Source organism: Chrysoperla carnea, chromosome X, assembly GCF_905475395.1.
Source record: "Chrysoperla carnea chromosome X, inChrCarn1.1, whole genome shotgun sequence".
In the NCBI taxonomy this organism is placed as follows: domain Eukaryota; kingdom Metazoa; phylum Arthropoda; class Insecta; order Neuroptera; family Chrysopidae; genus Chrysoperla; species Chrysoperla carnea.
Window position 1 is genome coordinate 6,995,176 of NC_058342.1, and position 144,179 is coordinate 7,139,354.

Below are 144,179 nucleotides of genomic sequence, written 5' to 3' on the forward strand. Positions count from 1 at the left end.
GTTTATTATTAATGGTATAATCTATGGAACCATCTCATCAAGTATTTCTACTTATAAATTGGAACAAATAATCTACAACAACATGGAAATAACGCAATTATCCAACGATTCTACACTGGATGTATTAAACTTAAAAACTCTAGAAAACACAAATGAACTGGAACTCATCAAATATCAACATTATACTCATATTTCTACAAATATTATTATCTTAATTATTTTTCTTATTTCAACATTTATTTTTAGTTATATTAAATATTATAAAAATAGAAAGAATCGTGCTAGAATTATCGAAAAGATAAAATATACGCCTTCAGCACCCCAAGAGCCTGTGGAGCTTACACAAAAAGCCCCAATAACTTTTCCGTTCAAAGCTCCATCTTAAGGAGGGAGGAGTTATATATCCTAGTTCATCTATATTATTAATTAGTATACTTATATAAAATATGTCAAGGACGTTATAAACAAATGCAATGACGTATTTTATACACATCATTTATAAACAGCTTTCTAAAAACATCCCTATTAAAAACTGCATTCCAATCTTTACGATACTTTCTAAAAACATACCAAAATTTCGTATATAAGCCATCGTTAAATTGATAACGATTGTCTTTTTCATTACACAAGTTCGGCTTCTTGCACGCTTGATTGTAGCGAACCAGCGATAGAATTATAAGTTGTATAATTGTTATTGAATTTAAATTAAAATAAGTTTTAACATTGTATTGTTGTTAAATTAAATAAAGTATATTTTTGTATACATTCGAAATCTAAAATATAATTTATATAACGACGAAGAGGATATTACTATCGTTGGAATACGTCCTAAGTTCTAATAGCTCGTACAAGTGTTCATCGTTTAAAAGGCTTACTTATTTGCTGAGTTGATCGTGTACAATAGTTAATTCTTTCTTTGTCAGAATACGTTTGGATATGATACCCAGTTTTGCTAAACTTATGGATGAAATAATGTCGCTTACATGGTTATCTAAATATTGCAGTTGTGATTGTAATGAAAAATAAAATTGAGATTGAAATAACTGTTGTTCGACAATTGGAAAGGATTGCATGGCTGATGCTAAAACTTGTAGCTTAGCTTGTTCGCAGTTAATGAATTTTGTAATATTGTCAAAGGTGTTGTCCTGTCATTCTGTCCGTGATTAGCAGCTGATTATTTTTTAATGTTTCTATCTGATTATTCATTTCTATTGCATCGTCGTTGTCCATGTTACCGGTAATCTTTTTGATAACTGTTTCTAAACCATCTATAAGTCCACGTTTGTTTCTGTAATGTTGTATTTCTATGCTTTCGATTTTATGATCTAAATTTGTATATTGATGTTTTAAATTTTTTAGGTTATAGAATGATTCCGTTTCGTTAAATTCTGTTTCAAATATATTGTGATACATTTGGTTTAAACTATTTCTAATGTCCGCTACATTAATTATGTGAATCAAATTCTTGTAATGGGACGTAAGCTTTGTGGGTCCTAAATTTAACGCTTATAGTCCCTTCGTGTTTGTTAAGTCATGGTATGGTATTCAATATGTTGTGCTTTGTTGTAATGTAAAAACCTGGAAAAATATTACTTTCGTTTAGGTTTTGTTTTTAATTAATGGTATTTAATATTTTGGGTGGTTTTGAAAGTCAGTTTGTTTTCTGTTTGTTTGGTTTTCTTATCGAATGGGGTCCGAAGCTTTGTATTTCGTTTTTTATATAAACTTCCTTATCTAGTTCGGGGAGTTCATCTAGGTTTTCATTGTATCGATCAGTACGTTCTTGCTGCTTTTTATTGCATTTGTCGATTAGATTTTTTATTTAATTACTTTCTTCAATACGTTTGTTATTGAATTCAGTAATACCGTTTTTTTTGGTTCTAAAATAGTTCTACCTCGAATACCTCTCACAATTTCGAATGGAGTTAATTTTAAATTAACTCCAGAAGATTAAATAGAGCCAGTATAACGAGCTTTAGGCAGACAATTAAGACATTTTATGATTAAATATGTAAAATTTGCACTAAACGGTGCTATCAACATCGAATTTCTAACTGGATTGTAGATACTATAACGGCACCATACTTGCATTAAAACAAAAGAATTGCTTGGTTGTTTGCAATCGTTGCAAGACCCATTTTACTTCAAAGAAAAATATTGCACTATCTAAGTCTTATTGGAATAATTTGGATCCAGGCTCTATTCCAGAAGTTATTGCGGAGTTATCACAAGCCGAGCAGAGACTGATTTCACGCATTATACCATTTTTTTAAATTATAAAACTTAGCGGCTTATTTGGGAAATATAGTTCTCAGTAATATATATTACTGAGCGTCTTGAAAATATTCAAGTTGCACGACAGTTTTCAGTATCTGAGCAAAAAGTATATGACGCACTATATTGGCTTGTTACTATCAATTCACTTTACAAAGACGTAACTATCGTTAATTGTAGAGAGCTTTACTTTGTGGAGCTCCATAATTAGGATTGAAGAAATACAATTTCTAATTTTCTTAGTCCACTTTTATTTATTTAATATTTTAATAATTTAAAATATTTTGACATGTTTCGTCCAAAATAGACATTTTTATAACTGCACAGTATCTTTCATTGTTTTGGTCTACGTAACTATCGATCAAAATCTCTTTACGTAACTATCGAGTTGTTATGAACGGCGAGGATATAAAAAGAGTAGAAGAAACACCAGTGTAGGTTGCTGAAGAGACCAACGAAGAACTTGACGAGAATACCAGTGCGTGCATGTATGTCAATGATTTTTCGAGAATTGTATGTGCTTCGTGCCATCAAGGAAACAATGTCATATTTACATCAGGATTTGCAGGTGTACAACCCTGTGCGAAGGCATTGGCAAACATTCTAACAGCCAGTATTCTTACACCACAGCACTGGTCTACAAATACCCTCAATTAAATATGATAACAAGCGACCAGATCTACAGTAATATAAGATTTGAAACGAAGAGAAGTTTAACGGCTTATCCTATTGTGAATGATGGATATCTATCGGTTCAAAATTTCAATGCGGTAAGAGATCAATTGTTCGCATTTGGCAAAAGGTTTGAGATCACTTTTGATGATGAACCGAGCATATATGGAAGATTGAACGATAAGTATAATGCAGACCTTGGCCGCACCCTTCGTCAAGGCCTGGAAGACCTGTTCGTGTTATATAGTGCTGGCATATTAATAACAGGTAGACAATCATTCGGAGTGATGCACTACAATGACAAATACTACTTTAGCAATTCACATTATTGCGGTCAAAAGGGAACCACAGCGAAAGACAGCTATGGAAAAGCTTGCATCAGTTTGCAAGCAAGAGTTTGTGAGGGTTTGTAAACGTAAAACAGGCAGCATGATCACTTCTCAACAAGAAATAACTGATCAAATAATCCCACTGCAGATATAATGTCTCAATGATATTACCCGCAAAACGAAAGACAATATCGTTAATGTGGGACATGAACTGAAAGCAGAAGAATTTGTCTGGTACTTCTTGTTTTCTAACGGAAAAAATGGTTTTAAAGAGCAAAGACCTGTAAATATTACATAATTAGATTACTTTCAGTTCAAAATTTTGGGAAGTGGTACAAGATTTCAACGACTATCTATTTTATGCCTTACCCTTCTTTGAATATTGTCGTATCAAAAGCACTATTTGAGAATGTGGCAAGAAAATCGTTAATCAAGAAGGACCGGTCGAAGACGTCCATAAAATTTGAGGGATTCTGCAGCTTACTGGAGATCAGCCTTGAACGAGCTATTAGCTCAAATCAGATGTTTAGGATCTCCAACCTACTTTGTAACATTTAGCTCAAATGATCTCAACCGGTTGGATCACCGAAAAGCCTTGTTAATAGCTAATGGTAGACCTGATGTTGATCCTAGTACACTTGACATTTATGAGACTTAAAGATTTATCGAAAAGGAAAATTACTGGGTAAATTTTGAGTCGACATTTCATGGTTAGAGTAAATGTTCTAATGAAATTTATCAAAAACAATGATGATGTGTTTGGCAGCAAAGTGAAAAATTATTGGTGGCTTACTGAGTTCCCGAATCGGGCAGTCCTCACCTTCGTATGGTGATCTGGATTGAAAATCATCCACAGTTTAACTCAGAAGTACGCCAGTTCATTTAAGGTACGTCCTTAAATGAGCTGGCGAAACAAATGAATGTAATCTTGGTATTGGTACCGGGACACTGGTACCAGATGTGGCACAATGCTGCCGGACACAAGCATCAATAAATATCCGAGAGTTCCATTTGCGAACTACAAGTTGCTCCTCAAAGAGGATATCTTAAAACAAGATAATCTTAGATGGAGGGAGGAACGTACTTGTGGTACTTCAAGACAGATATGGTCTGAGTAAAAGGGCCTCTATTCGCAAAGTTGTTGCGGCTATTACAGGACACTGGTTGGGCAGCAGGCATACTGAACGCTTGGGACTGTCGGTGCACCACAACTACTGCAGGAGCTGTCACAGTGGTGAGGAGAAGGAGACAATGTCTCATCTTCTCTGCCACTGCCCAGCTCTTTTTATGAGAAGATGGACTTAGTTGAGCCAGCCTCTTTTTGACGATCTCTCCGACCTTAAGTCCGTCGACGTCACAGCTCTCCTACTGTTCTTAAACAGCTCCAATTGGTTCACAACGGACCCTATGATCTAAGTGTCCCCCCAACCCCAGGACAGCCACTCTAACCTAACCTTGACTCAGAAGAAGGGAAACTTTTTCGCGATCGTGACTGTTGATGTAGAATGCCTAAAAAAGAAGAAGATTCAGAACTTTACGATCTAGTTGAGAAATGTCAAATTCAGCGGCATTCTACAAATCTTGTACAAAACTTGTAAAAAAAAAAATACCTCTGTAAGATGCCGATTAAACTTTTCACGTCAAGAATGTGATGAAACACGAATAGTATCTCATTCTTCAGATGATTTTCTTCGTAAAGCTGGTAGAATTTTTTTACTTAAGCGTCGAAAGGAAGATGCGTGGGTAAATAATTACCACCCACAGTTATTAAGACTGTGAACAGGCAACATGGATATTCAACATTGCGGATCAAATGAAGTGATAGCGTACTATACAGAGTGTGTTTCTACCATCTTGGGATATACATATATCTGTAGTATGACTAAATACATCCGTTTACTAATGCATCTAAGCGAGAGGTATTATACATGTATTGTAAGACTACAGATACGATACGACAGGTCTTCTGTTGTATGCATGCAGGGAGTGGGAGATTTGTTGCATACAAATATTATTAATTGATTTTATAACGTTCAATCATTACTAGTATGTGAATGCTTTTGGAAATACGTGTTTGTATTCTGTTTATTGGTATTATTATAACAATGGGTTATTATTACACAAGTCAAGAAAAAGCTCAAATTCTCAAATGGTGAAATTCGGCACTTGACTGTGTCACATTATTTATTGTGCTATTTGAAGATAGGCGATCACCAACCGCTCAAACAGTTATGAATATTATTCATTGTTTTGAAAAATATAATTGTCTGTGTGAGTGTAAATATTGCCGCAAAAAAAATAAGGAAGCTCCACAAAAAAATGAAGAGAGAGATATAGCAGTTTGTAGTGTACTATCTATTCTAGTGTACGATTTCAAATGTTTTAAGTTTGAAAAACACCAACAGACTTTGCCTGAGGACCCTTATCGCAGGATGGAGTTTATATTAGATACTACGATGGAAAAGGCGAATCAAGAAAATAATTTTATCAGAAATATATTATTTACTGAATAATCGTCTTTTCCATTAAATGAATCTCTCAGACGAATCAACATAGATATGTTACAGCCCAAACTCAGTTTCCACAAAAACTGAATGTCTGGGCTGGAATATTGGGTGACCATATAATATTATGATTTAAAATTTGAAATTAACGAATTCATGCCTGCCAAGGAGGGAGAGAGGATACAGGATTTACACCCCAGAGCCTCCCATCTCCTTGAGAGACATAAATCTTCACAAGGCAGCTACGTCTTTTGAAGAAAGTTCACTGACTTGTGGCCGTGTAGTCAGTACGTCCGTCAGTCAACGCGACGTCCGTTTGTCCGTCTGTTTTCCGAGTCGGGGGTACGTAAGTCTGTCTGATGTCCTGGTCAAGCAGGCTCCGTCCCTGCACCGCAGCGATGTGGAACCTACTAAAATAAAGAAAAACAAAATAGAGAAAAAGAAACTACAAGGGCTGTTACTTGAAGACAGTCTGATGCGATCTCAATGTACGAAGGGTGCCTATAATGACAGCCTTCTGCATAGAAGAGATAAGGTGACGAAGATGAGACCTGCAGACCGGAATTTGAGATAGATTCGCCTCGAGAGTGGGACGAATTCCGCCTAGGCAACCGATAATGAGGACAACCATTTTGACTGAGTAGCCAGGGTGTAGTTGTCGTAGTTCTTGTAAGAGATCAAGATATTTAGTCCGCTTTTGCTCCTCCTTCGTGACTATGTTCGTTGCTGCAGGCGCAGAGAACTCGATGACGTACATAGTCTTAGATAAGATATCCTGGAGCACTATATCAGGCTTAGTAGCAGAGAGCTGCCTGGTAGTTGGAAACATGAAATTCCAGAAGATAATGCATTTCTCGTTCTTGACGACGGACTCGATCTCGCCTGGAGCATATGGTAGGACTGGCGTAGGGTCCACTTCATACTTGTGTCTCAAGAAGTAGTACAGCACGCGGAGGGCAGCGTTATGGCGATGTATGTAGGTGTTCGTGGCATAAGAAGGACATGCCGAGATAAGGTGCATCAGCGTCTCCGGCTGAGATTTGCACGCTCTGCACATAGTGGTGGAGACTGCTTCTTTACATACATACTTTTGGTGAGTTAGCGTCGCTATCACACCATCTTGGGCAGCGATGATAAAGCCTTCTGTTTCGGACTTGAGTCCAGCTGATCGGAGAAAAGAGAACGTAAGATCAACGGAAAGACTACAGGTGTCAAGATGGCGGTAGAACATTCCCTGATGGTCACGATTCCGATGATCTTCGAAGAGGGAGCGTATTTCAGCTCGTTTTACAGCTGAACGAAGTCGAGATTTGGAGAGAAGGACCACGTTATCATCAAGATCACGATTAGACGGATCAAAAGCAAGGCCCAATTTAGACGCTGCATGTTGTGCTGCAGAGAACAAGAATGCTCCTTTACCCTGTAACTCATGATCGCGCACGAGTTCCATAAGAGGGTCTGAACTATTTATGACCTGACAAGCTATTCCTAAAACTACCCTATCATGTAGACATTCAACGGATAGGAGACCTCTACCTCCTTGCTGGCGTGGGAGGTAATTACGCGGTACAGAAGCACGTGGGTGCAAACTACGATTGACGTTCATGAGTTTGCGAGTGCCTCTGTCAAGTTCCTTAAGCTCCTCTATTGTCCATTTGATGGAACCAAAAGAATAGAGAAGGATGGGTATTGCAAGCATATTAGTAGCACGGATCTTATGGATCCCAGACAATTCTGATTGCCAGATTTGTCGAAGACGGTGCCTATACCTGCCGCGAAGAGCTTCCTTGACAGTAGACACACTTTGAATGTGGTTTTCATCGACACCCAAATATGTGTAGAGCTCTTCTTCATCGAGATGTTTCACGATGCTTCCATCTGTGAGCTGCACGTCTGCATCGTAATCAGGGACACGACCCCTCTTACAATGAATGACGGCACATTTATCGAGTCCGAATTCCATGCCAATAGCCTTCGTGTACTGATGGACAGCTTTGAGAGCTTGAGATAGACTGCTCTCAGAAGAAGCATAAAGTTTCAGGTCATCCATATAGAATAGATGAGTTACCTGATGCTTCCTATCTGCCGGGGGACCACAACGGTAACCAGTTTCTTCTCGCAAGCGCAAGGAAAGGGGCATAAGGGAGATGCAGAATAAAAGCGGGCTAAGGCTGTGCCTTGATAGACACCACGCTTATACGTTACCAGATCTGTTGAGACAGTACGTGTACCACATCTAATGGTAAATTTGGTCTTCCACAAAGGTAACAGCTCTTCGATGCATCTGATGATATCGGGGTGAATTTTCAAACATTTGAGCAGCACCAATATGAGTTGGTGAGAGGTAGTGTCAAATGCTTTCCTATAATCCACCCAGGCCATACTCAGGTCGCGTTTATACTGACGGGCGTCTTGACAGATACATCTGTCAATAAGAAGATTATCTTTGCAACCTGATATACCTCGTTTGGAGCCGCGTTGCTCGTATATCATCTGCCAAACCGGTTCTATGGTTGTGAGTATGCGTTCATTAAGAATAGAGGTGAACGCTTTGTACACGGTATTGAGACATGTAATCGGGCGATAATTGCTCGGAACTGAAAGGTCTCCTTTCTTGGGAATCAAAACTGTTCGTCCTTCCGCGAACCACGTTGGAAAGGTCCCGTACCCAAGGATGTATGAAGTAAAGTGCCTAGCAAGATGTGCGTGTGTGGAAGTTAAACGTTTCCACCAGAAGTTAGACACAGCATCCATGCCAGGCGCCGAATGATTCTTCTTGCCTTTGAAAGCAAGGGATACTTCATCAGCGGTAACAGATGTTAGGACCGCTTGTTCTGCTAGGCGCGCGTTGCAGAACCTTTCGAACAGTTTGATTGGTCTTATATTTTTATCTACACTAGTCGACTTTTCATATAAATCACGCCAGTAGCCATCGATTTGCTCTATCGAAGGTGGATTCTCGACGAGAGAAGGGGGTTTTGCAAATAAACGGGAAGGATTCGATACAAAGATCTTGTTCTCTCGAATACACTTCTCGCGTTTAACCAGCTTTTTCCGAGCGAGAGCTAGTGCACGTATCCTTTCAATGTTTCGCTGCTTGATAGTGAGCAGGATACCCTTGTTTAGTGTGTGGTGTTGGTGCCTGAGTTCACGCGCGAAGGCTCGCACCTTTGGGGTGAAGGGTTTACCAGCTTTCTGGTACTCCAACACACACTCGATACGTGATACCGTCTGTCGAAGAGGGGTCAACTTGGAGTCAAGTTGCTCTATACGCTTGCGTGTTTTCTCCTCGGCTGTCTCAGTAGACTTGGGGGCAGGAGAAAGAGCACACATTGCAGCATAGACAGAGCTATCGATTTCGAGTAGGCTAGTTGTGTGATTTAGATGATCGTCGACGATCTGGTTGATTAAAGCAAGGTCTTGTGCTTTGGCAAACGTTTTGCGGTACTTGGGACGTTTGCGTTTGGAAAGGTCATTATCGGTTTTGAACAGGATATTTTGAAACCGTTCTTTAAGCTCTTCCAAACGAGTGTTTGGTGGCTCAGCAGGAAGGATCGGAGTTTCCTCTACGTTCGCTTCCGTGGTCGAAGTGAGTGGCGTGGCTGTTTCCGCCGTTAACACAGGTAGTGCTGGGATATCTCCGGGTATCGGAGGCGTAGGTGGTGAAGCCTCTAACACACGTGAAGGTGGGGTATTTTGACATACCCGATCCTGTGTCTCAGTATCAGATCTCTCACTCTCTAATACTGGTTCATCCTGAGATATTCCATCCTGCGTCTCAGCGACTAATGTCTCACGTGTAGAATGAACTACACCAATAGCAGCCGGCTCTATCTCATCACCTCGATTCACTTCCGCTTGCGTAGTCCTGCATCGTTTCTCTTGTCCTGTTCGGGGTTTGTCAAATCCGGTTTTTTTGAGACGGGATATTTGATCGCGTAGATGTTGCGATTTCATATGGGAAAGTTCGGGATGCTTTTCGCACCAGAGGGTGTGCATCCTGCCCATATAGCCACGTCTAGATGGTTCACTTGCTTCGTAACAAGTGAGCAGGTCAGCCTTAAGTGCCTTCGTCCATTGAAAGCGCTGAAGACGACTGTTTTGTGTGCTCGCTCGACTTTCTTGAGAAGTGCCTTGAGACGGCTCTTCGTCGTCAGCGGCACGTCTAGTCTCCGGGACTAGCCTGGGATCCAAAGCCAAATTTGATTGCTCTCCCTCATATCCGTGAGAGCTACCCCCTATAGGTAAGGTAGAAGCGTCACCTGCAGGGGGGCGGGGTTCTGTAGGACTGGGTCGACTACTACCCGCCTGAGGACCGAAAAATCTGCTTCTCAAATTTGACATGTTTGGATTTGACTCATTTAGCTCCGCTAAGTCAGCACGGACCCACCTCGTTAGCCCATCACTTTGAGCGGAATTGATGGTTACCGGGTATGGCACGTGTCCTAGTGTTAGGCTCGGACGTGAGGTTAGGGATTGCCTGCCCTAATATTATTATTATTATTATTATTATTATTATTATTATTATTATTATTATTATTATTATTATTTATTTTCACCATAAGATACAAACGTACATAGGTATAGTCAACATGAAAATTAAATAAATTAAATTAAACTATATGGGCACGACGTTACAATATGCTTCTTCAGCTCACGTTTAAATTTTGGCATGCTCTCTATGTTTTTTAACTCTCCGGGCAGGTTATTGTACAATTCACTTCCAATAATTTCCGAAGAGTTTTTGAACTTTTGCAATCTATAGTTTTCAATATGCAAATCATTATTATGACGAGTATTATAATCATGTATTTCATTTCTAAGTGGTAGGTTTTGATAATTTTTTTTTTGATAAATATTAATAGCTCGTAGTAATAAATGCCATAGAATGTTAGCAAATTATTCCGCTTAAAATGATTAACACATGATTCTCGATAATCAAGATTAAACATGAGCCGAATAATTCTTTTTTGTAGAATAAATATTCGTGTACAATCTGAACATTGTCCCCATAATATTACACAATACTGCATGGCAGCATATACAAACGCATAATACACAGCCAATAAAGCTTCAGTGTTATGAGTTTGTTTTAATTTTTTGATATAAAAAATTAAAAAAAGGACCATTCTTCATTGACGGATCTTTAGATTCTCAAAAATATTTGAGTTTGTTGCAAGATAACATACTGCCCGCTGTTAGAGCTCTTCCAAATTTAGACCTGGAATCTGTATGCACCAACAAGATGGTTGTCCTGCACATAATGCCATAATTGTAAGGCAGTTTCTCCTAACGACTTTTTTTTGTGGGGTTTTCTAAAAACTCAGATATATTCACGGAATAGGCCAGAAAATTTACAACAATTAAGGCAAAAAATTGTTGATGCATGTGCGAATATTTCTCCTCAAATGCTAGAAAATACCGGGGCAGATTTCTACAATCGACTCGGATATTGTTTAGCAAGTGATGAAGGAATATTCGAAAATATGATTTAACATTTTCTTTTGTCGGAATTATTATTTTTTTCTTTTTGGGGTGTTATTTTTCTTTTAATTTGTGTGGATTGTTGTTTTATGTTATTGCAATGAAAATTATTCAACAGACTTATGGAGTGTAGAGTAAAAGGAGAACCATCTCTGTATATAAAAAGTGTCCGTCGTAAAGCATTAAATAATGATAGCGCTGTTGTATTAAAAGTGTACATTTTAAAACATGTGCTCAAAGTAATAAGAGTAGGATAGAGAACTAAACAAGTTATTAGAGTAGGATAGAGAAACTTACATCAAACACCCTTTTGCTACACAAGCGCCATTATAGCCACTTTATTTAATGCTATTTTGTGGACACTTTTTTGGTCAAACAGTTATAAGAGATGATTCTCCTTTTACTCTACACTCCATAAACAGACTCTTACTACATGTGAAGGCATACTAAAGTCAGTAGCAGTGATGATTGATGAACTTACTAGTTATCTGTAACTAAAAAACTCCCACCTCCAAGTGTCTTCCAACTTATGTTCAATACATGTATATAATACCTCTCGCTTAGATGCATTACTAAACGGATGTATTCAGTCATACTACAGATATATGTATATCCCAAGATGGTAGAAACACACTCTGTATATATCAAAAGCAGAACCTGAAGGCGTAGACTCTCGAATTGCGTAAGGAATACAGCAAATTCAACATGAATAAACTGATATTTCACGCAAACTTTTCAGGATATGTATGAAAATTCTTCATGAACGACAAGTATCGGCAGCAGAATGTGCGTATCGATTTTGTTGCATCCCATTACGAGATCCCATTTTTCTGAACACAAGAAAGCCAGAACGACGATACAGAGTATTGCAATTCGACAAAAGCGAACACGCAACTGGCTATTATAGCAATATCTCTGAAAGATATGAAAAAAGTCCGCTACAACATCCTGAAGAGTGGAGCAGGTACCGAAAAAACTTTCCTCTTTAATCTATTGAAAAACCAAGTTAACCGATGTTATGGGAAATCGATAGTGAAAATTGGTGCTCTCACTGGAGTTGCAGCACGGTTGGTCAGTGGATCTACACTACACTGTCTGCTAAAACTACCAGTACAAAAAGATGGAGTTATTGTTATGCCACTTCTAACTAGTAATTATTTAAGAGGGATGTGCCAATTTTGGCCAAACGTTGCGTTTCTATTCATAGATGAAATTTCCATGGTACCTTATGAGATGCTTTGCATTATTGACTCTCGTTTGCGTCAACTGAAAAGCCCGGACGTATGTTTTGGAGGAAATGTTTTATTCATTGGTGATCTGATGCAGTTACCACCTGTCCGAGGACATCCAAGTATTTCAACAATCAGAACTCATGAAACCTGCTACACATTTGTGGCGGCAATTCCGCCTGATTGAACTCAAGCAAAACATGCGCCAACAAGGAGACCCGACATTCATAGATATGCTTTATGTCCTCATCGTTGGACGATCTCGAAGTTCTTCTTGGAAGTGTCAACAGGCACAAGTAATGAATTTTCTATTGAAAGAGCATTACGAATTTATCCAACGAATAACCAAGTTGCTAGACATAATGAAAAAGTTCTCCATAGTTTTGAGGATAATGGGACTGTTATTTACACAATAAACTCATTGATGCTACACGAAATTTAGGTAATGAAGCCTTAAATTCTGTGATACCTAATGATATCAATAAAAGGAGATCTTCCCAATGTACTGGAAATATTCGTAAGAGCTAAAGTGATGTTCAGGTAGAATATTGACGTATCAAAAGGTTTAGAGAATGGTAATATGGGTTTTATCACAGAAATTATCTGGCCAAATTTTTGCAGGGCCCAAGTACATGCAGAAGACATCCCGTCAGTCCGTATCGATTTCGGGTTAGATGGTGTAAACGTAATTAAGCCAACATCAATAAAGTTCCCAGCAAAATACAGCTATGGAACTGCTGAAAGACGAATGTTGCCCTTAATCCTGAGTTGAGCATCGACCGTCCATAAGATGAAAGGCTGTACAGTTGATCATGCAGTCATTTACCCGGGCTCTCGACTGTTTGCTGCTGGGCAAGCTTATGAAAACTAGGACTTCGTCGATTTGACACTCAGTGGCGTGGTTTTAAACAATGCATTGGCACCATCATTTGAAGCAAAGTTAAAGAAAGCTATAAATACAGCCACTGCTTCGATTTCGGCACCCATGATTGCAGGCTCGCAGTCGAGACAATTTCAAGTACAAAAGTAGTAATTTTATATCTTTTATTTACCAGTTTTTATATTTGTAATTCATTATTTAAATTTTGTTTCTGTTATTTGAGGTTACAAAGGACTCAAAGCTTAGAGCTGCGTTATAAAGTTTGATTAACCATGAAAGCAACATCAACTGATAGTGACAAAGCTTTTTCCAACGCCGGAAATTTTATAACAAAAAGAAGAAACCGGCTTTCGGACCGCTCATCTCACGCAAGAGTGCTCTTCAAAAGCCTTTTCTGTCAAGAAATAAAAAAGCCCCCTACCTCAAATCCATAATAAGTTTAATTTGAACTATGTGATTGATGTTAAGTTTATTCATTTTAAAATTGTTTATTCTTAGAAGAAAGATTATTAAGTAATAATTTTTTAGTTTATAACATAACCAAAATTTTTGTGATAAAAAGTATAATTAGTTCTTAATCAGTTAATGAAAACAACACTGGTAAACTGTATGTGGCTTTTAATTTGTTACAGAAGAAAGTTTATTTAGTTGTAACAGAATTTACTATAGTAAAAAGTCATTTTAGTTCCTAAAAGTCATTTTTGTTCCTAGTTTAACTGTGTGACTTATTGTACTATAACTTAAGGATACTTATTGACATACTTCACTCTTCCGTAATAAAATAAAACAAGATTAAAAGAAAATTGTCTTCTTTTTTTCTGCAAAAATTGCAAATAGGTGGATACCCGGGTATACTCGGGTATATGAAAAAAATATACCCGATACTCGGGTATTTAAAATAGTGGAATACACGAAAGCCCTAATCATTGTACTAATGGTTCTGATTGGGCTAACGGCATGTCAATAAATAAATAATAATACAAAAATACTGACTTGATGCTTACAAAACCAAAGCTAACCTCCACTGCAAGAGCAAAAGGCTGAAAAATTGGAAGCCCATTGATTTTAGAATCTGTTATAAGAACCAATGCAAAAGCATACCACTGGTGCTACTCGTCTTTATAATATTAACGAGGAAAAGGTACAAACTTCACCCAACAAGCCACCCAGAGTCCTGAAAAAGTTGGAAAACGCCAAGTTGGCCAAATTGCAAGCAATGAAAAAGGTAGGACTACCATACTGATTTGTTGTTGCTATACTGCGGGATCATTTATACCACCATTTATGATCTTCGCTCACTAACAAATTAACTCGCGTTTATTGGATGGAGAAGCACCAGTTACCCAAGAAACCTTTACTGAAATGGATATCTTAAGGTAGTTCCTCCGCGACAGTCCAGTCAAAAAGTTTTGGACTAATACTATCATTCAGTGCATTAACTGTGCTATGACTATTATACATATACCATATATTATTTTCACAAGACTGTAGTTACACACTAATTTATCTCCTATACGTATACACACACACACTATGATATATACCTTTACCATTAGTTTTTATATCCTTTCCACAAAAAAACATCGCTAAAACGAGTTATTTATTTAAGTTTTTTATCGAAACTATATGGTAAATAATTTTTATTTTTTTTTTATATATTTTCTAAATATAGTATTCTACATTATATTAGTTTTTCATAGAGATGGTGAACGTCATTCATTGATAAATAAATATAATATTTGTAAATTTGTGTATTTTTATACGCTTCTCCCATGTACACGTACAAATTGCGTCACTTTTAATTGCTAATATCTCATGTATGGCATGGTAAATCATCTTCTAATTTTAACAGCATGTGTATTATGAATTAAATATTTTATATTCTGAGTTTTGAGAAATTCTTGAAATATCACTTTCGTGTAGGTACTACCTTAATGGACCAGCATTCTTGGAATGGGTGAGATTCTTTATTGAAATTAACCGGCCAAATCAGATAAACAAGTAATTCTTGTGTGGGATAAACATGAATCCCAAAAGTATTTACCAGCAATTTATACAACCTTTTAACTACTGTGTGTATAGGCCTTTGAAAAAATACTCCGAGCAGGCAGTTGTTGCTCTTCTCAAGTGCCTTTATGAAAGCTGCTACAGCTCAAAACGTAATTAAAGGTTTCAAAACTACATTACTTTTTATTAGGTAAGGTTAGGTTGTATTAGCTGTCCAAGAAGGACACACTTAGGCTATAGAGCCCATTGTGATATCATATATGTGTTTTACCACCTTTTCCGCTGATAATTTCATTTATAAGCTTCTCAATTATTTTCAGAGGCTGAGTGCACCTTTTTTATGAATATACCATGCAATGCACCAGTCCATCACAATTATTAATTAAATTAATTTTTGTTGCTACATAGGCAGGTCAGAATTTGCAGTAACTGCAAAAAGTCAATAGAAACCACCATTACCAGCAATCAGAAATCTATGGGCTGGATCAAAAATATTTGATGATATACCAAGATCAAATTCCATGAAAATTTCAAGGCTCAAACAGTATACAGTTTTGGGCATGATTGACCTAACAGACTGGAAATTCAGAAAATAAATGATTATATTGCACTTTACCGTAGTCACTCTACATAGGAATCAATGGTACCAATTTGATTATCTTAAAAGAGAACCCCAAAACGCTTCGATTTTCGAAAATAAAAACCAATTATTTCATTTTACTTTCTACCAGAATAAGAAATAAATCATTAACATTTTTTTTTTTTTTGATACCCAATACATTCGGATGGAATTTTTTTTACAGCATCAAAGAGTTTTGGTATTAAAACTTATTTGGTAAAACTTATTATTATTATTTTGTGATATTATTAAAAACTAACAAACGCAAAAAACCAAACGACACTTCAATAACAAAATTAAATAGTTAATTAGTTTTTTATTTGAAATACATATATAAAACAGTTACGAATCTCTAACGGTTTACAAAATGGGTTCCAAATGGGAAGTAAAACTCACTTTTAACGTCCTGAGTACGTTATAAAAATTTCAGCTTGACATCTCTTTTCGTTTTTGAGTTATCGTGTTATAGACATTCGCACTCGAAAAATCGTGTTTTTTTTTTTAATTTTAAGCGGTTTAATAAAAAAGAGAGCCCAAACAAGCTTAATACACACTTCTTAAATTATTCCAGCCCAGAAAAATCTTGAATCACCCTCAAGATTGATCAAAAGCTCACTGTTTCCGCCAATGTACACTACATGTACCTGTCTCCATAGCAGCGCTAAAATTTATTTCGAATTTTTGATTGTATGAACACATTTACGACTTATTCTAAAAGAGAACTTTGCTCCATTGCTCTACAGTCCAAACAGGATGTTCAGTAGCAAAATTTAATATTGTTACTTGATGAGCTGCGGTTCAACTTTGGATCTGTTGAGGCTCTGAAAGACTTAATTAATTAGTTAACATTGACATTTCTTACGTTTCTCAGCTTGTCTTGTACCTCAATGCGATAAAACTGTCAGCGCTAGCCGAGGTTATGCGTTTTTGACCAGAAACTAGTCTTCTGATGTAACCACCAGTCTGGTAGCATCTTACACAAATTTGTGTACAATTTGTACCTTCAAACGTCTCGCATTACATGTTCTCGCTACTTTACATTGACTCATACCGGAATAAAAGGTTTCAGCAACATTACAATAACCACCCTATCTGCTTACTTGATATTCATTTCGAGTGTTTTAAAACATTTCATTTAAAAACAAATGAAAACAAATAATTGACTGAGTTAATTGTTGAACAACCATGTATAGACAGTGTTGATTACTCTGTCACATCACACATACATACATGTCACACATAAATAACTGATATTCCCATATAATACATACTATACAATTCGCGCCTAATTTTCGCTCTCACGGGTTAACAGTGATGTTTACGAAAAAATGTTTCAAACAAAAGTTGTTTATTTTTTTATAAGGAACATTTTTTACTTTAAACTTTTGTTCTATCTCTAACGGTTTACAAGATGGTTCTTACGGGCCCAAGACGCAATTGACCAATGTTGCTGATTTACGAACTTGACTTCACTTTTTACGTCCTAAGCATGCTATAAAAATTTCAGCTTGATATCTCTTCGTTTTTTAGTAATCGTGATGACAGACGGACAGACAGGCAGACAGATAGACAACCGGCAATGGACTATTTAGGCGATTTTATGAACACCTATACCAAAATTTTTTTCGTAGGATAAATATTTTTAAACGTTACAAACTTGGGACTAATCTTAATATACTATGTATATTTCATATACACATGGTATAATAAATTACGAAACGATGAATTCAAACATAAAACATCTACCTGAGCCTCTTTAGGTAATTATGGAAAAATTTGTTTTATCGAAGATTTTTTAATTTATTAATATTTTGACACCTAATTAAAAATATATCAAAAATAATAAAGAATTTAACAATTCTCAAAGGGGCGTGTTATTCTTATCATTTACTTAACATTTTATTTCGTTCTGTAAAAAAGTGACTTAACAGACATTCCTTATCCTTAGATCTTTTAGACATTCCTTAACAGACATCCTTAAATGCATGTATAAGAAAAAGTTGGTAAATGTACTATAATTCTTATAAGGTAGTTCACTCGTGACATAGCTTTTTTAAGAATACAAAAACATTAATTTATGACGAATTTTTGGTATCAAGAGAACGATTCTTACCTGATATGATGAAAAGCAAAACTGATAAAGAAAAAAATCACAACTTATAAAGGATCCCACACCACCTAAATGTTCTTCAAATCGTTCTGATCAAAAGCTCTAAGGGTCACAAAATTTTTTAACGGGTAGTTCCAAAGAATAAAGATTTCTGACCCTTAGGTCGTGCCCAAAGCTAACTTTTAACAAAAACCCATTTTTAAACATACCACTACCTACTACGTATTAAATGGAGAGGAATAAATAAAATAAATAAATACCAATTACCAAAATTAAAAAAAAAAATACATTAATTTTCATCGAAAATATGCGCTGGAAAACTTTAAAATATAAAAAATCACATTATAATACCTGGTTTTTGACACATAAATTTTTGACATTATAATATACAGCGTATTAGGAAAAAAATTTATCAACAATTCATAGACTGTTTTCAGTTTAACTGAGAAAATTCGAAAAATAAAAGCCCTAAACTCAAAACTACATTGAGAGACCATCATATTTGAATAAAACAAATTCCAAAAAGAAAATTTCAGAATAGTATAACTCAATCAATTTTCTAAAACACCTTTCGAAACTTTATAAGATCAAAACTCATAAAAATCCTATTTTGAAACAATAATTTTGGTCGTCCTGCAGGTGATCCACAGCTTGAGTTTGCTTTTTTTTCTATGACTTCGATTTCTTGATAAATTAATTGGTTATAAATGGATATTTCACAAATAAAATAAAACAATGAAAGAAACCACGGGAGTAAAAAGCGCTTTGTTAACAAGGAAATGTTTTTTAATGACAAAATTTCCAAAAATTGACAGTCAATAATGATTCATATAATAAGGAAAGCCTAGCCAAAATATGAAGCTATACATACATACCTGTTCTTGGTTTTCGTGAAAAACTATGTTCAAGTTACTAATTTAAGACGGGTTATTACATTTTATTATAAGGAAACGACGTTAAACTCAATAATTTAAGGTTTATAACTCGAGATCTAAAAATGTCAGCTTCACTAAAAACTACCACAGTATTTATTGAAAGCTTATAAATATCTGCAAACATTTACAAAACATTCTTGCTTTAAAGTTTAATAAAATTATATTACGCTTGGAAACGTTGCAGATGTGTTATGTATGTTATAATCAAAACTCTTATCCGGTTTAAATTACTTTTAACTGACAAAATGACTGTTATGTTAGTCAAAAGTACTTTTGCACATTGAAGGTGGTCAATGAAGTGGTTTTGACGAGCTGATTCCGTAAAAAGTAATTTTGACTCCTCATATTAGGAAAAAAATAACAAGGAAACGCATATACATAACGTATTTAAAAAATGGGCGATCTAGAAAAGAAACAACGCTTTTTACAAAGAATTTTAGTAATTAAAGACATGAAAGATAGTCATTTCAATTTGATGACAAAAGAACAATTTTTAAAATTCGCAATGGACGCAAAATAAGAAGAAAAGAAAACGCCGTTACAGTACAGTCGTCTAAAACGACATTATTGATGCTGCTCATATGTCTATTAGACATGATGGTCGCGATAGACTTAAAAATTAAACGGCAAAAAAGTATGCTAATATAACAAAAGAAATTATTTACATTTATTTATCAATGTACAAGGTGTGTCAATGCAAGGAGAGCAAGAAAAAGAGAGGGCTAACATCGAAACTCCCAAGAGGTTATACTAGATTGGGACAAAAAAGTATGCTAATATAATAAAATAAATGATTAACATATATTTACCTATGTACAAGGTGTGTCAATGCAAGAAGAGCAAGAAAAAGAGAGGTCTAGCATTGAAATTCCCAAGCGGTTATACAAGATTGGGGCAAAAAAATATGCTAATATAACAAAAGAAATTATTTACATTTATTTATCAATGTACAAGGTGTGTCAATGCAAGAAGAGCAAAAAACAGAGAGGTCTAGAATCGAAACACCCAAGCGGTTATACAAGACTGGGACAAAACATATGCTAATATAATAAAGAAAATGATTAACATATATCTCTCAATGTATAAGGTGTGTCAATGCAAAAAGAGCAAGAAAAAGAGAGGTCTAGCATCGAAACTACCAAGCGGTTAGCGGTTATACAAGATTGGGACAAAAGAGTGTGTGTATACGATAAAGGATATGATATGAAAGAACAAAAAATATGAACCGCAACTGCTCTCAGATGCAAGACGTTTTACACCACATCCTAATTTCAATAAGAACAGAGATATCCGAAACTCAGCCATCTTAAAATAAACTTTCATCAACTTTTCCAGCTTCCGTACCAATTAAAAGTAAATTCAACTAACTATCGATTAAATCTAGTTTTTTCCAGAATCGTCAATCAAAACCTCTTTTAATGGCAAATTTAGAGTCAAAAGTACTTTTAACCAATGATTTTCAGTCAAAATTACTATAGACCGAAAAGTACTTTTGCCCGCTTTTTTCAGTTAAAAGTACTTCCATGTCTGTAATTAATTTGGTATAGCTCGTGACTGCGCGATTTTGCAGCGTTTTCATGTTAACACTTACATTAAAACTCGTGGTTTTGTTAACGTGTGAAAATTCATCAGTAGTTTTCTTTTAATTTTTTACAATAGCTCGCATCACTTTTTTTGGATGTTAAACTTAAATTAATTAAACGTATTGTGTGACATGAAGTGAATTAGTTGGTGATATACTGAAATAAGTTGAAAATCGATTTGTTACAATAACTTAAACTGAATCAACCATAGGTATGATTCCTCTCCAGTGGTTAAAACTAGTTTTGACCAGAAGCGTCAATCAAAACCCTTTTGGCCGCTTTACAGTCAAAAGCACTAATTTTCAGACAAAACTACTATTGACCAACCTGTTCAAAAGTACTTTTGACTGATTTTGCCAATTAAAAGTACTGGCTAAGAGTTTTGACTGTAACATATATATGTCATTGTATTGTCCACTAATAATTTTATTAAAGAATGATATAATTGTAATTTTTTATTAATTTAAATATAAAATAATCCAATAATAAAGTAATTTTGCTTTTACACAGTTGAAGTTTCTACGAAATTAAAATTAAACATAAACATTTCATACGTCACAACTTTTTTTTTCAATTTACAGTAGAACTCCAATTATCCGAATTAATGGGGACCGGGACCCATTCGGATAATCAAATATTCGGATAATCGGAGTTTTTTTAAAAAAATTGCCATTGGAGAGAAAAAAAGCTACGTTTTGATATTGCACTATTTTTTTATTGAATTAAATGAAAGAAACATGATATTTTCACATGTTTTAAATATAAATAAAATGTACTTATGTACAAGTTTAGAAATAAAAATCATTGTTTTTTAAACATCTCCGTCAATGTAAGCTGTTTTGCGGTCTTCATCCGTCAAAACAATCAAAACAAACAATGACATAATTCATACCACGTGTTGTGCCTACACTGACTTCGCGGAGGGAAGGACAATAGTGAGCGAACGCGCAAACACTGGCTTGGCGGGGGGAAGAATAATAGCGCACTTAGACTTTTTTTGGACAAATTTTTTTCTGAAAGTGATCCGGATAATCGGCGATTCGGATAGTCGGAGTTCGGATAATTGGAGTTCTACTGTATAAAATAATATTTTTAATCATCATATTTAAAGTTGGTAGCAGATACTTACTTAACTATGTATTTTTGCATAGGACAAAGTGGACGGGAAAGTGAAACTCCCTTCCGCTTTCGTAACAACCTTAAACTTGAAGGCTTCATTTATTTCTTGACAAATTTCGATCAACAAGATATTATTAAATACATTTTTTCCCAATTTTCCGGATATCTAGATTGACTTATATTGCTGCAATACGTTCTGCTACGTTCAACGTCAGTTCTAGAATGAGCTCTGCACCAAAAACCAGCTTAATACATGAATTTGAAGTTACTTCAAACTTTATGAAAATCATTGATTTAGGTATAGTTACTAGACTCAAAATAAATTAATCATTTTTTTATTAATTACACCAAAATATTGATTTTAGATAATTTTTATCAAATAATAAATAGGAGATTCACAACCGTGTACATATTAATTATTTCTGCATACATCAATTTGTGTTGAACTATTGACAAGCAAAATGTCTACACAAGAAATAATTTGATAAGAAAACATTATCAATTTTAATCATTAACACAATGTTAGTTCTTACAAATTTGCGAAATTCGTACCTATGATCATTTTTATACCAAATTAACAGTATGTTACATGAATACTGCCCTAAAGATACCACATTTAACGAGCAGAGTGATATATAAAACAAAAATCTAAGAAACAAGTGAAGATAATAATAGACTCATTACTCTAAGCTACCTACGAATTGGCAACCTTTCTATCTTTTACAATTTTGAAGAAAATGTAAGCTATCTTTGTTGTCCGAAATTGACGCCTCTATAGGAAAACAATGACGTTCATGAGGAAATGTTTCAAGCAAAAAAATTTTATTTTTCATCTACAAGATGGCTAGCTAAGTTGGCTATATATGGAAAATATAAATTTCTTTTTATAAATATTCTTTATAAAAAGAAAAATAAATGTTATATATTAATTTTTTTTTTTAATGTTTTAACTTAGCAAATAAACATTTTAAGTACGATGACTGGTTAATTTGGAGAACGTGTTTTTTAAGTAGGATTTGCAAAATTTAATTTAAAGTAAAAACATTCTCTTCGTTATTCAATTCATTCCTAAACAGTTATTTTCAGTTCATTTTTGCCTCAATGTATCCACCTTCGTGTTCCAAACATGTAATTGTTCTTTTACAAAATTCTTTAAATACACTCCTACATATTTCGGGAGTGATTTCTTAAACTGTTTTCCTTATTATCTGTTCAAAATGATCCACATTTCTAAACGACCATTAACATTTCTGGACATCCTGTATATTCGATGTCAAAAGTGAATAACTGAAAGTTATTATTTTTGAAAGCAGAGCTTTTTATAAAAAACTAGCTGACCCGGCGAACTTTGTTCCGCCCTAATGGCAATAAATAAGCAGTTTTTTTTTTTTTTTTAATTGGAAAAAATACAAAAAAAATTAAATACCTACATTAATCATTCATAATTATTTCTGTATTTTAGTACATAGGTTGCTCTTCATTTAAGTACCTTGTGATACACGACATTTTTTGTTTTATTATCAGGCGCAAAAACAAACAACGCAGATGGTCCGTGGCATGTTCACGGGTCGGGCGGCATTATTAATTAAACTTCACTTCACCTAAAAACTCAAATTTTTAACCATACCGAGTTTTATAGTTCACTTCACTTTTTACGAATGGGCAATGGCACTATCTTTACATTATAATTGTTAATTATTTATTTAATAGAAATAGTTTTATTATTGATTTCTTACAAATATCCAATTGTCATCCATACGTCATTACATATCTGTCATTATACGTCAATTACATAGCTGTCATTTGCGTTTTGTTATTCCAAGTCTGATTCTTTTTTGTTATACCACGTTTTATAGTGACTGACGTTTCATGTCAAGTCACACGGGAATGCTGTCGAATTCTATGTCCTTCTCCTGGCTCTAAACCACCTCCCTGCCAATTTTCAGCTAAATCGGTTCAGCCGTTCTTGAGTTATAAGTGGAGTAACTAACACGACTTTCTTTTATATATATAGATAAATTTTTTTTCGTAAACTTTATAATAAAGAAGTGAAAAAAAAAACAATTGACTGAGTTAATTGTTGCAATACAATGTATAGACAGTATTGATTACTCTGTCACATCACACACACATATATGTCACACATATATAACTGATATTCCCATATAATACATACTACAATTTACGCTCTCACGGGTAAACAGTGATGTTTACGAAAAAATGTTTCAAACAAAAGTTGTTTATTTTTTTATAAGGAATATTTACTTATTTACTTTAAACTTTTATTCTATCTCTAACGGTTTACATGATGGGTCTTACGGACCCAAGACCCAATTGACCTATGTTACTCATTTAAGAACTTGACTTCACTTTTTACGTCCTAAGCATGCTATAAAAATTTCAGGTGGATATCTCTTTTGGTTTTTTAGTTATAGTGATGACAGAGAAAAATGCTAAGAAGATAAATTCAAGTTAAACAGAGAAAAATGCTAAGAAGATAAATTAAAGTTAATTTTCTTTGCTTATTAAAAAGTTTCATTTGTATAAATATTCGTTGGAAGGTTCTTAAAATTACAAACGAAACTCTTTCTCGTTAATGGAAGGTTCCATTCAAAGGAACTTCTTAGAATTTCATCTAACTAATGCAGCAGTTTTGGAAAATCCCACTCGTTCATAAATCGTAGAAAAAAACAACATTACATTCCTTAAACGAACCAAGCATGTTCATTTTTTAAATGAAAAATATCTCACAAAATGTATAATTTGAGGAGGAAAATAAATTTACCGGTACAGAATTCAAACCAGTTATAATTGTCAAAAATATTAAGACAAATTTCAAATAGTTTCAAAAAATTTTTCTGCAAAAATGTGCGGATTATACAGCTCACTCTTTCTTTCTTTGTACCGATAGTTGAAAGGGTAAGAAAAATTTTCCTTGATTTTAATTAATTGCATAAACGAAATACAAAAGGTATTTTAAAGAAATCCAATAACAGCATTCGAAAACTTGTTTTATCTTTAATAAGGATTTTAAGGTATTCGACACCCGCTTATTTGCCCGATTTATTAACTGTCGAAGAGTTTAAAAAAAACTCTTCCATTCGGTTTTGTAAAAATACTGATTAAACTTGAAAGCATGTTTTCAAATAAGCTGTATTTCAAATAATGCTATAAAAATAGCAACCATAATATTTTTGATAATTGTTTTTAGAGGAAGTTCTAGAGACTTTCAAAGTAAAAGGAGTGCCAACAACTTAGTCTGGTTAACATGTACGATTTACTCTCCGAAAATTACGAAACAGGTGTCATTCGATTCGCAATTTTATGTAGAAAGTTTACTAAAAAATCCGAAATGGCGCTGAAAAAAATTGCAAAAGTTATAAACAATTAAGTGAAAAATAAAATAGATTTATTTTAGGAAATTTCTTCATCTTTTTTGATCTTTTTTCAGATTTTGAAAATTTTCAATATTTTTTGAGTTATTCAAAAAAAAACTGAGCCCCCTATTTTATTTTTCACTTAATTGTTTATAACTTTTGCAAATTTTTTCTGCGCCATTTCGGATTTTTTAGTAAACTTTCTACATAAAATTACGAATCGAATGACACCTGTTTCTTAATTTTCGGAGAATATACAAAAAAGTTAGAAAAAATCGTACATGTTAACCAGACGAAACTATCAAATCCAACTTTTAACATGCGAAAGCTTACAAAAGATCTTTTCGAAGGCGCTCAGTGAGTTTCCTGTGCTTTTTCAGGTCCCACTGAACAATTTTTAACTTGCAAATCGTTTAAAGTGGGGAGTAATTTGTTATAAACAAATTAATGGTTTATACCCCCATAGCTCCTTAAAAATTGAAAATTTACCAAAACAATTGGGTATTACTTTCTTCTACATGAAAAAACAAAAATTTCTGTATTTTATTCGTCTTGATACGACCAATAGAACCAGAGATATGGTTAAAATAGTAAATAAAAACGATACACTGCATAAGGTCAGCGCACAGCGCTCGGTTTGTAACGTCCGTAGACTGGCCAATAAATAATATTTTTGTACTTGAAAAAGGTAAGGCTCTTTTAAAGGTAATGAGTCTATATTTTTATGTTATTCACAAAAAATTTATTTTTATGCAATAACAACGAAGCTAGCATGATTGTAAGTTTAAGTTTTATCATTTTTGAGGCCCGCTATTAGTTTATAAGACGGAATCGAGCCCTTAGCGAAAGAAATTCCTCGCATAATTATATTTAATATATAAAAAATTTCAAATTTGTTCTAGTTAAAGAATCTTTTTTACTTTTTCCAATATCTGTAATAAAACTTGAATTATTTGCAACTGAACGCAATTTCATAGTATTTCTAACGATTTACAAGATGAAATTTTGCGAAAAATCATATAACTTGAAAAAATAGATACACTTTGAAAAGTTTTATCTCCAAAACTATCTGTCCTATAAAAACCGACTTGATATCAAATTGTTGCAAATTTAACCTTCTTCAAAAATAAATACTACAGTTTTTGATTAAAACCCTGCCCTTCCAGGTCAAAATCGGCAAAAATTGAAATAAGGTCAAAACATTTTTTTTTTTTTTTGCGGTATGGTCCGGTCGTTTTCCGAGGTCGGATACTTGGATTTAAAATTGCCTTAACATTGCAAACAACATATCAAAAAAACAAACATACGTGATTTGATGCAACGTTCACCCCCTTTTCATGTTTAACTTGATCGAATCAGAATAGGGTATTATCGTTAGTCAAAAATAAATCATTAAATTTGAAATAAGTTAAAATTTATGTAAAAATATACTTCAATATTCTGATTTCGAGTCATAAAAGCACATTTTTCTTTTAAAATATTAAAATTAAAAATCGTAATTTTTAAACTGTATATCACGTGACCTAAAACGCGGGTAAGCCCTGCTGTGATGTCAAAACGGTATGAGTCATAGACCATCAATTAGTTCATTGTAGATAGCTGGGTATAATGTATACATAGATAATAAGTATTTATATTTATTATAATCAGATGTTTATGAACATATCTGTCAAAGTTATTTGTGTTATTTCATATAGTGATACCCATATTACGTCATCAAATTATATGCCCGCGTTTTTGACAGTTAAAAAAAGGTTTAAAATTTAATTTAAGTTTTTGGCAAGAAAGCGTGTGTATTTTTCCGAAATAAATTTTTTGTGGCTTTTTATTAGCAAAATCAACACTTCGAAGTACTTTTTCAAAAATAGTGGAATACCCTATTGATTTATACATTCGCGTTCGGTTGCAATAACTCAAGATTTAATACAGATATTTTAAAAAGTAAAACGGATTCTTAAACTAAAACATATTTGCAATTTTCTCATAAATAATTGTGTGGGGTTGTCTTTCGCTAAGGGCTCGCTTTCGACTTATAAACTAATAGCGGGCCGGAAAAATGATTCCTTACAAATTCAAAAATATTAATTATTGGCCAATCTACGGACGTTACAGTCCGAGCACTGCGCGCCGACCTTGTGCAATGAATCGTTTTTCTTTACTATTTTAACCATATCTCCGGTTCTATTGGTCGAATCAAGACGAATAAAAAAAAGAAATTTCATCTTTTCATATAGAATAAAATCTTACCAAATTGTTTTGATAAATTTTCAATAGTTTAAGACCTATGGCCGTATAAACAATTAATTTGTTTATAAACCAAAATCTCTTTTCACTTTTAGCGATTTACAAGTTAAAAGTTCGGATTTAGTGAGTCAAAATACGTCGAAAAACACTTCTTGTTCAGCGGGGCCTGTTCAGTGGAAAAAAACACACGAAACCCATTCAGCACAAAATTTGGGGAAAATTGCTCATTCAAAATTTTTAATTTGTTAATAAAAACGGTTCAGATGTTTATCAACATGTATCTGAGGACATTCTTGTGATATGGTGGTTAAAGGTTTGTCTAACAAAGAGTCTTGCGTTATGAAAAAAAAAACAGCATTGTCTGTTAGAAAGGTGCCGAAGTTCAACCTATTTTGTTTTAGTCATATACGGGAGGGATAATGAGAGAATGATTTAAGTATCTTCTTTTTCGCAAAATTATAAGAACTTATTTTATAAATCACCAAATGAGGGTATTCAAATAGCAATAAATAATAAATAGTTATTGAATGAAATCAAATTATGTCTACTAACGTTTAAATGCCGGTGCAAAGATTATATTATAATCAGCTCTTTTACAACACGCATTTTACTGCTGAATAGTTTTTTTTTATTCTTCTGAACCATTTATTTTCCTAATACCTGTTTTTTCTTAAAAACGGAGTACACAAAACGTCCTGGTAGGTATTTGCGTGATGTTAATTATTAATATTATTGAATCATTTCCACAAATAACAAATTTTCTCGAATGCAAAATAAATGAATATTCTTCAATAATTGAATTTGATTTCTGCAACGGACTGGGCTGGACTTTACTTGAGATTTGAAGATATTTTAATATCAATTACTTTAACAGATTGAAAAATATACTGGAATTTCGTCTTTTTTTAAATAACAATTCATCATGTTATCACAGAAAATTTTGTTTTAGAGAGATTTTATTTTGCCATGATTTCGAAACGAAGCTCAAAAATTATATTATTCATTGTAGAATTTGTATGAATACTTTAACGTATCATTTTATGTATTTTCAGTATCTTACCGAGCCGTTGTTTAACCGTTTTAAATCCTTTACGGCCTGAAAAAAATTACATTATCAGAAAAATCAATAATAATAATAATAATTTTATTTGACTTTAAACCAGATGTTACAAAACATATAAGTCGTGTCAACAAAAAAAGAAAACAAAATATCCTTGAAATTATAACAAGTCTTTGAAATTGTAATGACTTCCCTCGAGCAACAACAACTAACAAGCTGTTTTAAACTTTTTCACATCGTTAATATTCTTAATTCTGTCAGGTAATCTATTATAAAATTTATGTCCCCAATTTTAGATTGTGTGCTGGAGTTCGAAGATCTTTTTGGCGGCGGTTATTATAATTGTGATGAACACGATTTTTATCGAGGGAAGTAAGATTTTTTTTGTTACCAGTAGACATTCTAAGGTATACACACATGGTAAAGGTACAAATCTTTTTGTATAAAATTACCATTGACATTTAAGTTTAAGCTTATATCGCTCCAACACTGTGGGGTGCTGAAATGAATGAATTTTGTTTTCTTAGCGTTTAACACAGCACAACAGGCCTTAGTTTCAAGGCCTTAATGTACTCCCCTGATGCACAACGATGGGGCTAAGTAGCTTTTCTGATATATGAGTGGTGTTATTTTCTCGTAAGACTACACTATACATTCAATCACTTCAGGAGCGAAACAATATACGTGAAATATAGTCAAAATCGGTTATATAATAACATGACTTAAAATCACAAATTGGTGCGATCCAAATTGAATCCAAATAAAAGTACAAATGTGATTATTTAATGATGTTTATAACAACATCGTATAAAATCACATATTATAGTGACCAGCTATCATTAGAATTAGACGTCTATAAAGATCGACATATAAGAACTATTTTCAACATTATATGCATTATATCTAAGGAACAACTTTACTAATTTCTATCTGCAACATCAGTATGAATTAATAAACCGTAATTAGAGTTTGGTTCAATCCCTCTATCAGCCAAAAAAGGAATAGTCCAGTAAAGAAGACTCGGAAATCAAGCTTTTGTCTGATACGGCTGAAATTATATGGAAATGATCAGAAAAATGTAAAGAAAACGGTGGGCAAAGTAAAAAAATCCTCAGCACCTTATTTACTAGTCTCACAGTTTACGAAATATAGGCATTTGAAAAAATAAAATGCGGATTTTCGCCGAAAACTCGTTAGTGTGGAAAATAAAGATAATTTTATGGTTTCGGCCAAAAACTTACTTTGAAAGCAATTAGCTATAATTTTCTGGACGATCCTAATTTTTTTTACTCGTGAGAATTTTCAACAAACCTTATTCTTTCAATATATAAGCGTTTAAAAAAAGAAACTTTAAATTGTCGAGAATTCGTTATTGACGAAAATAAACATTATTTTGTAGTCCTGATCCAAATTTGATGTGAAAACTATATGACTTTTTATTTTGAACAATTCTAAACACTTTTGACTCTTGATATTTTTTACCTTATCTCACCGTTTTCGATAAATAATCGTTTGAAGAAAAAACCCACGTAATAATAAATATTTTTCGTAACTGCAACTGTTTTCATGGTTTTGCTTTTTCTTTTTTTGTTAATTATATTCATACGAAAGCTCTATTTTCACTTTTAAAGCAGGCGAGCAGGCGCTAGTAGCACAATTAAACTAAATAGGTTAGGTTAGGTTAGGTTATATTGGCTGTCCACGAAGGACACACTTAGGCTATAGAGCCCATTATTAAAATAATTATCTTAAAGGAAAAAATTAATGCATCTTTGAAATTTTCCACAGTAGTTTATTAGGGTGTAAACACTTTGTAAAAAAAAAGTCTACGTCTCAGGCGCGTACCTAACCCTCTTTTTTGGGAGGTAGTTGGGAGGTTTAGTCAGTTTTTTACAAATTACAAAAATGCTATGCATCAACTAAATAAAAGTTCAATTAAAAATTCTAGCTGAAATATTTGGACACATTTTCGTTTTTTTTTTTTTCAACTTTCTAGCTTCAAAGTTGACCGAGGTATGCAAATTTTAAAATGGAATTTTTTTTGCTCATTCAATAAAATGAAAAAATATCTATCTTGTAAACCGTTAGGGATAGAAAAAACTTTAAATGTAAAAGTTATTCCTTATAAAAAAAATTACAACTTTTATTTGAAGCATTCTTTCGTAAACATAACTGTTTACTCGTGAGGGTGCAACTTAGGAAAAAATTTTAGTGTCAATTTTCTTCAAAACTTAAAAAAAAAGAGTGTGGATTTTTTTTCAGGTTAACTAGTGATATTGGGAAACATTCTAAAAAAACAAAAAAAAAATTCAGAAAATGCTCGCAAAAATTTCGAAATTTTTAAAAGTATTTTTGAGACGCCTTCACGGATAAAAAGGGATGTTAAGAAAAAAGTATTAAAAAAAAAAGTTGTTTATTTTTTATGAGAAATAACTTTTTTATTTAAATTTTTGATCTACCTCTAACGTAGCCCGGTCAATTTAGACATTCGAAGCTACATAAATTCCCACCAAGCTGAAAATCGGAACAAATTTTTAAAATATGATTAAAAATAAAATTTGAAAGTTTTCCAATTTTCCCCTGTGTTGAAAATTTTTTATTCAAGGTCAAAGGTAAAAAAAGAAGAGTTTTTTGCGATTTTCAGCAAAATGATAAGTTTTTTCATAAAAATACCCCAAACAAAAAGTGTAGGTCATAAAATTATCTACAAAAAATACTTTTTTCCTACGAGCCACTGTTTTTGAGATATAACGATTCAAAAAGTTGTAAAAGTAATCGTCATAATATGCATGAGTACGCCGACATGCATGAGACGTATATAATACATCTTTATAGTTGTAATATATGTTAAAATATTTTTGTATCGGTCATTAATCCGGACAATTTAGACATCGAAGCTACATAAATTCCCACCAAGCTGAAAATAGATAAAATTTTTAAAAATAAAGAGTGAATCATTCAAAGATAGGAAAAAAAGAGATAATATAAATTTTAAGTTCGAGCAGCTACTTACTGCTCGCACTCCAACTAAAAAAAACTATTTTCTTGTTAAAACCAGGAAAAGCTCAACATCAATCGGAAATTTATCATTAAAAAGTTTATCTACTTTTGCAAAGTGTCAAAATCATGTACTATTTTTACACGCAGTAACTGGCTGTGATATATCTACATTTTACAAGAGGGATAAAATAACAGTTTTCAAAATGTTTGAAAAACAAAATTTAGTTCAATGTGCTGAAGTTTTTAAAAATAGTAATTTAACTCGACAAGAAATTAACACTAACGGCATTCGCGTCCTTCTTTCTATGTACGGAAAAACTGCCTGCTTAGATAAGTATAGATATGCATGTTTCGTTAAAAATACCAAAAGTAAAAAGACAAGTACAATTAACTAGCCTTCCTCCAACCTTAGTTGCTGTTCATCAACATCTTTTTCGGGTATATTACCAAGTTCAAGTGTGGCTTGATTATCAGCTAGACCCTACAGACTGGGGTTAGTCAACAATTCATTAGAACCAGTCCAAACTTTACTTCCACCTGCGCCGGAAAAACTGCTGAACACAATGTTTTGCAACTGCAAAAAGGGATGTAGTGCTAAATGTGGTTGCAAAAAAGTTGGACTGTTTTGTTCTCTGTACACATTGTCAAGGCCGGTCGTGCTCTAATATTGAATCACCAACAGTGGAGGGTCCGTTTGATTCCAACGAGGGGACATGCGCTATTAGCGCAATTTACATGTACTCAGGATGAAGATGAAGAAGAACAAGAACAAGTAGAAGAAGAACAAGACGAGCAAGAACAAGATGATCAAGAAGGACAAGAAGAAGAATTTGAAAATTACGACTCGAACGATCTTTTCAATCTCTGATAATGTTTAATATTTTTCAATAGTTTCAAATTAAACAGGATCACAACTGACCCGTGGAATAGACCTACTGGGGAATCCACGTTAAAAAAAACGCGCTAAGTACACTACCTCATGGGTGGCATGGAAACGTGTACATATTATGACTATTACAACTTTTACAACTTTTTGAACCGTTATATCTCAAAAACGGTAGCTCGTAGAAAAAAGTATTGATACATTTTTTGTAGATAATTTTATGACCTATAATTGTTGTCAGAAGTCTTTTTATGAAAAAACTTACCGTTTTGCTGAAACTCGCGAAAAACTCATTTTTTTGATTTTTGACCTTGAATAAAAAATTGTCCACACAGGGGAAAATTGGGGAACTTTCAAATTTTATTTTTAATCATATTTTAAACAATTTTACCGATTTTCAGCTTGGTGGGAATTTATGTAGCTTTATCCTTATTTTTTGGTTTAATTTGACCAGATTAAACGGTTTACAATATGGTTTTTTTTTCAATTGATTGAATAAGAAAAACTTCTAGAAAATATTTTCAAAAAATTTTTTTTTTCGTACAGTATTTTCTAGAATTTTTTTTGTTTTTCTAGAATGTTTCATAAAACCACTAGCTGAAAAAAATCAAAACACTTTTTTTGTTTTGGAGAAAATGGACACCAAATTTTTTTTCCTAAGTTGCGCCCTCACGGGTAAACAGTGTCTTCAATAAATGGTACAGGAGCTCGCAACGTCGGCAAAAAAAGAATTTTATTATTGCTGATTTTATGATATGTTGTTCCCCTTGCTCTTTCTGTTAGAGCTTGGGCCATCTGGCTGCCGGAAGTGGTTGCGTTTAGTACTGCGCAGCCTAAATGTACAGGTCATAATACTAAATTTTAAAAGAATTTTATTATGTCTGTAATTTTAATATTATGTTATTAAAGTATACAAAAACCTAAAATTAATTTGCCAGACGTCAATTCGGTTGCTCAACCTTGAAAAAAGCAAAAAAGTGATGAAAAATAAATGACATTTGTTAAATATATATCTTATGTTATGGTTTTTATCCAAGTACTGTAAATGGCTGTGGTCGTTGAGGCGCTAGCATTATTTGAATTATTTTAGTGATAACTAGTTCCGAGTTCGAATCCAGCAGCAGTCACCAATTTTTTTTTTTTTTTTTCAATTATCTTATTTAAGTTTTTTAATTTATTTAATTTTTATTGTATTGAACGTTTCATATTTTATTTTGTGATAACTCTGTATCGTCTTAGTTACGAAATTTTAATTATTGGGTTGAATTTGTTCAATAGAGGAGTTGGTTGAGTTTAGAAGTTTTTATCCTTTGCGTTCAGAAATGGGACACAATGATTTTTTAAACAAAGAAGAATGGGTCGATTTTTATTGTTATTATTATTATTAATTATATATATATTAATATTTTACCACGATTTCAAGTGTAATTAAAACCGTACAAGTTATCAAAAAATAAAATAAGAAACTTTCAATATAAGAAAAATTAAATAAATTAAAAAAAAAATTCAATAGAAATAATATAATAAATTTAAAAAAGAAAAAAAAATGGTGACTGCTTCTGGATTCGAACTCGGAATTAGTTATCACTAAAATATTTAAAAGCTAGCGCCGTAACGGCCACAACCATTTACCACATTTGGCGAAAAGACATAATATAAAATATATATTCAACAAATGTCATTTATTTTTCATAACTTTTAGGCTGCGCAGTACTATACGCAACCACTTCCGGCAGCCAGATGGCCCAAGCTCTAACAAAAAGAGCAAGGGGAACATCATATCATAAAATAAGCAATAATAAAATTCTCTCTCGAAAACGTTGCGAGCTCCTACACTAAAAAGTTGTTAATTTTTTTTAAAGAATAACTTTTACAATTAAATTTCTTTGCTATCACTAATGGTTTACAAGATAGATACTTTTTCTTTTGATGGAGTGAGCAAACAAATTCCATTTTAAAATTGGCATATCCCGGTCAATTTTGAAGCTAGAAAGTTGAAAAATAAACTAAAAAGTGTACTTCAGCTAGAACATTTAACTGAACTTTCTTTTTAGTTGACGCATAGTTTTTTTTTAATTTGTAAAAAACTGATTAAAACTACCTGGCGAATGAAAACACCATGCTACAGTGATTTTGCACTTTTCAAAGGACCTAGTGTACGTTGTAGGTCTTGGTGAGTATATCACGAAAATATATATCAAAATTTCAAGTTATTTGGAAAAAAATTTTTTCGTGTACTACGCGCACTTAAACAATTGTAACTCCGTCAATTTTTAACCGATTTTCGATTGCTTAATGATTTTGAAAACTAAAAACATTGAGCTTGCTACAAAAGAATTAGGACATTTTATAAAAGTTATCTAATATCTACCCATTTTTTTCATGTTTTTTTACAGTTTGATTGCTTTTTATGTAACAAATCCTCAAGAACAATTACTTTCATACAGTTATTATCAAAGTATATTCTATCTCGAATAAAAAATGATACGGGTTATCATCCAAATGGGTTGAAAAATTTTTTACGGGCTATCATCAAAATCGAGTTTTTCCGATTTTCCGACAGGTTGCGTTGGAGAAAATGAAATTTTTCGAACTTTTCTGTTAATTGAACTTTATTTTAGTTGATTGGTGAAAATCCCATCTTTCTAGCATCTATAGAACAGAAAATCGTTATTTTTGGGGGGTTTTTCACCCGCTCTCTTACAAATTAACAATCAAGCACTTAAAATACAAGTAGGCCAACAATTTTTACGGGATTTTGTTAAGTAAGCTTTACATTGCAAATAAAAATTTTGTACATATTAAAAAGTTGATTTTTATACCATGTATACATGAAATATATCATAGTATATTAAGTTTAGTCCCAAGTTTGTAACGGTAAAAATATTGATGCGACGAACAAAATTTTGGTATAGGTGTTTATAAAATCACCTAATTAGTCCATTTTCTGTTGTATGTCCGTCTGCCCGCCTGTCTGTCAAATCGATAACTCAAAAACGAAAAATGATATCAAGCTGAAATTTTTACAGCGTACTCAGGACATAAAAAGTTAGGTCGAGTTCGTAAATGGGTAACATAGATCAATTGGGTTTTGGGTCTCTAAGACCCATCTTGTAAGCCGTTAGAGATAGAATATACTCGTAAAAAGTGTTATAAAAAATTAACAAATTTTGTTTGAAACATTTTTTCGTAAACATCACTGTTTACCCGTGAGGGCGCAAATTATATACTATGTATTATATGGGAATATCAGTTATGTATGTGTGACATGTATGTATATGTAATCAACACAGTCTATACATGGTATTTCAATAATTAACTCAGTCAGTTGTTTGTTTTCACTTGTTTCATAGACTTTTTGAAGGATGAAAATCGTAAAAATCGCGTTTTTCAAATTTTACGAATTTTGTACTAAAAAACTGGAGGGTTTAGAGAAAAATATTTAAGAACACTTTTTGTTGCTTTTGACCCTAACTATATGATAGAATTTTCTTGTTTACAAAAAGCGTTGTAACTCGAATATTTTTCAACCAATTTTGAAAACCCGTAACCCGTTTTTACTCGAGATAGAATATACTTTGATAATAACTGTAAGAAAGTAATTGTTCTTGAGGATTTGTTACAAAAAAACAAAAAAAAAAAAGAATTCACACTGTAAAAAACAGGAAAAAAATTGGTAAATCTTAGATAACTTTTGTAAAATGTTAAGTAATAATTTTGTGGAAAGTATATATAAATATACATTTTCCGAAAGCTCAATGTTTCTTGTTTTAAAAACCGTTAAGCATTCAAAAATCGGTTTAAAATTAACAGAGTTACACTTTATTAAGTTCTCGGAGTTCTCGAAAACCGGTTTTGCCACAATAACTTGAAAATTTGAGGGTATTAGACAATTTTGAAACATATTTTCATGATGTACTCACCAAGACTTACAACGTATGTCAGGTTACTCAAACAACGAAAGTTTATGCGTGTACGACACGCACTTGATCCATTTTTGTTCTCATTATAGACAATATCCTACACTGATTTTCATGGAAAACCACAAGAAAATTACTCCCAATTTAAGTGCTACTGAAAACAATTCCCTATTTACCGATTTTCCATTTGATTTGTACCGTATGCTTTAAATTCGAATCCTTAGGTCTGGAGTTCGAAAAAGTGACTACACAAATTCGACTAAGTGACTACATTAATAATTATTCACTGTAAATATTATTGAACTTACCTTTCGGATTCTTATCAATTTTAGGAGTAATAGGTGATTTCTGAACTTTCGCTGATAAATTATATGATGATGATGCATTTAATGTTTTTGATTTTTGGGATGAATTTGCTCTGGATTTCTTCTTGTAAGTTCTTTTTGGCTAAAAATTATAAAAATATTAATGTGAAACAAGTTCGCAAAAAAAAAAACGGCATTTTTTTTTATTGTTATACCATGAATATACTAATAATAATAATGGGGTTTAACCTCCGTTTCTCTGGCATATACGCCTATAACTTAATTTATTAAGTTATAATCGTATATATGTTATATATGGTATATATGTTAATCTTTATTTATTTAACTACATCCATATTTACAATTATATTTTTGATGTGGCTGGAGTCGGTTACTTAGTTCTTGTCCAAACGACGACAATGTGATCAATTCTACTGCCCCCATTAATTATAATTGTTCACACTGCCGCTGCCTAGATTTGATCCAGCAACCAGTCTAAGTAGATGATTACAGTCTATTGCTTTAGACCGCCCGGCCATCTTAAGCTTTATACCATGTATCGTGATGACAAACAGACGGACAGGCAGCCGAAAATCGACTAATAGGTGAATTATGAACACTTATACCAAAATTTTATTCGTAGCGTCAATATTTTTAAGCGTTACAAGCTTGGAACTAAACTTAGTATATCTTCATATATTTCATATACATGGTATAAATACCATCCATTGTAGTTTTGGTCAATACCCCGGATTCTGAGCTAACTTAGAAAAATTCGGGGCTCGAAAAAATGGTAAATTTTTCAGGTTAGAGTTTTTTTTAAGTTTGTCAAATTTTACACATTGTTAGAGTAAGCCACGGTCAATGAGTTTGGAAAAAGTAAAAAAATGCAAAGGTAGCTTTGGGTATCCTTAGACTAAATTAGAGATGTTTCGACTAGTTGATAAAGCTGACTATCCGCCCACTTTCGCAGTCATCGACTAATCGGCAAAAAACACCGACTATCTGGCTTCGTACTTTGTATGTATTTGTCAATAAAAAATATATGGGAGGAGTTACATTAAAAAAAGCATTCATTGTTAATTAACATTTTTATTGTAGAACAGTCTTACATTGGGTCGGATGTCGGTATTTGATATGGCTGTTCATACTAGTAGTATTTGCTGTTTTTTCTTCGCCCTCCACGGCAAATTATCATTTTGCTTTGATTATACTTGACTTTACGGAAATGACTGTCCAATTGGTCAAAAATAAATGCATACACAAGATTTTCGAATCTTTTTGACACTTTATTTTAATTGAGCTCAGTCATTTTAAAGTTTTTTAGGCGCTACAGTTAAATTTTTTAAAAGAGTGTCTGAAAATGATGCAAGTTATTCAGAGAATAAGTTACCGTAAATTAACATTAATTATTATGGTATAGTTATAATTGTTAGACTTTTAACAAAGATTTAACATTGTTACAGAAAAATTTTTTTTTTTTTCAATTTATAAAAAGTAGTTTAAACTTTAACTATTTATACAAAAAAATAATGTTTACTGAAAATTACAATTAATGTTTAGGAAAAACTGCAAGAAAAAATCATTTTTATAACGTGTAAATAGGAAATATACCAAGGTATACTAATTTTAGTCCCAAGTTTGTAACGCTTAAAAATATTAATGCTACGAAAAAAATGTTGGTACAGGTGTTCATATAATTACCTAGGTAGTCCATTTTCGGTTGTCCGTCTGTCTGCCGATACGAAAAGTCATGTCAATGCGAATTTGTGTTTTTTCGATTTAACCCCATACGGTGGGACAGAAGTACCCTACTTCCGGACACCACATTCTCTGTTTGATAGATAACGTTTAAAAAAAACTAAGTACAAATTTTTGGCGAAAATTCGTTATTGTCGTAAAATAAAGATTATTTTGTGGTTCTGGTAAAGGATTTTAGGTGAAAACTATTTGACTTTTTAATTTAAACAATTGTAAATACTTTTTGACCCTTAATATTTATCTCATCGTTTTCGACATATAAGCGTTTGAAGGGAAAAAAAACGTGTTTTTGCAGAAAATTTGTTATTGACGAATATAAAGATTATTTTGTGATTCTGGTCAAAAATATTATTTGATGACTTTTCTATTTTGAACAAATATAAAGGCTTTATGATTCCTGACAATTTTTATCTTACCTCACCGTTTCCGATATATAAGCGTTTGAAAAAATAAAATAAAAAAGTTAAAAATATATTTTTTTATGTATAGCTGAAATTAAAGTTTAAGACGCATTTTTTTAACCGTTTATATTGTTGTGTACCAAAGGTCTTAGACTGCCACCAAAAGTCTTAATGTTTGCAAAGGAAAGACTTTGTGAATCCTTGGGGATAAATACGATGTCTTACAATTTAAACACTGATATACTTCTTTTGGTATTTCGTTTTAATAAATAATATTTTGATTCGTTTAAATATATTTTATGAATTATTATCACTTGTATTTTTATTCTCAAATTAAGTTAAAAGTGAAATTAAGTTAAGAGAAGTTGTAAAAATTACTGTATAGATGATGTTAAAGTTTGTATAATTACTGCATGATTTTTTGAATATTTAGCTTGCCTTTAAATATAAAACTTTTGGGTCAACATATGAAATATTGTGACGTAAATTTTAAATATTAAATATTAATTTTGCTGACCAACTAAATAATCAAACCATGCTACTATTACAATTTAGATTATCACATTATTAAAATATTATTACTTAATAATAATAATTTGATTGATGTAGTGTGTTAGAACCACGTTTTTAAGGATAACGCCGTCCAGGGCCTAACAATATATCGAAAATGATGAAGAAAGGTAAAAAATCTCAAAAATCAAAAAGTTTTTTTAATTGTTCAAAATATATAACACAGAGAAATAAGACAAAAAAAAATTGCCGATCTGTTTAAAAAATCCAAGTGCATTTTTATCACCAAGATTATCTTTATTTGGTTGCAAGAAATGACCAATAAAAAACTCATTGCCCCAAATGTTAATACTGCAATTACTGCCAGGCAAGTTAATAAAAAAATTTGATATTTTTATATTTTGTAGATATTTAGTCCGTACTTCGACCGACGGGGATTCATTTTGGTCCCTAACCCCCCAATTTTCAGCTGCAGTTTCCATCAATTTTCCAAAACAAAAATGTATAGGCCCGTTTCTATTATTAATACAAATTCGAAAAAATATCATAAATAGTACATACATAGTGTTACCTTCTCATACTATTATTATAATCTCCCTCTGCCCGCCCTTTCCGACAAAAAATTTTTCAATTTCAAAGCTTCTACTTACTTATAACTAGGGAACGGGGAAAGATACGAATTTTTGAATTATCTTCGACTTTTCCATTTAATCTTATCAGCAAAAATTAACAATTTTCCCAAAAAAAAGCATTTTTTCAAAATTTTTCAAAAAATCCACCAAAAAAATTGTTTCGAGTCAATTTTTTGGGCAATTTTTTTTTGGATTTCTGTTTTTGATAACATTACAAACCCATCCTCCATTGTCACGAAGTCTGTACCTCAAAAAAGTTGACCTTCAAATAGGGGGACTTAACCTTCTATAAATAAATTCAAAATTTAATTGTTAACTCACCAAAGAAATTATTGGTAGAAATTCTACCGTTAAACTATTTAATATAATTTTTAAATTTTAATGTATTCTTTTAGATGGGCTACTTTTACCAAAAGAAAATATCTGATTCCCAAGAAAAATAGGCTTTTATTGAAAAATGAGAAAGTATCTATAGTAAAATTTGTTTTCAAACATCAATATGACTAAGTATTACAAACTTTTGACTTAATTCACATACAGAAATATTATAAAAATGTACATACTGTTTCATTTAATTCAGGTACTGGATTTGTAGTTGTGTTTCTTGCAGCAGCGGCTTCTAAAACTTTTTCTACGGCTTGTTTTTTAGTCCCTTCTCTTGCAGGACGATTCATTTTAGGTAATAGTGGACCAACTCGAGCCTTTGGATTCCAAGCTTCATCAACTTTTGTTCGACCTCGTGGTTTAAAAATATGACTATCTTCATCATCAGATACATCCAATGCCGGATAAACTGAAAATTATACACATTCATATTCTTACAAAATTTCGAAAATGGTTTCTATTTCCCGAGAAATCCTGCAATTAGTCCTTTTATTTTCGGTCTAGCCTAGTGTGGTACACATTTTTACTTTAATGTCAATGAATTCAAGGTCGGATTGGTTGTCAAAGAAAGGCTGGCTGAAGAGTGTGCATTTCCTCATGGCAAGAACTGAACAATGACAGAAAAGATGAAAAATCATTTCTTTCTCCTACTGGCCTTATAGATGCCCTTTGAAGCGATATAAGATCATCGGAACGCCTACGATTTTACTTAGACCTTGTAAAGTACTTTACTCAGACTTGTAGTACCGCAAGTGCGTTTCTCCTTCCATCTAACATTTTCATTCAGCAGCAACTTGCAGTTCGCAAAAAAAAAAACAGGCTTTCGCCGAAAGCTCGTTGTTTACGAAAGGAAAGATTATTTTATGGTTCCGGTCAAAAATTTAATTCGAAAGCTATGAGATATTATATTTTGGACGATTCTAATTATTTTTTGGCTAGTGACAAATCTCATCGTTTTCGATATAAAAACGTTTAAGAAAAAATAAAGTACAAATGTTATTATTTTATTTTTGTAGTTCTGGTCAAAAATTTGATGTAAAACTATATGATTTTTTTTTAAACAATTCTAAACACTTTTTGGCTCTTGACATTTTTTACCTAATCTATCATATTTTCTATGTATAGTTGAAATTGAGGCTAAAATACGGGTTTTTTTTAACCGCTTATATATCGAAAACAAACAACAAGTTTTAATAGTTGATTTTTCTGTGCCGGAATAAAAAAAGTGAAAATTAGTGGTTTTTTTCTAAGAATAATTGTAAAACTAATCGAAAATATCTTGATAGAAAGGTCAGTTTTGTGTTGCAAGATTTTTATTGTAAAAAACGGATTTGCACAGTGAAAAAATTCAAAAAATATTTTTTCCTTGTTATATACCCTAATCATTTGGTTCAAAAAAAGGGGATACCTGGAAAGTTTTCCGGGAGTTTTGAAAATGAGTGATTTTATAGATTTTGAGGTGCTCTTTTCGAATTTCCACTTTGCTACCTCGTATCCTTCCCGCTTGCGCTGCCATATTGGAAAAATGGTGTGGAAAAGCAGTTTATAAACGATATCTACTTTCCGAGTCATTTTACGAGGAAAAATCTAAAAACAAAATTAAACAAGAAAAAATTGCCTACAATTTATATCCAGACCATTTTTTTACAAATTAAATAGTTTCGGCGTACGAGCGTCACAAAAAGTAACCACCCCTTCTAGCGGGTAGAAAAATATATGTTGAAAATGGCAACAGGAATCGTTAATGATAAAATCTAAGCAAAAACTGTCGTTTAAGTATATTTCGAAAAGTCAATACTTTAATTGACGATTTAAATTCGGAGTATTTAACGTTAAATAACTCAAAAATTGGACGTTTTTTGAAAAAAGTAATTTGTACACTTTTTAAAGTACTATAAAAGATCTTGTAAATGAAAAAAGTTTCAAGTCATTTGCAGGAAAATAAACGAAGTTATAATGAAAAGAAAATTTCTCGTACCATTTTTTTAATGTTTTATTCAGCACAAAAACCGATGAATTTACCACGGGAATTAAAACTAATGCTTGCTATATTTTTTGAAATATTGGAATTTAAATGGAAGAAAAATGTTTGAAAAAATCAAAAAAAATGTCTTTATTAATTATATCAAAAAACTCAATACTTTGCTTATTTATTCCACTGACTTATAGTATATAGTATAATAAAATATATTTTAAAAATTTAGTGGAATAAATAAGCGTGTTTTTTGATTTAATTAAAACATGTTCCGCAAAGTAGAACTTCAAACCATTAGAAATGTTGTTTACGCCGGAATTCGGACTTTGAACCTTTATTCAAATCCGACTCTGGTTTTTTGTATTAATCAAATTTTGTTTATAGAGATATTCTGTCTCTTTTTAATTTGAGTAATTACTCTGTGCCCTTTGCGCAAAACATACTTATCGAGTGATAGTCAACGCGAACACTTCGTTCCAATTGTGTATCTAAAGCGGGCAGTGTGTCCCTCAATTTATGTTGTATAGCAGTATGTATAGTTTAATCAGATAGTGCGCCTGGGTATTAAGGACAGTGCGTCCATTTTTTTTTTTTTTGTGTTATTAGTCTATACGTCTTAAGGATGTATGAGCATGGTAGTGGGGGCACAAATTTAAAAATAGATATTTTCAATTTTGATGATAAATTTATATTATTACTTGACGATATAAGACGAAAAGTAAGAATAAAATTTTTCGATATCTGGCTTAATTTTCAAAATATCGAAAATTGAAAATTTTGTTTAATTATTTAGGTTTCGATATTTCGAAAACCAAGACACATATCGAAAAATTTTATTCTAATTTTTCGTCTACATTCATGAAGTTATAACAAAATTCATCATCAAAGTTGAAAATAAGATAAAAATAATTTCAACCCTTAATCTACCCTGCTCTTACATCCCTTATATGTACGGTGACACTTAGTTCTTTTCTTTTCTAATTCATTGCTAATATGTTTACTTTCTATTAAAAAGTTTTTTTTAAATTTGTTTTCATTCATTCCAAATGAAAATTATCAAAAACTTCCAAAATATGTCGTTTTTTGAGATTCGAGACTAGGTCGGTGTAGGTAGGCGTTTTTAAAAGGTTAGTGCGACCATTTCATACCATTCACATTTTTCTGCATTTACTAAAACAAGTATTTCGACTTTGGATATTACGTCCATTAGCCAAGCCACAACAAATGTCTTTATCGTTAAAATAAGTCGAAAAATAATAAAGTTACAAAAAAAAAGTTGGGGATGTAAAATATTCTGCGGCAAAAGATCTAAATTTTTTCCTTCTAAACTTTTTTTTTGTAACTTTATTATTTTTCTGAGTTATTTAACAATACAGACAATTTTTGGATTTTCCCTAAATTTTTTTTGCATTTAAATTACAATATTTCGAAAACTCTGTTTCCGAAACTGTTAAAGATGTGACACAACATTATATCATATTTAGCTTAGAAACTAACCATTATTTAATAATTACTTTACCGACGCACAGATGTCAGACATACATATAAGTTAAATTCTTTTTTCTTAAAAAATCCTTATAATTATATGTTATGAAAAATATTAACATTTTCTATTTTCATTTTCAATTTCTAAAATATTAAAAATACTTACAGTAATTTTGTATGTATAAATTTTGCATAAAAAGGAAAAAAATAATTAATTGTCGGACAAGGAAAGATATATACATGGTTAACATATAAATAATAGAAATAGATATTTAAATTCAGATATAAAAGCTTGTCACTGAATGTCATACAGGCAGAGGAAAAAATGACATCAGTCTAATTCAACGTAGCACATACTTCTCTAGTACAACACAGAAGTAACCAAAAACAACACCCATGGAATAGAGGGAGCTATATATATATATATCTTTCTGCGACCAACAAGGATATGTATAAACTTTATTAACTTTATATTCTATTTCAAATGTGAGGTGAGAAAAATACTATGTATTAAATATTTTAATTTAATTTTTGAACTTTATCTTATTTCATTTAATAAACTTGATAATAGTTCTTTTAAGGTAGTACCAGCATGAAATCACTTTTCGACAGATTTGGCCGAATTTTTTTTCTCGGGTTTATAATAGCTTTATTTATGAATTCCTAAAATTTCATAATTTTTGACCGTTTAGATCGCGAGATATTTAAAGACCAAGTTCGGGATTTTGAGGGTCATGTCCCATTTAAAGCATGTAAAATGTCCGGTCTCTCCAACTATTTTTTATGATATTATTATATATTGAAGAAAAAGTAAAAAAAAATGTTTATACAATAAAATTCTAAAAAAAAAATTTAGAAATTAATTTTCACTTTCGAGATATTAATTTTGACGTAAATTGATCGAAATTGGGACGTTGGCATAATTATTTCCCATTTTAAACGGTCAAAATTTCTGAAACTTTGGGAATTAATAGTAAGCATTATTAAATTCCTAAATTTAATTTTTCGTTAAATTCTGTCGAAAAAAAATTGTACCATTGCTTTAACATAGAAACTGCAAATACCATGCTGGAACTACGTTAATTCAATCTAAGTGCTAAATGACTATCAAAAACGATTATTTTTATTGATTAGTAAGCTACTTTAGATAGATGATATAAAATTATCATTTTATATAGTATGGGAATGATTTATGTAACTTTTTGGGTAATTCATGTATTCTTTGGTGTGTGGTGAATTTAACACTCCAGGATTTAATTGAACATGAACAATTTTTTTGTTATATTGTTTTGTCAGATGAGAACATTGTAACTAATTTTTTTGATGTTGCATAAATCATACCCACTAATTTTTTTGAAACTCTATTGTTTCCTTTAGATATGACTAACTCTTATTTTTGACTATGTCATTTATATATTGTATTTTTTTTAAAGTTTATTAAGTAAACTTAGGATTTTCTTTAATCCTTTTAATATATGATTAACTCTCTTTATAGGGACGATATCATTTTGTATGAATTAAAAAAGTCGCTTGGTCTGACAAATTGTGTAGGTTAGGTATGCATTTATTGTAATATATTTTCTTGACATAACTATTTTGTTTTTGTTAAATGCGGTGCACAATTTGTTGAATCAAGTCACTTAGTTATATAAATTTATTATTCTATTCTTTGCTTTTATATGGATTATCTTTTAAATAATTGTGAAAGAATACTGGTTACGAAATTGAATTAGCCTTTTTTATTGAAGAATAAAACTCAAAACTATTAAAAATTTAAATACTGGTTTTATTATTATCTGTTAATTCAGGTCATTTCAGATTAATTAATTTTCACGCTTCCACGTAAATATTTATATATGAATTGAACTTGTTACATATATGAGATTGAGTACAGTTAACTCGTGGCTTGAGTAATCTAGTTCGAGAGAATATCTCGGTTAACTACCATTCTTATTAGTACTTGTTCATTTCACCCTCATACAAACGTTTCCAAATTTAATACCCAAACACAACGTCTCAATATTGGTATCAGATCGTAACAACATTGATACACAACGTATCAAAGACTTTTTGAGCATGTTTTCAGTACCTAATTTAAGTACATTGGAAAGCAGCAGGTATTAATTTTAGTTCCCGTAATAAATTCATCAGTTTTTGTGCTGAATAAAACATAAAAAAAAGGTACGAGTTAATTTTGGTGCAAAAAGAAGATATTGTCAAAAAAAAGCTTTTCGACGCCATTTTAAACTTAAAAAAATAAGTTGGAAATCTTGAACACGAAATAGATTATTTAAGGCGAATTAAAAAAGAAAATAACATAGTGACATTTGGAGGAAAAATTGAATGCAGAATTAGGCATAATTTTGGATGATTCCCAATTCAACAAAATTTTTCGCATAGGAACTACAAATCGAAAAAGCACAATGTGGGCGTAAATCGAAAAAGCATAAAGAACGAATATAATTTTGTTGAGTACACTCAGACAAACATTTTCCACCGGCTCCCATAAATACCTAATGATGAGGAGTCGATTCCTCCTGGGTCAAATACCTCAATTCCTATAGTTTGTGCGTTTTTTTATTCAAAAAATGCTTGGTACCGACTCGAATAGCCTCTATATTTTGTGATATTTCCAAAGTTGAACGATATTATTTTCTTACCATTTTTATTTTGGAGCTTTTATTCTACAGTGTAATCAGAGTAATGTTTTACTTATGTGACGGTATCAGTTATAAAGTACAATTAAACTAAATATCCAAAATGAAAAAATTAATGCATCTTTGAGATTTTCCAAAGTTGTTTAGTAGTTTGTTAACACTTCGTAAAAAAGGAGACGTCTCAAGGCCATACCTTGCCCCCTTTTTGAGAGGTTGTTGGGGGTTTTAATTAGTTTTTTACAAATTATAAAAAACTGTGCATCGAATAAAAAAAATTTAATTGAGTGTTCCAGCTGAAATATTTTTGCACATTTTTTTTTTCGACTTTCTAGCTTCAAAATTGACGGAGATGTGCCAATTTTAAAATGGAATTTTTTTCCTCATTCAATGAAAAAGTATCCATCAAGTAAGCCGTTAGAGATAGAATAAAAGTTTAAATGTAAAAGTCATTCTTTATAAAAAAAAAAAAAAATAACAACTTTTATTTGAATCATTCTTTCGTAAACAGGGATGTTTACGCGAGGGAGCAACTTGGGAAAAAACTTCGGTGTCCATTTTCTCCAAAACTATAAAATAAATGTATTGATTTTTTTCAGGTTAACTTCAACTAGTGCTTTTGTGAAAAATTCTAGAAAAACAAAAAAAACAAAAATTCCAGAAAATACTTTCGAAATTATTATTAGAAATTAAAATTTCGAAATTTTTGAAATTGTTTTGGAGACGCCCTCACGGGTTAAAAGGGATGTTTAGAAAAAAATATTTCACACAAAAGTTGTTTATTTTTTTATAAGAAATAACTCTTGTTCTATCTTTAACGGTTTACAAGAAGGTTTTGATTTTGATTGAACTTTTTTTTATTTGAAGCATATTTTTTTTGTTATTTGTAAAGAAACTGATTAAAATCCTCAACAACTCCCCAAAAAAGGGGGTTAGGTACGCCCCTGAGAAATCGACTTTTTTTTATATGCTTAAAATCTAATAAACAACTGTGGAAAATTTCAAAGATGCATTAATTTTTTCTTTATTACCATGATATTCTATTTTATTTTATTAGACTAATAAAATTTTATGAATTTCATTTGTTCATGTTTTGATAATAGATATTCCTATTACAGTGCAACCGTAATATAAAGACTTTCTTGAATCCCCTTTAATTGCCCATAAGAATCAAAGTAAAATACACTTTACATTGCGAACGTTTTTTGGGAACAACCTCTTTATAAGAAATTTTCAACTACCAAAAAAAAAAAATTATATATATTTTTTACTATTTTCGAATTCAACCCAAAACTTTTATGTAACGTTTCCAACAATATATGACCCCTAATCCCATGGTATGTGATTCATGTCGCGATAGGTTTCGACACATTTTCTTCGTAAAACAATTATTTTTGATTGATGGAAACGCGAAAGATGTCAGCGCAGAAAAGCGAAACATCATTAACATCAACATAAAAAACCTCAGTTTAACGAATTACTTGATATAACGAATATTTACTTCTTCTCTTCCGATTTGTTACATCGAGGTTGCACTGTATAACTAAGCATCTAATTACTTCGTAACGTAAAATCTTATACATTTTCAACTTACTATATTCGTCATCTTGATGAACATTACTAATATTCTCTGCAATTTCATCTGCAGGCATTGGTTCAGCTCGACGTCTTTTTGTTTTTGCCGTACTTGTGCCTGGCTTAAATGTTGAAATACTAGCATCACCGCTGCTAGTAGTTTGTCCGATTGATAGCATTCCAGCTATTGCTTCTTGCGTTTCCATATTATTGGTAAACGCTGACGCTTTTAATAACGATTCGATTCCGGTATTTGCGAAAGTGCTATCAAAATTATTTGTGACGTTGGGATTATTTACAACTGAAAATAAAAAATATACTTGTACATTTTGCGTTCTTTAAAACTGAAATAATAAATTTCAAAAACTAGCACAAAACTAAATTTTTATGGCAACTGGCCTTCAGATTAAAATATACTCCAATCAATATAAGATTTTTTTTTAAATAATTTGAGTCCGAAAGATATTTTGATATATGGTGAGGGATCTTTTGGTGAGCTTAACTTCAAAAATTTGAGATGCTACTCTAAAGAACCGTACTGCCATTTTGAATTTAAGGGCGCGTCCGGTTTTTCTGCTGAGTCCCGTTTCCTAGTAGTTTTAACGAATAAAGTAAAGAGATAAAAGTTATTGTAAATTAAATTTACTACAAAAAATTGCGATATATTGTTTATTTAAAAATATAGGGCTTGCAATTTTTTCCTCGTGCCTTCCGCCCGTTTTTTCTAAGAATTTGACAGAATATTTTTATATCATTCAGAGAAGTGTCATCTTTATCATTAAAACTACTAGGGAACGAGATACGGCAGAAAAACCGAACGCAACCTTAAAATCATGATGGCGATATGTTTTCCCAAAGATAAAATCCCAAATTTTTGAACTTAGTCACCAAAACACCCCTCATCATTTATTATAATATTTTTCGGGCTCAAATAATTTTTTCCTATCACCTATAAAGAAAAGTCAATTTGATTGAAGTAATATTTAATACAAACGTTTAGGGTTTACTGTTTAGTATAATTTTCGATAAATCTTCTTGCTAAGTGCTTTTAATTTGTTCGAAGCCTTTTTTACAAATATATGCGAAAGCTTTTTACCGCAGGGAACATCTCATTTGAAAACAAAAATTATTTTTTTCACGAAATTTTCGTTATAGCTCCTAATCATAATGCAGTTTAAGAATCCGATCAGTCCCTATCGATTATAGGGATAGAAATAGTTTTTCTTGGGGGATAATGGTGTGAAACTCTGTACTCACATAATGGACCTGCCGAGCCCACTCTCGACCGTAACTCGGGTACTGGAGCTATTAATCAAATTTGGCTGGAAATTTCGTACTCGTACGTAAATGGTGTACTTAAGGATACCAGTGCTATGGAATTTTCTTGTTCCTAGAGATTTTTTAATATAACTTTAAAAAAAAAATATATTTTTTTTTTTTTTTTGCAAATTTTCGCGAAAAACTGCCTTTACAATATTCTTTTTTTAAACTGCTGTAATTGTTAACATTGAATATGGGTATAGGCAACAAAAGTAACATTTCACCCTTTCGATTCTCTTCAAGCAGATTGCGATCAGATAAAAACTCAGACCTTGCGAGCTGCTCAAAGTCAACAAATTTTTTTCAGACATTTAGTACAAAATGGAATTTTGTAAAAACCTACTAGGCCGAATCAAACGTTCTAAAGCTAATTATTTTCGTTGAGGATTCAGCTATGAAATGCATTTTTTTTTTTATATAGAAAAGGAACAAAAAGTTCCATAGCATTTCACCCTTTCGATTCTCGTCAAGCAGATTGCGATCAGATAAAAACTCAGACCTTGCGAGCTGCTCAAAGTCAACAAATTTTTTTCAGACATTTAGTACAAAATGGAATTTTGTAAAAACCTACTAGGCCGAATCAAACGTTCTAAAGCTAATTATTTTCGTTGAGGATTCAGCTATGAAATGCATTTTTTTTTTTTTATATAGAAAAGGAACAAAAAGTTCCATAGCATCAATATCCTAAAATGCACCATTTACAAGTTATACAAAAAAGAAAATAAATAAATAAAATCGCAAAACGCGATGTAAAGTTGCGTTTTTGGTATGTTATTTGCACTCCTTAGGGGAGTAACAACGTTTTGCAAGCATAAAAAAAAGTTGTGCTGCCTGCGTAATCAGTGAAAAACTGCAAAATTTTCGATTTTCTTTAGTTTTTGCAGTTCAATTCAAAAACTATATCAGCTTTTGGCACTAGTTGCTACTGTCATTTTGAAAGCATATTAAATTTTAAACAATTAAAGCCAACCCACAGCTACGTATGTGTAATAGTTAAAATTAGTAGCTTATGTTAAACCGTTAGAGTTAAAATGTAAAAAATGTTCTTTGTAAAAAATAAACAACTTTTGTTTGTAATAATTTTTCGTAAACATCATTGTTTTCTCGTGAGGCAAATTAGGGCAAAACTTTGAATATTTTCTCTAAAAGTATAAAAGATATACAAATGAAAATTTGTAGGTAACTCAAATTAGTGAGCATTATGCAAATTTTTTGGAAAAAAAAAAACGAAAAAAAAATTTTTCTAGGAAATACCTTCGAATTACTAGTAGTAGAAATTTTCGAATACTAGTACAAATGGCAGATGAAAGGCGATGTAAAGCTGCTTCTTTGATATGTTATTTGCACTCCTTAGGGGAGTGTGAAAAAATATGTTTTGCAAGCAATAAAAAGTTGTGCTACCTGCGTAATAGGTGAAAAACTGAAAAAAGTCCTAAAATTTGCGGTACAACTTTTTTTGTTTGCAAAACGTAGTTTCACACTTACTTAAGGCGTGCAAAAAGCAGCTTTACATCGCGTTTGGCGATTTTATTGCGGAATTGGACTGACGTATAAATATAAATTGGGATTTCATTATCATTAACACAAGTTAAGTTCATAAATCACCCTATTTTTATGGAATGATCCAAAGAGATACCACCCGCCCCTCAATTTTCTAAAAATTTAGATGCTACTCAAATTTATCAATTCCGTACTCTCAAACAAACACCAAATTTCACATCCACAACCGTTACGGACTCATCTTATTCTTAATCAACATTATTTATGGAAGCTAATAACTATATTTTCATGAACATATTCCAATTTTTTAGTTTACAAACATTTCGCCAGTTTTTCTTACATATTCGAGACAAAAAACCATTTATCCCACGAGGAGGTTTGTATTTAGCGTTTTGATTTTGGTGTTATTCGACTTTCTACACACATAAACATAAAAATCGATAAACTCGAGCACTCTCCCAAAAACCTATTTCCAACATGTATCTATCGTATGTGTGGAAAGACTATTTATTTTTTTAATTAATAATTTACAAAAAATAATTATTGATACAGAATATCGTGCATGCAGGTTTTTCGAGGGCCCTTTTAGAATCGTCATTCTGTCGCGGAACATTACCAAAAAAAAAAAATTTTGTTCATGTAATTCGAATATGTTCAGTTCAATGAATCACAATGTTCAATGAAGTACGTTATTTTTTGCACATATCTTTCTTAGAGATATACTCGATGTGAACTACGCGCTTTGCTGGGCAACATCCCCCTTTCATCCCTCCCCCATGTATGCTTGCGTAGAGGTTACAGTTTTGTAATGTACATGTCATACTCTTTTATTTGATACCCCACTTGGGTATATTTGAAAATATTCGATTAGTCATCCCTACTTTGTCGCTCCGCTTTTCCACCCCCGAAGATAGACAAAAACAATGCTTGCAGCTGGTTGAATATCTTGTCAATACTTGAGGTTAGAAAGTTATTCAATTTTCAAATGCGTCCCTGACTCTTGGAAATTTGTAATATACAAAAAAGTTTTTCCTTACTTACATTATAAAACTGTTAATAAAAAAAGAAAATCGATAAATACACTTGTATTTTGTAAATTCTGAGGTTATATTTACCTCTAACTGGTATAAAATAATCGAAATTCATTAATAAACAAGTGTCAATATTTTTAAGCGTTACAAACTTGGGACTAAACTTAGTATACCTTGCAAATTACATATATGCATGGTATAAAAACGCAGAAATTATTTGAATATCTACCAGATATTCAGGTCGCAATCAGGAACATCGTTTCATTGAATGTAAAGTTAGAGCTAACGTATTAAGTACTCGAAATTTCGAAAATATTTTAATTTTTTGTAAAAAAAAAAAAAAAAAAAAAAAAATTGAAATTTAAAATTCATTGAATCTAATTGTAGTCTATTATATAACCTTCAAATTTTTAGGAATAATTTTAATTGCACATGCATACTGTGTTAATTGCATTTAAACTTTCAGTTAAGGAAGCAAATCTTATTTCGCGAAATGATATCAATTTTTGATATTTAAATTATTCTTATGTCACATTATTTTATTAAAAATTTTAGGAATACAGGTAAATTTAAGCAAACATTAACGATAAATCCAAAATTGTTTCATTGAATATATAATGTAGCAATTGAATAATTGCTACATTGGAGGTAAAAACTAAATTTTGTAAAGTTATTTTAAAAAATTTTGAAAAATTTACAATGCATACCAATAAAAGATCCACTTCAATTTCTCCCAAAATATAGAATTTTTTAAGGTTAATTTCGATACTTGACTCAATTAGGTCAAGAGAGAAAATTATTCAAATCTGTTGTTCAACTAATAATTCCACATATTTTTTATTTCAAAAAATGTGTCAGTTATGTAAGGAAAATTATATAAGTGTATAATTATAATGTATAAACAATAAACATATAAATGCCCAGTACCCTTTACTCCAATTGCACCGTGCAATTTGCACGTTAGCCACTCTTTACATTGTACATATCAAAAATAGGAACACTTTTAAAACAACAAAAAACACTAAAAATCACCATAATTTTGCATCTTTTCTTTCATTTTTATTTAACTAAATTGTTTAAGGTCAAACTTTGATTTTTGATTTTCTTTTTATCTACGATTTCTAAAATAGATTAGAAGACATAAAATTGTTGTCAAAAAAATAAGAACCCTCTTCAGCCCCATAAAACTATCGAAAGCGGGATTTTTAATGTGCGAAATGGAGCTTAAGATAATTATTCAAAGTTAATCTATTTAATTATATTTTTGTTCAGTTTCGTAAAAATTCCCTGAAAACTAAACATGGGAATATTAATTATTTCACTTTCTTCAAATTATCAGTTGAGAGACCAACAACTATAGAGTAGTAATTTTAGACGAAAAAAGTGTAAAATGAGGAATTTTTTTTTACATCAATCTATTTCGTTAATTTTTATACCATGTATATATGAAATATATCATAGTATATTAACTTGAGTCCCAAGTTTGTAACGCTTAAAAATATTGATGCTACCGACACAATTTTTTTTATAGGTGTTTAAAAATCACCTAATTAGTCCATTTTCGTTTGTCTGTCCGTATGTCTGTCAACACGATAGCTCAAAATCGAAAAATGATATGAAGCTGAAATTTTTACAGCGTGCTCAGGACATAAAAAGTGAGGTCGAGTTCGTAAATGGGCCACATAGGTTAATTGGGTCTTGGGTCCGTAGGACCCTTCTTGCAAACCGTCAGATAGAACAAAAGTTTAAATGTAAAAAATGTTCCTCATAAAAAAAATAAGCAACGTTTCGTTTGAAGCATTTTTTCGTAAACATCACTGTTTACCCGCGAGGACGCAACTTAGACTCAAATTATATAGTATGTATTACATGGGAATATCAGTTATGTATGTATGGCAACATGTATGTATGTGTAATGTGACAATGTAATCAATACAGTCTATACATGGTATTTCAACAATTAACTCATTTAATTGTTTGTTTTCACTTGTTTTTTAAATGTTCTGTTCTGGAAGGTGCAAAGATCAAAATGTACAAATAGGCTAATTATTGAAATCCATTTCAGAGGTGATTTTTGAACATTTTAACTTGTCGTGGTTCAAGTGAATTCTTATGAATACCGAACATTTATATAAAATAGAAATTTTTCTGAATAGTTATCACTCTCATTAGATCTTTCTGGCTGCACATTCACGATTTTCAAAAATTTGGGTCATTAACAATTCTTCTCAAGAGCTTTATCCAAAAATGTCCAAAACATAGCCTCACGGTAAAAATTTGAAATATTGATTTACAAGAACACGGCTACAATAAAAACATAAAATCTGATAAATATAGACTCTGATTTTTAGAAGTAGTCCAAGTGTTTTAGATGAAAAAAAAAAAACCAAAAAAATGCTTCGTCTATGAATTATCGATATGAAAAAGTGATCCCAAAAACCGCAAAGTATACTTTTTTTGATCCATTTTATTGAATATTCATAGAATATTGCAATTTTAGGCTAGCAGGAGAAGTACACATCAACATTCTGACCTCGAAATCGTGAACAGCGATTCCAAAAACTCTCGAGTTTACTTTTTTTGATCCATTTACCGGTACCAAGTTAGATGTAGATTTTGATCGACGCTCTTCTAAAACATTTTCTAAAAAAAAATTGATCCAATAGATTGTGGTACAAAAAAATTGTATTTGAAAGGCTAAAAGAACAGCTCTACTAGAAGCTGCATACCGATTGGCAATATTCGATCTTTCAAGATATTAGTTTATTGTGCCTAATTTCATACCAGCCCCATTAAAGGGATTGTTAAATTGAAAAAAGTTAGTTTTCTTATGAGGATCAACTTTCTAATTTAAAGTGCTAATATATGTTACCGTTTAGTATGCCAATTTCAATTGGCTATTAAAGTAACCCAAAGAACTGGGTCCTATCTGATGTCAGAACATCAACTCTAACCCCCCAACAAACTCTACAATTTTTGTTTTAGTTATTTTTTGATTGGTTAAATAAAAAACGAGCTATTAGCCATTATAGATTTAATTGATTCACTTTGTATGTATTATATATATATACAGTGGATTCCCGGTAATTCAGTCGCTGGCTTGTAATTTCATTATAAATCAGATAATTTTTAAAATTTTGCAAAAACAATTTTTTTCTACTTAACAAAGGGTGTTATTTCACCAAATATGGAGCCATTTACTTTAAAAAAAAAAAAAATAACCGTCATTTTTGACGGTATTTTGTGATTTTCTCGTAATTATGCAAAGTTTTTGACGGTATTTTGCGATTTTCTCGTAATTATACAACGTATCTTAATCAAACCCAACTCATTCGATAGACAACTTATTCGATAGATCTTTTATTATCGATAACTTTCTACCGAAACTTTTTTCTGTCGGTTTTTGTTTCTGGGTAGCATCGAATTCGGAAAACTGTCAAGAAATCATCCCTTTTACTAATATTTTACTACCTGTCGATCGTAATTGTTCAGATGACATCAAACATAATGGGGTCCACTGAAAGTTTCAGTTTTTTCTATTTTCTACAAATTCGATCTCTTGATTAATTAGTCTAAAATAAAAATTTCGTTTGGAAGTAAAACTTTTGTAGGACGAAAATCGTGAATTTTTTAGGAGCTTCAAATTGGTAGATTGGAGCATCGATCCATTTTTGATTAAATTCTTTCATAGTACTATTCGGAGTATTATTCTGCGTACTTTTTCAATGCAACTTTCTCAATGCATGTTATCAGTATCAGTCAAAATTATTTCTTGCCATAGCATGCCGTATTCACAATAAGCTTTAATATGTCTAAGGAAGCTCTTTCTACGCGAAAGTAAACGTCAAAAATGATTATTCTTTGGATTATCATAATTAAAGTAAAATGTAAAAAATCTTAAAATATTGCCTTAGTGTTGTTGCCATTAATTGTACCAACTAGGTCCCAATACCAAATTTAGACATTTAAATTTATATATATCTCAAACTGTTAAAATACAGATTTTTATTGACATCAAAGCAATATAAAAACGTAGATTTAAAGCCACACTTTTCTTCGTGAAAAATATACAATATTTGCAAGCTTGTAATTTTTTTGCACCGCTAAAAAAAGGCAAGCGCAACTAAAAAATATTGAATTAGAATTATGTGACAATTAGGAGCTTTTTAGGTGGAATTTAGGTGCGTAAACGATAAATTAGATGCACAAACGATTTTCCAACAATGGACAAAAAAAAAGTTTGCCAGAATTTAATAATCTAACCGTCCGTTGTATAAAAGTAGATATTTTCCATTTTCCTAATGGTAACATTTAAGTGCTAATTTAGTTATTCAGAAAACCTTGAAAAATCTAAACTATAGCATCTAAAAAGATCATGCTAAAGCAAGCATCGTCTATGATGCATCTCTGGGTGCGCTGCGGCTGCAGCTGAAACAAGCCGTGCGGCTATACTTCTCACAGAGCAGTACTGAAGCAGACGCAACAACACAGACAAATATTAAACGCATCATATGAAACAGTCAAGTATGCATCAGCAGTGCGTGTCAGACGTTTGCGTCAGCCACAGCATAGGAAACAGTCAAGTATGCGTCAGCAGTGCGCTTCAAACGTTTGCGTCAGTCGCAACATATGAATCATACCTTTAAACCACTCGTTGGTCATGCTTTTAATGGGGTCGAGGCCCAGAGGCGGGATTTTGGCCCTTGTGTTCACGTGATGGCATCCACCATCTGGTCCCCAAGTTATTTAAAAATGCATAAGCAAAATAATTATTGACTAGCCCAACTTAAAAATATTGAATTTGGATTAGGTGAAGATTAGGAGCTTTTTAGATTCTATAGTTTAAATTTTTCAAGGTTTTCGGAAGCACTCAATTAGCACTTTAATGTTCGCCTAGGAAAAAAGAAAATATCTACTTTTATGTGGCATACTGCTAGGTTATTAAATCCTAGCAAACCTTCCTTTAGTGTCAATTGTTAGAGTATCGTTTGTGCATCTAATTTATCGTTTACGCACGTAAATTGCCCCTAATTTTCATCTATTCTAAATTAAATTATTTTGCCATTTTGATGGACAGACTTTGTTTACAAGACAAAGACCTCTATCGTTACGCCCACCCTCACCGAAAATTCTCTTAAAACTTAAATATTTAAGTCGTTATTATTAAAAACCAATACGAATTGTGGAATATAAAGGCGCAATTCCACTGAAGAAACGTTTAGGCAACATGTAGTATGAGACATTGACGCCATGAATTCACGTGTCGCCGTCTGTTCAACAGTGAACGAATCGGTGCGGCCTATAGCATATCTTTTATAGAAGATTATCATATTTTCTCCGAATTATTGTATAATAAAATTACCGAATACAAAGATAAAAGAATTACAAACGATAAGTTAAAACAATTATAGAGTAAATATAATTATAGAACTGTGATGGAGGTAAAAATAAATGGTTAATTTATTTAAATATAAATTGTACATTGATGAAGATAAACATATCAAGAATTTGCGATGTTCATTTCATCACGACCGCAAAAAGGTGGGTAGGTATTGCTTTCCAAAGTACTGGAAATCTTTTTTACTCATCTGTGTAGAATTTCGAAATAAATCATCGTCAGCAAGGAACTAGTTGTACAAATTATACTGAATTTTTTAATCATCTACATATTCTTCTTTAATATCGTAGCCTTTTTCTTTTCCATTTACGATTCAAAGCGATTATCAAATGAGCAGCTGCCGCAATTTTTTTTAATGGCATGATGTACCAAACTATTAGTTGCCTGAATGGAATCGCTTTAGCCGCATGTCACACTCATCTACGAGAAAGCGCATGCGAGGTAGGGCAACGATTGAACACGCAAAATTTAATTGAATTTTGTGACACATTGTCGCACGCCTACAATAGGCAACACTTGGCAACAAAAATCGAGCCACATGTCGTTCAGTGTTGCTTCAATGGAATTGCGCCTTAAGCAGCGATCATTTACATCACTACACCACTGAACGTTACCATGGTGAATCCGGATAGATTACCGTGTTTTAACTAAATAAAACTTAAAACACCATCCACGGTAAAGAACAGAACAACGCTAATAAAACATAGGCTATAATTTATAAAGATATTTGCATTACGCCCGCTTCACTGGACGATTTAGAAAACTACTATATGGATTTTAATGAAACTGTACAATTATATAGGCAATAATTTATAAAAATATCGGTTACCCCGCCCGCTTCGCTGGACGCAGACCCGGTTGCAGAGTTCAGCAAGTACATGAAAAGATTGTGATTGAAATATCGAACTCATGCATATATGAAAAATGATACTCACTTGAAACTAAATTAAATTCTGCTTGAATATGTGCTGTTTTAGAACGTTTCTTTGAATTATAATTTTCAGCAATTACCATATTAAATTCATCACTTGAATGCGTACTCCCATCCTCAAAATCATACACTGATCTTTTGGTATTAAATGGTTGAGGTACTTGTACCTGTTCTTGAACTAGAGGACCAACAGAAGCCATATTTTGAGGTCCTAATGAAAAACGCATAACAGTACCTCCTTGATGGGACGCGGTGGCCTGTTCCGTAGGTGGTGTGTAATTCGTAGTTGCAAAATACTGAAATTACGAAAAATTTATTTAAGATAATTTTAGGAATAAAAAAATTGTGAGCAGCAGAAGTCCATCTTTAAGATCATATTTTCCCTCATTGATGCTTAATAATTTTTATACTATGTATATATGAAATATATCAAGGTATACTAAGTTTAGTCCTAAGTTTAAAACGCTTAAAAACATTGATGTTACCAACAAAATTTTGATATAGGTGTTCATAAAATCCATTTCCGATTTCCCTTTTGTCTGTCCATCCGTCTGTCTGTCCGTGGACACAATAACGCAAAAACGGAAAGAGATATCAAGCTGAAATTTTTATAACATTCTCAGAACGTAAAAAGTGAAGCTAACTTTGTAAATGATCAACATAGGTCAATTGGGTCTTGGGTCCGTAGGATCCAAATTGTAAACCGTTAGAGACAGGACAAAAGTTTAACAGCAACAATGTTCCTTATAAAAAAAATAAACAACTTTTGTTTAAAACATTTTTTTCGTAAACATCACTTACCCGTGAGGGCAAATTAGGTACAAATTAAATTGTATGTATCATATGGGAATATCAGTTATGTGTGTATGTGACATGTATGTATGTTTGGCTGTCTAAGAGTGGCCACCTTTCTTTACTTAAAAAAAAATACTATTGCGTAATCAACAGTGTCTTTTCGTGGTATTTCAACAATTAAATTAGTCAATTGTTTATTTTCACTTATTTTTATTTTGAAATGGGTTTTTTGTCTTTTTAAATGAAAACGTATAGTTGAGGAAATAAAGCATTTGAGATCGGAATTTAAAACTACAACTCCGATTTTCACGAAACCGGGCGCAAACTGCTCGTATGTGGGTGTATAAAAAATCAATGTGTTTGTAGAAAGTTAACCCTCGAAACAGCTAATGTGAGACTTATATATGCGCAGTCGTAATATTCAGGATCAATCAATGCGCAGAAGTATTATTGAGATCAACATGTACGCACAATCATTATATATGTTCTAAATGTGCACCAAACATAAGGATTCTGTAACCACAGAAGCTCAACCATACGGAGTAAAAAATTATAGCTGTAGTTTGCAACGCGGAGCCAAGGTCAAAGGGCGCCTCATGGTCCAGAAACACCCTTGCGAGCATAGTGAGTATGTTGGAAAAATTTTTTTCAATAAAGAAAAAAAATTAAAAATGCCAATAATGAAATGTAATTGAGTTAAATACAAATCATTGATTTTATAATTAGAAAAAAATCCCAGCGAAGCGGGTGTTTGCAACAACAAGAGTAAATAACGTACCACACCATTCATGAACCAGGAATCTCCATTATTATTATCTCTTTTGTAAGTTATTATAGTGTTTCTCTATTAGCAATGCTTTTCAAAACAATCCATATACAAACAAATGAAGTTTAAAAAACCCCCGACAAATTTTTCGGGTACGGAAGCTTAAGTTAGCACTTGAAGCGTATCTAAGAACACTGTCCATTAAATTACCTTTATCCGTAGAGCCTTCTCCAAACTGAACATGTTTTGAAAATTATCGCCTTTTTTCAGTTTTTTCGGGTACAGGACCCTAAAATTGCACTTGAAACATATCTAAGAACACTCCCCATTAAATAATCTTTCAAAAGAATCAAAAAAAATCCAGATAGGTTCATCCGTTTATTCGATACGATGCCACAGACAGACAAACACACACACACATAGCGGTCAAACTCATCAAACCCCTTTTTTCAAACCCTTATCTAGTGTATTCTACTCTAAGAATTATAACGCTAACGTACCCTTACAACTACCCATTGACCTTCGATACAGTGAATAAGATTATATATTCGGGGAAATATGATTACAACTTAGATTTATTATATTTTATGATCAATAAACTCTTTGATATTTCAATTTTTCTTACCTGTAATTTTTGAGGCTGCGAATAATCGACAAAATCTTTATTAACAGGTTTCCGTTTTTTCCTTTTCGATTCTCTTTCAGGTTTTGGAGGATTTAATGTCATTATAAATCTTTCTGCGTGACGAATTTCTTTATTAAGATCTTTAAGTAATTTATGGCTGTTTATTGTATCCGGAATCATTTCTCGATTATTTGAACTGATCTATTTAAAAAAGATATTAATTATTTACGTATGCTGTTCGATATTAATCGAACTAACTTGTCAGTTGTGATATTTAATTATTCTGGTTTAAAAAAATGCGGTTTGGTCTCTTGCAGGGATCTAATTAATTCAAAAATAAGTTGTGACCTGCCAACGCGGAGTGTTGCTGTTTCTTACTAAACAATAGACACTTCTAAAAAAATAATTTTTCCCCATTTTTTTTTTTTTGTCTTAAGTTAAAAGTAAAAAAATGTCATCTAAGCTAGCGAAACCGTTTTTTAGCCGTTCATTTAACTAAAAATTTAATGTTAACGTTTAAATTTTTGCAAGGTAATATAAGCATCTATTATGAATGGTTTTGAATCCAAAAAGTTTATATACAAAGAGAACCTGAGGGCTCTGCTAACCTGTAAGTGGATGAGAGAGAAGACTGCCAGTGAATTCTCCTGTGTCCCTGTCATAGTGATGTCATAATCATATGATGCATAGAGATTTTGTGTCTGCTATTATATTTGTTTTGTACAAAGAGGTTATATATACATTATATACACTTTTGTTTTATTTTTTCTGTCAAATGAAGAAGTGTTAAGTATGCAGATTTGAATATTCTCCAATATGTGGCCGCAGTTTATACTAAGTACACAATTTGTTTTTTCAGAAATATTGTAATTGAAATATTGGTAGATGAAAGTGCACTTAAATTTGAATAATAATTAAACTCAATAAAACTTTTAGTTAATTTTATTAAAAATTAAACTGTTTATATTGTGTTTGTTATGTAAATAAAGTTTCTTTTGACGTTTCTACTTTTTGAATAACTTTTAATGTATTGAATAATATTCCATAAATAATAGCAATGATGTAAACAATATGTAGCCAATGACATATAGATTAGACAAGGTCACATGGGAACTCACTAACAGTCTTCTTTCTCATTCATCATATCGCAAGTTTTGGACCCTGGCGTTCTCTAGCTGTATAAACCCTTTGGTATTTTATGAATTGTCATAACAGATGACGTCATGAGTCATGGCGCACGATTTTGAAGTGTTTTAATGTCACAATTTTTTAGGCGAGTATATTTACTGCAAAACACTTTCAAATGTGAATATTTTATTATAGGGATCATTTTTTTGGTCACTGCAATCAATTCGACGTGTTTTTGGTACATCAAAAATTTACTGGAAGTGTCTATTTACAGTGGTAAGGGTTTCTGGTTTGAAAAAGCTTCATAGAAAGCCAAATTCCTAATCATATAGGTACTATAAATATAATGTATGGATCGCTTTGACCGCCCGTTGCTTGAAAACTAATCGTTAAAAAATTTTGTGGCCGTGAGAGTATTTAATCAGAACAATCTGAAGAACAACAATCTTAATCAACCTAGCAATGATGACCATGGAAAACACAAAAGCAAAAGTAAAAATTAACAACAAGCTGAGCGAACCCTTTGACATTACAACTGGTGTCAAGCAGGGAGATGGACTTTCAACAACACTGTTTATAATAGCCTTACACAAAGCCATAAAAGACACTGATCAAAGGGGAACAATATTCTACAAGTCGTCACAAATATGTGCATACGCTGATGACGTAGGTATATTTGCTAGAACCAAAGGCAGATTGATAGAAGTATTTAGAGAAATACAGGAAAATGGTTAAAAATTGGGATTGGTAATTAACGAAAGCAAGACAGTCTACATGAAGATCTCGGCCTCACAAGATCGGAGGACGATGGATGACTTGACAATAGACGACATAACATATAAGGCGGTAGCAGAATTTAAATACCTAGGGGAGCTTGTAAACAACGAAGGAAGAACTAGTGCCGCCATAAAAGAAAGGATCCGAAGTGGAAATCGAGCCTACTTTGCTAACATCACACTCCTGAAAAACAAACTCATTTCCCGGAAGACCAAAATGACAATATACAAAACTCTAATACGGCCCATTATTACCTACGGCAGTGAAAGTTGGACATTAACATTGGAGGATCAAGAAAGAATCAGGAGATTTGAAAGGAAAATAATAAGAAGAATATATGGGGCTATCCGAGAGAACGAAGATGACTGGCGTATCCGAACCAACAGAGAAATCCTTGAAATCCTACAGGGAGAAGACATTGTGAAGTTCATTAAATCACAAAGACTCAGGTGGTTCGGACACGTTCAGAGAATGGAAAACACACGAATGCCAAAGAAAATACTTGAAGCAAAGATATATGCCACTAGAAGAAGAGGAAGACCTCGACTCAGATGGTTGGACCAGGTGCTGGGTGACTTGAAGGTGATGAGAGTCACTGGATGGGGATCTGCAGTCAAGGACCGCTTTGCTTGGAGGCGTATTGTAGAGGAGGCCAAGGCCCACCCCGGGCTGTAGCGCCATTTGGTATGGTAATCTGAAGAACATTTTGATGGCAGTTTGAAAAAGTTTCACAGAAAACCAATTTCCTAGTCATACACTAAAATTATAATATATTCGTAGCTTTGATCGCCTGTAGCTCGAAAACGACTTGATAAAAATTTTTGTGGTCTTAAGAGCTCTTGGTCGGAATGATACAAAGAACATATTGGAATAGGTTAGAAAAAGTTTCACAAAAAGCCATTATCCTATCTAATATTAATTTTATTGCAAAATAAAAAAAACAAACGCAACACTTGTGTTTTCGTCAAAATATCCCAAGAGAAACTTTGTTATCCTTGTATTCTTCCTTTTGAAATCTATCAGGGCTCATACTAAACATAAAGTCTATCAGGGCTCACATTAAGATATTGGTGTAGCTTCGCCTCCAAGGCTCAAAGTACTTTCAAAGATTAAAAAAAAAAAACTCTTTAGAAAGCTCTTTTCTAACAATCCGATTTAATCTATGTTTAATAACCATAAAAATTTTTCGTTGCCAAGATATGAGCGATTTAGTAAGCGATGATTAAATATTAGAGATGTGCCAATTGTGACTTTGACCGAACAGTCGGCCAACCCTATCACTGTTTCGGGGGTATTCGGTAATCTCGTCGCGCTTCGTATACATATAAATCGCAATTGTGTTTTGTTTACTTTTCATTGTCCCTTGATTATTACTTTTGCACGAGTCAGATTAGTGTAAAAAAATGATGACATAAGTACAATACAGTTATTGTTCGTTCAGGTTTTTAAGGCGTTGGAGAAAAAAACAGAATTAAAAACTTTATAATTAACTTAAAATTTTGAGAAATTGTTTTTTATCACGTTAAGAAGTCAAAATTAAATTTTTTTAAAGATTTTCTAAAATTATGAAAACTTTAAGAAAATATGTTACCGTAATTTAACATTAATTTTTATGGAAATTAATAACATTATTAATAAAAATGATTATTTCTTGCAGTTTTTCCTATATATTAATTGTAATTTTCAGTCATATAAATAGATAAAACAACTATTTTTATACCATGTATATATGAAATATAATATCTAGGTATACTAAGTTTAGTTCCAAGTTTGTAACGTTTAAAAATATTGCTGTTACCAACAAAATATTGATATATGTAATATTAATCAGTGTTCATAAAATCACCTAATTAGTCGTCCGCCTATCCGTCCGTCTGTTACTAAGATAACTCAAAATCGAGCTGAAATTTTTACAGCGTACTTAGGACGTTAATAGTATGTATGCACGTATTGTATTTGTGTGTAAGAGGAGTCGATATCATTCTTTACTTCCGTGAAAAAAATTAACGATTTCGTAATCAAGACTTTTTATACATGGTATTTCAGCAATTAACTCGGTCAATCGTTTGTTTTCACTTATTTATATAATAAATTTAAAAAAAAAAATTATGCTAAACGTAGTACGCCAGAAAAACTGTATTTATATTCTTTTCGTCAAAATGTTCTATAATTCTGTAAATACTTTGAATTCGGTAGATTTATAAACACATTTGAGTTCATTGATAAGGCGATCTAGGTAAAAGTCGTGTGATTTATAAATATTAACAAATTGCGCTACTAATTCAACCCGAAAATTTTCATTATAATTATTAAAATTTTCGCATGATGGCAGTTGAAAAAATTTTAACTCTTTCAGATTTTTATAACGATCACGACATTCGTTAGATATATTGTCTATAATTTCAATGAAAATCCGCTTAAAATTGATTTTTACGTCTACAACATTTGGTTTGTATTAATTTTAAATCCGGTGTACAACGACGCTTTACGATCACCTGTTTTTTGTCATCGAACAATTGTTTCGAAAAAGCATAATTTTTTTTTTTCTATGCACACACCATCTAAGCAAGTTTTGCAGTGAATATTATTGATTTTTCTCTATTATCAACGTTCAAATATAAAAGATCTGACAATATAATCACAAATAAACAAAACAATCAATAATTGTGACTTAGTTAAATCAGTATAAGAAATAATAAAATGAAAAAGTAATAGGACTGTATGTATATACGTAGATCAATGATCGTACTATTCGTTAAATGGATTATATTCATTATTCAGAAACGATGCTACTTCGGTAATTGTCGTAATTTTTTCGTGTAGTTAGGTCTTGTCTTTTTTTGAGACTGTATGCGTACGTATGTGTGATATTGTATGTTTGTTTTATTTGCACACACATAAAACTATGATGGCATAATAGGTTGGCTGATAAGTCCCCGGTCTGACACATAGATGGCGTCGCTAGTATTAAATGCATATTATTTTTATATAGTACCAACCTTCAAATGATTCGTGTCAAAATTTGACGTCTGTAAGTCAATTAGTTTGTGAGATAGAGCGTCTTTTGTGAAGCAACTTTTGTTATTGTGAAAAAAATGGAAAAAAAGGAATTTCGTGTTTTGATAAAATACTGTTTTCTGAAGGGAAAAAATACAGTGGAAGCAAAAACTTGGCTTGATAATGAGTTTCCGGACTCTGTATTTTTTCCCTTCAGAAAACAGTATTTTATCAAAACACGAAATTCCATTTTTTCCATTTTTTTCACAATAACAAAAGTTGCTTCACAAAAGACGCTCTATCTCACAAACTAATTGACTTACAGACGTCAAATTTTGACACGAATCATTTGAAGGTTGGTACTATATAAAAATAATATGCATTTAATACTAGCGACGCCATCTATGTGTCAGACCGGGGACTTATCAGCCAACCTGTTACATACAAATATCAAAGACAATAATAATTATTGTCTTTGTCGAGGTGCCACCTTAGATCATATATTTTAAATAGATGAGCCCAGCGTATACTAAGTATGTATATTTTTTCGTCACAGAGTAGATTAACAAAGATGAAAATACAATATTCAAACAGCTGACAGAGAAAACACCATTTTAGAGGCCTGGTATTCAATGCGCATGATCGGAATTAGCTGCTTCAATGATGTGTTTATATTTCACATTCACATGTGCTTAAAATAAATAAATAAAATTTTATTTTGTTTTAACGTTCAAACGATTAATATTATTATATAATTTTGCGTTAATTCTATGATAAAAATGTTTTTAAATGGTAAAATGGTAATTTGTACAAAATATACTGTTTTAACTTTATTTAAAAGTGGTATAGTATAATCTTCTTGTATATTAAGACATGCGTATTATGACCATGTCTCGGCATTTATTATCCTTGTCAATCTACTTTGAGACGTGGTTCTCACTCTGTTGACAATTCCAGTAGTGAATTTTCAAAGGGTGCCACTCAGCGGCGCTAGTGCAGCGCAATAAGAACTTATTGAAAATTGAACGAACGTTAGTGTATTTTCAAAGAACTGACATAATATGTATGTATGTAACTATGGATGATACCCGTTAAGATTTTTTGTTTATTGATATTACTCGTAGATAAAATATAATTAGATATCGGAACATTGACTAAATGATTTGCATTTTGTTAAGGAAAAAATTAGTTGCAAGATCGGACCCATTCTTTTGTGTAGGACTAAATGTGTATAACTCAGGAAAAATATTTAAAACAGCTGAATTTAGCCGGAAAAGGGTGCGTCGAGGGGGGAAAGAGGGAAAAAGTGGTTTTTAGCGATTTGTGGCTAAAGTATTAATTTTACCGAAAAAAGTTAAATAGGAAAGTTCTTGGAAATACATATGTTGAAATGATTCTGACCAAGATGAAGAACAAGGATAATCGACCAGGAAGAGAAAAAAAAGAACCCGAAGAAAAAAGAAGAAAATTAACGACGAGAAAATAATTTGATGACTATAACAAATTCTAAAATTTTTACTTTTTTTCTTTAAATTATTTTTAAAAATCTAATATTACCAGCAATGATAATGCAAATTTTTTAAATATTTATATATAAAATGACAGATAGCAAAAATATTAATTATAGCGTTTTTAATTTTTAATTGTATAATTATCATAGACATTAAAAAAATGTATAGCTGAAAAAATTGAACTTTTAATTAATCTCAAAAACTATTTAACTTTTTTTTTTAAATCAAAAAACAATTTGTTGGTAATAAAAAACAGAACATCTCCCCAACATGTCCAGTTTTTCCGATTTTTTTTCTAAAAAAGAATAGCTAAAAACAAAAAAATTAGTTTTTTACATTTTATTCGTTAAATTTGAGGTTATGTGAAAAAATGGTAAGCACAAAAGTTATGTATTTTTTTATTTCCAAGAACTTTCCTATTTAACTTTTTTCTGTAAAATTAATACTTTAGCCACAAAACGCTAAAAACCTTTTCCCTCTTTCCCCCCTCGACGCACCCCTTTCCGGCTAAATTCAGTTGTTTTAAATATTTTTCCGAGTTATACACATTTAATCCTACACAAAAAAATGGGTCCGATCTTGCAACTAATTTTTTCCAAAAATTATTAATATCAGATGTATTTAGACTGGTGTAACAAGATTATAAATATTTTTTTGAATTATGAAGAGTAGGCAGTGTCTTTCTGTCTATTCGTTGTGTGCGTAGTCATGGTAGGGACAATAAAATCGATGCCAGCGCTTCCAGTGAAAAATTTTGGCGTTAAAGGGGGCTGTTATTACTAATTTGCAGTTCTTTACATGTTAATGTTATAGAAATGTCAAATTAAAATTAAATTGTATCGAATATGTAATGCACGCCATTGCGTGTATGGAGTTCATTTTGGCCAATTAGACAATGATTCTCATAAAGTCAAATATAATCAGTGCTAAATGATAATTTCTCGTGGTAGACAGGGAAAAATTGCACATAGTACGAGTATGAACAACTATATCAAATACCGATATCCAACCCAATGTAATTCCTACTACATACAATTTATTGAGAAATACATACAAAAGTTAATAAAGGTTTTTTTACTTAAATCTAAGTTAAGCTTTTTCACAGGGATTATCTTTATTCGGATGCAAGAAATGGTCTATGAAAAAAGAAACTATTAAGTTTATGACAGTTTTAGCTTTCATAAAATTTATTTGCGTGTTTTACATAAAATAGTTTCCCTACAAAATATCCGCAAAAGCAATAGTTTTCGAAATATTTAACTGAGAAAATTTAGAATAAGTCGCTACACGAAAAATACGGTATTGTATATTATGAATATAAGACAAATGGCACCACTCCTCTTCCCGGGTTGATGGAACATGTCTAACCAACAAAATGACGTCAAAAATGTTGTTTTTTTCAGAAATTTTATCATTTTTATAAATTCGAATGAGGATACATCAGTGCATATCTAATTTTGGTAGGTTTGTAGTAATTGTTAAAAACTACAACCCATATTTGGGGGGGGGTCCTCCCCCTCCACCCCAAGTTATATATGTATGTAAACATATATAAGGTAAAACAGTTCATTTGACTGACTTTAATGAAACTTTAATTAAACCAAAAGTAGGTTTTCAATGAAAATTTTAGCGAAATTCGCAAAATAGTTCAACAAAAATTTCAAATTTAGTGAATTTTTTTGAATGGCCTACCATTGTGTCCTACTGAGTTAGTGTTTTTATTTTTTTAATTGTAGCAATTTTTAATATCTTTCGATTTTATAATAGGTCGCATACCCTTAAAATTTCTCATATTTTTGCGAAAAACGGAAAATTTATCATTTTTTGGAAATAATTGTTGGTTGGGTGTATTATTTGCTAATATGGGCGCTGAATGGATTTCGTGTGCATTTACAGGTCCCACCGACCAAGTGTATTTCACCCTCTGAATCCGGATTTTTCAACTTTCTTATCGCTCAGAGTAGGGAGAAATTTGAAATAAAGAAATTAATTATTTATACGGCCATAACTTCTAAACTATTGAAAATTTACCGAAAGAATTTTGTACCATTTTATTCTACAAAAAAACAAAAATTTCTTTTCTTTTTATTCGCCTTGATACGACCAATAGAACCGGGTATATGGTTAAAATAGTAAACAAAAACGATACTCTGCATAAGGTCGACGCATAGCGCTCGATTTGTAAAGTTCATAAATTGGTCAATAAATAATATTTTTGAATTTGTAAGCACGGTACTGATTTTAAAGGTATGAGTCTATATTTTAATGTTAAGCGTTTAAAATACGTTTTATGCGATAGCAACGAAGCTAGCACGATTGTAAGTATTAAGTTTTATCATTTTTCCGGTCCGCTATTAATTTATTAGTCGAAATCGAGACAAAAGTCTCACATATTTTGTTCTAGTTTAAGAATCTATTTTATTTTTTCAAATATCTCTATTAAAACTTCAGTTATTATAACCGAATGCGAATATATGATAAAATTTTGCGTAAAATCGTGTAACTTGAAAAACTAAACAAACTTTGAAAAGATATATGTCCGAAACTATCGGTCGAAACTATAAAAACCAGCTTGATCTCAAATTATTGCAAATTTAACCTTCTTTAAAATAAATACTACAGTTTTTGATATAAAACCAGTCCTTCCAGATCAAAATCGGAAAAAACTGAAATAAGGTCAAAATTTCGAACTTTTCTAATTTTTCCAAAACTTGGATTTAACGTTGCCTTTACATTGTAAACTACATATCAAAAAAACAAACATACCATATATTTGATGCAACGTTCACCCCCTTTTCATGTTTAATTTGAATGAATCAGAATTGATTTATACAATTGCGTTCGGTTGCTATAACTCAAGTTTTAATAGAGATGAAAAAATAAAATGGTTCTAAAACTAAAATAAATTTACAATTTTCTCATATATAATTATGTGAGGTTTTCCTCCGCTAAGGGCTCGGTTTCGACTAATCAAATAATAGCGGACCGGAAAAATGATAAAACTTAATATTTACAATCATGCTAGGTTCGTTGCTATTGCATAAAACGAATATTTATGTGCATAACATAAAAATATAGACTCATACTTTTAAAATCAGTACCTTAAAGTACAAAAATATTATTTATTGGTCAATCTACGGACATTACAAACCGAGCGCTGCACGCCGACCTTATGCAATGTATCGCTTTTTTTTTACTATTTTAACCATATCCCTGGTTCTATTGGTCGTATCAAGACGAATAAAAAAAGGAAATTTTAGTTTTTCATGTACAATAAAATGGTACCAAATTCTTTCGGTAAATTTTTCAATAGCTTAGGAGCTATGGCCGTATAACGACCAGTCAACATACGTCGAAATACTTGTTTTGTGAGACTTGTAGGTTAGGTTAGGTTAGGTTATATTGACTGTCCACGAAGGACACACTAAGGATTTGGAGCCCATTGTGATACCATATATGTGTTTTACCACCTTTCCGCTGATAATTTCATTAATCAGCTCCTCAATTTCAGATGCTGAGTGCGCCTCCTTCATGCATTTATCATGCACTACACCAGCCCATCACAACTATTAATTAAATTAATTTTGTTGCGATGGCGGGAATCGAACCCGCTACACTAAGCATTCCGCGAACGGAATTGGTTACGCCTTAACCAACTGAACTAATAGGGCGACAATTATGGATAATACAAATAATAATTATTATAATGTAAAAAATAGTCACGGCAAATTAAAAGAAAAATACGTGTCCGTGAAACGTAAATTATGGAGAGAAAATCAATTAGACAACGCTAAAAAGAAAAAATCGGTACCTAACCTCCCTAACCTGTCAGATCGGCGAGTAGTAGAATTACAATTACTAGCTCAGGTATAAAAACTGTGATAATTCTCTATTTTTAAGAGATGTATTAGAATAAAATTGCTTTGTTTTAGCTAGCATTCTCAAAATTAAATGTTTAAAGTGTGAACAATATTTTGATGTGCATACAAACAAATCTCATGATTCTTATAGCATGACTGAATGACGTTAATTACAAGTTTCCATGGTAACGATACACTACTTTAATTATAGAATTGTATGGATGCATATATAATTGTATGGATTGCATTTAAGACTTACATTGAAAATTTAATATTATTGTCTCACAAATTTAAATAAATAATTATGATAATTTACATTTGAAAAATAATATTTGTGCAATTGGATTTCTTATTTTCACAATTTTTAATGCATTAAGTTTAATTAATTCGTGTTTTACAATAATTTTAATTTGACATTTCTATAACATTAACATGTAAAGAACTGCAAATTAGTAATAACAGCCCCCTTTAACGCCAAAATTTTTCACTGGAAGCGCTGGCATCGATTTTATTGTCCCTACCATGACTACGCACACAACGAATAGGTAAGTGGCTTTTACTTTTCTTTATTAATACTCAATTTACTCTTTATACAATGTATATGAAATATACATAGTATATTAAGTTTAGTCCCAAGTTTGTAACGCTTAAAAATATTGATGCTACGAAAAAAATTTTGGTTTAGGTGTTCATAGAATCACCTAATTAGTCCATTTCCGTATGTCTGTCTGTCGTCTGTCCGTCTGTCATCACGATTACTCAAAACGAAAAGAGATATCAAGCTGAAATTTTTAAAGAAGGCTAAGACGTAAAAAGTGAGGTAAATGAGTTATATAGGTCAATTGGTTCTTGGGTCCGTAGGACCGATCTTGTAAACCGTTAGAGATAGAACAAATGTTTAAATGTAAAAAATGTTCCTTATAAAAAAATAAACAACTTTTGTTTGAAACATTTTCTCGTAAACATCTCTGTTTACCCACGAGGGCGCTAATTAGGTGAAAATTTTGTAGTATGTATTAATATGGGAATATCAGTTGTGTGTGTGGCTATTTAAGAGTGGAAATCTTTCTTTATTTACGTGACGTCAAAAACAAACGATTGCGTCATCAAAACTGTCTATACATGGTATTTCAACAATTAACTTAGTCAATTGTTTGTTTTCACTTGTTTATATTTGAAACTTGAATTGATCAATAATCATATAATTTGCAGGAATGATTGATTAGGATTTGGGTGAATCAGAAATTAATACTTTTCCATAGGTACTTAACATTCCAACCGTCAGATCCAACTTAATTAAACGTCATGAAAAGCTTATCGGAGTTTCACTTGAAGGACTTGCCAAAGAATCTTGCGAGGAAGCTTTAAAACTTAGAAAAAATTAACCGATTCTCAATATCTACAGTAAATATGAATGTCATTTTGATATTTAATTGCTACATGCAATCCACTTGACCGATGTATGTCATCTTCATTTTTAATACTTTCTGTCGCCAGTCTATCATTTAATTTTAATTTTTGTCCAACAATGAACTTCCAATTGCTCAACAATTTCAGTTTCTTTATTAGGACAATGGGTCTAATATTAAACTGCTATTATATATTTTCTTTCTATAATTTTACCTTAATATTTTTTTTACTCTTACTTTTTATGTTTTAGGCTTTTTATTTGGCTTCAGAAAATTATCCTAGAAGTCTATATGGTTAAAGCGGAACTTTTTAGTTTTAAACAAGGCATCTTTGGGGTAAAGGAGTTTAAAGAATAAATTACTCTTAAAATATGTTAAAAATGTCAAAATAGTTTTAAAATGCTAAAGTAACTGGAAATTTAATTTTTATTATATATATATATATATATATATATATATATATATATATATATATATAGGCTGAGTCATTTATACTTTGATATATGCAAATATCTAAACTTATTCAAAGAAAAAAACTTACAAAGCGCTACATTTTATTAAAATTACTAACTCCAGACATGTTATATATATATATATATATATATATATATATATATATATATATATATATATATATATATATATATATATATATATATATATATATAAATAGGATAACAAAGTTACATGTCTGGAATTAGTAATTTTAATAAAATGTCGCGCTGTATTAGTGTTTTTCTTTGAATAAGTTTAGATATTACCATCTCAAAGTCCAGTCCTATTACGAAAATCATGAAAATGAAAAAAACTCACATCTTTATCCACATTCCATGTTTTTAAATATGAAAGTAGAGCTTTTAAACCAGATAAAAGATAATTTGGACATTTTTTTTCTTGTAAATTTAATTGCCGTAATTCCAACATTAATGTTTTAGCTGCATACCAATTAATTGTTTCGAATAATGGAAACAAAAATTTTGGCGGTGTTTTTATTTTCTTCTCAATATCATAAATTCTATAATAAAAATTTTTTTAAATAATTTTCAATAGATTATTAGATCAGCGATTTCCAAAGAAATAGTCACAGTTCATCAAGGATATTCTGCGAAAACATGATTTTCCACATTTGTTGTTTTTAAAGAAAATATCGAGTACAGTATTGAAAGATTTTTGTTTTAAATGAATTATTAAGCCAGTGAATAAGCGTTTATTACCTCCAATTACGTGGAAAAAGCTGCTTATTATACCATGCATATATGAAATATACATAGTATATTAAGTTTTGTCCCAAGTTTGTAACGCTTAAAAATAATGATGCTAGGAAAAAAATTTTGTCATAGGTGTTCATAGAATCACCTAATTAGTCCATTTCCGGTTGTCCGTCCGTCCGTCCGTCTGTGGACACGATAACTCAAAAACGAAAAAAGATATCGAGCTAAAATTTTTACAGCGTACTCAGGACGTAAAAAGTGAGGTCAAGTTCGTAAATGAGCATCATAGGTCAATTGGGTCTTGGGTCCGTAGGACCCATCTTATAAACCGTTAGAGATAGAACAAAAGTTTAAATGTAAAAAATGTTCCTTATCAAAAATTAAACAACTTTTGTTTGAAACATTTTTTCGTAAACATCACTGTTTACCCGTGAGGGCGCCAATTAGGCGGAAATTTTATAATATGTGTACAAACTATACACTAAATGTCGGTCGGTAATGCAGAAACCTATAAAGTCATTTACATATGTACTATACTTTATTAGTTATGTATGTGTCACATGTTTGTATGTGTTATGTGATAAAGAAATTAACACTGACTATGCATGGTATTTCAACAATTAACACAGTCAATTGTTTGTTTTCACTTGTTTTATATTAAGCTGTATTAAGTCATATGAAAGCTTATCCCGAGTACGTGTTACAATAAATTATGGTTTTCGGAACAATTTTAAATTTTAATTTTCGCTGAAAACATGCATTGAGAAATTTATGAATAATAAAAAAACTACTAATGTCGAACAATAACCGCATGATCAAATGTTGTCAAAAATTGATCGAGTTATGCTAGTTTGAAATTTAAGAAAAATTTTCTATTTGTCTAAACAAATTCTTTTTATGATTTTCTTCTTTCTGTGTATGACATATCCACTTTGGATTAATTTATCAAGATAGTGAATCTGTCGAAAACAATAAAAACTATTTTGCTATGGGCCACATTAAGATATAATGTTACCAAAAGACTCTTTTTTTACCCTGTATATATGTAATATATATCGAGGTATACTAAGTTTAGTCATAAGTTGTAACGCCTAAAAATATTGATGCCACGAACAAAATTTTGATATAAGGGTTCAAAAAATTACCTTATTAGTCCATTTCCGGTTGTCCGTCTGTGGATACGATAACTCAAAAGCGAAAAAAGGTATTAAGCTGAAATTTTTACAGCGCACTCAGGATGTAAAAAGTGAGGATAGTTTGTAAATGAGCAACAAAGGTCAATTGTATCTTAGTGTCGTAGCACTGTTCCTTTAAATGGTTAGAGATAGAACAAAAGTTTAAATGTAAAAAATGTTTCTTAAAAAAAAAAATAAACAACTTTTGTTTAAAACATTTTTTTCGTAAGCATCACTGTTTACTTGTGAGGGTGCTTATTAGATTAGAACATTATAGTATTTATTATATGGCAATATCAATTATGTGTGTGACATCACAGCTATGTTACATATACACGACTGTGATATCTTTCTTTAATTACATGACGTAAAAATACAAACGTTTGCGTAACCCACACTTACTATACAGGGTATTTCAACAATTAACTCAGTCAATTGTTTTTTTCCCTTCAAAATCATCGTCAATATTTATTGAAAAAGGCGTATATGGTCTTAAGGATGTATGAGCACGGTAGTGGGGTGCACAAATTTAAAAAATATATATTTTCAATATTGATGATAAAATATATTATAACTTAGCGATATTAAACGAAAAGTAAGAATAAAAATTTTCGATATCTGGCGTAATTTTCAAAATATCGAAAATTGAAAATTTTGTTTAATTATTCAGCTTTCGATATTTCGAAAACCAAGGCACATATCGAAAAAATTTATTATTATTTTTCGTCTACATTCATGAAGTTATAACAAAATTCATTACCAAAGTGGAAAATAAGATAGAAATAATTTCAAAAATAAACCTACCCTGCTCTTACATCCCTTATATGGACGGAAACACTTGGTTTTTTTATTTTCTATGCCATTGCTTATATGTTTACTTTTTATTAAGAAGTTTTTTTTTAAATTTGTTTTTATCCATTCTAAGTAGAAATAATCAAAAACTTTCAAAATATGTCGTTTTTTGAGATTCCTCTATAAGAGCCAATGTATTTTATATCGATTTTCAATGACTATTTTCTTAAAAATTTTCACGGATACCTATGTTGAAATTTTAACCACATATTCTTTGAGTAAAAGTGTAACTATAAAAAAATTTTGAGCCTTTAAATCAAACATTGTTGTCATGCTCATACATCCTTAAAGCACTATTTTGTCCTTAAAATAACTTTTTTTATTATACAGAAAGCAGGCTTAAAACTTTACACAAAATAAATATTTAGCCCGAATAAGAGGAAAAAAACCTATTTTTTTAAGAGAATATGAAATTTTTCATACTTGAGACCGTATATTCTAATCATTTGGTTAAAAAAAAAAAGGGATTATCTGGAAAGTTTTCCGAGAGTTTTGAAAATGAGCGAGTTCATAGATTTTGAGGTGCTCTTTTCGAACTTTGCTACCTCGTATCTAAACTAGAAAAGATTTACTACAATTTATATCCAGACCCAAGTGTAACTACCCCTTCTAGGGGGTAGAAAAATATATGTTGAAAATGGCAACGGGAACCGATAGAGTTATGAAATCTAAAATGTGTAAAAAGTGTCATTTAAGTGTGTTTCGAAAATTCAGTACTTTCCGAGTTATTGACCTCTTAAATTGGGATTATTAACGTTGAATAACTCAAAAATTGGACGTTTTTTAAAAGAAGTAATTCGTACACTTTTTATAGTACTATAAAAAACCTTAAAATGATGTTTCAAGTCATTTGTCAAAATTAACGGAGTTATATATAATGAAAAGAAAGTTTCTCGTACCAATTTTTTATGTTTTATTCAGGACAAGAACTGACGAATTTACCACGGGAAATAAAATTAATGCTTGCTGCTTTCCAATTTACTTTTAGTGCAATAAATAAGCCGGAAAATACCATCAAATGTGGAAAAGTGGTAGAACAGCTCCGATTTCATCAAATTTTTTTGTGTACGTATTCCTTAGACCTTTAGGAACATTCAGCCGCACCTTGGCATTATAAAAAAAAAAAAAAAGAGAAAATTAGGATAGTTTTCCCATCCCTAAAGCACTCCAAATAGTAACAGGGAAAACAAATCAATATTTCACCTCGAAAATCGTCTCTCAAAGGTTTTCGAGGTCGCTGATCATGAATTCAAGGTTAAAAAGCAACTGAATATGGTTGCAACCCCGTTTTAATGAAACCTAACTCCTAGAAGTGATAGACAAAAAACTTTATCTAATTCAAAATTTTACCTCAGAAATCGTTTCTTGTGGAGCTTTTAGGTGCGCTGTTCACAAATTCAAGGTCAAAAGTCAATTGAGGATGATTTACGCCATTAAAACTACCCCTAGAAGTGTCATTTATAAAAAATTACGAAAATTCTGAATTTCGCCTCAGAAATTGTCTCTGCAGTTTTTGAAGTCGTTGATAATGGATTTGAGGGCAAAAAGCAACTGAATATACTTCCAAGCCACCCTTAAAAGCCACCCCTAGAAGTGACAGAGAAAAAATTAAATATTCCCTCGAACGAATGTTCCTAGAGGTCTAAGGAACACGTACACAAAAAATTTTTGAAATCGGAGCTGTTCCACCACTTTTCCACATTTTCCGGCTTATTAAATGTACTATTTATTAACGTACTAAAAACATGCAGTTTCGGATAAGTATTTTTTGAAATATTGGAATTGAAATGCAAAAAATTTTTTCGAAAAAAAGAAAAAAAAAACAAAAAAAAAATCATTACATAACCCGAAAAAAAGTTACAAAAAAAGTTTGGGAGGCAAAATATTCTTTTCAAGAGCTAAATTTTTTCCTTCAAATTTTTGTTTGTAACTAATTATTTTTCGAGTTATTTAACGATAAAGACAATTTTTACGTTTTAGTCAATTTTTTTTTTTTTTTTGCATTTAAAATGCAATATTTTGAAAACTCTTTCCCTGAAACTGTTCAAACTTTTTGAGCATATTACCTAAATAAAGAAAAATTCGAAAGCAGCAAGCGTTAATTTTGATTCCCGTGGTAAATTCATAAATTTCTGTGCTGCATAAGACATAAAAAAAGGTATGAGAAATCATCTTTTCATTAAAACTTCGTTAATTTTCATTTTCAAGGTTTTTTTATACTACTTGTAAAAGGGTATGATATACTTTTTTCAAAAAACGTCCAATTTTTCAGTCATTTAACGTTAAATACTCGATTCAAAATATATAATTTCTCACTTAATCTAATCACTTTGCGACGCTCGTACGCAGAAACTTTTAATCTTACGAAAAAAAATTGTAAAGACATAAATTTTAGGTTCAATTTTGTACGTATATACTTTCCTCATAAAATGACTCAAAAAGGAGATTTAGTCAAAAAACTACTTTTTGACGCCATTTATCCAATAAAGCGGCGCGAGCAGCAAAGATACAAGATAGCAAAGTGGAAATTCGAAAAAGCACTTAAAAATTTGTAAAATCACTAATTTTCAAAACTTCCGGAAAACTTTACAGGTAAAACTACCAGATGGCTATACTAGTATGAAAAATAACATAAACTAGGTAACTTTTTTTTGCTAAATTCATTCATCTGGTTATTATTTGACTTGCACTTTACAATCGATAGACTTCTAAATGCATGTTAACAACAATAATTTATTTTTTTTTCATATCGCAAATTCCACTCGATCCCGAAAAACTGAGATTTTTCGATTGTCTCAAGTTGCCATAATACGCCGCACTTACTTTTAACCTACAGAAGATTTGTACCAAAAATTAGCTTTGGAAGCGAAAATGCAAATACTGGCCCATGTCATTTTAAATTGCAATTATCTCATGTGAGGTAATGGTCTTCAAATTTTAACAGAACGTGCTATTTAATTAAGCTTCTATTTACTTGCATTAAAAGTTTTGAAGATATTTTACTTGCGTGATCCAACTACCTTAATTCAAATATAATTAAAAATATTTTATAAAAAATTAGTGCCAATAGAGAATTTTCCGGCGTTAAAAATTAGAAAATTGTCAAGTTTGTTTCCCCTAGCTCGAGCTTGCTAGAAATGGCACAATGCTGTCGGGCACAAGCATCAATAGGCATCTAGGGGTTCGAAAACTGCAAGCTGCTCCTTAAAGAGAATATCTTAATATCTTAAAAAGGGCCAATCTTAGATGGAAGGAGGAACGTGCTTGTGGTACGACAAGATAGATATGGCCTGAGTATAATCGTAGGCGTTCCGAAGATGTTATATCGCTTCAAAGGGCCCTTATTAGCCAAATTGTTGCGACTATTACAGGAAATTGGCTGGGCGGAAGACATGCTTAAGGCCTGGGCCTGACAGTGTATCACGATTATTGCAGGAGCTGTCACAATGTGGAGGAGTAGGAGACGATGTCTCATCTTCTCTGTGACTGTCCAGCTCTTTCCATGAGGAGATGAACTTATTTGAGCCAATCTCTCTTTGACAACTTCTCTCAGCTAAAGTGCATTCGCGTCAAAACCCTCCTGCTGTTCTTAAACAGCTCAAAATGGTTCATGGAGTAGTGGCCGGGAATGGGCCGACCCATTTTCGGTATCAAAACGGACCCCATGTTCTAAGTGTGTCCCACCCCAGAACAGCCACTCTAACCTAATCTAACCTTCCCCTAGCTCAATTTTTTGCACCTTCTTTAACTTTGTCCATATTTTGGCCTTTCTTTCTGTATTTAAAGCCATATTTCATAGCAGCTATAATGGACTTTTTAGATTAATTCATGAAATTATAATGGTTCATAACATTTATATATAAAATAGAAACTTTAAATTCCTCGAAACCAAATTCAACTCTATTATTGACACACCTTTTCTTAAAATAGGGAGCCTCCATAAAAAATTTGCGATGTAGGAGGCGTTGGTGAATTAATATTGGAAATCGCTGTATAGTCTAATCGACATGTTCAATTTGATGAAATATAGAAATACTGGTAGTAAAAATACACGTGAAAATAGCTCATTGGATTCGGAATGATGTCTAGAAAAATGTGCTAGAAGCGCTTTTCAGTACATAAAAAAGTTATAAACAAGTAAAGATGAAAAAAAAAATGTATTTCGTTTTTCGCCAATATTTCATAAAATATTAATACTTAAGAAATTTAAAAAAAAATTATTATTAATTAAGAGAAATTTTCCAATAAAATACTTTCACTTCCGGAACTCTATCTCCATTATTTACAATTTCAATTTAACGTTGAAAATAGGTCTTTTTCGTCAAATTTAGATTGTAGTAATATTTTCCAAAACGAGTATCTCACACTAAATAACTTTATTAGGGTATTAAGAATTAATTAAAAAATTTGAAAAAATTATAATGTATTTCGAAACACTTTAAAGAATTTATTACCGTTAGAAATTTATCTTAAAGTGAATCTTTCAACAAGTTGGGCAATTTTTTATTTACAAAATTTTTTGAAATTTTCGTTTTCTAAACTAAAAACAAAGTTAAAAATAATTAATTTAAAAAATTTGCTTTTTCCTTCCTGGAGCCCTCATTTAAGTTTACCAAAAGTGCTTAAAAATAAAAAATCATGCCTTTTTTGTGAAGAATGTATGAGCATGACAACAATGTTTGATTTAATAGTCTAGTTCACATGTACGATTTTTTCTAACTTTTTTGTATATTCTCCGAAAATTACGAAATAGGTGTCATTCGATTCGTAATTTTATGTAAAAAGTTTACTGAAAAATCCGAAATGGCGCTGAGAAAAATTGCAAAAGTTATAAACAATTAAGTGAAAAATAAAATAGGGTGCTCAGTTTTTTTTGAATAACTCAAAAAATATTGAAAATTTTCAAAATCTGAAATCTGAAAAGATCCAAAAAGATGAAGAAATTTCCTAAAATAAAGTTCCAACTACCGGAGTTGTATCTCTAATATTTATAACTTTTACAAAGCCCTAAAAATAGCTCAAAATACGGCAAGTCTGGCTCTCGTGCACGTTCTGTCTCTGAGACCTACTAACAAAAAAAATTATTTAAACATTTTGAGATACATGAATAAACAATAATCCGTGGTTTAAAAATTTTTATCCCAATTTTTCCATTAGTTATGTAATTGTTAACTAACAATTGTTTCTATACAGAATGTTAACATTAAATCTCCGATAATTATTAAACTAAAATCCCAGAATTTTTTTCCCTCCATGTAGGTATTCTTAATAGGCTTACAAATAAATTGCCGTTTTTCAAATTTTAAAATTTTGATTTTTCAATTTGTTATTAACATTTGAAAATTAACAAATGAAAAAAAATTTTTTTTAAATTGTTTTAATTTTTTATAGTTAAAAGCTACATAAAAGTAATTTTTTCTAAATTTTTACAATTGTTGTTTAAAAAATTGTTATAAACAAATACATTGTTTATGAGTAAATCGAAAATTTTTTTTTTGCAATATGTTCATTAACACAAATTATGATTTAAAAAAAAAAAAAAAAAAAAAAAACGGTTTCTTAAAAAAAATTTATTTGTTGCTTAAAAATGCGTATTGTAATAATAAAAGCCACAGATCGGAATGAAAAAGGCAAGTTTGATAGAATATTAATATTAAAAATTCAAAAAAAAAAAAAATAGTAAAAAAATTTTTATTGTAAAAAACAACGCATGTCTATTTTTATTATAAAATAAAGTATATAAAAAAAATAAACAGATAAAAAAAATTGTTTATAACAAATTATTTATTTAATAAACAAATGGAAAATTAATAAAAAAAATTTTTCTAAATTTAATCCGCAAGAAAAATAGAATTAATAATTTTTAGAATTTAAACGGTTTCTTAATATTAATAATTAGTAGCTAAAAAAGATTGTTAATTAACAAACGCATTTTTAAGCAACAAATAAATTTTTTTAAGAAACCGTTTTTTTTTTTTAAATTCATAATTTGTGTTAATGAACATATTGCAAAAGAAAAAATTTCGAATTTACTCATAAACAATGTATTTGTTTATAACAATTTTTTAAACAACAATGGTAAAAAAATTGAAAAAATTATTTTTATGTAGCTTTTAACCATAGATAATTAACACAATTCAAAAATTTAAAAAAAAAATTTTTTTTTATTACTTTTTTTCATTGTTAATTTTCAAATGTTAATAACAAATTGAAAAATCAAAATTTGAAAATTTGAAAAAAGGGAATTTATTTGTAAGCCTATTAAGAATACCTATTAACATTCTGTATAGAAACAATTGTTAGTTAACAATTACATAACTAATGGAAAAATTGGGATAAAAAATTTTAAACCACGGATTATTGTTTATTCATATATCTCAAAACTACATTAATTTTTTTATTTCTTAATATTCATATTTTATATGTTTAAATAATTTTTTTTGTTAGTAGGTCTCAGAGATAGAACGCGCACGAGAGCCAGAATTGCCGTATTTTGAGCTATTTTCAGGGCTTTGTAAAAGTTATAAATATTACAGATATAATTCCGGTAGTTGGAACTTTATTTTAAGAAATTTCTTCATCTTTTTGGATCTTTTTTCAGATTTTGAAAATTTTCAATATTTTTTGAGTTATTAAAAAAAAAACTGAGCACCCTATTTTATTTTTCACTTAATTGTTTATAACTTTTGCAATTTTTCTCAGCGCCATTTCGGATTCAGTAAACTTTCTACATAAAATTACGAATCGAATGACACCTATTTCGTAATTTTCGGAGAATATTAAAAAAAGTTAGAAAAAATCGTACATGTGAACCAGACTATAAAGGCTCAAAATTTTTTTTATAAGCAGACTTTTACCTAAAGAATATGTGGTTAAAATTTCAGCATAGGTATCCGTGTAAATTTTTACGAAAAGATTCATTGAAAATTGATATAAAATACATTGGCTCTTATGGAGGAATCTCAAAAACGATATATTTTGAAAGTTTTTGATAATTTTCACTTGGAATGACACAAATTTAAAAAAACTTTTTAATAGAAAGTAAACATATAAGCCATGGCATAGAAAAAAACCAAGTGTCTCTGTCCATATAAGGGATGAAAGAGCAGGGTAGATTTAAGGTTGAAATTCTTTTTATCTTATTTTCAACTTTGATGATGAATTTTGTTATAACTTCATTAATGTAGACGAAAAAATCTGCCTTGGTTTTCGAAATGTCGAAAGCTGAATAATTAAACAAAATTTTCAATTTGCGAATTTTGAAAATTACGCCAAACATTTTATTCTTACTTTTCGTCTTAAGGTAGTACCAGCATGAAATCACTTTTCGACAGATTTGGCCGAATTTTTTTTCTCGGGTTTATAATAGCTTTATTTATGAATTCCTAAAATTTCATAATTTTTGACCGTTTAGATCGCGAGATATTTAAAGACAAAGTTCGGGATTTTGAGGGTCATGTCCCATTTAAAGCATGTAAAATGTCCGGTCTCTCCAACTATTTTTTATGATATTATTATATATTGAAGAAAAAGTAGAAAAAAATGTTTATACAATAAAATTCTAAAAAAAAAATTTAGAAATTAATTTTCACTTTCGAGATATTAATTTTGACGTAAATTGATCGAAATTGGGACGTTGGCATAATTATTTCCCATTTTAAACGGTCAAAATTTCTGAAACTTTGGGAATTAATAGTAAGCATTATTAAATTCTTAAATTTAATTTTTCGTTAAATTCTGTCGAAAAAAAAATTGTACCATTGCTTTAACATAGAAACTGCAAATACCATGCTGGAACATCCTTAAATCGTCAAGTTATAATATAATTTACCATCAAAATTGAAAATATATTTTTTTTTTTAATTTGTGCCCCCACTACCGTCATACCGTCATACCTCATATATCCTTAACTTAAAAAATTATGATTAACAGTATTAAAATTTTTTAAACTCTTTTGACGTGACCTTGTTAAGTATGTATATAAAAAGGGCCCAAGGAAGCCAAAAAAATTATACTCCAATTGATTAAACATTTTTTTAAATTTACAATGAAAACGAAAATTCCAGAAAATTTTGTTTATAAACAACTGCCCAACTTGTTGTAAAATTAGCTTTAATTAAAATTTTCAAAGGTAATAAATTCTTTAAAGTGTTTTAATAGACCATAATTTTTTCAAATTTTTTGTTTTAAATTAATATTTAATACTTTAAAAAAATTATTTTGTATGAAATACTCGTTTGTGACAATATAACAATCTAAAAATGACACAAAAAGGCCTATTTTCAGCGTCAAATTAAAATTATAAAAAAAGGAGATAGACTCCGGGAGTGGGAGTTTTTTATTGAAAATTTCTCCCTTTTTAAGAATCCTTTTTTTTCTTTTAAATTTGTTAAATATTGATATGTTATGAAATATTGGCGAAAAACGAAATATATTTTATTTTTAATCTTTAATTGCTTAAAAATTTTGCAAATTTTATGTGTTGAAAACACATCTACACTGAAAAAAAAAATTGTTAATACCAACCGATATGGCTTGTCTCAACCTCCACGTTGAATGTGATACAACCACCGTACGGGGTTGAATGGTGAAGCTTATATGGATTACTATTGATTTTAGTGTCCTGGATTTTATAATATGGTAAATGTTATAAAAATGATCAACATGTTTCTTTCAAACTCTCTGTTAACTGGTAACAACAATCCTTATGAAGTTGCCTCAATCACATATGGGCTAGACATGATAGATATACGAACATAATAACCAAATCCTCACTTTAAAGCAAACGCAAAGAAATTTTCTTTTAATTCATCGATTCGCTTTATTTACACGATTATATATTTCAACTAAGTACAATTTTATTTTCCATCAATAAAATGTATGACTTTAAACTAAAATCAATCTCTTTCATAGAAGTAATGATTTTATTTATTTAACTTCAATGATTTTGTATCAATGAATTCATATTTTAAATTCAAACCCATTCTATTGTAAATACAAATATTTATGTACTTGTTCCAATCATTAGACAATTGTTTGAAAATAATTTTACTTTATTTATATGAAACGGATGAGGTTGTCGTTATTTTAATTTTTTTTTTTTTTTCAGTGTGGTACATTTTTCTAGATATCATTCCGAATCCAACAAACTATCACACGTATTTTTACAACCAGTATTTATATTTCACCAATTTGAACTTGTTGATTAGATTAATATTAGATAATTAAGTTCAAATAAGAAATAAATCTATATACTCACTGTAGTTGCATACGTATATTCAAGCTATGTAAGAAATTTCCACCGAATACTAATGAATCGACGGGCGTGAAAACAGCATGAATCCATCCAGTAGGAATAAACATTGTTTGTCCTTTTGATACAGTACATTTGTAACACTTATCCACCTAAAACAAATATCAAATTATAATTACAATGCAACCTTAATAAACGAATCTCAATATAATGAATTCCTCGACTTAACAAATTTTTCGTAATCCCTTTGAATTGCCCATAAAAGATGAACATGACTTAACAATAAAACATGCTCATAATGCTTTAAATATAATAAAATTTGTATTTCTCAAAAAGGGAGGGAGGTTTGAGCGACGATGTAGGCAAATCCATCACGAAATTGGATTGCGCTATTGTGGAGATAACTCTCACCGATCGTAAACACACAACACTTCATGACTTTTTATACCATGTATATATGAAATATACATAGTATATTAAGTCTAGTCCCAAGTTTGTAACGCTTAAAAATAATGATGCTAGGAAAAAAATTTTGTCATAGGTGTTCATAAAATCACCTAATTAGTCCATTTCCGATTGTCCGCCCGTCCGTCTGTGGACACGATAGCTCAAAAACGAAAAAAGATATCGAGCTGAAATTTTTACAGCGTACTCAGGACGTAAAAAGTGAGGTCAAGTTCGTAAATGAGCATCATAGGTCAATTGGGTCTTGGGTCCGTAGGACCCATCTTGTAAACCGTTAGAGATAGAACACAAGTTTAAATATAAAAAATGTTCCTTATTAAAAATTAAACAACTTTTGTTTAAAACATTTTTTCGTAAGCATCACTGTTTACCCGTGAGGGCGCCAATTAGGCGGAAATTTTATAATATGTACTATACTTGATTAACAGCTTTTATGTATGTGTCGCATGTTTGTATGTGTAATGTGATAAAGAAATCAACACTGACTATACATGGTATTTCAACAATTAACTCAGTCAATTGTTTGTTTTCACTTGTTTTATAATGAAAATGAACAAAAATAAGATCAAGCTACCATAACCCGATTGTTGATTTTTTATCTTTAATTCGTCAGTTTTGCTGTGCGAATCTTTGAAATTAACATTAAACTACCTACAAAATGTATGCACCCATCTAGATATCTACTTCTCGTAATTTGATAAAAATATCACAAACCTCAGTTTAACGAATCACTTAATATAACGAATTTTTACTGGTTCCCTTCAGATTTTTTAATATCGAAGTCGCACTGTTCCGCAGGGACCTACCTGTGGCCGTTGCTTAAATTAGTAATAGAAGAGCATGCTTTAAAAATAATTCAATTTGAAATATATTCTCGTAATAAACATTACTCTTTATTTTCTTAGTTGTTGCATTTAATATTAGCAGCCTAACAGCAGCCAACATCAAATTTTTGCCCTTTTTTTTGGTTTTCTCAAAGTAAGTCCAAAACTATGCGTTTTTTCAGAAAACACGTTCTATAAGTTTTTCAAAAAGAAGAAAATTGTTACAATTTGAAATTAAAACCAGCTCTGTAGGTTTAATACTTACTGAGATACAGCTGTCCAAAAATAATCCATTTTTTCCAAAAAAGGGAAATTTTCATGCTTCTAGTTAGTCATAGTTCTCATAATGGCTTAAAGGTTGTTTGAAAGCATTAATCATGAACATCCGAAATAGTCTGGAAGCGAATCGCAAAATAACTTGTCTTAACGGTAAGAGAGGTGTTGTGTTTTAAATTATATATTACTTAATTATATATCAAGTTTTCGTTATCAAGTTCTGAAAGTAGACATTTTCTTATATTAATAACAGAATAATAAGAAGTTACAAAAGATCATAATCAATTACCTAATTTTTATTACATAGGATTCGTTTTTTTTGTTACACTTTATTTTGTTTCCATAGATATAATATATATTTGTTACACAAAAGTTTTTACGTGTTGTTTTTTTTTTTTATCTAGCCTCTCCGCCTGCAAACAAACCAGAAACGGGCGATAAGAAACATTCCAAAAATAGGTTGCCAACCCAAATGGCTTGGAAAATTTAGGCAACCACCTCTCATAGTATGAATCAATTTATCGATTCTATTATTTGCGATATGATCGTTTTGTACATATAAAATTAGATTTATTAGATACTCGTTAGATACTCTTTTATGTTAATCGTAACTTGCCTATCGTGCACTTACACGTCTTGCCTATCGTGCACTTATTCATCGAAATTTTTGTCGAAAAATTTTCAATAGTTGAAAAGGCTTTGTTTGACTTTTTAGTATACAAAGAAGCTGTATAGTTGGAGCCAGTGCACGATAGGCAAGTTACGATTAACATAAAAGAGTATCTAACGAGTATCTAACAAATCTAATTTTATATGTACGAAACGATCATATCGCAAATAATAGAATCACTAAATTGATTCATACTATGAGAGGTAGCTGCCTAAATTTACCAACCGATTTGAGTTGGCAACCTATTTTTGGAATGTTTCTTATCGAACGTTTCTGATGTGTTTGCAGGCGGAGAGGTTAGATAAAAAAAACAACACGTAACAACTTTTGTGTATGAAATATATATTATACCTATGGAAACAAAATAAAGTGTAACAAAAAAACGAATCCTATGTAATAGTAATTAGGTAATTGATTCTGATTTCTGGTAACTTCTTATTATTCGGTTATTAATATAAGAAAATGTCTACTTTCAGAACTTGATAAACGAAAACTTGATACATAATTAAATAATATATAATTTAAAACGAAAGAAACATAGTTTTTACCGGATGTCCCACAACAACTCTCTTACCGTTAAGACCAGTTATTTTGCGATTCGCTTCCAGACTATTGCGGATGTTCATGATTAATGCTTTCAAACAACCTTTAAACCATTATGAGAACTATGACTAACTAGAAGTATGAAAATTTCCCTTTTTTCGAAAAAATGGATTATTCTTGGAGAGCTGTATCTCAGTAAGTATTCAACCTACAGAGCTGGTTTTAATTTTAAATTGTAGCAATTTTTTTCGTTTTGAGAAAACATTCTTACATTGAGAAAATCAAAAAAAGGCGCAAAAATTTGGCCGCCATCTTTAATAGACTTTTTCGATGTTACCCAGTAACAAAAAATTGAGTCGTGTAGATTGAAACATCCTTAAAAACATACTATAGTTTAGTCGAAAAGTCAGTTTTAAAAAACGATCTTTAACGGTTTAAAAGATAGGTCCTACGGACCCAAGACCCAATAGACCTATGTTGCTCATTTACGAACTCGACTTCATTTTTTAAGTCCTGAGTCCGCTGTGCGTTCGATATTTTTTTTCGTTTTTGAGTTTTCATGTTGACAGACAACCGGAAATGGACTAATTAAGTGATTTTATGAACACCTATACCAAAAGTTTGTTGGTAACATCAATATTTTAATTTAAGAGTTACAAACTTGGGACTAAATTTAGTATACCTTGATATATTTCATATCCATGGTATAAAAATATAAAAAATTGAAAATTCAAATAAAATAGTCAAATTTTTTACTGTCAAAAATAATGATTAATTCAACTCTGCTGAAATTAATAGATTATTTTTATTAGCACAGGTCAAATCCTGATCAACTAACCGAAAACATGTGCAAGATAATAATAGCTTTATATTATAAAGCTTGACAATGTTCTTTAAACGAGCTCCGATATGACTTATTTAAAAAATCAATATCTCGAGCCACATTGCAACTACAATCTCTGCCCCCTCACTAAGGGAGCAGCTAATCAGCATACCATGAGGGTTTACTTGCAAATGCAAATATGGTAGGGAGAGGATGTCTTTGTAACAGAGTGAGGATGGCATCTTAGTACCAATTTATGGCATCTTTTTCTTAGCTTCGATTTATGAATGTGACAATCTCATTCCAAACGAGATTGCCAAACTTGCATGTCGCGAGAGTTTAAAGACGGATAGTGTGAATGCAAAAAAAAGGGCTTAAACGCATAAAGTAATGTTTGTTTAAAGTCCGACGAAGGGAGTTGCCAAAATCATGAGGCAAGCACATCTGATTTCGCCGTCAAAAATAAGATCGAGAATAATGATCATTTAGAGACAGAGCAAGAAAATGAATTCAACAATGAATTTTAAATATCAATTCTAAGGCTTAAATTTTATGTAATGATAAGGCATTATTTATACATAAAAAATATTCGAACATACATCTGTGTTTTCGTGAATAAAATTAAATGACCACGTACTACTGGAAAAATAATTATTTATTGTAACTCAATTTTTTTCTAACAAACTTATGTTACAGTTACTAATTTTGTTTGTATATATGCTAAACAGCATTTGCCTATTAATAAAATGTGCATTTACTACCAACCTACAGAATTATGTCAAAAACGAGACCCGAAAAGTTTGACATTTTCATTTCGATTCTTTCAGGTTAAAAATAATAAATCAACATTTTTCATACAATTTTACCATGTCCTACGAATAATTTAAGCCTCGAATGGATCCTGTAGACCCAGCCAAAGCTGAACAATGGCCCATTTACGAAAAGGCTATTTTTTCGTAGTTTCACTATAAATCGGATAATTTTCCATTTTTTTAAAATTTTGCGTAAACTTTTTCTTTAACTCAACTAAGTCTAATTTATCCAAACATGGAGTCATTTGCTTAAAAATTAAAAGAAATGTGTCAAGAACTCGAATGGCCTAATTGGTAGGGCGCTTGACATGAATCCAAGAAGTCCGGGTTCAAGTGAATTTTTTTTCAATTCTCTTTAATTAAGATTACAAGACAAGATATTTGTCAATATCTAGTTTACCCTGTATTTATCATATTAAAAAACATCAATTATAATCGAGAGATCATGATGTAAATCAATATCGTATACATGATTAAAAGTAAACAAAAACAAAAAGTAATAGAAATACGTTCAAAATAAAAAAACGCTATTTTAGCCCAGCTCATTCGATATACCTTTTTATTATGGATAGCTTTCTATTGAAACTTTTTTCTGTAGGATGCTTCGTTTTATTTTTTTTATTTTTTCAAATTAAAAAAAAAAAAAAACGATTTTTCGCCTTCTATGAATTTTTTAGATGCTATAGTATTTTTTTAAGGATGTTTTAATCTACACGACCCTATTTTTTGTTTCTTGACAGCATCAAGTTCGATTTTATCATTTGGGTGTTTGTAGAATTACTGAACAATATATTTCATTGAGAAATACATACAAAGTAAGAAGCCGGGTAGTCGGCGCTCTTTTTAGAATAATCGCCGACTACAAAAGTGGCCAAATAATCGGCTTTTATCGACTAGTCGCATCCTCGATAATTATTACCTAAATCCGTTCTTCGATTAAATTTGAAATTCTGTAACACCACTATGTAATTTTTTCTCATATGACAATTGGAAGCCTTCCTTTTACTTCCCTCTTATTTAAAATACTTTTTGAATCCTTCCGACATTTCTTTTGCACTTTGAGAAATTATCGACTTAAAATACAGATTCAATTCAACGACTTTTTCTTATCCTTCTCAATCTCCAGCAACCATATTGTACTCACACATTCCCCATTGATTACACTGATCAACACAAATTTTGTCCCAGAAGCATGAATTTACTTTAGGAAAGATTTTGGAGGTGCTTAGTGCGAATCTGATCGCAATATTGGTTCAATACGCCACTTTTTCAAATTCGCCTCTTAAAATGGAAAAAACTAGTTTTTCCCCTAAATTCGAAGTCATGTTTCACCAGTGAATAATTTTTTTCTGACGAAAAATGTACAGAAAATACTATTTATTCCCCTTCAATTTGAATTTTTCCAAAATCTTTGCCAGGAAATAGAATAAATAAGTAATATATAAATCTATTAAATATAATTAATTAATTATAAGTATAACAGCTCGTGACAAAAAATAGCTATGAAATGACAAAGCCTTTTCTATTTCCCGGAAATTTAAAATGGCTTTTGAAGGGGAATAAATGGTTTTTTCTGATGGCGTAAATTGTTTTGTGACATAAAATTATTCAGCGATGAAACATGACTTTGAATTTATAGAAAAAACAACTTTTTTCCATATTACGAGACGAACTGAAGGAATTTTGTGCTCAGAATCCACTGATATTATAAATTTATCGAATTGTTATTGGATGCTATTCGTTGTTTGCATAGTTATGGCAGGGACAATAAAACTTAAACAAAAAATGTAGAGTTTCATGGGGTACATCAGATTGGATCTAGTTCTTCGGGTTACTTTAATAGCCAATTAAGATTCTAAACGGTAGGAGATAGAATAACACTTTAAATTAGAAAGTTGATCCTCTTAAAAATAATAACAATTTGTATTCAAACAATTTTGTCGAAAAACGTTAGCTTTCGGAGGACTAAGGTTAGGTTAGAGTGGCTGTCCTGGAGTGGGACACACTTAGACCACAGGATCGGGTGATACCGAAAACGGGTTGGCCCATCCCCGGCCACTACTCTATGAACCATTCGGAGCTGTTCAAGAACAGCAGGTGTTCTTTGACGTCAACGGAAGGCTAGCTCAAGTGAGTCCACCAACTCGTGCCAATAGCTGGGCAGTGACACAGGAGATGAGACATCGTTTCCTCCTACTCCTCACTGTGACAGCTCCTGCAATAATCCTGATACACTGTCAGGCTCAGGCTCAGCGTGCCTGCCACCTAAATCGGACTGTAAAAATATGTCATTATTGCATTTATTCAAAAGAAAATGTGCTTAAAGTTTATCGATAATTGTAGGTCAAAGTCCTGGACACAGGCGAAGGTCCTCTATTGCCCTTGATATCTCTTGGCTGAAGCATTTTTCCGTAATTAACGTGTTTTCTTTCGATTAAGTGCAATAATGACATATTTCTAAGTCGAATTGCCTTCGAAAGCTGATTTCCGGCAAAATTGTGTAGATGAAAAATGTTAGCTTTTTTTAAGAGGATGAACATTCTAATTTAATGTGTTATTCTATCTCTTACCGTTTAGGATCTAAATTGGCTATTAAAGAAACCCGAACTATGTCCAATACGATATCAGAACATGATTATCCCTCATCAAACTCTGCAACTTTTGATAAAGTTATTTTTTATTGATTAACTACAAAACGATCTATTAGCTATTATAGATTAAAATTACCCACCCTGTATATATGAAGGTGTTTGCAGTACCAATTCCTGTAGCTACAAAAACTTAAATTTGACTTGCTTAAATTTATTTAAATGTGCAAACAAACAAAAAAATAATGCAAGAATCAAGTAATTAATTAATTTATAAGCGTAAAGGGTGTAACGATTTTATATAAATTCTTTCTGCAATTTTCCAATTTGCAAAATGCATTATCACACTTCATCCGAACTATTCTTGAGATTTTTGCAGTCTAAGCCCACATTTTATATTATTTTGTACGGGTAAGCTTAATTGAAAATACAATAAATTGATTTATCAAATTTTGATTAAAGGCTTGACTTCAAAAGTAGGCATATTTAACATGAGTCTTATGGAAAAACGGCAGATGGATGATATATTTTCATAGATTTTTCCAAAACTAGTAGTTAGAAATTAAAAAAAAACAAAAACTATTTAAATTAAAGCTAAAACCTTAATAAATTATTGAAAACAAAAAACCCCGTTGTGTCCGATTAATTAAGGATGTATGAGCACGGTAGTGGGGATACAAATTAAAAAATTTTTTTTTTTCAATTTTGATGATGAATTGATGTTATAACTTGACAATCGTCTTACATTGTATTATATTGTAAAAGCAAGAATTAAATTTTTCGTTATCTGAAGTAATTTTCAAAACAAAAAAATTTTTAATTTTGTTTAATTATTTAGATTTCGATTTTTCGAAAACCAAAGCATCGAAAAACTTTATTCTTATTTTTCGTCTACATTCATAAAGATATAAAAAAAATTCATCAAAAGTTGAAAATAAGGTACAAATAATTTCAAACACAAATCTAAACTTGTCTGGCGGTCGTATTACCTTAACCTACTATTTACTTCTGTAATCGGAGTTTGATCATAGATTATAATAAATTGTATAGATTAGCTACAAAGTAAACGGAAGCTAACAGTTTATTCTCCTCTCGGGTATATACGAAACTCACTGTACATAATTATCAACTTGTAAAAAACATATATATTATTGAAGACAATGAATTTTTATGTGATTATCATTTTTATAATAACACGTTTTAATAATGTTAAACATGTCATGTTTCAAAAGTGGTGCTGGGTTTAGCTTCAACTTAAAGAGTCCTGAAAAATGGATTTGCAGCATTTTAAAAACTTGATATTCTTAGACAACTTTTGTTTGTATATAATTAACCAAATAAAATGAAAATCGTCAAGGAGCAAGACCGTTGAGTAGACTTTATTTCACCCACCCCAATTATCCTGTTTTTCCATATTTAAGGTCCCTACAAAAGTATTTTGCACCACTTTTGAAACTTAAAATGATTAACGTTATTAAAATTTGTTAATATAAACAGGATAAAATTTATTATTTTCAATAATATATACAGTGAACCTGCGGTAATTCGACAAACGTTTTGCAAGTGGTGTCCAATTATCGAGTTTGTCGAATTATAGAGTACTGCCACAAACCCCCTGCAGTCTAGAACTTTTTTAAAAAGAATACCTTGTAATCCGCTAAATTATATATCAAAGTGATAAGATTTCAAATTTAATTTCATTTTCTAATTTCAGCCACGAAAAATTCATGTATTTATAATAAATCTGCATTATAATTACCGTTATAGATATGTCGGATTTCAAGGGGTGTCGGATAAGGCATGGGCCGGATTACCGCGGGTCTAGTGAATGTAATTACAAATTGGTAATTATGTACAGTGAGTTTCGTGTATACCTAAGATGAGAATAAATTTGTCTGCTAGCTTCCGTTCACTTAGCTACAATTGTTATAACAACTTACATTTTCATGCAAGCTAACACATATCAAACAAAAATTCTATAAAAAGTTGTACAAAATAAAAAATTAAACAATTTGAGACCAATTTCGGCTATGTACGATTTCACTGTGCTCTCCTGCAAACACCACATAAATTTCAATCCACAAAATTAGTATTTTTTTTTTTACCCTGTTAAGTCGCCTTAGCAAAAAATTTAAAGGGAAATTGTGTGCCATTTCGTTGCAATTGTGTGGAAATTTATAATCTTATTTAATCGAGGTAATAAAACCGAAAAATGACAAAAATATTGCAATTTAATAGTACAACTTGAATATATTCTTTACGGGGACGAGCGCAGACTGTAGGGTGTAAAAAAAAGTCAATTTGGTCAAAGTTCTTTAAATTTACGTGCGTGAGCGTGCTTACATGTTCGTGATAACCAGTCATGCTGAAAAATCATGAAAAAAAAAAAAACTTTCGAATGTTATATTTTAAACTATTCTAAGCATTTTTTGTCCCTTGATATTGTTTCCTAAACCTCACTGTGTTTAAATATGAGCGTTTAAAAAAACACTCGTTTTTTTGATGAAAAATTTGTAATTGAGAAATTAACGATTATTAATTGATTTTGATCAAATATTTGATTCAAAATCAATTAGAACTTATATTTTGAACATTTCTAAACAATTTTTTGTTTTGACTTTTTTAACCTAACCTTGCCGTTTTCGAGATGTGGTGCATTTTAAAAAAATCGCTTTTTTTATGCTGAATTTTGTTATCAACAAATTTGACGATTATCGAGTGATTTAGTTAGATCAAATATTTGATTAGAAAACCAACTGATTTTATATTTTTGACCATTCTTACCACTTTAGAAGTCTAAGATTTGAAGAACTAAGAAGCTAATCGATTTTTTTACATTTATATAACGCCTATATCTCGAAAACGATGAGGTATGATAAAAAAATTCTAGACACAAAAAGTGTTTAGAATAGTAAAAAAATAAAAATCAGTTGGTTTTCTAATCAAATATTTGATTAAAATCACTCGACAATTGCACATTTATCTCATAAACAAACAGCAAGGTTGGGTGAAAAAAGTCAAAAATTGTTTAGGAATGTCCAAAATACAATTGATTTTGAATCAAATATTGATCAAAGTCACACAATAATCATTAAATTTTGTTAAGATAATAATGGAAATTGTTGAACGCTTGTGTCGAAAAAACAGCAAGGTTTAGGTAAAAATGTCAACAATGTATAGAATAGTAAAAAAAAAAAATAAGAACCAATAGTTTTGTTCCTATTTTCATGATTTTGTAGCACGAGTGGTTATGACAAACTTGTAAGTGCGTTCATGCGCATAAATTTAAAGACCACACTTTCTGACCTTTTTTCTACAAATTCATACTAGCCACTAATCCTGAAAGCTCCCTGATTAAGCCTACTAATATTTTTAATAAAAAATAAAATACAATTAAAAGAATAAGATGAGCTTGGTCGACGTGAATTTAATTCACAAAATGTTTTAAATAAATTATATCTATATTATTAAATGTTCATAAAGTTTCTCAGTCATCGTGGATTTTGATTAATTTAATTAATTAATTTTGTGTGAAACATCATATTTATTCACAAAAAATCCGGCCGATCAATGATTTTTAGCCGGAAAGCTCCGGCATACGTATTTGAATGGTGTGATAGGGGAAAAAATTTCACGGATGCCTTCATTTTTTTTTCATTTTACGTGTTTTAATGTCAAATTTAAAGATTTTGGTATGCGTACTTCTAAACAGTCGGGAGAATCGCATAAAACCAGATTTTATTATTAGATCCGGTAAAATTTACCATTGAGCATGAATAATATTAGCACGGAAAATTTTTGCAAGAACCTGTTTAAAAAATACGCCTGAATGTAAAAGTACAGGTTGCCAGTGGGAATATTGTAGGATATTGTTTAAACTATTTTTTTTTAAGAAATAAATAATATTAACGGAAAAAATATTATATAATTGGGATCAAAATTAACAAAAAATGTCCTTAGACATTTTTCTCTAGATTTCCCTAAAATTTTCGAATAAAAAATTCGTAAAATTTGAAACAACGAAATTTATCCCTCAAAAAATGAATGAAAAAATTAGATTTTTAATATGTATAAAATTTCGGGAAAGATAATGGTTTTCAGATGTTGTTTCACTCAGGTTTATAGGTAGAAAAATGCAGTTATTGAAAAAAATCAAAATAGGTCTTGTAAATTAAGGTCAATATAATCCAATCCAATTATTTTAGGTTGGTTAAATTTTACACGTTGTTGGAGTAGCTCACGGCTCAACTTTTGACGCCGGTCCATTTATTTCTATGTTTAATTCAAATTTCGCGTTTAAAAATGGACATATGTTTTTTCCCTCACCTCGGGGAGCAAAATGACCTAAAAAATTCGTGATCAGCGCACAAAATTATCCTATAGAAAAATACTTTCGGACATTCAAAAAAAAATACAACAAAACTTACCTGGCGACTGGGCTATAAAGTCTGTTAGTGGTCACCGTTTATCAATTCGAAATTGATTGAAAAACTTATCATTTGGTTTAAAATATACGTTTTTTTACATATCGAAGGAAAGTTTTACAAATTATAAAATAAATTTAGAAACTAACTTGATCACCAAAAAATGTTTCACTTTGAGTTGTTGACGTTATCCATCGATGATATAGCGTTAAGTTAGCCGGCGTTGGTCGAATTAAATAAAATATTTTTTCACCCCGTAACACATGATACCATACACTTGTGCCACCAAAATCAATATGAAAATCAGTAAACGAATTTCGTGCTCCGATTAAACAATATTTTTGTACTCTAGGTCTTTTACTAAATGCATCATCATTTGGATCATCTGGCCAGCAAACATTTACCCAATCCAAATCACGAACAATTTGGGGTGCTTCAACAAATTCTGATAACCTTAAATTGGAAAAAACAAATTAATACACTCAATTTTAAAATAATTTATTATCCATAAAAAATAATAAATTTAAAAAAAACTCCACTGCCAAAAAAATAATTTAATTTTCGATAGTAGTTGGAAATAAAACTGCCAAAAGTTGTTGTAAACAAATAACAAGTAAACATTTTCAATAGTGTCCCAGACTACCCGTCCCACCCTATTATTTAAGTTGTAAAAAAATAAAAAAACACGTATCTAAGATTTTTCTAAACTATCAAATAAAACCAAAAAAGCTCCCTAACCCCTATGGGTAGGGAGGTTTAACTTTAAAAACTTAAATGGAAACCCTTATTTTTGTTGCAGATTCAGAATCTTTATAAAAAATATGTAGATTTTGTCCCAAACATTTTCGATTCGCCATAGATGGCGCTGTAATCGGAGAACATTTTTTTATTATTTCTTTACTTCCTCGGATTGCAGCACCATCTCTGGCGAATCGCAATAAATGTTTAGAACAAAATCTTCATATTTTTTCATTAAGATTCTGAATCTACAAAAAACAAGTGAAAACAAACAATTGACTGAGTTAACTGTCGAAATACCATAAATAGAGAGTGTTGATTACTCTATCAAATTACACATATACATGTCACACATACATAACTGATAATATTAATACATACTATAAAATTTGCATCTAATGTGTGCCCTCGTGAGTAAACAGTGATGTTTACAAAAGAATGTTTCAACAAACAAGTTTTTTATTTTTTACATTTAAACTTTTGTTCTATCTCTAGCACACGCGGTATATCGTCTTAGAACAATATAGTAACAAGAGAAAATAAACAATTCATTGAGCAAAATGTGAAACATATCGGAGTATATTATTAAGGGTTTATATTCAGTTGCAAACGCAAAAAGTACGTTTTTTATTAGTGTTTTTTGGGAAGACGATTTATTGTACATAAATATAAACAACGTATACATATAGAAAATTTCTTTAATTTTAAGACCCCGTTGTCCGATTTAAAAAAATTGATGAGGTACTACTCCAGTGGATGATTCACTGGAGATGCTCCAAAAAAACGTGGCTGACGCTGAGCTCTTTGGATTATCCAAAATGAAAAATTCAGAAAATTTCTTTAGTCAATAGACACAGGTATTGATTGAAGAAATATTAAAAATTATGATTTTTGACAAAAGGGCTTGATTTATCGATATTTGATTCAATTCGATTACTCTTATGGATTGGAGCTCTACTTTGTGGAATATGTTTTAATTAAATCTCAAGGTTCGAAAATATCCTATATTTATTATAAATATCAAAATATCGGATAATTATGATATATATCCGATATATATCAAAAGTTTGATATTTACAATTATAGAATAAACAGTTATATTCTATAATTATAAAAGTTATTTAATACTTCTTAAATACTCCTAAATGAAGTAAAATCGTTTCTGCACTTTGTCAATTACTTTCTTTGTAAAAAATAATAGAATAAACATTAAAAAAACTTACTCTTTCGTAACGAAATTTTTCTAACACGACTGACGCTATTAATGCCGGCAGAAGTGTTGCCATTTATGGATTAGAACATGTTACGGAATACGTTTTAACTCTACCCGAACGCCCTTTACATTTGGGGAGTAGAAATATAGTTAAAAACGTCAAAAATTACTTAATTCTAATATAAAATTTTTAAATCTTTTTTGTATTGATATATATTATAAATAATCATTTGATATATATCGGATATATATCATGATATATATCCTCGAACCCTGTTAAATCTTTCCTTATTTTTCCACCGATTTAAAACGGTGGAATAATAAGCAAAGTTTTGTGTTTTTTTATTTAATCAATTCGATTAATCTAGGCGCCAACAAATAGTAAATACTAAATTTAATGAATTCATTGTCAAATCTCAGGAGCTCGCAACGTCGGCAAAACAAGAATTTTATTATTGCTGATTTTATGATATGTTGTTCCTCTTGCTCTCTCTGTTAGAGCTTGGGCCATCTGGCTGCCGGAAGTGGTTGCGTTTAGTACTGCGCAGCCTAAATGTACAGGTCATAGTAATAAATTTTAAACGAATTTTATTATGTATATAATTTGAATATTATGTTATTGTTATTGTTTTTATATCATAACGAACGTAAAAAATTTCTAAACTATTAAACGACCTGTTTCAGTATTTTTGTACCATGTATATATGAAATATATCTAGGTACACTAATTTTAGTCCCAAGTTTGTAAAGGTTAAAAATATTGATTTTATCAAAAAAATTTTGATATAATTTTTCATAAAATCCATTTTCGGTTGTCAGTTTGAATGTCTGCCCGTCGATCTATTCGCAAATACGATAACTCAAAATCGAAAAAAGATATCAAGCTGAAATTTTTATAGTGTGCTCAGGACGTAAATGAGCGACATAGGTCAATTTTATCATCATATTTTAAACCGTTAGAACTTAAGTTTAAATGTAAAAAATGTTTCTTATAAAAAAAGCTCTGTGTGTGTGACTTGTATGTATATGTGGCTCTCTAAGATTGCTTTCTTTAAGTAAAAAAGTAAACGATTGGGTAATCAATATTGTGTGTGTTTACATGGTATTTTAACAATTAACTCAGCCAATTCTTTGTTGTCACTTATTTTATTGAAAATAAAATCATTTGACGTTCTTTCTTTCCTATTTTTAAACGAGCTGTAAATATATTATTTATAACCTAAAACGTAGCAGACATAACACTCCATTACGTTCATGGTCTCTGGAAATGGAGCTATTGCTTTTGTACTGATAATAGAGTTTTGAAAAAATTTATTCAAATTTTCATCGATCCTACCTTATAGATGTCTATAGAGTCTTATTTGAACAATGGTCATTTTTTGACCATTAAAAATGACCATCGTTCAAATCTATAGACATCTATAAGGTAGGATATATATATATATATATATATATATATATATATATATATATATATATATATATATAGATATATATGTATATATGTTGATATATATGTATTTTTAAAGTAATAAATATATAATAATATGTAATTTAGGGTAAATGTAATTTCTAAAAGTACTATCTATTTTCTTTAATAGCTTGGGTTTTTTTGGTTTTACGACTTAAAGTTACAGAACTAGTTGTACAGGATTCATTTGCAAAAAAAAAATATTTTAAGCAATTTTCAGTGCAACGAATAGTTTGTCCGATATAGTGGAAAAACCATACATTTCTATTCCATGACGACCACGGGACTATGGTTACGATCCCACATCCATGGATTTAACTCTACGCTAGCCTCCTCAGATAACTAAAAAATAAAATTACGTCCTCTGACTTTTGTAACCGTAAATATAAATTTTCAATGGTCTATAATCACACATAGAATCTTTAGGCTGGTGTTTTTATAACTACCATATAAAAAATAGCAGTCAAAAATTTTAAGTGTTATTATAAGCAGGGTTCGAGGATATATATCAATGGATATATATGATGATATATATCCGATATATATCCCGTGAATTTTTATGATATACAGTGTGTCCCCGGATAGAGGTAACTATACTTGTAAATTTTCTTATTTTGCATTTTAAGAAAAAAAGTCATTGTTTATAAGAAGTTTTGCTTATTATGAAAAGTATGTAGGGATATTTAAAACTTCTAAATAATGTATAGCCAAAAATTTGGTATCACTATTTATTTTATTTTTTTTTTTTGGGTAAACTACCCTTCGTTTTTAAAAGTTGATAAAATGTTTCTAAAAAAAGTGACTCGAAATTAACAATTATGACTCTATACAAAATATCAAGAAGATCTTTCCAACTTTGACAATTCCATTCTTATTGAATGTTTATCCGAGAAAATAAATTTTTTTTAATTTTCTAAACTAGTCCACAAAAAATTACTCTCGGATAGTACATGTTAATTGATTTATTATTATTTTCTTTCTTACGTTTTTTTATAATTACAGCTTTTGCTCAAATGAAAAATGATGCTATAATTAAAGTACACGGATCTTCTTGATATTTTGTATAGAATCGTAACTTTTAATTGCGAGTAACTTTTCTTAGTAAAATTTCGACTCCTTATAAAAAAGAAAGGTAGTTTACCAAAAATAAAAATAGTGATTCCAAATTTTTGGCTATCCTGTACATTATTAAGAAGTTTTAAATATACCTACATACTTTTCAGAATAAGCAAAACTTCTTATAAAGAATGACTTTTTTTCTTAAAATGCAAAATAAGGAAATTAACAAGTATAGTTACCTCTATCTGGGGACACACTATATAACAATACAAAAATGATTTAAAAAAATTAAATATTATTTAGTAATTTTTGGCGTTTGTAACTGTATTTCTACTTCCCAAATCTTGATGGCATTGGAGTGAGTTAAAACCTACTAATACTAAGTTCAAATCGTGTCGTGTCAGAAAAAGTTCGTTACTAATAGCCCAGGAGCTGTCAATCTAAAAAGTTCCCTCATACGTGCATATATTTTTTTTTTTAAAAATAGATAGTTTAAAACTATAGGAATTCGAAACGGTAGGTTTGCGTGGTTTTGCAAAGCCGAAAAAATGTTTAAAAAAATTAATTATTAAAAAAATCGATAAATGTTTGTCTCTCATGTTGTGAAATGGTTTGCCTAAAGTATATTCTACAGAAAATTTCATTATCTTTCAGAAAAAATTTACGCAAACCTATTTTTTTAGCCGGGAGAGTCAGGCAAGCCTTTTAAAGTGTGTGATGAGGGAGGAAATTTCTCCCTCATTACGTAACATGATTTTTTTATTTTTATTTTGTTCCTTGCAGTGTCTACTTTAAGATTATCTTGGTTTGCGGGCTCAGAAACGGCCGGAAATGTCCAGCAAACCAGCTTAAAGTTCATCTACTCTGAACTCATTTTCAATAAATATAATAGATAAACACATACAAACTTGTATAGACAATAAACACATTCAAACATGTATAGACACTTGTGGTATTTTTTCTATCCTCTGCATTTATAAACTGACATTATTTTTATTAAATTATTAAATCCATCCAAAATAAAAATTTCCTATTATTCCTTTAATTATATTTACCCTTTCATTATTTCAAATCGTAAAAACAACAAGACGTCATATCCTATATGAAGTTCGTACTAAAGTATATCAAAAGAAAATATAGAAAAGTAATTTTATAAAATAAAAGTAATTAATAGAAAATAAAAAATAAAAAATCACCATAAAACAATAGTAATTTTACAACGAAACATTTTTCTAGTTTATATTTATTGAAAATGAGTTCAGAGTAGATGAACTTTAAGCTGGTTTGCTGGACATTTCCGGCCGTTTCTGAGCCCGCAAACCAAGATAATCTTAAAGTAGACACTGCAAGGAACAAAATAAAAAAAAAAAATCATGTTACGTAATGAGGGAGAAATTTCCTCCCTCATCACACACTTTAAAAGGCTTGCCTGACTCTCCCGGCTAAAAAAATTGGTTTGCGTAGATTTTTTCTGAAAGATAATGAAATTTTCTGTAGAATATACTTTAGGCAAACCATTTCACAACATGAGAGACAAACATTTATCGATTTTTTTAATAATTAATTTTTTTAAACATTTTTTCGGCTTTGCAAAACCACGCAAACCTACCGTTTCGAATTCCTATAGTTTTAAACTATCTATTTTAAAAAAAAAAAATATATGCACGTATGAGGGAACTTTTTAGATTGACAGCTCCTGGGCTATAAAGAGTAAGTTTAAGTAAGATTCAGAATCGGAAGATGATCTATCTTTATCTTCCTTGCAGTCAAACCAAGCACAATTATGAAACGACATTTTTTTATTTTTTATTTGATAATTAACAGTTTATTACGAATGATTGATGACTGATTTGATAATTAAAAGACTGATTATACTCTAGAGCTATTGTTTGTAATGTTTATTGTTTTGTTGCCTAAGTGTAGGTATGACCATTGACTGATAAGAATTTATTTTTTATTATTTTTTTATTTATTAATTGTTTTTTGTTTTAGAGTTGATTTTTATTTATAAAAATTTTATGATTTTTAATTGATTTTGCATGACCTAGAAGAATATTTTATGTTTTTGTTTCATTTATCTGATTTAAAGTGCATAAGTAAATAAAACATTTAAAACATTTTAGTTTTTTTTTTAAATATAAAAATTTTGATATATATCGGATATATATTAAAAATATCCGATATTTTGATATTTATAATAAATATCGGATATTTTCGAACCCTGATTATAAGCCATTTAAAAGTTACATTTAGTTTTGTAAATGTTAGAAGACGCAATTTTATAGTCAAAAGAGGTTTCGTAACTCTTTGGGTCAACTAGTCGTCGAGCAGAAAATTTATACAAATATTGTTTGTTACAAATCAAATTATAGTACAATGTAACTAAATATCCAAAATATAAGAGGTGGTTTTTTTAGGTTGTAAAAACTTCGTACCAAAAAATCTGCCTCTCAGAGGGGATGGGGGGGGGGGGGGTAGTTAGAGGGTTTTAATCCATTTTTTAAAAATTTCAAAAAAAAACTATGCATCAAATAAAAGTTTTAGCTGATTTAATGGTCCAGTTTTGTTTTTTTTCTACTCTAGCTCCTAAATTGACCGAGATATGCCAATTTTTAAAATGGTGCATTTTTTACTCATTCAATAAAATAAAAAAGGACCCATCCTGTTAACCGTTAGAGATAAAACAAAATTTTCAGTATACAAATTATTCCTTATAAAAAAATATACAATTTTTTCATAAACATCAACGTTTACCCGGCAAATTAGGACAAAACTTTGGTGTGTCTCCAAAACTGTAAAAGATAGGAAGTTGAAAATTTGCAGGTAGCTTCAAGTAGTGATCTTATGAAACATTTTCGAAAAACGAAAAAAACTGAAAGTATGATAATATTTACGAAAAAGTGTTCCAAACAAAAGTTGTTTATTTTTTAATAAGAAATAACTTTAAAATTTAAACTTTTCTTTTATCTATAACAGTTTACAAGATAGGTCCTTTTTCACTTGATTGAATGAGCAAAAAATGCACCATTTTTAAATTGGCATATATCGGACAATTTCGAAGCTAGAAAGTGGAAAATAAACAAAAATGTGCACAATTAAATTAGCAACTTTCATTCGAAATTTTTTTTTAATTTGTAAAAAACTGATTAAAGCCCTCAACTATGGACAAACAAAGGAGTTAGGGCCTCCTCTTAGAAGCCGATTTTTTTGTTCGAAGTGTTACAATCTAATAAATAACTGTGGAAAATTTCAAATATGCAAGACTTTTTTCTTTATTATCATGATTTTTATGCCATGTGTATATAAGTAAGGTATACTAAGTTTAGTCCCAAGTTTGTAAAGCATATAAATATTGATGCAACCAACAAAATTTTGGTAAAGGTTCTCATAAAATCATATAATTAGTACATTTCCGGCTGTCAGTCTGTCATCAAGTTAAATCAAAAACATAAAGAGATATCAAGAGACAGTATTTCAACAATTAACCCAGTCAATTGTTTGTTTTTACTTGTTTTAATAAATTTTGCTGTGCTATTAAAGAAAACATATAAAAATTTGAGAACAAATTTTCTTTTGATCGTTATAACTTTTTTCTAGTCATTTTACAAAAAAGTGACATCACAGCTTTTGGATATAGGAGTTTTCAAGGAATAATTTTCATTCCAAACTTTTTATAGGGTTATTTCATTTCCGGTTGTCCGTCCGCCCGTCTGTCAACTCGATAACTCAAAAACGAAAAATGATATGAATTTGAAATTTTTATAGCGTGTTTAGGACCTAAAAAGTGAGGTTGAGTTCGTAAATGAGCAAAATTTGGTATTGGGTCCGTATGACTCATCTTGTAAATCTTTAGAGATAGAACAAGAGTTTAAGCGTAAAAAAATTTTTCTTATAAAAAAAATAAAAATTTTTGTTTGAAACATTTTTCCGTAAACATCACTGGTTACCCATGAGGACGCAAATTATTTTAGAACATTACATTGTATGTATTATATGTGAATCAGTTACGTGTGTGACTAGCAGTAATTATCTTTCTTTACTTGCATGACGTAAATAAACACACGAATGCGTAATCAATCTATACATAGTATTTCAACAATTAACCCAGTCAATTGTTTGTTTTTACTTGTTTTAATAAATTTTGTTGTGCTATTAAAGAAAATATATAAAAATTTGAGAACAAATTTTCTTTTGATCGTTATAACTTTTTTCTAGTCATTTTACAAAAAAGTGACATCACAGCTTTTGGATATAGGAGTTTTCAAGGAATAATTTTCATTCCAAACTTTTTATAGGGTTATTTCATTTCCGGTTGTCCGCCCGCCCGTCTGTCAACTCGATAACTCAAAAACGAAAAATGATATGAAGCTGAAATTTTTACAGCGTGCTCAGGACATAAAAAGTGAGGTCGAGTTCGTAAATGAGAAACATAGGTAAATTGGGTCTTGGACCCGTAGGACCCATTTTGTAAACCGTTAGAGATAGAACAAAAGTTTAAATGTAAAAAAAGTTCCTTATAAAAAAATAAACAACTTTTGTTTGAAACAATTTTTCGTAAACATCACTGTTTACCCGTGATAGCGCAAATTAAGCGCAACTTATATAGTATGTATTATATGGGAATATCAGTTATGCATGTGTGACAGTGTAATCAACAAAGTCTATACATGATATTTTAACAATTAACTCAGTCAATTATTTGTTTTCACTTGTTTTTATAAGAAACATTTGAATAATTGAGTTGTTTTTAAGATTTTTCAACAAAAATTTATCTTATAAATGCTTAATAAATATTTAATAAAATACGCTATTAGGTCACATAAACCTACCCCTTAAGGTTGTTATGAAGAAAATACCATTTAATGACAAACTATCCAAAATTTGACAGTTCATTATTTAAATAATATGGAACGTAATATTAAATTATCGGTAATATTAAAGTCATTCTTGCTCTTAGTTTTTAAGAAAAACGATTTTTAAGTGACTAGTTTAAAACGGGTTATTACACAATAATTTAAGGGTCACAACTCGAGATCTAGAAATGATAGCTTCACTAAAAACTACCACAGTATTTATTAAAGGCTTATAAATAACTGTACTCATTTACACAATATTTTTGCTTTCATTATTATTTTTAATATAATTATATTACGCTTTAACTTTCTTAGGGATCGGATTGTGAAAACTTGTTCTTTCTAGCATGTATATAACCGAAAAAAGTGATTTTTGGGGGGTGTTTTTTCAATTTTTCGGGGTTTTACAACGAAAAAGTTGAAATTTTTTTTTTTACCCGGAGGTTTCAAGCAATTTCGATTCGAATGCAAAAAATTTCCAAGCATGTCTAGAAGTGCCTTAGAATTTGTATATGCCAGTGAGTGAGTCTGTGTTTTTGATTTTTTTAATTCCTTAAATATCTAACTTAAGAATATAAAAATTTCAAAATTCCTCAAATACATTATTTTAATAAATTTTTCTTAAAATAGGGTTGGTAGGATGCCGCCACCCTTCAGTCAGACTTCAATAGGGTGTCGCTACCCTAGTGTCTCAAGAACGTACCCCCAAATTGTTCACCCGCTCTCCCACTATAAGTATTGTGACAAAACAGAGTGGAGTATATTTTTCAATAGTTAGGAAAAATCAAAGAATACTTACGGTGTATCCGAGAATTCCAAACTAATACAGTTATAAACTCGTTTGCGAACTTTACTCTTATAATATTGCACTAAATCTGAAATATGCATACGAAAATCAGTTTGTCGATTCACGTCGATAATGTCAACTTCTCGATCACCGATATAAGCAACAACTGTTGCAATATCTAATTGATCCGGTGGCATTTTCATGTACAACTCATCCGGTTTATCCACAATAATTGGATAATCAAAGCCGTTTGCTTTTAATAACTCTTCCGTTAGTTGGCTACCCTGCATATGTGTAACGATTTCTGCAGGTGATGCAAAATGTCTTTTGCATAATTCTTCCACGAACACTTCCGAACCAGTTTGCACTGCTTTGCCCGATGCATTCACATCCCATACATCATGCCTATGGGAATTTGCAATTGGTTTATCTAAAAAGTAATGTTTTAATATAAATAAAAAAATACGCCTTGCAAAAAAACAAAACAAAAAACGAGACGGTACACTTTCTTTTTCATTAAAAATACCCAATGTCTGTAGGCATGTAACTTAATTATCAGACAAAAAATCAATTTAAAAAAAATTTACGGTTTAATATCGCGGAAACGGCTTAATTTAGGCAATTCTTCTGATAAATTTTGATTTAAATAACAGAGACAGCGTAACTGAGTATTATATTGATCGTAAACTGCGAAAAGTTCATTTGCAATCCCCTAAGTGGTGGGGGTAACCTGACCTCTCTGTAATTTGCAACATAAATTTTCGCAAATTTCATAGATACCTTGAGAAAACCCAAAGAACAAGTTGCGTCCCAAAGTTTTTCGCATCCGTGTACCGCTCGGTGGCTTTAATTTTAATAACTTGTACTTTTTACGTAAAATTAATTGCTTTTAAGTTATAAATATGATTCCAAATAGGAAAGTTATTGAATTATTTTAATGTTTGTGTCAAATTTTCTGATATTTTTACCCGACTGCACAACGCAACGGAGTGGTAATTTATTTATAAGGCTATATATATATATGTTTGTATATTAGAAACTGGGCCAATTTTAATGATTATTACGTTAATCGATTTGTATTAATCTTGCGAGTATCACTAAAGGCATGGTAGTAATGAAAATTCAATATGGCGACAACCACACGTTACGAAAAAATGTAGGCAGGCGAAATATTTTAACGGGGCCAACAAGCTATATATGTATGTCTGCTTGTTACTTTACAGCACACTAGAGACCAGAGAGCGTGGTCCAATTTTGATTATTCTTACGTCAATCAATTTGTCTCAATATGGGGATAACCAGGCGCCGTATTATGTAAAAAAAAGGGGAAGTCGATAAACTATGTTAAGTGGAGTATCATTGAATAGCTTTTTAGAAATAAGCAAATAGATTGACGTAACAAAAATTAAAATCGGTCCACCAGTTTGTTCGCTAGAACGCCACAAAGGACCAAACATACAGAGCGTGGGCCAATTTTGATCTTTCTTACGTCAATAAATTTGTATCAATATGGGTATAACCAGGCGTCGTATTATGTTGAAAAAAGGGGAAGTCGATAAACTATGTTAAGTGGAGTATCATTGAATAGCTACAATAAATAAAATAAAAAAAATTTTAAATAATCAAAAAACCAAACTACGTTAAATTTAAATTTAAACTGAAAAGAAAAAAAAGTCCAATATTTTGCATACCGACTTTAACAGTCGAGACCCATTAAAACCTAAACTGGCTCAAATCTTCCCAGTAATGGGTTCCTACTAAAGTCGCTATGGATACTACTGAACTTATTTTTATAATCTGTATATATGAAATATATTTTCAAGGTATACTTAGTTTAGACCCAAGTTCGTAATGCTTAAAAATATTGATGTTACAAACAATTTTGGTATAGGTGTTCATAAAATAACCTAATTAGTCCATTTCCCGTTGTCTGTTCATCTGTCTGTGGACACAATAACTCAAAAACGAAAAGTGATATCAAGCTGAAATTTTTATTGCGTACCTAGTACAAAAAAGTGAGGTTGAGTTCGCAAACGAGCAACATAGGTCAATTGGGTCTTGGGTCCGTAGAACCCATTTTGTAAACCGTTAGATAGAAAAAAAGTTTAAATGTGAAAAATGTTCCTTATAAAAAAATAAAACAACATTTTTTTTGTAAACATCACTGTTTACCCATGAGGGCACAAATTCGAACAAAACTTTGGTGTTTAGTTTCTCCAAAACTATAACAGTTAGGGAGTTGCAAATTTACAGATAGCTTCAACTAGCGGTCTTCTAAACAAAATAAACAAAATTCTAGAAAATTTATTCCAAAATTGTTCTAACCAAATAAAATACCATACTTGATTGTGTTGGATTTTTAAACTATTTTAATTTATAAAAAATAAGACAAGCACTCACATTAAACACTTTCTATTCATGGTATTTCAATAATTAACTTAGTCAATTGTTTGTTTTCACTTGTTTTTTTTTTCAGTTTAAATTTAATGCAATCTGGTTTTTAGATTTTTTAAATTTATTTTTTTATTTTATAATGGATAAAAACGAAAATTTAGTAATAAAAAAATTAGTGTGGCAGATTTGTCTGGAATAAATATTTCAGGATATAAAACAGTTGAATGTCAAAAGTGTTAATATTGTTTTGACAATTAAAAATGCGATTAAAAAAGCACGTAAATCGTAGGTAAGACGAACAGCCACATTCATATATTGACTACGAACACTTGGATTTCGGAATTGTTAAAATACTATCCAAAACACACAAATTGCCACTTAATGGTTTCTTTTAAATTTTAGAAAAACAAAATTATTTAACATTAGTACAATTTGAGAAAAGTCGTAATCCTCTCTATCAGTAAGTTTTACCACAAACGTGCATTAAATTCGTATTTTATTGAAATGTTGACCCTTAACTGAAAACGGGGAAATCGTAGCGGAGTACTGAAAAATTTGCGATGAAAATTGGGCATGTAATCAGGTTGTGTGAATAGCCATCAAAACGGAATTTATTAAAACATTTTTACGTAGCTTGCAAATCCATTTGCAAAGATGGTGAAAAATTTACAGTTTTGCTTTATTTAACGAAAAGAACTACAAATTTGCATTGACAATAAACTGAATAAACATATCTATATTATACTCAAAAAACATATAAATGTATTTGCCGTGTATTTTCCTATTCGCTCCGTACATGATTTTTAATTCAGGAAGTTACCATAGTAACGACAAGCTACTTTATTAATATAATTGTATGGATGCACATACAGGATAAACCATTATAGACTAAAATGACCCACCCTGTATACAAACCTTTTCAGTAGATGGTAATCGCAACTTTTGATTAAGTTATTTTTTGATTGATTCAATGCAAAACAAGCTATTAACCATAATAGATTACAATGTTTCACCCTATACGAGTCTATGCATTGCATTTATGCTTTACAATGAAAATTTAATACTATTTTCTTACAAATTTAAATGAGTAATTATGTTAATTTACATTTAATAAAATATTGTTTATGCAATTTAATTTCTTATTTTCACAATTTCTAATGCAACAAGTTTAATTATTAATTTTCAATAGTTTTAATTTGATTGGATTCTACACGATGTACATGTAAACAAATTAAAATTAGTTATATTTTAAATAATACGCTTAATTTATTATTTTTTAAGATAAAAGCGCTGCGACCGATTTAGCTGTTCCCTCCAACGACTATGCCAATAGTGTTTTGGCATTAATAAATTCGTGGACACAGAGTAAACGTATGGGTCAAAACCCCACAGGTCTGTGCTAACTCAACCATATTAGCGGCATGGCTAACCAGTGTATCAGAGAGTGGGCGCACTCATATGGTAAACATAAGGCTCCAAAAGACCCGGAGATCCATACCATGCTAACACAATCCCATTAAAGGCATAGCTTGCCCGCGGAAAACAGGATGAATGCAATCATGGAGTGACGACATTTTTTGTACATTTTAAGTATAAATAAATAAGAATATTAACAACCTACTCTTAATTAACTTAACCCATTTATTCAGTTTTAGGCAAAAACCATTTGGCAATGAAAATTTATAAATATTTTCGTTAATTAAAGAAAAACTGTTAATTTTTTACAACCTCCGCCAATGGATTCGTAATCTACGTAAAAATTATGTAATTTCCTTTCTTCTGTATTAAATTAGGTATACCATAAATTATAGCATAGAAATATAAAAAAATATACCAATGGAAGGGCCGTATGATTCTTGACACCTAGGACAATGATATTTGTCAATATCCAATGCTCGATACTCTTTTATACCCACACAACTAAAACCAAAAACACAAATTAACATGTAACACCCAACAAAAATACAATAAACTCATTTAAACTCACTCTCCATGAAACCAATTATCACATCGATCACATTGTATCATAAAAATTTTCGGATCATACGGTCCACCACAAATACAATATGTTTTTTTTGTTTGTTGATGTAATATTTCCAACGTTGAATTGTCAAGTGATGTAAACTTATTATCATAGTAAACCGATTCTCGTATGTTTTGTGAATATTTAAAATAATCCATTTTGTTGATAGTATATATATTTTATTTCGTAAATTAAATAAAAATAAATCAAATCACAGACACATATTTAAGAATATATATATATATATATATATATATATATACTTAGTACGACATTATAAAAAAAAACATTGAATATTATTAACTATTTATACAGTTGCCAAATTTGTTTACATATTATAAAATTATTGATTGCCGAGTTTCAAGCAATGTTTTCAATTGCATCTACTGCAACACATTATATTATATTTTGTTTAATTGTTCCATTTATTTGTTCGCCACACAACTATATATTACTTTACAAACAAAATATATTCATTTTAAAAATTACATTAAATATGTGTGTAATTTTTCATACGTCACAATATTGAGAATAAAGCTAAAATATCTTGAAACAAAATTATGCTACAAGATTTCTTGTCTTTGTTTGGTATATTCATAGATACCATATTAGGTGAATACATGAAGATGGATGAACAGTGTTGCCACATGTTAAATCATAACCAGAGAATATATCGGTAAAACAGAAGCGAAAGTCAATGCTAATTTTTATCGTATGCAATTTGATGCCATCTCTGAAGGTGAACGCAAACTAAATTAGTATAATCGTCAAAATAAGAAAACTTATAATATTTAATTAACTTTGAAAACTTATTTATAAAATTCAATTATAATAAGTAAGTTCTATGTAAATTTTAAAATTGAATTTTTTAGACATTTTTGAGAGAGTGAATTTTTAAGTCGATTAAATATTATAAGTTTTCTAATGTCATACAAATAGGATGAATACCACTTTCATACAAGCTCATATATTTTATAAATATTAAATTTTTATCTTTTATTTTGTGTGTTCAATTTTCAATAACTCAAATTATATAGTCTTTGCAGTCTCTGTTCAAATTTGTATAGAAATAGATATAGAATTAAGTATAAAATGTATTTTAAGTAACAACTTTTCATTTTATTTTGTGATGAATCCGAAAATAATAAATTGAAACAAGAGACTCTTTTAAAAAAATTTATTTCCGTATTATGAAATATACTTCGCGGTCGAAGAAAAAATCGTGGAAACCAAAGAAGATTAATTAAAATTTTGATTGAAGGTTGTTTCTAGAATAAATAAAAAATATTTAAATTATAAGAAACATAAAGAAAAGAAATAATGATTACTCGTAGTTAGAGGAAAGCCACGTAAAAACTTCAATCATATAGATTAAAATAAAATGAAAATAATTGAAAACGAAACGTAAACATAGCAAAAAGAACGGAAAATATTAAAAATTGATATCTAGAAAAGAAATATTGATATGAAAATATCTAGAATTTTGAAAATCAATTTTACATAGTTTCCTAAATATAAAAATAAAATACAATAACAATAATAATTGGCTTAAAGATCACTAAACCACTCACTTAAATTGAGCCATTAAAACACTCATGGAAGTTGAGTAACTAAAATCCTTACTAAAATTGAGAACAATAGGGATGAATCGCCGAATAAAATTGATGTTCGTCCAGTGGCATATTGATACATCAACCTAGAAAATAATTTAGTTTAGTAATAGACTCTAAAAAACTTTAAGGGAAATATTATATTCGCTATTTAATTTATAATCTTGATACTTTCTTCAATAGCAAATGCATATTGGTCAAGAAAATTAAAATAAACAAGTTCACGATCTAGAAAATTTTCATCTTTAGAACGGATGACTTTTAATAGAGATTTATTAGATGTCTGAATATAAAAATTTCGATCGAATCAAAAGAATGAAATTTATTTATTTTAAAGTCAAACCAACAGCTTTTTTAAAAAATTTGCGAAATCGTTGTTCATTAACCTTCAATATTCTTAATAAAACAGATAATGGTTTCCAAGTACATACCTTTAATTTTTTACTGCAAAACGTTACTAAGTCCTGTAGATTAACAATTAGTAATGATGTGCATGAGGCCGTACTTCTGCATCAACCACAGTGAACAGAAAATGTGGGTGACTATTAATAACTTCATCTTCGTCTCGACGACTACCATCTTCAATATTATTATTTCTACATTATTTAGATAAGAAATCTAATATTAATATTACATAATTTCGTTTTGAAATATAAATATTGCATCATCTAAAACCTTACTTCGAAATGAAATGTGTAAATAACATGTTTTTGTCTGTTCTAAATAACATATTTTTGTTGGTTTTGTGAACGTTCTCAACACTGAACGAAATAAATTTGAACACAATGCCATATTTTAATTTTGTAAAAAATATATTAATTTTAATGTGTCAATGTTTACAAAATAATTCAAAATTAGTATATGATACTTAAATTGATATATGATATATGACCTGTTTGAATTAAATTTTTCGTAGTAAGTTGTTACAAACTATTATATTTTCGAACTAAAATATTTCAGTATTACCAACTAAAATTTTTTTAGTTTTTATTTATAATTTGCCAGCTTGTTACACCATCTATCAACGTCAATTTGAAATAAAAATCGCGTATAACTTGCACATTCAAGATTTTCATCTGTTTACTGATATAGTCTCTGTCATAACCTGATATGCGTAGGGATTAATCATAAACTTATACATAAGTAAAATAGACTGGTAGTCTGTTAAAGGAATGCTTACACGACACTGACAGGTTTATTTTAAGCAATTGATATAACAAACGCAGAGGCGCTTAATTTCAATTTAATCCGGTGTATCGATAGCGAATAATTATGTAAACCAAAACAAAAATCTTTTTAAATTATTTTGAAAACTAGTAATAGACTAGTAGTGAATCCGTTAAGGGTATGTATGTTTACACCACAAGTTTCGAGTAATTGGTGCGTTTAGCAGAAAAAAGCGCTAGGAAGCGCTTGTAAGCAAAATGGCGATTGTTAAGCGGTAAGCGCTGTCAAATAGTAAATAGTTCTATAGCTATATTCCTCTAGGACGCTAAGTTAGCTTTAACCGGAGAACCTAATCTAATTTAAATATATGTTCGTAAATTATTAATATTAAAAAATTACCAATAATGAATAATATATTAAATAATGTTGTGAATGATGAAGAACACTGAAGTTAGCAAACATGTCCTGGCCGAAAACTGTACAATTTGTTTTTCAGCGCTAGTAAGCGCTCTCAAGCGCTTTTTCTGCCAAACGCACCCATTTATACAACAAACCCAGGGGCGCTAAATTTAAATAAAATTATTTTGATTAAATTTCTTAATAAAACAGACTGGTAGTGAATACATTTCGGGAATGTTTACACCACAAGTTTGAAGTAATTCATACAACAAATGTGGGGGTGCTAAATTTAAATTTAATTTGGTGTATCGACAGAAAATAATAATGTGCGCCAAAATAAAAAACTTTAAAAATTATTTTGAAAAATTTCTTAATAAAATAAACTGGTAGTGAATCCGTTAAGGGAATACTTACACCACAGGTTTCGAGTAATTAATATAACAAACGCAGGGGCGCTAAATTTAAATATAATATGATGTTTCTACAGCAATTAATTTATGTGTGCGTCAAAATAAAAATGATTAAAATTATTTTGAAAAAATTTCTTAAATGTTAAGAACTAAAAATTTGATAAAATCATAGCTGTTTTATGGGTTAATATATAGTAAAAAAGTAAGTGTATAATTATAGTATGGTTGCTGGAGTGAATTCTATTGATTAAAATACGTGCAAAGGATCCGATCGGTTCAAAGTGTTTGTGGATGGTACGAATGCGCACAGTTTTTATTAAAAACTCATTAAGGTAGTACGAGCGCCATGACAAGTTTAGACTTTTAGTTGAAATTATTTGTACCTTATTTTCAACTTTAATGATGAATTTTGTTATAACTTCATAAATGTAGACGAAAATATATTAAAAAATAAATAACGAAATTCACCATCAAAATTGAAAAAATACATATATTTTAATTTGCGTCGCCACTACCATGCTCATACATCCATAATTAGTCAGGCACAACGGGTTTTTCTTTTTTTAAATTACTTACTAAGGTTTTAAATTTAAATTGAATAGTTTGTTTGTTTGTTTTTTATGCCATATAAGTAAAGAAAGATAGCCAAACATATATAAATACTTGTCACACACACTTAACTGATATTCCCATATAATACAAACCATATAATTTGCGTTCTCACGGGTAAACAGTGATGTTAACGAAAAAAATTTTTCAAACAAAAGTTGTTTATTTTTTATAAGGAACATTTTTTACAATTAAACTTCTAACGGTTTACAAGATGGATCCTACGGACCCAAGACCCAATTGACCTATGTTGCTCATGTACGAGCTCTACCTCATTTTTTATGTCCTGAGCACGCTATAGAAATATTAGCTTCATATCATTTTTTTTTTTGAGCTATCGTGATTTAATTAGGTCATTTTATGATCACCTATATCAAAATAGTTTTACAAACGTATTTGCTATTCTATTTATCAGAGAATAGATCACTAAAAAAGACCAATATCTTTAATACGCAACTCATAGGCGATTTTTGTACTTTCAAAGATGGCTTAATAATGAATACAAACCAAAAAACGGCCACAGATGTCACTAAATATTTAAATATACTACTCAAAAACATCCATAGATGTCGCAATCAGTGACAATTTATTTTCTATTTATGATACTCAGTTATTTGAATCATGCTTAAACTTGTTTTTATTTGATAACAAGTCTATCATTATCAATAAGTTTTCGTTATTTTCTTGAATATCAATGGCGTATGTTTTATTTTTCTAGAAAAGAAAACAGGCAAGAACAAAAAAATTGCATTGTTTTCAATAACTTGTAAATTATCATTGCTTTTAAATTAATTGTAAAATATTTATGACCTATTCCTGTCAAAAATTTTTTTTATAGAGCAATGGCTTAATGCATTAAACCTCTCTTTATTACGTTTAGATAAATTAATGGGGCATTATAAGGTGAAATCAAAGAATACAGATACACACCACAATATAGTTAGCGTGAATATTAATAAAATTTATTAAATCATATATCAAAAAATTGCTCTCTAAATGCTCCATCAGATTCCACAATTGCTCCAATTATTAAATTATCAATAAATTAAATATTTGCAATTAAAAATACAAAATTTTATTTTCCAGTATCTCAGTAAATTGATAGTTTTTATTAACGTTTTTGCTATCAATAAATTGCTCCTGTTTATTTCTTTCGGGATATAACAATAACGATTTATAAATATCTACTATTTTTGCATAATTAATTAAAATTAATAATTGCAATTCAAACAGGTATGTGATGACGTCACTCACAAGGGGATTGTCATAAACTGGGGGGAGCGGGAAGGGAAAGAACAACAAAAAAGCAATAATAATAGAAAGTAAATAATAAGATTATCAGTGAAAAATACCACAAAATTGCTCTCTAAATACTCTTTCAGATTCCAAAGTTGCTCCAGCTATATATTTAATATGTAATTAAATATTTTCAATTAAAAATACAAAATTTTACATAACAAAGGGAATGGGGAGGAGGGGGGAACATGAAAATAAATAACAATAGATTGTAGTTATTATCTATGGTTATGGTATCATGTTTATTCGCCGTTGTATTTTCATTAAAACATTTTTAATTTAAATAATGTTAGTTACTTGAAGAATAATTATTTATTGTAAAAATGGTTGTAAAAGGTAAGTTGATAAACCTTTATTTGTTTACATAAATTACCGGTGTCTTAGGTTATTTGTTTTTTGTTTATTCATTTTTTATTTTATTTATATATAATAATAATGTTGAATTTTCAGATAAGAATATTGGCAAGCAGTTGGACTAAAATTATATTTCTAAAAAAATATCAATCATCAAGATGAGATTTGATTCGGACAATTCCTATAACTCGCCGATGTACCTATTAACCCGAATGTTGAATGGAAACCTATGAAAATATCTGACCAAGGCAGTGTAATTACTAATTTCTCATGTTTTCTATCATTAATATGTTTTATTGCGTATAATTAGTTGTAATTTTTATTTTTATTACTACTACTAATTTTTATTACTACTTTTTTCAGTTATGAAAATACTGATTCGTCAAAACACTTACGAAATAGCTGACCGAGCACGCGAAGTTGTTGTCTTGAAAAAGTTAAAATGGAACATAATAAAAACTATTACCGATGAGCCAAGAAATTTCAAGTCGTTTTACTTCATAAAAACATAATTATAATATATAATTTTAATTGTACACATACGTATTTTTTAGGAATTTTCAATGTTTTATAACATAAATTAAAAGTGGAAATAATATTATATAAATCTATTGAAAAAAATTATTTTTATTTTAGAAGTAAATTATTTATAATCATTCTATATTTTCATATTTCCCCCTTTTCCCTTTATGTATGTAAAATTTTGTATTTTTAATTGAAAATATTTAATTACATATTAATTATATAACTGGAGCAATTATGGAATCTGAAAGAGTATTTACGGAGCAATTTTTTTTATATTTTCCGCTGATACATATGATTGTTTATTTTCTTTTGATATTTAATTAAATAAAACAAATACCATAACCATAGATAATAACTATAATCTATTGTTATTTATTTTCATGTTCCCCCCTCCTCCCCATTCCCTTTGTTATGTAAAATTTTGTATTTTTAATTGAAAATATTTAATTACATATTAAATATATAGCTGGAGCAACTTTGGAATCTGAAAGAGTATTTAGAGAGCAATTTTGTGGTATTTTTCACTGATAATCTTATTATTTACTTTCTATTATTATTGCTTTTTTGTTGTTCTTTCCCTTCCCGCTCCCCCCAGTTTATGACAATCCCCTTGTGAGTGACGTCATCACATACCTGTTTGAATTGCAATTATTAATTTTAATTAATTATGCAAAAATAATAGATATTTATAAATCGTTATTGTTATATCCCGAAAGAAATAAACAGGAGCAATTTATTGATAGCAAAAACGTTAGGAAAAACTATCAATTTACTGAGATACTGGAAAATAAAATTTTGTATTTTTAATTGCAAATATTTAATTTATTGATAATTTAATAATTGGAGCAATTGTGGAATCTGATGGAGCATTTAGAGAGCAATTTTTTGATTTATGATTTAATAAATTTTATTAATATTCCACGCTAACTATATTGTGGTCAGATACACATAGATTTACACATATTCGAACTCACCATTTGGTATTTCGAGCTACTCCTCCAGAGGGTTTAAGCGTTACTTATGTTACAACCAAAAAAGTATTCTGTATTCTTTGGTATAACGACTCCATATACATCGGTTTGTTATATTCCTCGATAGATATGCGCATAATATTTTTATTTCGTGTCATCATAGGCGTGCATTTAATAATTTATTTATTTCTATAATATTTCATTGTGAAATAATATTTTTTATATAAATTAATTGTATCAGATACAGTAAAAACAACCATTCGTTTACCTAATTTATATAGAATTGAATTTTTTAAATAATTTTTCAAAGTTAATTAAAGATTATAAGTTTTCTAATGTCATACAAATAGGATAAATACAATTTTCATACAAGCTCATATACTTTATACATTTTAAATTTTTATCTTTTATTTCGTGTATTCAATTTTTAATAACTCAAATTATATAGGCTTTGGAGTCTCTGTTCAAATTTGGTTTATTTTATTCATTAGGAATATAAAATTTATTATTGTGTGAACAGTTTAGTAATGAAATGTGAAAATATTCTGAGCTATGTTTTGTCATTCACATCAAAATTAACATTTAATTGAAATACAAATTTTGCGTAAAGAAAAAATTGCTCTCCAAATAGATAATTTGTCAAGAAATAAAAATTAAGCTCATGATATACCGATATTGTAAAATTATTTCGTTAATTTTGGTTGAAAGGTACATTTAAAAACATTTCCTTGTTTTATTGAAAAGATTTGAAGTGCAAAATTTTGTTTGTGAAATTGAACACACTAATTTTGTCGAATAAGTCTAAAAATAGAAAATTTAATTGGATAGATATATAATCAAGTATAAAATGTGTTTTAAGAAACAACTTTTCATTTTGTTTTGTGATGAACCTGAAAATAATAAATTGAAACAAAAAGATTCTTTTTAAATAATTTATTTCCGTATTATGGAATATACTTCGCGGTCGAAGAAAAAATCGTGGAAACCAACCAAGAATAATTAAAATTTTGATTGAATGTCGTTTCTAGAGTATGTAAAAAATATTAAAATTATAAGAAACATAAAGAAAAGAAATAATGATTATTCGTGGTTAGAGGAAAACCACGTAAAAAAACCTCAATCCTTTGGATTAAAACAAAATGAAAATAATTGAAAAGGAAACGTGAACACAGCAAAAAGAATGAAAAATATTAAAAATTGATAGCTAGAAAAGAAATATTGTTATGAAAATATCAAGAATTTTGAAAATTAATTTTACATATTCTCCAAATATAAAAATAAAATACAGCAATAACAATAATTGGCTTTGAACTCACTTAAATTGAGCCACTAAAACACTCATTGACGCCACTAAAACACTCACTAAAACTTCCAGAGGCATGTTGATACATCAACCTAAAATATAATTTAGGTTAGTAATAGACTCTAAAAATATTATTTATGCGAAAGATTATATTCGCTATTTAATTTATAATCTTGTTACTTTCTCCAATAGCAAATTCATATTGGTCAAGAAAATTCAAAGATACAAGTTCACGATCTAGAAAATTTTCATCTTTAGAACTGATGGAATACATCTTTTAATAAAGACTTATTGGATGTCTGAATATAAAAATTTCGATTTGAATCAAAAGAATAAAATTTATTTAAAATTTATTTTTATACAATATCGGTATATTATGAGCTTAATTTTTATTTCTTGATAAATTGTCTATTTGGAGAGCAATTTTTTCTTTACGTAAAATTTTGATTTCAATTTAATGTTAATTTTTTGTAATGAAAAACACATCTCAGAATATTTCCACATTTCATTACTGAACTGTTCACACGATAATAAATTTTATATTCCTAATAAATAAAATAAATCAAATTTGAACAGAGACTCCAAAGCCTATATAATTTGAGTTATTAAAAATTGAATACACGAAATAAAAGATAAAAATTTAAAATGTATAAAGTATATGAGCTTGTATGAAAATTGTATTTATCCTATTTGTATGACATTAGAAAACTTATAATCTTTAATTAACTTTAAAATTATATTTTAAAAATTACATGCAACTTAATTATTATAATTGAATTTTATAAATAAGTTTTCAAAGTTAATTAAAATGTTATTATTATTATTATAACATATTATTAAAAAGTTTTCTAATGTGATGAATATAAGATAAATACAATTTTTATGCAAGACAATAACTTTATTATTCAAGATAAGAACCTTTTGTGTAAGGTAATAAAGAGATTTATATAGTCGATTATACCAATTTAGTTTGCGAGTACATTCAGAGGTGACATTAAATTTCAAGCGATAAAAATTAACATTAAGTTTCGCTTCTTCTTTACCGACATATTCTCTTCTCTGTACTTAGACTCGCTGCGTCTACGGTGGAGCTTACACGTCTGGCGTCTATGGAGAGATTGTGGGTAAATTATACTTAGTTATTCGAGAGGACAATTATCCGGTAATTTACCGGTAAGTTATTTGGTTAATTAACCGGTAAAATTAATTTTTGAATGAAAATGAACCAAACAATTTTATACAGTTGATAATGCTGATTGCAGGCTGATTAATTTTTTTTTTTTCAAATTCATTAAACACAAAATACAAATGTAAAAGACAAGTTGAAGACAACAAACTTGTGAAAAATTAAAATATACCAAAGCTTAAATCTTCAATGTGGGAATCATTTCACTGAAGTGTTAGAGGAAAAGAATATAATACATGGAAAATGTAATTATTGTGGCATTAAATATGTCACAAATGCATAGTGAACCTTTTGAATAACTTACAAGTGATTATTGAAATTATTTATTCAATTCAATTTTGAATAATAAAACTAAAATAAGTAAAACAAAATTTCATTTAATATTTATAATTTATATATCCCGCGTTATGCTTAATAGCTCCGGTAATACGTTGTAGATATGCTAGATGGTGTAACGGGCTGGAATTTTTTTTTTCTTATTGATCGTATGCAAGATCAATGAGATCCATGGTTACCATCTCGTACATATTACTTTGGTTACACAAATAACCAATTGCCCTCAGAAAGTGGATTTAAAAACGTCAAATGGTTCTTGTTATTTTTTCTCCATATTTCAGCATCAAAATGTATGAGCAACCTCATACAATGGCTTTAAAACTTATTGGTAAATTGTCCGGTTAATTTACCTCTAGTATATTGGTAAATTAAGTAAAATATATATTTAACATTCTACCGGTGAAATCGCATCCCTAGTTATACTCGACCACAATAGCTCCGTCACATTTTTATAAATGTAGCCGGTCTTCGCGAAAAAAATATTTTAAATATTTTTCTCCGTGATAAATACTGAAACTGAAAAAACCCGACAGAAAATCATGATAGAGTATATAAACTCTTAAGACGAATCTTCTTCTGGCAGTAACAGATCATCGCCGTCTTCATCATGACCTCCTAAAGGAATGGAGCAAGATAAAATTGGATCCAACTGCACACGTGAAGCTCATGACACTTTTTGGGACTTTTTCAATGAAGTGACAAAGGATAGTAGCACTAATTGTCGCCTTTAAGAAAAACAAAATCCAATTGCTAACGAGATTGGCTCCTTTTTTAAAGACATTTCGAATCGATCACAATCACGACCCATACATTTGGTGGTCAGTTAATTTGAATCAGTACCCTCAGTTGTCAAGATTTGCTAAAATTTATCTTTCTGCACATGGCAGTAGCTTTTAAAAATCTATTTTCAGAAGCTTATCTGGTATACGAAGCTAAGCGAAGTTGCCTCTTACCAACAAATGCGAAAATTTGGTATTAATTCACCACAATTTGCCACTGGTTAATTTTGAGAACTAAAATAATTAATATAACAAACCTTTTTGACGTGTGGTTATTAAAATAAACTTGTGTAAAATAATGCGAATTTTTTGAATTTTATCATCCGGAGTTCGGTCGGATACTAAATTAAAATTAATTATTAAATCTCTAGTACAAACGATCAAGCATATATAATAGATACTTGTTTGGTTATAGTGAAATGTCCAATAAAATGTATAAAATCATGATTTTTTATTTTTCAATCATGCTGTGTGGCAATTATTTCAAATTTCATTTACGCGTATATATTCCTTAGTACAAATTCGTTTTCATTTGCGCAAATTAACGTTCGCAAATTTATATTAGGTTGTATTATTGCCTCCCTCTGTCTTCATCTATTATAAATTTATGGGTACATGCTAACACGACCACGTTAAGATATTATTCATAATCAGACTACATTCAATATAACTCTGCGGGGGCTTATTATATCAAAAGAAAGTATTTAAGGTATTTTGCGATCCAAAGTCTCGCCATCTGTGAGTGAATTAAACAAGTTATCAGAAATCTTAGTTATAATTGAATATCGATCGCAGCATTGCCATCTTATAAAATCCTTACTAATATTATAAATTCTAAAATAACTCTGTCCTCTCAATCACGCCTAAAACTCGAGCGATTTAAATGAACTTGGTATAGAGATAGTCTAGAGCCCGAGAAAGGACATATGCTAAGGTTGACTGATTGAGGCTGTAAGTGGTTGAAATAGGGGATGAAAGTTTATATATGTATCCAAACAATATAATTATATTAATATAATAAAATAGTGTATCGTTAAAATTCCCGAAATTTTTTGTTATCCTGCAGTAAACGCTGATTGATAAGTTTTGCAAAGAAACCTTCATTTTTCTTGTTTTATATAAGTATGGACTAAGCATTACCCGCAAGCATCATTTGTTCTTCAAGCATTAATAGGCGTAATATAATGTTACGATCACTCATTTTATTGAAGGATTGCACACAAATGACGCTTACGCCAGCCGCACAGGAATCATACTTTAACAAAAAGTGAGTAATATCATCATATTTTCTTTATTTTAGTTGCTACGGAACGAATTGGCAGCATTACTAATGACTTTTCTAAACAAATACGTCATATTTAAAATAAAAATTGTAAAATTTAATTTTAATGACTCTAAACGAACGCTATGATGAAATAAAAGTTGTGTAGATGGCTAGATGGCTATTTTGAATTTTTATTTATTTATTTTTTTAAATATTACGATTCAAAAAAATTGTAAAAAATTTGTCATCGCACATGAGAGTCAAATTATTTTGTTTTAATAAATCCCAAATGGTGTTGAATCGCGTGCATAAATTACAATTTACGCCAGCTAAGGGCAAAATAACTTTTAGCTTATATTAATGAGGAATGAAGAAGGTAGTTTGAAAATAAAATTGAGGTTAGAGGATTTTAGTAGTTTTCTTATTTTTGTTAATTGAGTATGAAAATATAAAATCGATATACATAATTATTAATTATAAACCAACTTGAAATGATACTGGATAAGTGGAAAATGTTTTTAAATTGAGTACAGCAACTGTTTGGGTTTTTGCAAATTCTGGTATGCATATAAGTTGAATTTCTTGATTTTCTGGTCCTATATCAGACAAAAGAATAATCATTAGCATTAGTTATATTTAATTAATTAAAGTTATCATACGATCACCATAACATCTAATTACCTTTATAAATTTTATTTTGATATTTTGTTTGATTTCCGGCAAATACTGTATGCGGACAATCCCTTATTATGAATGGATCTTTTGAATAATAAGGATAACAACTTAAGGTATCTGGTTCTGTTGGACATAAATGACCCCATTGCACACATCGTTGTAAAGCTTCTAAAGGATCTTCAATATTACTGTAACTTAATATTGATTTTATTGGTTGGCCTGAAGTGCCTGCAAAAAAATAAATATGATTTATCTTATAATTGAAGAAATAAGCCATGGAAGTAAGAAAATGGCGGTCGGGCTTTTAGACGAATCATTTTAGATCAAACAAGGCTAAAATGAAAAATTTTCATGTACCTCAACCTATCTGATCAGTTTTTTTTTTTTTTTTTTAAATGTTCAGGAAGGCCCATATATCAAAATCTACATCTAACTTCTTGCCGCTAGAAAGTTTGGCCATTGCTATGAGCTTAAAAGTCCATTATTATAATGGGTGATTTTTGAAAAATTCAAAATCTTGGAAATATGGAACAAAATGGGCCAGAAACGTATATATATGGGTTTTTGGTATCGCTGATCACTATTCTGAAGTCAGAATTTTGATATACTCCCCCTCCTGGGGTAATTCACTCCGCTGGTCCAAATTGAATATTTACAGAAAATTGCAGTGTTAGGTCAACGAAGAGCGAAAAATCCTAAGAAAGGGGGAGTATATCCTCCTTCTTGAATAATCACAGAATTCTGTTGTTTTGGACCAGCGGGGGCGAATAACCCCAGAAGAGGGGAGTACATCTTCATTCATCTTCAAGAAGTATACTTCGGAATCGTATACTTCTTCAGTGACCCCAAAAATCCCTGAGTATACTTCTTTGATCCATTATGTTGAATATTTACAGAATATTGCAATTTTGGACCAGCGAGGTAAATTACCCCAAGAGGGGGAGATTACATCGAAATTTTCTGGCCCATATTTTCAAGGTTTTAAAATTTTCAAAAATCATCTCATAAATGGATTCTAATGATTGACCCATAGCAAAAACCAAAACTTTCTAGCGGCAAAAAGTTAGATGTAGATTCCGATATATGGACCTTCCTGATCATTTTAAAAAAATTCTCTATGAAATGCTAAAATGACACGACTATTTTGTTAAAAAAAATATTGTTTTTAACCAATATGGCACTATAATATTTTATTAAATATGAGTATTGTGTCTTAAGATTTAGAGAATGGACTCAGTGTCCATATTCAGCTGTATAGTAAATACGGGCAAGAAACTATGAGAAAGATAAAGCGCATGTACGGCCAGCAATTGTCTCTTTCTAGAGTTTTTACAAACCTTAAGAAAAGAGACAGGTATTGGCCGCACATTCGGTTTGTCTCTTTATACAGAGCGATCAATTTTGTGCGGGTATGCTCAGTCCATTCTTTATATTTTTGATTGTGTCTCACGTTTTCCCACTTCTCTGAAAAATTTTACATCTTCCACTACAAAATATTTTTACTTTTATAAATAAAACATTACCCAAAAAATTAAACCCATCTAGCTCGAATTGATATGGATTTGTAACTCCATGAAACGTTGTAAATTTACTGGATTGTGGATACATGCAATACTCCATCGATTGTTGAGGTAACATATGATTTGTCGGATCAAATTCGCCAGGCATAACATCCACCGATACACACTGTACTAATTCTGATAACATTTCATCGAATAATTTAACAGCCTTAATAGTTTCATCGGTTTCATTTACTTTAACGAATAATGATTTTTTCATTTTAATATATGGAGATGCACGAATTGAATTTCCTACAATTACCACACGACAAATTTTCGACACTTGGTCCAAATCATTCTTATTCGCAGCTAACCCAACGACCCAATCAATAAATAACTGTAACGCCATTAAACTAACAGTTGGATTTGCCATATCGATGCCAGAAATAAACACAACCAATCGATCATCCGTGAATATTGGCCTTTCAATTTGTTCAGAGCAACCGACAAACACGTATTCTTCAACCTTAAATTGTCTTAAGCTAATTTCACTACCTAAAATGGCACATGGAATACCCGTTACAATATCATGAACACTCAAATCTTCATGTAATTTTAAACGTAGTTCGTTTTCTAAAATTAAAACATCGAAATCATCTTTGAAATGTGTTCGAATTTGTTGTGGAATTAGTTGATTTTCTTTTGCAATTTCTTTTAAAATTGATGGTTTTAATTTCTGATCTTTGAAAATAGTCCCTAAAACTACACATAAACCAGGTTGATTGCCAGCATTTGAGGGTTCCCAAACTGAATATTTTTTACCTAGAAAAAAAAATATCGAATTGAATGAATATGAAAAATTATTTTTTAAAGGTAAAAATTAAGTTGTTTTGCAAGGTAACTTCCTATGCATTACCATATAATTCGACCCTTTATCTCGATAACCGCTCGAATAGTTGACAATATTGTTATAAGAAAATTACGATATACATTATTAGCAAAAGAGAGATTTTAAAATTGTAATAGATGTATTCATTTAAATTATATCACTTACCCCATTTTTTCTCAACTCTCTCCAACAATCTATTTTTCACTTCGATAATTCGAGTCAAATAAATAGGATAGTATTCTTTTGTAGAAGGCTTTACCGATGGGTTAAATCGGATCGATAAATTACTATATTTACATTCTTTTCGAATCATTTTTTCTAAATTTTTCGATTTTACAAGGATATATTCTAAATTAAGATGATCTTATTTCACTCAAGCTTAAGGTTTAAAAAAATTTAAAGCGCGTAAATTAATAAATATTGACAGTAAGTGAATAAGGATCACCAACTACCTAAAAACGAAATTTCATGTCAGCTTAAACCACAGTCATATAATATCATAGAATATTAAACAATAATATGTATAATATTCTATGAATAATATATACAAGCCATTTAACTGAGAGACTATTGAATTTTAAGGCTAAGATGTCAGCGCCACGAGTAAAAAAAATGTAAACCATTCTCGTTACAATCAGCTGATTATTTCAATGATTAAAGAGGTAGGACATATATGCTTTATTATATATTTTAATATGCTGTGCTATAATTGCTCCCCGAGTCTTTTATAATTACGATAATTTTCCTACTTTTTTATATAAACTTTGTAGTTTGTGTTGTTGTACAAATTTTTTAATGCAAATTTTGGACCTAATTTATAATTTTTTGTTTTTGATTTACATTTTGAACTTTTAAATCTGTATACTTTTTGACTTTTAATTTCATAGTTGTGTGTATTTTCAAATGCATTTTTTTAAATAAAAGCAATTATTTTAATGTTTTATATAATTCTTTAACAGAATATGTTTTAGTAAAAATTGTTGCAATAACCTTTGTTATATGTGTATAGTTTCAAGATTGTAAACAAACATTTCCGTTAGATTTATGTATCATCGGCGTTCTGACAAAAGTTATTTTTTCTATCGCTAGATAGAGTCTTCCTTAGCATTAAAATCCAATATCAGTAAACTAGACTCTACCGATATATTAGCCCCGTGAAAATAGCCCCCTTTTCGTCTAATTGGAAGATATGACACAATTAAAAATTTTTACATCAGCACCCCCAGATGCAATTTTTCATAAAATGCAGATATCATTCGTTTGAAAATTATTTGTTCACGTTTGTTCATTCACATTTTTTTTTTGTCCACCCTTCAATTTTAAGCTATGAGGAAATTAAAATTTTCTTCAGCACCTCCAATTCCGCAACCGTTGCCATTCGTTAGGCAACGGTTTGTCCACCCAATTTTTTTTTTCGCTAACTCTTCAATCTTAAATTTTGAGGAAAATAAAATTTGACATCAGCACCCCCAAATTCGAATTTTTACAAAATACAAATTTCATTCGCTTGGCAACGATTTGTCCATCCAATCCAAAATTGTTTGCCAACTCGTCAAAATAAGGTCGTCATTCACAATTTACAAAAAATGTGAATGGTAAGTTTTTGTAACATTATTGGCACATTTTAATATTGGACATTTATCAATTAAAAATTTGATTATTATTACATTCGATTTTTTATATATAAATTGATTAAAACGTAAAAACTTACTAGACAATTAATAAAAAATTTGAATGATAAGCTGTTGTAACATTATTGGCAGGATTTTTTATTGCTGGAATTCAAGCTAAATTTAAACAATTCACTAATGTGACAAATTTTCAAAACATAAAAAATACATAGCGTTATTATTTTTTTTATAAGATAATACTGAACCTTCTGTAAGCGAGTCTGAGTATCATGACCGGCTTTTGAATAGTTGTCACCATGAAGGTTATAAGAAGGAGAACGATCGCTATAGAAAATATTGTCCCCGAAATATGGATAAAATAAGTGAGGCGCTGCGACCGCTAAATAGTATCAATAAAAGCGGGCTGTTGTGCGCTAATTTGAAATGATATATCAATTTGTACATTATGCATCTAACTTCATCTACTTGTACTCATAAACAGCTAACTTCGCAGATACTACTTCTTGATGACAGCGCGGCTGGTGGCTGAAAAATGAACTATAAATTCTACAAATTTTCAGGGACAGACGGGCTAATGCTTTAACACGTAGCGATCGTTCTCCTTCTTTATAACCTTCATGGTTGTCACCTTAGAGTTAATTGAAAATCCTGACAATTAAAAAAAAACTGCCAATGATGTTACAAAAGCTTACCATTCATATTTTTTATAAATTGTGATGGAATTGTGATTTTTTTATAAATGGAGAAAATTTTTATTTTCGACATAATTTTATATGAGGGGTTGACAAACAAAAATTTTGGGTGGGCAAACGTGGACAAATCGTTGCCAAATGAATGACATCTGTATTTTGTAAAAAATCGCATTTGAGGGTGCTGATGTCAAATTTTAATTTCCTAAAAATTTAAGATAGGAAGGTAAGCGAAAAAAAAATTTGGGTTATCAAACGTGGACAAACCCTTGCCTAAGAAATGGCATTTTCACTTTGTGAAAATTCGCATTTGGGGGTGCTATTTTCACGGGGCTCTATACATTCGTTGTTTAACTAAAGTACCATGGAGGTTATAAAGAAGGAGAACGATCGCAATAGAAAATATTGTCCCCAACATATGGACAAAATAAGAGAGGCGCTGGGATCGCTAAGTTGTCTCATTAAAAGCGGGCTGTTGTGCGCTAATTTCAAATGATCTATCAACGTTTAATATACGTGTATATAATATCATTCAAAGGAAATAAAAGCAAATAATGAAATTATTATTAATTATTACTATTATTTACTAATGAATAAATTATAAATTATCTATTCTACTTTATAAATTTATCTATGCTACTTTATAAATTTGAATGGTACTAGCTTCATCTACTTGTACACATAAACAGCTAATTTCGCAGATACTACTAACGGACGACAGCGCGACTGGTGGCGGAAAAATGAACTATAAATTCTACAAATTTTCAGGGACAGGTGCGCTAATGCTTTAGCACGTAGCGATCGTTCTCCTTCTTAATAAACTCCATGTAGAGTACTAATAAAGAAGGTACACTTGACCGCCATTTTAGGGCAAACATATGGAGAGCAGTCATTTTATTATATTTATCGGATTTTTTAACATCCAAAACTTCACCGAGGTGGAGTTTAAACATTTCAGTATTAATTTTTGTACCTTCTTGAAGCGAATCTAGTAAGTGAAGTACATTTTCAGTGATCTAATTACCTACCTAATAATAGGTAGGTAATCCTAACAAAATCCTGTACAGTAGCTAGAATCTTTAAAAAAAAAAATATTAATAATAATAAATTAACTTTCAAATCGTGAATAAAAAAATTGTAAAGGAATTTAGATACTTCTAAACGTAATAAACAGTTCGAATTAATTTTGTTTAATTAACATTATTTTTCGGCAGTGAAAAATTTTTTGCTTTTTATTATTGCTTGCATGGTTTATAAATAATGTATAATAATGAATTGGAAGTGTAATATAATGCTGAATTACTTTATATAATGATTTCCTTTTTCTCTCCTCTTTATATTAGAAGAAAATGGAAATAGTCTGAACCCTCGTCTTTCATTATTGTACACTCCCTTTTCTGTAATAGCGTAAAACTCGAACAAAAATATGCCTGGGTGCGTAGCTGTTAAGTGTACCAATAATGAAAGACGAGGGTTTAGACTATTTCCTAATATAAAGAGGAGAGAAAAAGGAAATCATTATATAAAGTAATTCAGCATTATATTACATATTCCGGACTTATTATACTTGGTTCTACTTCAAATTAAGACGAACCCACAATAAAAATATTTAGCTAGATTATAAAATATTTTTTCTATTTTTTATTTTGCTTATTTTCATTAACTTAATTTGATTTTTGTCTGTTTCAGATCTTCATTTGGTAAATTTTATTTCTATTTGATTTTAGATATTTTTTCTAGTTTTTTGGTTTTATAATTTTGCTTATTCCAATTTCATTTAATTTGTTTGTTGTCTGTTACAGGATCTCTAAATTACTTATTCACTTTTGAGGTACACTAATTGAGAATTTCTTTTGTTTCGGATCTCCATTTGGAAATATTTATTCTATTTTTTATTTAATCCTTTTTTCATTTTTTGATTTTGCTTATTTCCATTTAATTTGGTTTTTGTCTGTTACAGGATCTTTTTAATTCTAATTATTTATTCTGTTTCAGATTTTCATTTGGTAAATTTTATTTTAGATATTTTTCTAGTTTTTGCTTATTTCCATTTCATGTAATTTATTTAGTCTGTTGCAGGATTTTGTAAATTATTTATTCTGTTTTAGGTACAAAGAGGATAAAAATTTTCTTATTTGTTGGTAATTTATTTTTAGCTTTCATTTTTTTGATTTTTGGTTTTTATTTAATGTTTACAATTTTGCTTATGATGTTAAATTAATCTTCTATTTTAGACATAATCTCTCATTTTTTTAAATATATTTTCATAATAATATTCACAACGATAATCCAGTTTTTCAGAGTTTTAAGTAATGCTACTGAAGAGGATTGCCAAAGCAATCGAAACCGGTCTAGCTAATTAATAATAATTTTATAATCTAGCTAAATATTTTTATTGTGGATCCTGAAGGGGATATATTTTGTTTTATTTTAAACATATTTATTTATTTTTAAATTTTCTACTTATAACGCTATTTGGATTAGACATATGTGGCGCTGTCTAGTGTTATAATAATGTAAATAAAATTATGACTTGATGATGACTGAAATAGATGACTTGTATATATTATATGACTGTGCTCTATAGAAAATGCATATGGAAAACATGTTCCCTTTATGGAGGGTAGAGGTATATTCTTTTATTAATATGTGAGCTAGTTCTTAAAACCGCTACATAGTTACGCCATCAATATCAATGTCAAAACCACTGTCATATTATTATGAATTTATTTATTAATAATTAATATCTTATTTCAACGAATATTATTATCAATTTATTAAAATTATTAATTAATTTAATGAAAATAAATAGAATTTACACAAAATTAAACCTTATTTATTTATTTTAAATTTTATACTAATACCGCTATTTTCATTTGACATATGTGGCGCTGTCTAATGTTTAATAATGTAACTAAAACTGTTTCATAAAGAGACATATGGTTTTGTCCATTTGTATTAGAGCCCATGAATTTTCCTCTTTGGAAACATATAATTATTATACCTACGCGTAAAAGAATTCAATGAACACTGAGTATTTTTTCATCATTAAAGCTTACAAATACAATCCAAAGTTAATTTTCATTTACTTTTTACGAGAATTTACAAGAAAAATTTGATACAGATGCGCTTAAAATTGTTGACGAAAAGTGATTATGATTTGAGAGAGGAGGAACATCATAAACTTTCCATCAAAAAATATTTTAAAATGTAAGCATTAAGCAATGTAATAAATGCATTTTCTTCTGAAAATCTTCTGAAAAGTTCAAAATGAGGTCTCTTTCTTAAAAAAAGGGGCCGTTCATAAAATACGTCACGCTAAAATTAGGATTTTGAGACCTCCTCCCCCCGGTTTTCACACTGTGTCACACTTTCTGTGACCCCCCTTTAAATATTACGTCACAAAAACTAAGCCCCCCGTCCCCTAAAAATAGCAAATTTTGATTAATAGTACACAAATTTGTATATTAAAAAATATTAATTTATTTTTCCAATAAAATTTAAATAAATTAACAAAACTCTATTATAATAAAAATAAATAGTGTTTTCTATTTATCAGAAGTTCAAGGATTCTGTAAATGTTCCGATTTGTCTCTTATTGGTATTGTAACATCTTCTACATCTTCGAAGCTACCATCCACTTCATCGTCATCTAACCATTCTGCATCCTCCGTACCAGCGTTTTCAACTTGATAAAATTCTCCAATAAAATTTTTTGATAAGCCGCGCACGTCACATTGTTTTATAAGTCCTGATTATATTTAATCGCAAAAATTTTCGAAAAATATTCGGAATTCACAAACAAAGAAATAAGCCGTAAAAAAGAAGATCCTAGCCGGATAAACTGAAGTACGATTTTTTTGTTATAACATGTAATTTTATGGAAAAATAGTGGTAGACACTGCAGACTGGCAGTATGATGCCGCTTGCAAAATAACTTCCATAACAACCGTACAAACGTTACAAAATACTGGCAGACATTTTCTACAACTTACTATTTCGAAAATGGCCGTTATGTCCTATGAAAAAAAATGTTCCACATCGACTCATCAGAAATTTATTTACCACGCGGTAAATTGAGCAGGCTGGTTTAAAAGTCATTCATCAAACGATCATACCACGTTAATTCTCTTTGCCGTGGATATGAAGGTAAAAATTTTAAAAAACGGTCCGAAACATCGGACAAGACTTTATTATATTATAAATTGATATATTATTCTTGTAATATTTTTATTGAAAGCAGCCTATTGTAAGAATTATTTCCGGATCCAGTAATGAGGAACAGGCTTAGGTATTTATTGGATTTAATATAATATTTAGAAGGATGTAGTTTGGTAAGGGTGAGGTAAAGCAAAGATTTCCAAGTTACAAAAGTTACTTAAAAAGACATTTTAAATAATATTTGATCAATTTTGGGTAAGGTTGATTTGACCACTTTTTAGGATTTCATCCCCTCCAGCTGCACGGCTCCAGTGGGAGGGGTCCCAGAGGGAAGTTATATCAAACCTAGGACCTTGTTGATATAAACTCTGATACGAAGTTTCACTGCTGTCCCCTCAGCCTCTCCCTAGAAAATCCCATTTTCCTGTATTAGAAAAGGTTTTCCTTAGGGTGTGGACCTTTTCGAATGTTCCCGAAAATGTAGCTTATACTAATCCTAGGAACACCTTAAGGTCTAGCCTTGTGCCAAGTTTAATCGAAATCGTTAGAGCCGTTTTTGAGAAAATCCCAAAAATCCTGTTGACCAAACTGAACCTATGTACCGAGTTTGAGAAAAATCGGTTGAAGATTGAAGGCTCCAGCTTGGTAACAGACATACCGTGATACCGACATACCAATGAACGTAACATTTTTTAAAAACCACTTCAGGGACCCTGAAAACGTGTATTTCCGTTGAAATCCCGATATCGATTTTTTTTTCGATCGCAATACTTTATTGTATTTATAATATAATAAAGTAAAAAGCAAAATTAATATCAAAAACACCAATAAAACTTTAAATTTTAGATCACAAGGCAATTAGATTCAGATTTTTACAAAAGTTTAAAAAGGACAAAATATATTTATAATTTTTGTTATTGTAATTAAAAATGCGTTGTTTATATTCTCATACATAATTAATGTTGAATGATATACATAAAATATCAAATTAATTTTTTGTTCTATTAAAAAAATATTTGACGTGAATTTAAAACACCCGGCAAACTATTCCACAGAAACTTTTATTCGCATTTTGCATTTTATTTTAAGGAAAATAAGTTTTTTTAGAATATAGGTATATTTTGAGACATTTTGTTTATTCCCCTTTTGAATTCATAATATGATCGAATATCGCTCGTGTCAAATAACATCAATAGGCCAAAATTTTAAAGCTACCTAAAAATCTAAAAATTTTTAATCTTTCATAGCTTTTCGTAAGAAACTTTCGAAAACTAAACTTGACCCATTAAAATCATCAGGCGGATTTGGTATGGAAACGTACATAGGTACTAATCCACTTAAAAAGTAAAGAACACTGAAAACTAAACTTCACTTCTTTAACAGATAAAGTTGGTAAAAAATTATTGTATATTAACTGTCTTTCATAGTTTCGTAAACCTCTGGAAACTCAATTATGAATGTTAGTGCCCTGAGCTTTCCTGTAGAGATTAAAAGAATGCTATAGAGGGAAAACTCGAAAGTACGTTCAATTTCCAACTCCAATTCTTTATCATTTCGGAAAATGCTGTGGAAACATTTTTTGTGTATATCGTAGGTACGATTTAGTACTACACTTTTAAAATCTACGTGCTTACAAAACGCGGGAGGTTAAATTTTTTTCCCTGACTTTTAATTACATAACTTCTATTTACCTTCTTTTTTCAAAAATAGAATAGAAATTAACACAAAAATTTTCTCAAACTATAATTTATTTCCTTGCTAAAACTGAAGTTTGTATCCTTTGTTTAACAACTATTCCCTTAACCTTTCGCATACGTCGTCGTTTACTCGACAATTTTAAAGCAGTTGTTAAAAAAATTCTTAAAATTTCTGAAATTTAGTATATAAATTCATAAAAGTGCAAGGTAAGCTCCGCTTTTAATGGTATGATCTCCGATTTTTTGTAATATCGATTTGGCAGCTCTACGTATATTTGACAGTTACACGTCATTAAAATATCTATAAGAAATGAATTAAAGCATACGAGTACATCGATGTATCTGTGAGCCTATTTGTATAACGATGATTCTAGAAAACTGATTTATTTGTCACATTAGGTTGGAAAAGTGGGGTTAGGTAGAGAAATGTCAAAAGTAAGTGGAACTTTGGGATGTTGTTCAGAGATGGCTAATTAAAACTTTGTCAAGTTTTGGGCCTCGAGGACCCTGTGAGAAAAAGGAGGGAGGAAACTGCAAAATTTTCGAACTTTCACCGGTTTTTCCTCAATAAATATTTTCCCTTACGATCCCACGGTAAAAGTGTTAAATTTTCTACAATTTTGATTATTCAAACATGTTTGTATGTCAATTCTTTACTGAAATATGGCGCTTCAAAAAAAGGCAAATTTCAAAAAACGCTAAAAAATTATGAATTCCATCTAATCTCTTCTGTTATACACGAATTATGATATGTAATTATGGTTCCTGATTACAATCACCAACTTTGAAAGCACAACGTGCACTTACAGGAAACAATCTGGAGGATGTCATCACAAAAAAACACGAGTTGGTGAAATCTAAGTTCGCAACTTGTGACCGCTGGGTAAGTACAGGAGGTACAGGAGGTACAGGCGAACTTATAATTATGATCGTGTCATATCCGCGACGTGTAAAGGCAGCTATCAATTTCTCATTTTTGTAACTTGTTTTGTACCTCTGCATTCACAAGTCACTCAAACCACACAGGAACTATTAATCTGCCGAAGGTTTCCTTTTCATACTGGACTCCAACAGTCTGACAACCCCTCTGGCATTCACTACAGTTAATACACCTACTTCAAATCCTCCTTTACAAATTAAACACAAATCTGATCCGCTAGATGTAGACGCCATCTTGGTAAAGCACTCAAATTTGCGCGAACTACAAAATTCAACCTACCTGTCGAACGCAATGAACAGACTATCTTGAAACGATAACTCAACGAATAACTGAAACGATTCCGCCGTGACGATTCAGGATTTATGATCAACAGAAGTTCTAATGTCAGGGTGGTGGTAACTAGAAATCATAATTACAACAACATAGAATCATAATTCTTTTATAACAGAAGAAATAAGGTGGAATTGTGCATTTGTGTGCACTTTTTAGCGAATTTTGAAAAATAAACTTTTTTCCTAAGCGCCATGTCTCGGTAACGAATTCACATACAAGTATACGCTCTTCAGAAAAATATACGATGCTTGTGCTGTAGGAGGTAAGAGATAAAATTTATTGGGGAACCAAAGGAAAGCCGTAATTTTTGCAGTTCCTCTTCTCTCTTCGCACAGGTTCCTTGAGGCCCAAAACTTGAGAAAATGTTAAATTAACCATCTTTGAACAACATTCCAAAGTTTCATTAACCTCCGACCTTTTTCTACCTTAAACTACTGCTTAGTTCAACATGTATATACAGTGGAATTTCGAATCATTGGCTGGATAATTTATTTTCCGAGAAAGTTATATTTTTTCTTTTTTAGGTTTAATTTTTCCGGTAATATGTGTAGATTGATGTGTGTATATGTGTTGTTTATCGCCTTTTCATGTTTAAGGTAGTACCAGCATGGTATTTGCAGTTTCTATGTTAAAGCAATGGTACAATTTTTTTTTCGACAGAATTTAACGAAAAATTAAATTTAAGAATTTAATAATGTTTACTATTAATTCCCAAAGTTTCAGAAATTTTGACCGTTTAAAATGGGAAATAATTATGACAACGTCCCAATTTCGATCAATTTACGTCATAATTAATATCTCGAAAGTGAAAATTAATTTCTAAATTTTTTTTTTAGAATTGTATTGTATAAACATTTTTTTCTACTTTTTCTTCAATATATAATAATATCATAAAAAATAGTTGGAGAGACCGGACATTTTACATGCTTTAAATGGGACATGACCCTCAAAATCGCGAACTTTGTCTTTAAATATCTCGCGATCTAAACGGTCAAAAATTATGAAATTTTAGGAATTCATAAATAAAGCTATTATAAACCCGAGAAAAAAAATTCGGCCAAATCTGTCGAAAAGTGATTTCATGCTGGTACTACCTTAATCAAATTAAACATGAAAAGGGCGTGAGTGTTGCATCAAATCAGATATGTTTGTTTTTTTGGTATGTTGTTTGCAATGTTAAGGCAATGCTAGATCCAAATTTTCGATCTCGGCAAACGACCGGATCATGCCGAGAAATAAGAAAAATCTCGAAAATTTTGACCTTATTTCAGTTTTTGCCGATTTTGACTTGGAAGGACTGTTTTTTCAGTAAAATTTGTACATTTTATTTTTAAAGAAGGTTAAATTTGCAATAGAGATCAAGCCGGTTTTTATAGGGCCGATAGTTTCGGAGATGCAGCTCTCCAAAGTTTTAATAGAGATATTTGAAAAAATGAACAAGTTTTATGAAGTAGAACAAATTTGCAATTTTCTCATTATAATTATGTGTGGTTTTCTTCCGCTAAGGCCTCACTTTCGACTTATAAACAAATAGCGGGTCGGAAAAATGATAAAACTTAAGGGGTAACGATATTTCTCGTTCATATGGGCGCGGCCATGTTTTTTTTATATTGCTGACATCTAGCGCCGAGAAGAAAACATGTATATAAAGCTATCTACATTTTGACATTATGGAAACGAACCTTTTTGAAATAATTTTGTGAAAAATGCAAAATTTTTATGTTGTCTGATTTAAAATCATAACTTACATTAAAATGTAAGTCGACATCCTCGTAATAATATCTACTCTTACATATAAATTTATATAAATAAATAATAAATTTCTACATAAATTTAATAATTTGTAAATAATTCTATTTTATAAAAAACTAACCCCATAAAAACCAAGTTTTTAATATAAAGCTACCTACATTAGGGAAAATAAATCAGGTTAGCGTTTTCATCTATAAAATTTTATATGATCAATTGGAAATTAATTAAAAATTACAGATCTGACCCAATTTGAGTAAAAATTGACTCAAATTATAATTTACATATCATATAAAAATGTAAGTTAATATCCGATCAATATTTTTTATAAAAAATTTATTTGTAACTAAGGTCTGGTCTGGTTAAATATAGAATTAAAAATAACTTTAAACAAACTTTACTTTTATAAAAATAAACTCGTTAAAATTGACGAGTACATATACAATTATTAATATAAAATATAATTATAATCCATGCTAAATAAAATTATAACCTATTTTATTTCGGAAATTGACTGTTTACCTCATGAAGGTTATAAAGAAGGAGAACGATCGCTACGTGTTAAAGCATTAGCGCGTCTGTCCCTGAAAATTTGTAGAATTTATAGTTCATTTTTCAGCCACCAGCCGCGCTGTCATCAAGAAGTAGTATCTGCGAAGTTAGCTGTTTATGAGTACAAGTAGATGAAGTTAGTTGCATAATGTACAAATTGATATATCATTTCAAATTAGCGCACAACAGCCCGCTTTTATTGATACTATTTAGCGGTCGCAGCGCCTCACTTATTTTATCCATATTTCGGGGACAATATTTTCCATAGCGATCGTTCTCCTTCTTATAACCTTCATGGTTTACCTATAGTAAATTTTTTTACGCAGATTGTACATGTTGACTGCCATGCCATCTCTTGTCACCAAAAATATTTTAACAGTTTATACACGAATTTCCTAATAGTCCTAATAGTCCTAATAAACGAACCAAAGTTTATAAATTTTGAATCTTATATTTTTATTGAAGTTTCTTCGAATTTTCGATAAATTTTTAACATAAAAAATGCTTATTCATATTACAAATTGTATTTAGAAGGGCTAAAGACTTTGGTTTTCACATTTTATAAACACGAATTTAAAATATTAACAAAAAATAATAACCTCACATAGGATCGTTATATAAATTTGTTATATTTTTTTTTATTTTGATTAAAATTTACAAGATTTAAGTTTTTAGCCTTTTGTAACATCAATTTGAACATGCATGCAAATTTTCAGACCATTTTATTGAGTGCAACATAGAAAATACTTTGTTTAAAAAAATGCCGATAATCTTCATATGACTATAACCCCTTAAAGTACAAAAATATATCTTATTTATTGGCTAATCTACAGACGTTTTAAACCAAGCGCTGCGCCCCGACCTTATGCACTATTGTTAAAGCCGTTTTTGAGAAAACCCCAAAAATCCTGTTTTGGCCTACAGTGAAGTACCCTTGAAAAAAGGCCTAAGGAAAAAATGAAACAATTGTCTGGAATTATGATCAAACTGAACCTATGTACCGAGTTGAAAAAATCGGTTGAAACTTGAAGGCTCCAGCTTGGTAACAGACATATCGACATACCGACACACCGACGAACGCAAGATTTTTTAAAAACCACTTTTAAAACGTGTATCTCCGTTGAAACCCCGATATCGATTTTTTTTTCGATCGCAATACTTTATTATATTTATCTCTATAAATTATAAATGCGAAAGTAAGCATGTTTGTTTGTTTGTTTGTTACGCTTTCACGTTAAAACTAGCGAATGGTTTTTAATAACATATGAGATATAATTTATAAAGACATATTAATAAAAAATATAAAAAAATTTAAAATTAATTTAATTTGACATTGCTATAAATTACATATTTCTGTAAAAGTAGCCATTTGACATTACCATAAATTACAGATTTCTGTAAAAATAGTCAATATAAAATATTTCACGGCTATCTTTTCTGATATACTCAATGAATAATTAGGACCATTATGCATTTAAAAAAATATAAAACCATACATATATTTTACCTGTGTAAAACACTCCCTAGCCTTATTTCGAGTGTTATAGAAAGGGGATAAGCGAGAGATCTTTATCATTCTTTACTTTTAAACCCAGCGAAGCGGGTGGTATATAACTCTAGTAATATAATACAGTAAAAAAATAAACTTTTACGGTTAGTGTGCTATGGAATGTAAAAACTGGATAAATTGGCAATTTATTAGTGTTTTAAAAAAAAAATTAAAAATGCGAATTTTGTTATGAAAATCAGTATGTGGATATAAAAAATTATTCTAAACAATCTTTTTGAATGTATTTTTTTTTTTTTTTTTCGATATTTCTTACCATCTCTGATGCTAGGTTGAGTTTAAAGTTTTGATTTCGTGTATAACTGTGCAAAATTTCAAATCGATAATCCTATAATTAACGTCGTTATAATAGGGTATTCCACTATTTTTGAAAAAGTACTTCAGTGTTGATTTTGCTAATATAAAGCCACTAAAAATTTATTTCGGAAAAATACACACGCTTTCTTGCCAAAAACTTAAATTAAAATTTTAAACCTTTTTTAAACTGTCAAAAACGCGGGCATCCAATTTGATGACGTAATATGGGTATCACTATATGAAATAACACAAATAACTTTGACAGATATGTTCATAGACATCTGATTATAATAAATATAAATACTTATTATCTATGTATACATTATACCCAGCTGTCTACACTGAACTAATTGATGGTCTATGACTCATACCGCTATGACATCACAGCAGGGTTTACCCGCGTTTTAGGTCACGTGATATACACTTTAAAAATTATTATTTTTAATTTTAATATTTTAAAAGAATTTTGATATAGGTGTTCATAAAATCACCTAATTAGCCCATTTCCGGTTGTCGCTCGTCTGAATATCTGTCTGCCAACATGAATGAGCAACATATGCCAATTGGGTTCAGGGTCCGTCGGACCCATTTTGTAAATCATTAGAGAACAAAAGATTAAAGATTAAAAAAGGCCTCTTTTAAAAAAATAAACAGCTTTTGTTCGAAACAATTTTTCGTAAACATATCTGTTTACCCGTGAGGGCGCAAATTATGTTAGAAACATTATTTAGTATGTATACAGGTATTGTATATATTTTAAATTTATACTTTACATATTTTAAGTATGTGTTTGTTTGTTATAGCAAACTATATACTCTTATTAATTTGTGTGTAAGAGCGGTTATCTTTCGTTATTTACATGACATACAAAAACAAATGATTTCGTAATCAACACTATCTATACATGGTATTTAGACAAATAACTCAGTCAATTGTTTGTTTTCACTTGTTTTTATCATGGTTTTTTTTAAATATTTAGATGGTACTAAATGTGACAAATAGATCGCCTTCCTAGAATAATCATCATACAATATAGATATAGGCTCACATATACATAAATATCTACAAATTTTAAGGTATTTTCAACGACATGCATCTAAAAATATTTTTGCACGAAAAATTCTGAAGATGTAGTTTTCAATGATATAAAGTTGTAACAAAAAGCTTGGCTGCTATAAATTTTCAAACATGTACAGGATCGGAATTCATATTATTTAGAAGACATTTTTGAACATTTTTAATTCGCGTTTTTGCTATAGAAAATAACTTTGCGTTAAAAAATATATATGTAATATGTAAATAAACAAATTAGGACTTTTTGAACCTAATTGGGATGTAATTGACTGTTTAGTTTACAAAAAAATAATAAATAAAGATTAATTTTTGACGAACATTTAGTCTAATTCAGAAGTGAATTCGACAAGCGGCAACGTTGTTCAGTATACTCTCTGTGCTTTAAGCATGAGATGCTGATGCAACAGTATACACAGACGGACAATATATGTTAGTATTGTAAATTGACAGATTTACTTCAGTAATTTACAACTATTTAGATAACTGTAACTTTGCGTAAAAAAATATATATGTAATATGTAAATAAACAAATTAGGAATTTTTGAACCTAATTGGGATGTAATTGACTGTTTAGTTTACGAAAAAACAATAAATAAAGATTAATTTTTGACGAACATTTAGTCTAATTCAGAAGTGAATTGGACAAGCGGCAACGTTGTTCAGTATACTCTCTGTGCTTTAAGCATGAGATGCTGATGCAACAGTATACACAGACGGACAATATATGTTAGTATTGTAAATTGACAGATTTACTTCAGTAATTTACAACTATTTAGATAACTGTTTGGTAATGATTCAGCCGGCTGTACATTGAAAAGCTTATTTTATTGTTTATATCACTAATAAGTGACTATATGCCTGTTCTAGTGCCTGTTCTTTAAGCTTTCCTTTCACGATATACTTACTGTCCTCGTGACTTAAGTTGAGCGATTCAAATTGATTTTCAAGCCACTGACCTGTCATTATCTAGACACATTTTTTGCTCTTCAATAATTTTATATAAAATTATTTGGTTTTTGAACACACATGTTATGTACAGGCTTGGTACCTAGGTCTAAATTGACTGCAGAGTACGGAGTGGATTTTGGGACAGTCAAGAGTCCTTTATAAAAATTATTTGCAACCGTATCTATAATCTTGATTTGTTCATTCGTACAGTCGTTCATTGGAAAGTCTTGGTACTCATAAATATACCTTTTGAAGTAGAGTAAAACAATCTTAGCCTTATTTTTTACTTTTTCGATGTGCTGTCCCCATATTCCATTAAATGTAAAACTCATGCCTAAGTATACGAAACTTTTGACATTCTCAATTCTCGAGCTATTATATACCCAAACTTAATTTGTTAACCTTTGACTCCCGTTACTCACAGTCATAATCTTAGTTCTATCCACATTTACTGTTAATCTCCATTTCATACAGTAATCTAGGATGCTAGTTAACGCGCGTCTCATTCCCCCACTGTTTAGGACATAATCACCACATCATCAGCGTATAGTAAGAGTTTTATTTCTTTACCTTTAATGCAAGGTGATATGGTGCTAACTTGTTCCATCCACTCGCTTAAATCGTTGATGTACAAGAGAAACAATATTGAAGATAAATAGCAACCCTGTTTTAGCCCTTGGTCTGATTTGAACTCTTTGGAGATATATCCGCTTCTCATCTGAACATAACAATGCGTGGTAGAGTATATTGACTGATGGATGCCCTCGATATTCTTAATATTTATTATTATTACAAAAAGTGTGTGCGTGAATGGTGGTAATGATTGGTTTGCCGAACAGCTAAATTCGGTATCCGTGATAATAAATACCTATTCGCTCCGAGCGTGAATTTCGTTTCCATGACAACGATACACTACTTTAATTATAGAATTAATGGATGCATATATAATTGTGTGGATTGCATTGAAAACTTACATTTAAAATTTAATATTCTTGTTTCACAAATTTAAATAAATAATTACGATAATTAACATTTGAAAAATAATATTTGTACAATTTGATTTCTTATTTTCACAATTTTTAATGCATTAAGTTTAATTAATTAGTGTTTTTCAATCATTTTAATTTGACAGTTTCTATATCATTAACATGTAAATAATTGCAAATTAGTCATAACAGCCCACTTTATCTCCAAAATTTTTCACTTAAAGCGCTGGCATCGATTTTATTATCCCCACCATGACTACGCACACAACGAATACAGTTAAAACGAAGCAGAACATTCCTTGCCTTCGTGTCTGAAGAAAATGTATATGTTGCAGGCAAAGATGATCCTTCAGTAAGAGTTGATTCTTTCTAGGTAAAATTGGCGGTTACTGGTCTTTTCAATAAAAGTTGATTAAAACCGAAAAGTGTTGAAATTTGATCAACATGTACTAGTCAGAGCTAACTATAGCTAGTATATTCTCCCTGTCTTCAAATAGTAAAAGTTGACTTTTTGCAAGGAAACGATCTACCAGCTAATAAAAAACAAATAAGAAAGACAAAACTTATTTTAATAAATGTACATGGAAAAGTTTAATAAAACTAATAAAAATTACTACACGTAATTCTAATGCGTAGATATAGAAAAGATTAAAAAAATAATAAAAATTAATATACTTATAATATACAAGGGGTGAGGTTATACGGACACTGCCGTGTGTTTAGCGTCAGTCTCACGTTAACATAATTTGCAGTAGATGATTAGCGTGAATAGAATATTTTCTAAGTTTTTGAGCTTTTCGCAAATTTTCTGAGGTTCAGTGAATGAACGTAATCACAGGGAAACCAATTTTTCTTCAAAAAACTTAGATCATATTCCAGTCACGGTAATTATATGCTCCAAATTATCTTAACGTGAGACTAACGCTATTCGCACGGTATTGTTCGTATATCCTTGCCGTAAAGTAAAACTAATAAACTAATACAAATGTGCACTATTATTTGGTACAAGAAGGAATCTGACATTATTACACTCAAATTAAATTAATTTACGATTAAAGGAGTGGCATCGATAAGATATTGGTACGATCGATCAGAATAACGAAAAAAACAAAGTCATACGAGTTGATGTTTTCTTTATATATTCTGAAAGGATACTGTGTGCCAATGAATGATTATATTTTTTGAAAAAAAACTCCATTTAATATTACCTACTTTAGTAATACTACTGGTAGGTAGATTAGCTAAACTGTAATTTTTGTTCAAAATTTTACATTTTCAGTAACATTACAACGATCAATAACACAGATATCAATCATAAAAAACCCACAATCACAACACAAAATATGCATCTATCGAACTTCCCAGGGAATCAACTTTTACTATTCCTTTGCAGGCATAGTTAGCTCTTTCTAGAAAAAGTGTGTTTACTTATTTTTAATCAACTCTTACTGATGTTTTTAGTAAAAGTTTACTCTGCCTAGAAGAGTCAACTCTTTACTAACAATCAACTTTTCCTGTAACACATACACAGTAAAGATAATTATGCTCAGCAAAATGAGTCATTACGTGCAAGGTGCCCGTAAGTTAATATGGAAGGGATGAAAGAGGAGTAATTGTGAGTTTTAGAATATTTTAGTTTAATTAAACAAAAATAGTAAATGGTGACGGGATATGTGGGATGTGTGTTGCGTTTGAGACGTTGAACACTTGATAGAGGATTGTCCTGGTACTGCGTGGAAATTTAGAAATAAACTTTATAAGTGGAACATGCAAAATGCGATAGATATTTTAAATATTGTACAGGCTAGGCGTAATGAAATGCTATAAATACTACTCCCGTGGTTGTGTTTTTTAAATGATTTTTGCATGT

General features: G+C 30.4%; 2 protein-coding genes across 2 annotated transcripts; both read right to left on the reverse strand.

Annotated features, from left to right (window-relative positions):
* Positions 1–26,975: 26,975 nt before the first annotated feature.
* Positions 26,976–110,571, reverse strand: LOC123302095 (lysine-specific demethylase 7B-like). The gene is made up of 12 exons (XM_044884881.1): positions 110,378–110,571; positions 110,225–110,310; positions 106,009–106,426; positions 96,025–96,328; positions 84,457–84,602; positions 72,773–72,974; positions 60,278–60,478; positions 58,096–58,387; positions 47,931–48,212; positions 40,402–40,631; positions 36,538–36,676; positions 26,976–28,462 (listed from the first exon to the last, which is right to left on the reverse strand). Exons 1-12 carry the CDS (start codon positions 110,569–110,571, stop codon positions 28,392–28,394), a joined length of 2,565 nt encoding a protein of 854 aa, XP_044740816.1. The 3' UTR covers positions 26,976–28,391.
* Positions 110,572–123,096: 12,525 nt separating this feature from the next.
* LOC123302838 (DNA polymerase delta subunit 2-like) lies at positions 123,097–125,998 on the reverse strand. Its single transcript, XM_044885928.1, has 4 exons — positions 125,851–125,998; positions 124,821–125,618; positions 123,304–123,525; positions 123,097–123,218 (listed from the first exon to the last, which is right to left on the reverse strand). The coding sequence occupies exons 1-4, from the start codon at positions 125,996–125,998 to the stop codon at positions 123,097–123,099; spliced, it is 1,290 nt and encodes a 429-aa protein (XP_044741863.1).
* Positions 125,999–144,179: the final 18,181 nt, after the last annotated feature.

Excerpts from the sequence above, each read along its gene's own strand:
- LOC123302095 (XM_044884881.1), bottom strand. The coding sequence starts at position 110,571 with ATGGATTATTTTAAATATTCACAAAACATACGAGAATCGGTTTACTAT. Across the intron at positions 96,329-106,008 it reads TTGGAATTCTCGGATACACC|GTTATCAGAATTTGTTGAAG; the intron begins GTAAGTATTCTT and ends TTCCAATTTAAG. Across the intron at positions 60,479-72,772 it reads CATGGAATGTGGATAAAGAT|ATCAGTTCAAATAATCGAGA; the intron begins GTGAGTTTTTTT and ends TTTTTTAAATAG.
- LOC123302838 (XM_044885928.1), bottom strand. The coding sequence starts at position 125,998 with ATGATTCGAAAAGAATGTAAATATAGTAATTTATCGATCCGATTTAAC. Across the intron at positions 125,619-125,850 it reads GAGAGTTGAGAAAAAATGGG|GTAAAAAATATTCAGTTTGG; the intron begins GTAAGTGATATA and ends TTTTTTTTCTAG. Across the intron at positions 123,219-123,303 it reads TCAAAATAAAATTTATAAAG|GACCAGAAAATCAAGAAATT; the intron begins GTAATTAGATGT and ends TGTCTGATATAG.